This window comes from Diceros bicornis, chromosome 26 (genome assembly GCF_020826845.1).
Source record: "Diceros bicornis minor isolate mBicDic1 chromosome 26, mDicBic1.mat.cur, whole genome shotgun sequence".
Taxonomy (NCBI): Eukaryota; Metazoa; Chordata; class Mammalia; order Perissodactyla; family Rhinocerotidae; genus Diceros; species Diceros bicornis.
Window position 1 is genome coordinate 9762390 of NC_080765.1, and position 131031 is coordinate 9893420.

Sequence of the window (131031 nt, forward strand, 5' to 3'; positions counted from 1 at the left end):
ACACGTGGCCCCTGTGTGTGGCCGGAGCTTCTTTAGAGCATGGCGGCCTCTGCAGTGCACCTTCTCACCTGGTGGCTCAAGGGTCCCCACACGAGCGTCCTGGGACACAAGGATGACACTGCATCCCCTTTTCTGACCTCGCCTTGGAAGTCACACAGTGTCACTTCCAGGTGTCTGGTTATAAGACACAAGGTTCCACTTCCAACAGGAGGAATGTCAAGGTCACACTGTAGAAGGCAGACATTGTGTGGCCATCCTCAGAGGATACAATGTGTCACCGCAGTCACTTGGGAAGCCAGGCCCCATGCCCCACAGCGTGGCAATTTATCCTCTGGAATTGGAATCGTGACCTGGTGAGCAGGGTGCTGAGAGACAGAGAGGGAGGGCGGGGGTGGGAGGCGGAGTGGGGGGAGGGGTTGGAGAAGGCGCACAAGGTTTGAAGCCAGTGCAAGTCCTGTGGTGAAGTTTCGCCTCTTGGGCAAGGCTGCATGATAAATCTCGTCCATCAGTCATTCTCAGGTCTGATTAGACCTTGCCCTCTGAGAAGTTTGATGGGTAGAGTTCATCTGCAGTCTGCATTCTACCCAGCATTACTCCTTTTACTACTAACTCTCCTGATATCCCTTTGGGGAATTGCCTCTTTCTTGCTGCAAATGTGAGGTTGGCCATATCCCACCACATAGAGGAAATTGATGTTTGTAGGAGAGAATGGGACCAATGGAACAGGAAGTAAAATTGAGAGGGAGGGAGGGAGGGGACAGGGGGTGTACGTCCTTGATCCATCCATACTCGAAGGTGTTACACTTGTGGGCTTCCTAGTTTTGGGGACCTACTATTTCTTTTATTTAAGACAGTTGGGTACCAACCACTTACAATCTCTCTTTCCTCCTTTACACTGAGGCCCTGCATGGTCTGTCTGGCCCCTCCCATTGCTCCTGGGCCTTGTCTTTCTCCTTGGTAGTGCTCACCACACTTACAGTTGACCACTCACTGGGCTGTAAGCTCCATGAGGACAGGACAGGTCCATTCTATTTACCATTTTACCAGGGCCTAGCACAGAGCCTGACCCAGTAAGTATTTGTTAAACAAACACGAGTGGAAACAAGGAAATGAGTGTGTGGCCTCAGGACAACATTAACCATCAGGAGAGGAGGGACTGGATGGGGTGGTCTGAGCAGAATCTACATAAAGGCTGCAAACTGGGGACCAACCGGTGGCTTACTCGTGTGCTTTATTTTGGTCAGCATAGTGTGACAAATAGTGCCAAGGACAGAACACAAAAAAACGAAAAACCAAACAATCTGATTAAAAAATGGGCAAAGGACTTGAATAGACATTTCTCCAAAGAAGACATACAAATGGCCAATGAGCATATGAAAAGCTCAACATCACTAATCATTAACGCAATGCAAATCAAAACCACAATGAGATACCACCTCATACTCATTAGGATGGCTATTAAAAAAGACCCCACAAAATAACAAGTGTTGGTGAGGATGTAGAGAAACTAGAACCCTTGTGCACTGCTGGTGGGGATGTAAAATGGTGCAGCTGCTATGGAAAACAGAATGGAGGTTCCTCCAAAAATTAAACATCGAATGACCACATGATCCAGCAATTCCACTTCTGGGTATAAACCCAAAAGAATTGAAAGCAGGGACTCGAAGAGATATTTGTCCACAGCAGCATTATTCACAAGAGCCAGAAGGTAGAACCAACCCAAGTGTCCAATGATGGATGAATAGAGAAACAAAATGTGGTCCATCCATACAATGGAATATATTATTCAGCTTTAAAGAGGAAGGAAATCCTGACACATGCTCCAACATGGATGAACCTTGAAGACATTATGCTATATGAAATAAGCCAGTCACAAAAGGACAAATACTGTGTGATTCCAGTTACATGTGGTATTCAGAGGAGTCCAATTCATAGACAGAAAGGAGAAGGGTGGTTTCCAGGGGCTGAGGAGTTAGTGTTTAATGGGGACAGTTTCAGTTTGGGAAGATGAGAAAATTCTGGAGAGAGATGGTGGTGATGGTTGCACAACAATGTGAATGTACTTAACGCCACTGAACACTGCACTTAAAAATTGTTAAGATGTGGGGCCGGCCCTGTGGCTTAGCAGTTAAGTGAGTGCACTCCACTACTGGCGGCCCGGGGTTCGGATCCTGGGCGCGCACCGATGTACCGCTTCTCCGGCCATGCTGAGGCCGTGTCCCACATACAGCAACTAGAAGGATGTGCAACTGTGACATACAACTATCCACTGGGGCTTTGGGGAGAAAAAGGGAAAAAAAGGAGGAGGATTGGCAATAGATGTTAGCTCAGGGCTGGTCTTCCTCAGCAAAAAGGGGAGGATTGGCATGGATGTTAGCTCAGGGCTGATCTTCCTCAAAAAAAAAAAAAAAATAAAGGTTAAGATGACAAATTTTATGCTATGTATATTTTACCACAATTTAAAAAAAAGTGCCAAGGTTAACGGATTGGGAGATGTCACATTCCAGCTGTAGTGGACATCCCCTGTGCTCACCCATCTCTGGTTTTCCTCCCCTTCCTGGGCACAGGGGAGATTCTGCTTCCCAGCACCCCTTGGCTGGGTGTGTTCACATAGATTGTGAGCGTAAGTTGACGTGAGGCTTGTGGGCGCTGCAGTAAACCTCCCGTGGCCCTTCTCTGTGATGGTCTCACGTCGAGGTGGGCAACTCATGTAGTCTAAGTGGTTGGGGTGCCAAGCCACCCCAGGGAGGTCAGCTGTCCTGGAGGTCCCCCAGGCCCGGAGCAGCGTGTCAGGGAGGACACCTCTGTACGGGGCTGTGTTAGCCAGTGAGCTGTTGGGGATTTTTCTCCCTGCAACATCACCTAGCCCACTCTGACTGATACACTAGCTTCCCACGAGCAGCAGCAGAGCTGGCCCCTGGGGATGGCTGGCCTGGGCTTCGCTGTACTGTCCCCTCTTGATGCTCTCCCCTTCTGCTCACCTACGGTTCCCACCTGGCTCTTGTGCAAACTTAAATTTGGGATGCTGTCTTAGTTTGCTAAAGCCGCCATAACAAAGGACAACAAAGTCGGTGGCTTCAATGACAGAAACTTATTGTCTCTCAGTTCTGAAGGCCAGAAGCCCAAGATCAAGGCATTGGCAGGGTTGGTTCCTTCTGAGGGCCGTGAGGGAAGGGTCTGTCCCACGCCTCTCCCTCTGGCTCCAAGCTGGCCATCTCCTCTGTCTTTTCACACTGTCTTCTCTCTGCATCTGTGTCCCCTTTTTATAAGGACACCAGTCGTGCTGGATTAGGGGCCCACCCCCCCTACCAGTATGAGCTCATCTTAACTAATCATATCTGTAACAACCTTATTTCCAAATACGGTCACACTTTGAGGTATTAGGGGTCAGGACTTGAACAAATGAATTTCGGGGGGTATTCAGCCCATAACAGATGGCCTCCTAGAGAAGGGCCTGTGGGAGCTGGGCCAGGTGAGCAGGGCTGGACAGGGGAGGGCAGGGGAAAACCCAGATATTTCCAGCAGAAGGCACCGAGTGAGCAGGGCTTTCTGGCAGGGGCGGCTCTAGAAGGTTCTTAAGAGACTCCCTGTGGCCACAGAAGGTATGCGAGTGCATGTGTGCATGCATGCATGCGTTGGGGGGCTGCCTCCCACTCATCTCCAGGGTGGAGACAGACCAAGACATGCAGAGGAAGTGGAGGGACACAGGAGGGGGAGCCTGTCGGGTCTGATCTTTCTGGGTTTGTTTTCGACTTTATGCTGACTCTGGAAATGGATTGACATGGGGGTGGGGGCGAGAGAGAGGCAGAAAGGAGAGGGAAGCGTTCAAAGCTGCTGCCAGGGGAAATGTTTTTATTTTCTGCTTGAAAGAAAATGCCAAAGAAGGATAAAAAAATAAAGGGAGGGAGGTGAAGAGAGAGAGTGAGAGAGACAGTGTGAGTGTGTGCGTGTGCGTGTGTATGAGAGAGAGAGAGAGAGATGGAGAGAGCGAGAGACAGAGAGAAAGACATCCTGGGAGCCTGTGGGTGTGGGGGGCTCCTGGGACACCCGGGAAGGAGGGTCAGGCCCTGCTGTCCCTGCCTCGAGATGCCACCATGGGCCACGGAGCACCAGCAGGGAGCACAGAAGGTGGAGAGCTGCACAGAACCCTGTCTGGCTTGCTTGTTGCCACCCAGGCTGTGTGACCTTAGGGAGGTCAGCCCACTCCTCTGGGTCGCAGGGACCCTTTTCACGAGTGTCTCTATGATAGGGGCACAGATACACGGGACAGAATGTGTGTGCAAGTAGCAGAAAGAACACCAACACTCAGGGGTGGAGGTGGGGGTGTGTCGGAAACCAGAAGACCCGGAGGGAGATGGGCAATGGGATGTTCCAGGTGCGCCCGGAGCGGAATCCACATCAGCAATGGGAGCGTCTGCGCCAGCCCTCCAGAGCTCCTGACCACAGCCCCCTTCCAGAAGGGAATGCCGGCCACGCTCCCTGGGTCAGCCTGACCTCACCTCGCCCCTACCCGGCCCCAAGCCAAAAGGACTCTCACAGACCTCTGACCTCGGTGCCCTCCCCCCAGGCTGCAGCAGGAGTGAGGCCTCAGAGGAAGGGAGGATTGAGGGGGAAGGGCAGTAATGGAGGTGGCAGTGTTGGGGGTGGGCTCGTGTAGTCGGGCCCTTTACCTTCTCTAGGCCGGTCTTGGTCAGGCTGGGGGCTCCCAGGGGTTCTGGGGCTCCAAGTCTGTATCCCTAGCACCCCGCCTGGCCTAGTTGAGGGTGCTTGCTGCCACTTCTTAGCTCTGTGAGCTTGTCACTTCTTTCTGCCCCTCGAGTTTCTCATCTGTTGAATGGACGCAACAGTCCCCGAGTCAGTGGGTTGTCGAAGCTGGCACAAAGCAGAGGCCCGTGTGCATCAAAAGGAATTTTCAGACTGAAAAAGAGGAGACTGGGAAGTTTCTGCCGCCGAAGCAGGTGGGACAGCCCGGATCTGTAGGGGCCACGTGGGTTAGGGCGGTGGGTGGGAAGGGATGGTGGTGCCTCCGGGGGCCAGCCTGGCAGTGGAATTTGCTCCGGAGCTCTCAGCATGCACAGGCTTGCCAGCCTGGGTTCAGAGGTCCCAATGATGCTGGGACCCACAGCAGCAGGAGAAGGGAAACTCTGAGAGAGCAGGCAGCCCCTCCCTGGCACCAACTCCCACCCAGGTGCAGCACCCTCTCCTGCAGGCACAACCCTCCCCAAACACACGTGCTGCCAGGCACTCCATTAGTCACCCTGTACTGACACACATAAATCCCATTAGTCACACCCGCACAAACTCGCCTGCACAACACACCCAGGCACACCCAGACAAAGGAAGCCACCAAAGAGGCCTTGTTTGTCCCCGTGTCTCTTCCCCAGTGCCTAGGACAGTGCAGCACCCCAGGCCTCAATGAAAACGTGGTCAGCCTACCCCAAAGGAGCCAATCTCCTACAACCACCACCACACAACCGGGCACTACCGGCCGCCCAAATAACCACAGCCCTCCCCAATCTCCCTCTGGGCCCAAGGCTGCCCGATAACCGCCCACAAAGGCCCTTGGCCATCCCCTCTCCGACCTCTCTGGAGGGGGCATGGCTGGCATGGGGTCCCCCTCCCCATGCTGGTCTTCGGCGAGTCTAGCAAGAAAAACCATTCCCCAATGTCAGCAGAGCGCTTCAGGGGGCAGCCCGGGAGCTGATTTATAGGCGGTTTATCTGGAAAAACGCTATCACTCCTGGATTCCGGGGAGGGGGGGCGGGGGGACACGCTCACGGTGGACTTTAACCTTGGGCTGAAACCACAGCGCTTTGTTTTCAGAGGCGCTTCCTTGGGCGCAGCGGCCGGGCAGGGCCATGGCCCTCCACTCCTGGGCTGCGCTCCGGCCCCTGCCGGGGCGAGCGCTCAAGTTCCTCTGGGCCTGGCCAGAGGCCTCGGTCCCTCCTGATGTGCTCCTAGAAATCCTAGGAAGGAGCCGAAACTCCCAGGGTGAGAGCGTTTCAGAGCGAGGTTTCCAAACCCTTCACCTACAGTATCTGCCCCGGACCGTTGGCACGGCAAGGCTCTGGGGAGGCAGCCAGGAGGGGGTCAATGCCTCCCCCTTCCGAGGCTGTTCCCACCCGAAGTCCCGAGCAAAGACCCTTCGGAGGTGGTTGTCCCCGATCGCGCGCACGGCCTGCTCGGCTGATGCAGGGCACCCGCGCAGGCCTGTTCCCCGCCCCTCTGGCAGAGACAAACAGTGCTGGTGACATTAAGCATTATTATTGCTAATGCACCCTCTCTGGGGCTAGCCCCCCAGCGCCTCATGACTGTTCGGGTAAAAAGACCGCCGCCCCTACCATGCTGCCACACTGCTCGACCGATTTCTGCTTTCCCGACGGTTAGGCTATTTGCGCCAAAGGCGGCGGCCGACGAAGGCGTTGAGCCGGGGCCGGGCGGCGAAAAGCCCAGCGTATCCCCGGCATGGAGAGGAAGATGGGCTGGCGCGGGGTGGGGAACCAGAGGGAGCCCCTGCCTTCCGGGCGCGGCGCCCGCAGACACCCTGCTTGGTGCTCTCCGCGTAAAACAAGCCCCCCCTCCCCGCATCGTGCGCCCGCAGAGGGCTCCAAGGGCAGAACGATGGCGCGGGATTAAGACGGGGTCTTCGGAGACCCCGCGGGGCAGGGCGCTGAGTTCTGAGAAGCCGCTCTGACCCGGACCCTGGCGTCGCCCCTCGATGGTGCGAGTGGCCTTGGAGTTGGGCTCAGGCAGGTGGTCGCGCGCCCACCCTAGCCTCACCGAGCCTTCCCAGGAGTAAGTGCCCGGCTCAGCACCCCTACCCCAGGCGGCGATCCGGTGACGCCCAGGTTGCTTCGGGGTCCGGCGACTGCGGGGAAGGATGATGGTGGCACCGAGTCGATGGGGCCGTTCCCTCTCTTTGGCGAACGGGGGAAACTGCTGGCCTGGCTCCCTGCACAGTCTCAGGGCCCCCAGGCGGTGACCGGGAGAGCAGGGCGCCCGGTGCGGCCCGGGACGCGAGGCTGGCCCGGAGGACCCGCGCGTGAGCAGCAGGAAGGAGGGCGCTCGTGGAGATTTATGGCCGCTGCCGGCTCTCGGCGCACCGAGCTCGTCTCCGTCCTCTCCGAGCCAAACAGTGGAGTGGAAGACCCGACCCGGGCCAGAGGAAGAGGCCAAGGCCGGAGGCGGAGCCGAGAGGCGCAGGGATCCGCTGGGGCCGGGCCTGGCGCTTCACCCCTGGTCTGCCCGCCGTGATCCCTGATCCCCGTGGCGTGCGGCGCTCTCGCGCCGCGTCCCTGGTCTTTCTGGCGAGTCGGGGCCGCTCTCGGCTGGGCTGGCCGACCCTCGGCTCGGCGCCGAATCGCGGCTGAACCAGTCGCAGCAAGGGGACGGCGAGCATGGTTGTCCCGGGCGCGGCCTCTCCGGGTTTTAGCAGTGCCCGGGCCGGGAGCGCCATGGTTCCCGGACCTGGAAACTGGCGCCTAAAAGACGCGGCCAGGGCTTCCCGAGCGGGCAGCAGGGGCCGGCGATCGCCCGAGGTCCCCTTCACCGAGAAGCTGGCGGAGCGCGGGGACTTCGGTCCCCACCGGGAAAGGCTGTTCGGGTGACGGGTGGAGGTGGCTCGGGTGTCCTGACCTAGTAAAGGATGATGGTTTTTTTCGGGGGGAGGGGTATGGGGAAAACGTGTCCACGCAGCCAGCAACAGTGGGATTTCGGAAAGCGCCGGGTTCGGCCCTGAATAGAGCAGAACTGACCAAGGCTCGGGGGCAGAGCCCGCGTGGCGAAGGCGCAGCCGGGCGCAAAGTTGGCCTGAACTTTGGTTTTAAAACAAAGGGGAAGAATTTTGTCAGTCGGGCCGCGTCCACGGAGTCAGAGAACTAGGAACACACAAAAGGCCTCTGCTCCGGCGGCCCAGGCTGGCCGCGGCTGACGGCGCTGGCCTGGGCGGGTTCTTCGGCAACTGAGGTCTCAGGGTTGCCAGGTCCCCCATCCAGCCGATTTTCCGCCCAGTCAGTACGAAAACACACACATACACACAGTGCGTCAACACACTCTTTCTGGCCACTGATCCCGCCGGTAAACAAGCGTGTGGGGGGGAGGGGGACGGAAGATGGCGGCCGGACCGGGCGGACGGCGGGGCTGTTCCCCGCTCCGCGCAGGGCTCCCAGGCCCGGTTTTCACGTTTAAATGCGGCTCACCAGAGCGGGGACGGCGTTTCCCCAGACCCCAGAGCCCAGCGAGGAATGCCCCAGAGGCCCCCTACGAAAGGCAGGGGTCTCCGAAGGAGCACACCCGCCACTCGGCTTGGGATCCGTCCCCCGCCCCAAGATGGCTCCCGGCCGCTGTTTACCCGCGACTGCGGGGGCACCAGGGTGCTGGGCCAGGGAGGGCGCGAAGATCAGGGCGCGCACCCTCAGCACGCTTGCAGCCCGGGGAAAGGTGCGCTCTGCGCGCCCCGCCCCGCGGCCGGGAACGGAGAGCCACCGCCGCATCCCCAGGCCCTGCGCCCCGGCTGGGCTCTGGCGGCGTGGGGGCTCGAGCGGTTGCCGGGGTGTGTGTGTGTGTGTGTGTGTGTGTGCGCAGGGAGGGGGGCGCACGGGGGCTGGGGCCCACAAAGGCCGGGGACGGGGGGTGCTGAGGGAGGGGACCTTGCCTGCCCCGAACCTCGGCCCTAATGAAATGCAGGCTCAGTTGGCCACGCCGACAAGGAGCACACTTGGAAAATGCAAACGCCATTGGCAAATCCAGGGCAAACAGGCAGAATTTTTATTAGCAACTAAATGATTTATGGCACACATACCCCGCCGTCACAATTACGGCGTCTTGGAGCATCCAGGGGTGAAAACATTAAACATTTATAAAAATAGGCTTTTGTTTTTTTCCACCCCTCAAGCCCTTTGTATTCCCCACCCGAACTCGCTCAAGATACATTTTTTTTCCTTGAGCTATATTAAAGTAAAGAAAAACATTCCAGATCCAGGGCGGGGATAATGGAGTGAGGGATCCGAGTCTGGGCTCCGAATACTGGAGGGCAACCAGGGGGGTGGGGAAGCGATGGGGGCCGGCTGTGGGAGGGTTTACTAGGAACCCACAAAGGCCTCTGGATAAGACTCGAGGACGCTCGGCGCCCACCCGGGCTGCGCCCCCACGCACGGCCCCTTTCCCTGCCTTGGCTTCCAGCGGCCCCGCGCAGCTCAACTGCATTTATTATATTCCTGCAGTCACCCCGCCTCCCCCAAGGCACACAGACACAATACCTCCTTTCTCTAACCCCCTACTCCTCTCCGTCTTTGCTCCTGGCCGTCCCGGGGCTGCACCACCGCCCTGGCCGCTACTGAGACCCATGCGCCCTGCTTCAAGCGCGGACACCGCCGCTCGTTCCCCTCGGCTTCAGCTATTTTCGTTCCTTTCTTTCCTTCTCACTGTTCCCTCCTCCCCCCGCGGAGCTCCAGCTTCCAAAAGAGGGCAGCCTAGAAACCAGCGCAGGAGGCTCCAGGAAGGGCAACTTGAAACTGCCCTCAAGAGGCCGAACTTTTTTCCTCAAATTTATACTGGAATTAAATTAGACACCCCCAGTTCACTCTCGAAGCCTACCTCCCCCTTTTTTTTTCTAAAAGTGGAGAAAGGAAAATAGAACGAATGGGCGCTAACTAGCTCATTTTTTTCCCTTCCAGAAAAGTTGCCTTAAAAATGTCTTAAAAAAAAAATAGAACGAGCGATGCGAAAACGCTGAGTCCGCATCGCGAGGCGAAAGAGCGGGCTTCTCTTGTTTTTAATTAAAATCTAATCACCGCGGTTGCTCTCCGAGGCAGGATCGGCAAGGATTTCTGCCCCTCCAAGCTTCTTTTTGAGGGTACGTAATGCCTAGCCGGGCATGGGTTCCCGCGGGGCTGCAGAGAGAGGGTGCGGGGCCCCCAGGGCGGCCCCTCTGACCGCGTCTGCACTCCTCGCGCCCGCAGCCAAGAAGGTTGCCGTGGGCAGCTCCCGGCGACTCAACCCAGAAAGGATTTTGCTGAAAGCGCAAAATAAAAGTACAAAGTCTGGGGGATTGGGGCTCCCCTCCCCCTTCGGCCGCCGCGGCCAGCCAAGCACTTTTTGGGCTTGGCCGCTGCTTCCTCTGAGCTCAACAGATTTTTTTTTTCCCGGTCTCGCCCTCCCTGGAGGGAGCGCGGCGGATGGAAGGCGAGAGAGGCCCCCAGCCAAGAGGTTTTTAATATTACACTTTAATAGGTTTCAGAAGGCCCCGTGGAGAAATGCTAATAGGCTGAAATGTCAGAATCGAGAGGGAGTCAGTTCGCGCTCAGCCGATCTAAACCTTTTTTTCTGCTCTGATTTTTTTAGGGGGGAGAGAAGGGGAGGGGAGCGCCCACGCAAAGAGAGCTTTGGGGAGGGGCGCGCTGTGCGAAGCGCCGCAGCCCCGGCCCGGGCCAAGCAGGGGGCGCGCCCCGGCCCGCGTTTCTATAGGAACCCCTTTTAGAAGATTAGAGACTCACCCGCTGCCCGCCGCCGCGGCCTCTCCAAAATATTAATCAGTAACCATCTGACACCGCGTTTCAGGGAGGGACCCGCAGGCCGGGGCTAGGAAAACGGCCTTCTCGCCTGCCCATCCCACCCAACCGCGCTGCTCGGGAAGAGGGAATGAATCGCTGCTTTGTTTTAAAAGGGAGGGGGGGAAAAAGGGAAAAAGCAGCCCTTGTCTGTTTTGGCGTCTCCGCCGCGCGTTCTAGAAGGCGCGCCCTAGGGGAGGTGGGGGGCTGGGGCCCCGGAGTGGGGTACAGCGCGCCAGGCCCCAGGCCCTTCCCCGGCCCGCTCGGCTTGTCACCTCCTCCTGCGAGCAGGAAGCTGACAGGCGGCCCATTAAACCGCGCCTTGCAAAGCCCTGGATTGCGGCGACAACCATCTTCCTCTATTTTGATCGCTCAGCCCAGACGCTGGGGGAGGAGGGGAGAAAAAGGGAGGAGAAGGAGGAAGGGGGGGTCCGAGCTGGTGGAGGGGGAGGGCTGCCTAGAAACGGCCCGGAAAAATTCTCACCACCAGTTTTGATCATTCAGCCCCGCCGAGGGGAGCCTGGAAACTGCTGGAGCCCCTTGGTCCGTAATTGGTTTTATAGGAATGGCTGAGGGCCAAGGTGTTTACATGCGCGTGATTGGCGGCGCGCGCGGCCAATGAGTGGAAGCCGGGGGCCGGCCTGGGGGGGAGGCGGGCGCCGGGGAACAATGCGTGTTTCTTCGCCGCCCGAGAGTACTCCCCTCCCCCAGCCGCCCCTTCCCCCCCGCGCTGGCTTTTTTTTTTTTTTTTTTTTTTTAGATCCAGCGAGAGGAACTTGAAAGGGGGGTTGTGTAATGTACCTTTTCCAATCCCGGGCTGTATATGGAGATTTGGGATTCTTTAAACCGGCGCTACCTGGATTTTATTAAAAAGCGGGGAGCTCGGCGGGAGGAAAGCTGGCTTTTCCGGGGGCTGCGGGAGCCCGGCCGCGGGAGGGCGGAGGAGTTGGCGCGCCGAGCGCTCGGCCCGGGGAGCGGTTTTCTACCAAAAAAAGGAAAGGCGGGCAAAAAGTGTGAGGCGGCTGCGGGTGGCGAAGGGGAGCAGCGGCCGCGGGATGGCGGGCAGCACGGGCGCCTAGCCGCGCCGGGAGCCGGGGCCGCCACGGGAGTCGCCGTCGCCAGAGCCCGGACCCGGGAGCCCCGCCGCGCCAGGTACGCCGCCGGGACGCCCGCCCGCCGCTGGCCGGGCGTGATGGTCTCCAAACTTCTCCAGCTGGTCCTCCATCCTGCCTCCCCCTCAGGGTGCGCCGGGGATCCCCGCAGTTCTCCGACCGCCGAGAAGGGAATCGGGGACCAGGGCCGGCGAGGTGGGGGCGCCCTGGGAGGGGTTGGGGCAGGCCGTTGCGCCCCGGGCGCCCACCTGAACCCCCAGCCCCGCTCCAGCCCGCCCAGCCGGGCCGAGGGGCGTCGGTTCCCTTCTCGGTTCCCAGCAGGCGGCGGGGGAGCCAGGGACGCCGAGACGTTTTCGATTATAGGCTGTTTTTAATTAAAAGCCGGAATTCAGCCATTTTAACTGCATTTAAGAGGGGGAGAAAAGTAGGGAGAACGCAGCGGAGCCCGCAGATGGCCGAGCCAGCTTCTGCCGGAGCGAGGGTGTTTCGGGGGGCTTCACCCCGACTTCCCCGAAGTGGGGCGCCGGGGCATGCTCCGAAGCGCTGGGTTTTAAAAGAAAGCTACATAAAGAACATTTTTTAAAAAATCACGGAAAGCTCATCGCCTCCTTAGGACATGTATCCTCGGATGTGGCGATCTTAGATTTTTCCAAAGTAAACGCGGATCTGGTAACGAGAGCCTGATGGGAGGGAGAGAAGGAGGGGGTGTTTGTAACCAAAACCGGGTAAAAATAAGCACCCTTAGCAAAGTTGGAGAAGGAGGCTGGGGGGTTTTGGGCTGAGGGGGTCGGCAGCTCGGGGGGCTGGGCTCCGCTCGCGGGGTGCAGGGCGCAGGGCGGGCACCCGGGAGCCGGTGGCTTTGGCGTGATCCAACGCTCTAGGAGCGTCCGGGCCTCCCGGAATCAGGCATCCGAGCTGCTGCGGGCAGACGGAGAGCGAGGGCGGGATTGGCTCCGAGACCCCCCCCCCCCACGGGAATCGGCAAACGACAAATCTTTTAAACAAACAGCTTTAAACTGGAACTGCAGGGGGATTTACCCAACGCTGGGGAAGGCGCCCCTCGGTCGGCCTGCGCTGCGAAGCTCTCCTTTGTAGGTTATTTTTGGGGTTGGGGGGAAGCTGGGGTAGGAGCGAGACCCTTGAGCCCCTTCCTTCCCCTCTGACGCCCCCTAAATCCCCCGCACCAGGCCACGTCCTCGGGCCGCAGGATTCCCAGGCCAGGGCGTTGGAAAATGAAACCAAAGCTTGTTTTGAAGGATTCTTGCCAGTCCTCGGGCGAGAATGCCACGTCTCGGGGCCTTGGACCTAGACTCTGCGACTCCCAGTGGCCCAAAGGGGGCGGCAGGAAGGAGCGGCGAGTCTCCTTAAAAATAACAAGCTCGCTTTGCACCTCTCTTCCGAAAAAAACCCCACGAATTTGACGGCTCCAGGCGAGCTCGGGGAAACCAAACTCAGAAAAGGGAGGCGAAGGCCCGCAAAGGTTAAATATTAAACTTTCCGGATCAGGCAGTGACATAGTGTTTAGAGAGACATTTCAAACTGCTCATGGAAAGGTTTTACGGTTTGAAACCCCGGAGCATGTGACGCCGACAAATCAAACCTACTCGGAGGTTTGTATTTATTAAGTCCGGGCGCGGCCGAGGGGCCTTCCCCAGCTTCGGGAGGACGCGTAAGCCGCCGAGGCAGAGTCCGGGCAGGGGCGCAGCGCGCCACCGGGCACTTCTGAGTCGGATCCCCGGGAGCCTCAAGCTGCCGGAGGAAGGAACATGGATTTTTACTTTTTATGGAAAAGGGGCTACTCTCGATTTCATTTCTGGCCACCAGATTGGCAGCCCCCGATCCCGAACGTTAAGACGACTTTCTGAAACTTGTTTCTTTTTTTCCCCCCGTTTGTCCCCTTCTGTTTCTTCCGCGGCCCGTCTCCTCTCTCCGCCAAGACGCCGTGTGCGCTGCCTTGCGCAGCTCCGCCTGGCCGCCCGGAGGGGCCCCACCGCCAGCCGTCTGTGCGCCCCGGGCTGCGGGCCCGCCGCCGAGCGCAAGCCCCGCTGGCCGCCGCCGCCATGCACGCCGCGGAGCCCCCGCCGCCCGAGGACTCTGGGACTACGCCGAGGCCGAACTTTTAGGTCCCACTGAGCGAGGCCCTCGGGCCGGGTGGGGGGCTGGCCGCGGCACTCCCGCGGAGGATGGATGGCCGAGACTTCGGGCCCCCGCGGTCCGTGCACGGCCCCCCGCCGCCGCTGCTGTCCAGCCTGGCCATGGATAGCCACCGCGTGGGTGCGGCCACGGCCGGTCGCCTGCCCGCCTCGGGCTTGCCCGGCCCGCTGCCGCCGGGGAAGTACATGGCCGGCCTCAACCTCCACCCGCACCCGGGTAAGTGCCCTGCGCTATGCTCGTCCTTTCCTCTCCCTCCGGGATCTTGGGGAGGGAGACCTGGGAAAAACTACTCGGCCTGTCCCAGCCATTTGCGACGGGGACGCGGCGCCCCCCTCTCCTTTAGCCGGTCCAGGGGAGTGCAGGCAGGCTCAGCTCCCGGGGCAGGGAGACCCCTGGGCTCAGAGCAGAGGCCAGTACGGAGGCCCCGGCGGAGAGGGGCGCGCGGCTCGCTGCCTTCCCAGGCGAACCAGTCTCTCCCAAGGCGCACGTGTCTGGCGAAATCGGAGCCACTAGGGACTATTCCAACCCTCGAGCCCCTGCGGCTCGAGCTTGGGCTGGAGTTTTTAAAATCTGGGCAAGAAAAGAACAAACCAGCCCCACATCCTTTGAGACTTCTGCTGCCCGAACTCGAATCCTTTTCTTGGCAAACGCCCTTGCTGGCGCCGGTGGGCCGGAGTTCCGTTCCTGGCTCTTCCACTCGTGCGGTGCGGGGTCTCAGGCCAGCCCCAGCGGTTTTGGGGGTGCAGGGAGGACGATGACCCCAGTCCTGGGACCACGGCCTCTGGCAGGTGGGCAGAGGCGTTTGGAAGATCCCTTGTCCGCCGGGAAGAGAACGGCGGTCTCAGGACCCACACCCCGTAGGAGGGCAGCGACCCCGGCCCCAAGGAACCCTTGTTCTCCGGTGGGAAGGCGGGGGCACAGCGCGGCAGGGACGCAGAAACCGGGCCGCCGCCATCCCGAAGGCAGCGGCGCAGGAGTGTACCGAGCCGGGCAAGAGCGGCCGAGGAAAAACCTTAGGTCTGACATCGAACCGCTAAAGGAGATGGCCGAGAAGGCCCAGCGGCCTCCGCTGTTTCCGAGGGGCTAGCCAGGCTCGGTGGGGACGGCACCGGAGAGGGAGAAACTTGCCCCGGGCTGGCCTCGGAGCTCCAGCCGGGCGGGGTGGGAAGGGAGACACGCGGCCTCCAGACCTGCCCTCGGGCCGCCGCAGGAGACCCGGTCCCTCCTCCCCGCGCTGCCTTCAGCTTCTGTGCCTGGCGTCCCACGGTCGAACTTCTAAAAACTCCACCTTTCCCACTTCAAAGTGTAGTCTAGGACTCTTGCGATTTCTCAGGGATCCCCGACGCTCTCCTCGGCCTTGGGATCTTGGAGGGGACACCTCTGGCCGCAGCGCTGCCGTGGCCCTACCCCCCAACTCTGCCCGCTGGGCAGTGCTCGCGGGTTTTGCCTCTTGGGTTTTTTCCTGGAACTTTTCAGGAACCTGAGTCCCCGGGCTCGGCGGGACAAAGGGCCTTTGTGAGGCTGGGCGGGGGAGGGGCACGCGCGGGCCGGGAGCGCGGAGATCCCCGACGGCGGGAGCGCGAGGACCGCCGGGTCGTGGCCCCCAGGAACTAGAGGCTGCATTCTGCCAGGACGGCTCGACGAGCGCGAGGGTTTTCTCCCAAGTGGTGCGCTTCAGGCAAAGGACCTTAGAGAGATCCTAGGGGAAGGGTTGGGGGCGGCCCTGGGGTACAAAGGGTCACTTGAGCCGTCCCCTTTTGCGCGTCCCCAGAGGCCGCGGTAATTTTTGTTTGCGTGTCTTTTGAGCTCATCTAGTCACTCGGGCCGACCCGGGGTGGTGGCAGAATTCCGTGGCCTGGGAGTCAGATCCCGGGTCTTTCTGGCTGGCGGGGCCTTCGCTTGCCTTCCGAGAGTCAGGGAGAGGGCGCCGAAGACTCTCCTGCTCGGATCTGGCTCGGGCCTGGCAGAGACCAGGTGCCCTAATCGAAAGCCGAGACAACAGCCACTACTCCTGGGGCGCCTCTACGTGTGCGCACTGTGCCTGGCCGCGTCTAACCAAACGCAGCAGTGGGAGCGCCCTACGCCCATTAGGTAGATGAGGAGGCCGAGGCGGCAGAGGCCAAGGGACGTGACCGAGGCAGACAGGACCAGAAGTCCAGCAGGAGGTGGCTGCAGAGACCTGTCTCGGCGCCTCCGCCTCCTGCGTTAGGAGCTGCCTGACTTCTGCATGCTGGGCGGCTGAGGTCACGAAGGAAATAGCAGGTGGGGGCGGGAAGCGCTGCCCCTTGGCCTGTGCTCACTCGGGAGGGAAGGATGGGGGGCTGGCGCTGACCCTTGCTGCCCCCACCTTGAGTGGTGCACAGAGACCTCGGACCAACGGCCAGACCCCAGGCCAACGCCCAGAGCGGAGCCCAGTGCTAATCCCATTAGCCAGGAGGTGGGGAGCTGCTCTGCATTCACTGCTTGGGGTGGGGCCGGATTACAAATTCCTCAACCCAGCACCCCACTCCCGTTTCTTTGCGGGGTGCAGGTGCTAAATTTTCTCTTTCAACACCCTCTCCTTCTTGGCTGTCAGCTCCTTAGGTCTCGCCAGCGTTATCAGACCCATCTTTACTTGTTTATTTTTGTACTGGGAAGCCTGGAGAGGCTGAGCCATTTGCCCGGGGTCACACAGCGAGGGAGTGAGAGGCCGTGTTACCTCTGGACTCCAGCGTGGGCGGGAGCGCCTGGCGGATGAGTCCTAGGCAGAGGGAGTTGCCTTGGGACAGCTGGAGGGGACCCTGGCTGGGGTGTGGCTGGAACCCCATCAAGGAAGGTGTTGACAGGGGTTGCCGCTGCATCGTGGGTCCAGACCAAGGGGTTCGGCTCTTTTCTCTGCAGAAGAGGAGGTGAAATCAAGAATGATAGTGTTGGGGATGAAGGGTGGCTTTACTTGTCTAGTAACCTTGAGTATTGTAGTGTGAGCCCTTAAATGTTCACAGCAGTCAGTGAAATGGACACGTAAGTGACAAGCACCTGGTAGGCCTGCCTCTGCTCTGGGGTTTGAGGCCTGGACTCAGTCCTCACGTTGCAATTAAAGAACTATTAGCAGGATTTTGTACTTGGCTGTTTATTCTCCCTGTCCCCACTCCTGGGGCTGGCCCCTGGAGAGTATGTGAATGGGGGGTGGGACCAAGGACCAGGATGGGGAGGCCCTGCACTTTGGACTGGCCAGTGGACAATAGGGGGCCTCAGACTTTCTCCAGGATCGGATTAGCTGTATCTGTGGAATCCAGCCTGGCAGCCTACTAGGACTGGTTTAAAAAGATTAATCAGTGGGACTGGCTGGTGGAGTGAGGTGATCCCAAAGATAAGGGAGATTTGCTGGGTCCTTCCTGGTCTGGTCAGAGGCACAAGGGAGGCTGGGGGAGGTTCTGGAATGTGGAAGGGCCTCCCGGGCCCCCTGAGTCTCTGAGCCTCCTGGTTCTTCAGCTCTCTACTCCGGTGCTCCCCTTTCCATGCTTGTTCATTTACTCAGCGGATGACTTCCAAGGGCTTCCTGCGTGCCAGGCACCGCCCTGGCCCTGGGAATCCAGCAGTGACCAAACAGACGAAAATCTTTGCCCTCCTTGGAGCTCCCATCCTAGTGTGGGGCCAAGCAGTAAACACACAAATCAGCAGAGGAGATCATTTTAAATAGAGATTCAGGTCTTGAAGGAAAGAGAGTGGGGGTGTCTGCTTTGGCCTGAGTGGTGAGTTAGGGCCTGTGAGCCTGAGAGTGCCCAGAGCTGGGGGGAGGTGGGAAGGGGGCCTTGGGAGGAGGGTGGGACCCTGCAGCTCCCTGAAGGCCAGTAATGAAGTCTTGGAATTTCAAACGGAGGAATGAGAGGGCAGTGGAGGGTTTTAAACAGAGGGAGTGACTCAAATGGAGGGACATTTTACAGAACTGGTCTGGACTCAAAAAATGTCAATGGCATGCAAGACAAAGGAAGGCTGAGCACTGTTCCTGATTAAAAGAGACAAAAAATGTGATAGCAGAAGGCAATGTGTGGCCCTCGATTGGATCTCGGATCAGGGAAGAAATTACTCTAAAGGACATCATCGGGGCAATTGACGACATTGGAATATGGACCGTAGATTAGCTGATAGTATCAAATCAATATTATGTTTCATGAAGTTGATAATGGCGCTGTGGTTACGTAAGAGAATGTCCTTGCTCTTAGGAAGTGGGAACACTGAAATGTTTAGGGGCAAGGGGCGTGATGTCCATGATTTACTCTCAGGAATGGCTCAGGAAGAGAAAAGATAAAATCTACAATTTATGTATATGGGAGACGACTACGACCCAGTGACATCACACAACAGCGTGAGACACCCAGTGACATCACACAACAGCGTGAGACGGCAGTTCACAATTGCAGGACCCGGGCAAGGTCATGTGGCCATTCCTTGTACTGTTTCAAACTTTTCTCTGAGTTTGAAATTATTTCAAAATAAGCATTTAACAGAATCAGTCTGGGTTGCCGCCTGGAGACTGTCTGGTAGACGGGGAGAGAGGCCGGTGACCAGTCAGTGGCGAGGAGGCGGTGGGGGAGGCGGTAGTGACCAGGGAGTGAGGCTGGAGGTGGCAAGGGTCTGGTGCCTCGTGGAGGTGGGGCTGCTAAGGTAACTGTGGCTGGACGCGGGCCGAGGAGGAGGATGAGGGCTGGGCTTGCCGGAAGTGCTGCTTGGGGAGGAATGGGAGGGACGGGTTTGGGGAGAGGGCCGTGTTGGGCATTCTTGATTTGGATGTGGCTGGCGTGGGGTGCTCTTGGCTCCCGGCACGGACCGGTCTGCGGTCTGATCTGACTTAACTCTCACCCAGACTCCAGCCCCATCGCTGTGACCACCCCTGTCCTCCGCTTCCCAGGCCAGCTTGTGAGGGGACCGATGGGAGCTGCTGCCAGGACAGGTCTTGGGTCTCCCCAGGGCTAGGGTCCGTACTACATCGGCTGCCCACAGAGGCCTGGCATCTGACTTTGGAGGAAATCGAGGCCTTTAGGTGGGAACCGCCAAAGCTCCTTGCCACCTTTGCATGCCACGAATGCACCCACTGTCTGCATCCGAGGTTCCTTCATGAGCTCGTAAAGGGATGGACCCTCAGCCCAGAACAAAAAACCCACTTCACACACTCTCATTAGCAATTTTGCGCATTCTGGGCCTTCCTGAGCCAGCTGAGATTTCTGCCCTTTAATATCCAGATGAAGAATTGCTGTATCTGAGGCAGGATGGCCTAGGGGCTGAGGTTCAATCTGGCTTCTGCACTTACTAGGCGTGTGATGATCTCTAAGCCTTGATTTTCTCAGCTATAAAATGAGTCCAGGGGCCAGCCTGGTGGCATAGTGGTTAAGTTCATGTGCTCTGCTTCTGTGGCCCAGGGTTCGTGGGCCTGGATCCTGTGTGCGGACCTACACACTGCTCATCAAGACATGCTGTGGCGGTGTCCTACATACAAAGTAGAAGAAGATGGGCACGGATGTTAGCTCAGGGGGAATGTTCCTCAAGGAAAAAGAGGAATATTGGCAACAGATGCTAGCTCAAGGCTGTTCTTCCTCACCAAAAAAAAAAAAAAAAAAAAAAGCGTCCATTAGTGGTATTGAATTCATTCGGTTCTTGTGAAGTTTGAATGAGTAAGTGCCAGCTAAGTCCCTCACAGAGATACGGCCCTCTGCAAGTTACAGTAAGAGTGACTGCTGTAATTACAATTATCATTAACTTATGACTCACAAATCCTTTGCTCAAGTCTGGTCCTCTCTGAGGGCCTCTGGAATTCTGTATTAAGCCCCTTTGCATGGTCCACAACCTCCTTAGATTCCAGGGTCCCAACCTGAACTCATCATTTTTATTTTATTTTTCTCCTTTTTTTTATGTGTAACAGATACCCTGTAAAATGCTTCAATCTTGAGTGTTCAGTATATTGCATTCTTAGAAGATGAACACACCTGTGTAACCACCAGCTAGCTCAAGATCAGGACCTTTCCAGCATCTAGAGGGCTCCCTCTGCTGTCTGCTAATCGCTATCTACCCACCCCCAACATCATTCTTATTTCTTTTCTACAGTTTTGCCTGTTTTTGAACTTTCTATAAGTGGAATCATACAACTTGCCCTTTGTTATTTCTGGCTTCTTTCACTCAAAATTATCTTTGTGAGATTCATCCATATCACGTGTAGCGGTCATTTGTTATTTCTCATTGCTGTGTAGTATTCCATCACATAAATCTAGCACAGTTCATCCACTCGCCTGTGGATGGGCATTCAGGTTCTTTCCAGTGTTTGCTGTGAATAGTGCTGCTATGAACGTGGCCTTTTGGTGCCCATAGGTGCACGTTTCTTTGGAGATACGTATGGTCTCTGAAAGTGGAATTGCTCAGTCACAGGGTATATGTCGGGTCAGCTTTAGTAGCCATGAGTTTTCCAGTGGTTGCACCATTGCACATTCCCAGCAGCAACATTCCAGTAGCTCCAAGTCTCCGCCAACACTTGATATTGTCTATTTCTTTAAATTCTATTCATTCTGGTGAGTATGTAGTAATATCTAATTGTGTGTGTTTAAACTTTTTTCCTCATTTATTTTTTTAAGCTTGTTGAGGAATCCTTTGCATACTGTAAAATTCACCCGTTGAAAGTGTACAGTCCTGCTTTATGCTTAATATAAACTTTAGAGGAAAAGTTTCACTTCATCTGAAAAGTCAGTGTTAGAAGGATTATAAGGAAAACCAGGAATCCTCTGCCCCCTGTCTCCCCGTTCCCAATTCCCACTTTCACCTCTTTTGGCTATTTCTTTTGCCTTTTTCATCCATATTTGTAAGTAATAACCTCCTTCCACTGCTAGTTATTTTTTAGTTTTTGAGCTTCTCTGTCGACTTCCATGGAAGGTGAGGATTTTGAGTCCGCATCCTGTCTCTTGCATTAATTACTGTGAGACTGTGGACAAGTGTCTTCACCTCTTGCACCTTGGTTTTCTCATCTTTAAAATGGGGGTTAATAATAGGATCTACTTCATGAGATGGTTGTGAGGATTAAGTAGTGAATACATGGAAAACATTTAAAACAGTATCTGGAGTATAATAAGCACTTAGTAAATGTTTATTATTGTTGTTGTAACATCACACCCCCTGTCCATTTCTACTCCCTCTGTGCCCCCAGTATGTGTGAAATACTGTTTTATTTTTATGGCTCTGGCTTTGTAAATATTGTTTATATTTGAGCCAAGTGGTATAATAAAATTCATTTCCTTATTTCCTAGAGTTATTAATTGCTTCTTTTTTCTCATTTGCTGGGATCTCTGAGAATCTGTCTTCCGGTCTCTTGGCACACTTTTCATTTGGTCAGATCTGTTGAATGATCAATCTTTTCTGGGAGATTACCTTCCTGGAATTTTCCATCTTCCTGCTCTAATCTGGTTTGCCTGGTGCTTGGGCCTCTTGTGGAGCTGTCATCCTTCCAACTCCCCTTCCCTCTCTGCTGTGTTGGATCTCCTGTTTCCTGATTCCCATGCCTTCCTTTTTCCTGCTTGACTTCCCTGTTTTGGTGGAGCACATCCTGCAGTAGCTTTCTGTGAAAGAGTACGTGGAAGGCAAATTTTTTTGAGGCCTCGTATGCTTGAAAATCCCTTTATTCTACCTTCACACTTGACTGGCATTTTGGAAATAATTTCCCCCTAGCGTTTTGAAGGAATGGCAACATCACCTAAATTCCACTATTACTTTTGAGAAGTGTGATGCTATTTTGATTCTTGATCTTTGTATGTGAACTTTTTTTAGAACCACATAATCGTTCTGTGGTTCTGAAATTCATATACACACCCTGCTGCTTACTAGCCGTGTGGCCTTGGACACGTTACCGAACCTGCTATGCTTCAGTTTTCTCTTTTGCAAAATAAATAATAGTGCTTACTTTTACTTTCGTAAAAGGTTTGTATGAGGACTAAAGGAGTTTATGTGCATAAATGCCTGCAACATTGCTTGGCGCAAAGGAAGCCCCATAGATATTATTGTTATTATTCTTTCGTCACTGGTGTTCTGAAATTTCATGTTTTGTGCTCTGCTGTGGGTCCTTTTGCACCTGTTGTGATGGGTGCTCCGTAGGCCTTATCAATCTGGAAACTCAAGTCCATCAGTCTGAACTTTTTTTGAATTACTATTAATTTTATTTGTATTTTATAATTTCCTTCCCACCAATTTTGCTATTCTCTCTAGTGCTCCTATTAGATGTTGTGTGTCCTGGACTGATCATCTACTTTTCTTGAACTTTCTTCGCTATCTTCTATCTCTTTGTTTCTTCTGCTTTCTAGGAGATCTTCTCAGCCGTCTCTTCTAACCCTTCAATTTAGTTTTTTAATTAGGCTGTCATTTTTAATTTCTGGGAATTCTTTCTTATGATCTGGGTGCTCCTCTTATCCTTTTTTTTTTTTTTAATAGCATCCTGTTCTTGTTTCATGGATACATTAGTTCTCATCACTTTGGAGGATATTAATTGTATTTTTTTCTGGAATTTTCTTCTCTCAGGCATTGCCCCTGATCTTCTGGATCTGTTTTTTTTCTCATTTGTCCTTCAGAGTGGAGACTTCTGCGGGTGTCTAGTAACTGATTATCTGGTGTCTCTTCGTATTTAAGCAAGAGCCGCTAACAGGCTGGTGGGACTCAGATCCGAGGATGGGACTTGACCATTGCAGAACTCCCTGAGTGTGTCTGTAGGTCTCTCCTTTCCGCCAGTCTCCCAGGCAGGGTTGCCATTTCGTGCCTGCTTGCTCCTCCTTCAAGAGCTCAGTGTACCTTTTAAGGATGAAGATTTGCACTCAGATCCTGTTTTCATTTTGGTCCCCACTCCAGCCCTGAGCATCCAGCCCAAGACCCTCCATTGTTCCCTAGGAAACAGAGGGCTCCTGGGGGCCTCTCATTTCTTCCTCTGCTCCTCTCTGCATCCTGGCCTTTAGAGGTGCTGGAATGCAGGTTCTGCATCTCTCAGGAATCGCTTGTTTCTGGATAGTTTCCCCTTCCAAGCTTAGGTTTCAATTTTCCCCACTCCCCACTCTGCCAGGTCGCACACCTCTCGTCCCTCTGCTTTCTCGCTTTCAAAGTGTTGTGGAGGTGGTCTCCTTTCCATTCCTCTCGTTTTGTTGTCTCTCCTTTTTAAACTGCATCACTGTCATTTTCGTGAGGTTCTGGCATTTGGGAAAGGACTGGTCACGATAGAACTCTGCGCCCCCACTTCTGGGATCCAGCCCGATCTCCTTCCCCGGCCCTCGGGCCTGGGAGACCTGGTTGCTCTCTGTCTCTGCCTTCCCCACACAGATGCTTCCCAGCTTTTGCCCCAGCAGTTCCTAGAAGGCCCTCCCTGCATCCCTGTCTCTTCTTCCTCTAGGCTGAGACCTCCGTTGGGGGAAAAGAAATCAACGGGGAAATCCTCTGTAATTGCTTTAGAATTGAGAACGTCTGGAGCCCTGGGGCTTGGCTGGGGTGGCTGTATTTGCATATCACTGGCCGGGCGGCAGCCTTGACCGCTCTGGGCTGCCTTGGGATTCCCTTTATTTATATTCTGCACCTACTTTGTGGGCCGGGCGTCTGGTTGGAGCAAGGCAGAGTCACAGCCCACAAGGGGCCATATTCGGGGAGGGGAGGGGCTGGAATTAAACCCAGATTGCCCTTCTGCTGTGACCTCTGGTGGGGAGGAGCTGGGAGCTGTGGATGCTGAAAGATGCCTGTTGGGGTCTAAGCACCTGGAGGGGGTCAGGGCTGGCTCCTAGCAGGAGCGGAGGGAGGCTGGAGGTAGCATTTAGGCTGGGTGAGGGAGCTGGAGGCACAAAGCCCTGTAGCAAGGGGCAGGGTGGGGTGGGGAGGATGGGGCAAGACTTCCACCTCCCTCAAGCCAGCCCGCAGGGCCAGCTGGACCCCTCCCCTCCTGGCGGGGCAGGGTGGGGCGGGGCGGAGCCGGTTGATCTGGCCTGGTGGCTCCCGCAGCTCCTGGACCTTTGCTTGGTGTGGAACTCAGCAGCCCAGGACCCTTGGCCCCTGCCACACGGATGGGAGCTCGGAGAAGGTGGCAGTGGCCACAGGTCCCGTGCCCCAGCCACAGCACCAAGAATGTGCAGGGTAAGCCCCCCGCCTGCCACCCTAGCCTTGAGCTCTGTCCCTCAGCCTTGCTTTTCTGTCATGTGGCACCTTCCTCTGGGAGAGGGGAGTGCCACGAAGCAGAGGACGCAAGTGAAGCCCCAATCACAGCTTCTTCATTTTACTTGAGAGGAAAGTAAGGAACCAGAGAGGTTGCGATACCTCCCCAAGGTCACACAGCCGGGAAGTGAGGGATCTAGGAGCAATGCCTGAGCTATCTTCAGGAGAGCCAAGGGCTGGGGAGAGGTGGGGTGTTGATAGGGTTTTTTCTTTCTTGGCTCATTTTTGTTTGTATATGTTTCGATTTTTGTAAATTTTGTCAATGTGAGAGTTCCATGAAAATTACATGTAATCCTTACTGGGCTTGGGTTCACACTGGCCTCCCTCTGCCCCACTGAGCTTTTTCTAAAGATATTTTTTATTGGGTTTTAAGATACACACAGAAATGAGAGCACAGGGCATATATGTACAGTTCGATTATTTTTTTTTCACCAACTGAACCCGCCTGTGTAACCGCCAGCCAGGTTCAAAAAGAAACCCAGCTGCCCTGTCCGGTCACTTCCCCGTCCCTGTCCCACGGTGACCCCTATCTTGTCCTAACCCTCCACACACTGGAATTGCGTCTTTGCTCACCTCGTGTTCGGGAAGCACACGATGTCTTCTCTTTTGTGTGGGGTCGTGAGATTTATCCGGTCGTGGTCGTGTGGTTGTGGTTTCTTCTTGCTGGAGGTGTTCCATTCTGTGATAAGTCACAATTTGTTTATCCAGCCATGGATGGACGTTTGGGGTGTTTTCCACTTTTGGCTACTACTGGGGGGAAGATTCTTGAATGCCGACTTGCAATGCTCGTTTCTGTACATACCTGCCGTGGTGTGGCTGGGTCAGAGAGCTCAGTAGATTCTGCCAGACTATTTGAGAGTGGTTGTACTCATTTACACTCCCTTGGCCGTGTGTTAATGTTTTCTTTTTGACGTTAACCCTTCCGCCGGGTGGGTAGTAGTTTTAATTCCCCTTTTCTCCAGGGTTTAAGAGGGTGAGGACCTTGGCCTGGGTTTACTGGCCATTTGACGTCCTTATCTGTGACCCTCCTGTCTCATCTTTTTCCTATGTTTACATGGAGTTGTCTGTCTGGTTCTTATTGATTTGTAGGAGTTCTTTATATATTCTAGATACAAACCCTTCATTGCTGGCAGGCTGCACAGATCATTTTCCGTATGGTGGCTTGCCTTTTCTTTCTCCTAATGGTGTCATGTGATGAATAGAAGTTCCTAATTTTAATGTAATCTAGTATTTCAGTCTTATCTTTATGGTTAATGCTTTTTATACAGTGTGTAAGAAACCTTTGCCTGGGGGCCAGCCCCATGGCGTAGTGGTTAAGTGCTCACGCTCTGCTGCTGGCTGCCCGGGTACCGATGCACCGCTTGTCAGGCCATGCTGTGGCGGCATCCCATATAAAGTGGAGGAAGATGGGCACAGATGTTAGCTTAGGGCCAGTCTTCCTCAGCAGGAAGAAAAAAAAAAAAAGGAGGATTGGTATGGATGTTAGCTCAGAGCTGATCTTCCTCACAAAACAAAAAAAGAAACCTTTGCCTGCCCTCGGGTCATGAAGGAATTTTCCAGTGTTTTCTTCTAGAAGCTTTCTTGTTTTGCCTTTCACATGTACATCTACAATCCACCTGGAGTTGATTTTTATGTGTGGTGTGAAGTAGGCGGTCAGGACTCGTGGCTTTTCCTGCATGGATATCCGAGCTGACCAGCCGATGCCGCGCCAGCTTCATGATTACGGGGGTACACGTCCTGGTATTTGATAGTGTAAGTCTTCCCACGGCGTTCTTCATCTTCAAGGTCGCCTGGGCTATGCTTGTTGACCCTTTGTGTTTCTGTATAACTTTATTTTTAGCTGGTAAAATACACATTCCACAAATTTACCATTTTAGCCATTTTTAGATGTACAGTTCTATGGCATTAAGTACATTCACATTGTTATGTAACCATCACCACCATCCATCTCCAGAACGTTTCCATCTTCCCAAACTGAAACTCTGTGCCCATTAAACACTCACTCCCACCCCCTTCCCCTAGCCCCGGCAACCGCCCTTCTGCTTTCTGTCTCTTTGAACTTGACTATTTCAGGAACCTCATATAAGTGGAATCATACAGTATTTGTCCTTCTGTGTCTGGCTTATTTTGTTTAACATAATGTCCTCAAGGTTCATCCGTGTTGGAGCAGGTATCAGAACCTCCTTTGTAAGGCTGAATCATATTCCATGGTATGGATGGGCCACATTTTGTTCATGATTCATCTGCTGAGGGAGACTTGGGTTGCTGCCACCTTTTGCCTATTGTGAATAGTTCTGCTAGGAACATGGGTGTGCAAATATCTCTGAGACCCTGCTTTACTTTCTATGTAACTTTTGGAGACAGCTGTTTTATTTCTGCACGCGCACACACACAGCTGCCCGGGTTTGGATTGGGACTGCGTTGAATCGTGAGATCACTTGGGCTACAGCGAGCATCCTGGTCCGTCCACCGTTGCCCGTGAGTCTGGTGACTTCCTTGGGAGGGACCTGGAGTTGAGTCTGTGCTTCTTCATGGTCCCTGATCAGCCCTGCTGGGTTGCTTCCAAAAGCTGGGCATGAGTTGGCTGCCTCTGTGCTGCTTCCCACCCCCGCCCTCCCCACAACCAAACCAAAAATGTGCTGATTTGATAGATGAAAATGACATCATCCTGTTTTAATATTTCTTTGTCATACTAATGACATTGAACTTTTTACTGAATTTGGACTTTTTACTGAATTTGGCCATTTACTGTTCTTCGTTTGTGAATTGCTTGGGCTTCTTACTGAACGATAGGACGCTTTCTTTATAGGGCGAGGGCAGTAACCTATTCTCTGGCTTAGATATTACAGAAATCCTCAAATCTCAGGATCAATGGGAGTCTGGAGGTCGATTTATCCAGAGGGTCCTCGCCTATTTTCAGCTGCTGTCATAGAAACGCCTGTCACATGTTGGCACTCGGGGCTAGAATGAGCTCTTTTCTGGGCGATAACCCTGATCTGATCATGCTGATGAGATGCTCTAATAGCTGTTGGTGACATCTTAAGGGATGCTGTTCCTTTTCGAGGCCAGAACACTTTAATAGATGTTTGATAATAGAAAAGAAAAATGTGTTTGTTTGCGTTTGGTTAGGGAGGGGTCTTTGGGAGTGAAAATATGAAAATAAGGTTTAGTGTCTGGGTGGTGTGGCTGAGCGGAAGAGCGTAGATTTTGGAGTCAAAGCCTCAGTTTCCTCATCTGTAAAAGGAATAAGAATCCCCCTCCTAGAGCTGAGGGGGATAGGGAGACAGAATGAAGCGAAGCCTTTGGAAGCCTCTAGCAAGCCCTACGTTGGCTGTGAAGTAGCGCCCCAGGAAGGACCACCCCCTTCCTGCTTTCTCAGGTCTAGCTGATCATGACCTTGCCCATCCTTCCCATCCATAAATATTAATTGAGCACCTACTGTGTGCAGTGTGTGGGGCACTGGGGGTGGAGTAAACCCACGTCGGCATGCAGAGGTCTGCACAGGATGGCCAAATCTGGCCCGCCTCCCGTTTCCAAATAAAGTTTTATTGGAACAAAGCCCAATAGTTTAAGTGTTACCTGTGGCTACTTCCCCTCCAGCAGGCAGAGTAGGCCTGCAAGTATTTATTATCTTATTTATTTGTTTATTATCTGAAGTATTTATTATCTGGCTCTTTTAAGAAAAAGCTTGCCAACTCCTGTTCCAGTGGGTGGAGATGGACAATAAACAAGGAACCACAATCAAGAAGGAACCAGTGTGTATACGGAATGATAAATGGTGATAAGCACAATGGAGAAAAATAATTCAGGAAAGGGTGGGGGTGGGCTGGGTTGCCATTTTAAACAGGATGGTTAGGGAAGGCTGCATTCATCAAGTGTCACGTGGGCTGTTAGAGAAGAGAGTGAGGTGTATACAGAAGGGAGGATACAGATAATATGCTGTATCTGGAGGGAGGAATGGATTCCAGGCTGAGGTGCAAAGGCCCTGGGGTGCAGCTTGTGGAGTGTGCTGTTCCATATTCCAGCCCAGCCCATTTGTAATGATAAAGGCCTCTGAGTCCTTTGCTGCTGTTTACCAAACCTTTGTACCTACCATGATCTCATCAGGTCCTCCTCCTTGCTCCCACCAGAGAGGACTTCAGATGCCCTTAGATAGTCAGCTTCTAGAAGGGCCCCCGCAACTCCATCCATTACAGAGGCCAGATTCCAGTGGCTCTCTGAGGTGGCCTTGCCATTACCTTCTCTGTGGGGACCTGCCAGCAGATGGGCAGAGCACAGCCCCTTACCTGGACGGGTTTCTTTCCCCAGCCCCCAGCAGCCCTGCATAAGCGTTGAAGGAAGCAAGGAAGGAAGGAAGCGTGCACCTTGTCTGGGTTCGACTTCTACCTTCTGGTGGCTTTGGTCAGTCTCGGAGCTGACAAAGCCTGGGAGCCCTTGTGTTCTGGGTGTTTGGTGAGGGGGCTGGCGAGGGCTGAGAGCAGGCCGGTCCACACCAAAACACATGGCTCTCTGCTGTGTTCCCAAGGTGCTTGCCCATGGCTGGCAGTGTGGGGGTAGGAGGGCCTGGGATGTTGGTGGGTCCCAGCTGGGGGAGGACCTGTTAGCTCAGTGCAGGAGAGGGCACAGACTGGGGAGCTAAGGCCGGGCGGGGTGGGGTGTCCATGCTCAGCTCCTAGAGGGACCCTGGACTCCTGCCCCAGGCGTAGGCGGGAGGTGCATGGCCCCATAGCTGGGCCTCGGTGCCTCCTTTCTTGCCGCGGGGGCATCCTTCCCCTCTCCCTGGGCCCCGGGGACCAGAGAGGGAGAAGGCTACTTTCCAAGCACCTCCGAGGGCCAGGCCCTGTAAGGGGGGCTTCCCTCACTCAGGGTCCGAGGGACGGGGGCTGGACTGGAGCTAAGGGACAGTACGGTGCGATTCCCGGGCTGAGGGCTTGGTGTGGCAGTGTGCTTGTAGTGCCGGCTGTGCCATGTGGTCCAGGCTCAGTGACCCCGTGCAACCTCTCTGAGCCTCAGTTTCTTTCTTTCTTTCTTTTTTTTTTTTGAAAAAGATCGGCCCTGGGCTAACATCCATGCCCGTCTTCCTCTACTTTATATGTGGGACGCCGCCACAGCATGGCTTGACAAGCCGTGCATAGGTCTGCGCCCAGCATCTGAACCTGTGAAGCCCAGGCCACTGAAGCAGAGCTTGCAAACCTAACCACTACGCCACCAGGGTGGCCCCATGAGCCTCAATTTCTTAATCTGTAAAACGGTGGTAACAAGATCCCTTTGCCCCCAGGGCTGTGGGAGGGTGAGCCTGGATGGGGAGGTGGCAGCCTGAGGGCCATGGGGCCCGTGGGGCCTGCTTTGCTTTGGGTCCTGGGGTGCCCTGGGCACTGAGGCTGGTCCGGGGCCTGGCCTGGCCCGGGGTTGGGGGGTGTCGCAGCCCTGGATTCGGAGGCAGAGCTTAACTATTGTTTTTTTAAAAAATGGAGGTGAAATTCACATAACATGCAATTAACCATTTGCAAGTGTGCAGTGATATTTAGTGTGTTCATAATGGGCAACCACCAGCTCTCTCTTGTTTCAAAATTGAATTTTTGTTTTAAGGAAGGACAGATGGAATTGAGCAGTCACTCAGCTTCCCCGAGCCCCAGTCTTTGTGACTATAAATAACGAGAATAACAGTAATCATGGTAGCTGATAGGAATGGCACTTCAGGAAGGCGTTTTACAAATATGAACTCATTTAATCTGCACCTCAACCCGGAGGGGTTGATGTTCCTACATTGTCCACTTCAGGCAGCCTGGGGACATCAAGAAATTCGCTCAAAGTCACAGAGCAAGTGGACGTTGGAGCTGGTTTTACTCTTTGTCGTCCCCCGGGGACCCCTCTGTCGCATCCTGCCCCATGGTGGGGGACTGGCCTGTCAGAGGCCCTGTCCCTGCCCCGGCTCCACTTCCCGGCAAGGAGGAGCCTTCAGCCCAGACTGTGGCTAAATTAAGTCTAAATTAATTAAAATTTAATAAAATAAAAGATGCGGTTCGTCAGTTTCACCAGCCACATTTCAAGTGCTCAGTAGCCACAGGCGGCCAGCGGCTACTGTGTCCAGCGCAGATCTAGAACACGTGTCTACACTGGTGTCATTTATGTACCCTGCTCCAGTCTGTCTCGGGGGGCAGGCAGGGCGGCGGGAACACGATCCCACGCGGATCCTGGGGGCCCCCGCGGGACTCCCCGTAGGAGGGGTGTAGGGCTCTGGGGTCAGCCCCAGCTCCCAGCCCAGCTGCGTCCCCGCCCAGTGCCGTGTGACTCGGGATCATCGGTTGTCCTCTCTGCCCCGTGAAAGGCTCGTGAGAAGATTCCGTGAGTTACTGCTTGTGGGTTAGCACGCATGGTGCCTGGGCCTGTACGGATTCAGTTAGTGGTCGCTGTTATTATTATGAACGATACTAATTTATTGTGGTTACACGTGTGTGTTTTAGGTTTCAACAGGCATCAGTGTTAGTTTCCAAGGCGTCGAGTGAGATACGTGGGTGAGCAGGTGGCATGGAGGCCCCTAGTCACCGCCGGGGGCGGCCTGGGACCAGGGTGGGCAGCCAGGCCTCGAGCTCAGCCCAGGGTGGGAGGGAGATTTCTAGCAAAGTCTAGGGAGAGGCCAGTGGCTTAGGGCTTGACTGTCACTGCCCCCTGGACCCCTGAGGCCTATAGCCTTCTTGGTGAGACCAGGAGGCCACCACTGGGTCCTCAGGGGAGGGCGTGAGGAGTTGGGGGTGCACACTTAGAGCCTGAGAAGAGCACCAGGCACACTGGGCGGGGGGGTGTGGGGGGCTCAGGAAGCAGTTTGGAGACACTGGTGACATGGGTGGGGGTGAGCTGCTCATGCTCCCCTCCCCGGGAGACCAGATAGGACGGCCTGGGGTGGCATGTGGCGTCCTGGGGGTCGGGGGCTGCGCTTACCTTCTCCCCCGATCCCGACGTGTATCTGCTTTTGCCCTGAGAGGTTGGGAACGATGCTCATGGAGTGAGTTAGTCTGAAAGTTGGCGCCTGCTGTGTGCTGGGCCCTGGGCACCGCGGATGTGGCGGGAAGGGAGGCTGACAGTCCCTTCCCGAGAGACGTACATTTCCAAGGTGTCCTGGGTGGAGACAGTGATTGGGGGCTTGGATTGTATGGCCCAGAAGGTGTCTCTGGGGTGCAGGGAAGGCCCCGAGGTGGGAATGAGGGGTCTGCAAGGAGGCCAGGGGCAAGTGGAAAGGGAGGCAGGCACCAGGGGTCCAGCCGGCGGAAGCTGATCTCATTTGTATCTGGGATCCATCACCGGCCGCTCCAGGAGGAGGATTTGGGGAGGGGGCGGGGGCAGTGACTACGTGCAGATCAATGTCGCTGTCGTGCTTGCTGTCCTCGTGGCTGACGGGGAGGCAGGAATGGGGCCCATTTTACAGAGTTGCAAACCGCTGCTCTCAGAGGGCCACAGGCTTGCCTGTCTGTGGTCCCACCAGGGCAGCAGCTTCCCCAGCTGGGCCCGGGGGAGGGCGTTTGGGCACCGTTGGGCCCCTGTGGCAGGCAGGAGCCGTTGGTGGCATCCGGGCCCCAACGCCCCGCTGGGCCTGGCGCGCCGCTGGGCGGGTTTCACAAGCCCAGGCAGGGGCAGGCCCGGGCCACCGGGCTTCCGCGCGGCCGGGGCAGGAAGAGCTGGCAGCTGATGTAAGCCCTTGCGCAAACCTCTGGCTGCCGGCTTCCGGAGCCTTCCACCCGCCTGCCCGCCAAGGAGGAAGCCTGGGGCCCAGCGGGGCTCAGAGGCCCTGCTGCCTGGGCTTGGGCCGTATGGGTGGACTGACCGGCCACCATGGCCCTGGGTCCCGAGGGCTTGGCCCTGGAGTCTGGTGAGGGGGCTGGGCGGGGCTGGGCTGGACTAGGGGCTGGACGTGGGGTGGTGGCGATGGCGCATGTGGCCAGAAGGTGTCCTCCCATCGCTCTGGCTGCTGCCGTCTCCGCGCGGGGGACCAAGGTGGACGCCCTGCCCCTTGCAGCCTCAGTTTCCCTACGAGTACCCCAGAGGGTCTGGGTGGGCGTTTTGGGATGCTGTGCCCCCGGGAGGTGGTGAGTGAGCGCCTGTTGTATCCAGGCCTTGTGTGCAGGCCTGCTGGGGGCCCAGAGGTTGAGCGGGGGTCTGTGAGCCCCTGTGGGCCAGGCTGGGGCCACCTGGGCCCCCGAGTGACGCAGATCATCTGCATCCTCCCTGCGGTCACTTTGCTTCTCTGGGCGGCCGAGGACAGTGCCGCCTCGCAGGGACTTGGGGAGAGTCACCTGAGGGGGCACCGCGAAGCCCTTAGCTCGGCGGCCAGAGCTGGCCCTTGCTGGGTGCTGGTGACCCACACTTGGCTCTGCTCAGGCCTCCGCCCCTCCTCCTGGGGGTGCTGTGGGAGGACTCAGATCGCCCGCAGGCTGCTGGGTGCTCAGGAGCTGTAGTGCGTGGGCGCTGTTGCGATTCATTCTTCTTCTTCTTGCCAAAGGGATCCTCCCTTCTTCACTGTGGTTCTCAGGGGAGGCATTGTTAACCCCATTTTGCTGATGAGCAAACTAAGACCAGGGAAGGGAAGCACAGGTCTCACCAGCTTCCCTCTGGCCGGGACCTGAAGGCCTGCGGGGTTTCCCTCTAGAGGGCGGGGTGCGTTGATCTTGTGGGGCAGGGCCCTGGGTGGGGGAGCGAGGAGGCGTCCCTTCAGGTATGGGCCTGGCTGCGTGGGGCGTGGCCAGGGCAGGCGCACTTCCTCCTCAGGCCCCAGCGGCTGGTCCTTCCAGCAGCGGTCATCCGCCACAGCCCCCATTTGAGGGCCTGGGATGGGTTCTGCTTTCTGGAGGGACAGCCCCTTGAGACGGCCTCCCTGTACCAGAACCAGCTCCCATGCTCACTGCCCTTATTCGTTCACTGATTCATCTGCTGATGCACTATAGTTCTGGGACAGGCTGCTGGGTGTGCATTCAGAGTCACCACTCACACTGGCTTTGGGACCAGGCACTTCCCAGCCCTGAGCCTCAGTTTCCTCATCTGTAAAATGGGTACATGGTGCCTCCCGTGGACTCGGTGGATCTGGGCCTGTCCTGGGCTGCAGTGAAGTCCCCCGGGAGGTAGTTCTCCAACTTGTGGTGTCCTTCCCAGTCCAGGAGCTCTAAACATGAGCAGAGTTGCGACCGTGAGCCCCTCTCCACCTCGTCCCTCTGTGGCCTCAGGAGGTCCCTGCCCCCTCCCCCCCCCGAGCCTCAGCTCTCACCTGCAGATGGGGAGAGCCGTGCCCCCTGGGGTCTGGGTTGGCCGTGTGTGGGGATGGTGACACCCTCCTGCCGAGATGCTGGGTGCCCCGGAGGCAGGCCTGCTATGGGGGCCTTCCTTCTCGTCCCCGTGTCTCACTGGCAGTTTTCTCAAGGCCTGGGTCCGGTGGAGTTGAGCCAGGCCCGTCTGGAGGCCAAGGGGCTGGGGTTTGGTCTCACTGCCTGTGTCAGCTCCGCGCCGTGGGGGAGAGACGGGGACCTCGGGGCGGTGGGCCAGGTGGCAGTGGCCTGGTGGCCGCCTGACAGCACCCCCTTCTCTCTGCAGGCGAGGCCTTCTTGGGCAGCTTTGTGGCCAGCGGGATGGGGCCCTCGGCCTCGTCCCATGGGAGCCCGGTGCCCCTGCCCTCTGACCTCTCCTTCCGCTCCCCCACCCCCAGCAACCTGCCCATGGTGCAGCTGTGGGCCGCCCATGCCCACGAAGGTAAGGAGCATGCCAGGTGGGAGGGGCTGAGGCCTGCTGGGCCACTGTCCCCAGCACTTCTTAAATCTGCCCACTCCCCTCCACCCCCACAGTCACCCCCCTTGCTGTGGCCGGCGGGGCTCCAGCCCTGTCATCTGGCCTCCCTGCTGTTCTTCAGATGCTCATTGCTTCCTCTAGTCACTGTCACAGGGCCTTTGCACGAGCTGTTCCTTCTGCTTGCAGCCCCTCACCCCACCCCACTGGCTGTCTCCTGTTCATCCTTCAGGGCTCACCTCCAACACTCCCCCCTCCCCTGTTCCACCTCTCACTTGTGATGATGGATTTATCTGTGTATTTTTTGTGAAATATCCATTTTCCCACCAGGGTGAGCCCTGAGGGCAGGGCCTAGTTCGTTCTGCTCGCCCCTGTCTCCCTGGGGCGCAGTAGGCTTGTTAATAATGTGGGGACAAGGGGACCAGGGACCGTTGGGCTTTCTTGTTGCAGTTCTGCAGTGATGCCCCTGAATGGCGGGGTGGGGGGGTGCTGTGGCCCAGCTTCCTGCTGGCCCTGAGCAAAGCCTGGAGCCTCAGTTTCCCCTCTCCCAGTCAGGGGGTGGGCCTGGGGGACCCTGTGCTCCTCCCCCACCTGCGGCTCTGGCAGATTTGGGATGCTGGGGGCCAGCTCCCTCCTCCTGCCTCCTAGGTGTCCTGTGGTGCTCCCGGTCCCGGCAGATTGGGGTCCTGGGAGCACCCGGTGCAGGCCGAGGGTTCTCCTGGGCCTTCCGCAGCCCAGTCCATCTCCCCGCCCCTCCTCCGGGCCAGAGTCTCACCGAGAGCTTCCGCCATCCTCCCAAGTTGATTCGTGTGTGCCCTGCACAGAGGGGCGGTCATGTCTCTAGGCCTGGGATGGCGGGCAGTCCTTCAGGGCTGGGGTCCCGTCCGAGCCTCCAGGGGGGGCTGGAGGGGCCTGAAGGGCAGAGGCCGCGTCTGTGCCCGTGTCCCATCAGCCTGCTCCTCTGCCTTCCCTGGCTCCCTTTGCTCCTTGACCAACAAGGACTGGTAGTAACAGTAAGGACAGCAAACCCCTCGGGTGCTTATGTCCCAGGTGCTGCGTACTCAAACTCCTTTATCCTCAGAACAAGCTGTGCCATGGGGACCCTTACGCCCATTTCACAGATGACAAAGCAGAGGGACCAGTACCTATCTAGGAGCGTTGTTTCAGTGATTGAGAGGATGTGTATCAGGTGTTCTTTATTGTTTTGTGATTGTTGTTCATGTCATCATCAGGTGATGCTGTGAGTGGAGACACAGTCTAGTGTGGCTAGGGACAGGGCCTGCACCCCTGGGCTCAGAGGGAGTGACTGGGGGCCTGGGGGACCCATGTTCCTCAGGGATCTCCAATGGGCCCGTGGTCCTCTAGGACCCACAGCCCAGGCAGAGCATCAGCACCCTCCTCTGTGCCCAGCGCCTGCCTGCCTGGCCTTCTGGGCCCTGCTGAGCGGCTCTTGGGCCTCCGTTCTCCCTGTGCCCTCTTAGGCGTCTTGTTTTTCTCTCTGTGGCTACCCTTTCCTGTCTTCTCTGTTCCACAAGACCCTGATTCTGGGCGTCACTGGTGGGGGCCTTGTAGGAGGCCTGGCGGATCCTCAGCAGGAGGAATTACTTCCTGGCTGCACCTGCCTGGTGATGCTGGGTGGGGTGACTTGCTCCGGGTCACACAGCAGAGCAGGGTCCCGTTAAACTCGTAAACCACTCATCCGGGTCCGTGTTGGGCTGAGGTTAAGAGTCCCGGTGTCCTCAGTTCAAAGCCAGGCTCCTCTGCTGTGTGACCTTGGGCAAGTGGTCCTCTCTGAGCCTCAGTTTTCTCATCTGTAAAATGGGGTTATTAAAAGTATCTGCCTATCGGGATTTTTTCTTTTTGAGGTTTAAATGAAAATAACAGAAGCCAAGCAGTGGACAATGCTTGGCTGGTGATTAGAGCCGCCATCATCTTCATCCTCCATCATCACCCTCCTAGTTGGATCCATTCTGATGCTTTTCCTGGGAAATTTGACACCCAAGCCCCTGGGGGCTGCCTGGGACTGGAAGGAAGCTTGCAGAGCCAGGCTTGGGAAGGGGGCATGCCTGGCCCTGGAGGCTGGTGGTAAACCCCAGGGAGCCGGGCAGACAGCCATGACACTTTATTCCCAAGAAAAAGAGAGGGCCAGAAGGCAGCTCCTTGGAGGAGGCATGAGGTGGTCCAGCCCACTTCTCTCTTCTCTCTTCCAGGCTTCTCCCACCTGCCCAGTGGGCTGTACCCGTCCTACCTCCACCTGAACCACCTGGAGCCCCCCAGCAGCGGGAGCCCCCTCCTCAGCCAGCTGGGCCAGCCCAGCATTTTCGATACCCAGAAAGGTCAGGAGGCAGGAGTGGGGAGACTGGGGGTGGGGGGACCTTCTGAGGGGCTTCTCTGGGGCCCCCACCACCAGCCAGTATTGCAGGCAGCACTCAGCTCGGTATTCCAAGACCCCTGCTCCTGAGGGCCCCCACAGGCTCGCTGGGCCCATCCATAGCCTTCTGGTGCCTTCTGGTTGTGTTCTGCTCCTCTAACCCTCTTTGGTCCTCTGGGCAGCTCTTGAAACAACCTTGGCCTCACTCCCTTTCACAGATGAGGAAACTGAGGCTCAGAGAGAACCTGAGTCTGGCCAAGGCAGAGTTAAACTCGGTTCTGTCCATTTACAGAGCCTACCCTCCCAAGGGCTGTGCAGTGCATGGTTCTTCCTACCCCTGGGGTCGCAGGACACCCTCTGGCACCTTTCAGGGTCCCCCTTCTGTCCTGGGCCAGGCAGAGGGACACTCGCTCACAGCTGCCTTTTTCTTCTCCGCAGACGGCTTCTACCTGCCCGCCCCAGGGGCTCCGGGCGCCCTGCACTCCCACGCACCCTCCTCCAGGACCCCAGGTGGCCACTCCTCCGGCGCCCCGGCCAAAGGCTCGTCGCGGGAAGGTCCAGCCAAGGAGCGGGCGGGCCGTGGGGGGGAGCCGCCCCCTCTGTTCGGCAAGAAGGACCCGCGGGCCCGCGAGGAGGCAGTGGGCCCGCGCGGCGTGGTGGACCTGACCCAGGACGCGCGCGCGGAGGGCCGCCAGGACCGCGGGCCCCCGCGCATCGCGGAGCGCCTGTCGCCCTTCTTGGCCGAGCCGGCGCCACCGCGGGCGCCGGGCACGGCCAACGCCGAGTCCAAGGGCAAGAACCCGCCGCCGCCGCCGGCGCTGAGTCTCTGCAACGGGGCGGGGGACGCGGGGCTCCCGGCGCTGGTGGCCGAGGCGGCCCGCGGGGCCAAGGAGGCCGCGCGCCAGGACGAGAGCGTGCGGTTGCGGCGCGCGGATGCCCTGCTGCCCGGACCGTGCCCCTGCCCCTCGCCGCTGCCGCCCCCCCCGCCCGGCAAGGGCCCTCCTGCGCCCCCCGCTGCCCCTGCCGGGGCCTTCGCCGCGCCGCAGCCTGCGCCCGCCGGTGTCTACACCATCTTCCCCACGGCGGCGGCGCGCGAGCCGGGCCGCGAGCACCGCGTGGTGGCGCCCACCTTCGTGCCTTCCGTGGAGGCCTTCGACGAGCGCCCGGGGCCCATCCAGATCGCGTCGCAGGCGCGCGACAACAGGGCCCGCGAGCGCGAGGCGGGCAGGCCCGGCGTCCTGCAGGCGCCGCCCGGGTCCCCGCGGCCGCCCCCGGAGCGACCCGAGGGGCTCCGCGAGAAGAGCTCCGTGATCCGCTTGCTCAAGCGGCCGCCGCCCGCCGAGGCCCCGCCGGCGCGGGCCACGCGCGCCTCCCCGGACCCCCGGGCCTACCTCCCCAACAAGGAGCTGCTCAAGCCCGAGGCCGAGCCGCGGCCCTGCGAGCGCGCCCCGCGCGGACCTGCCGCCGCCTCCCAGCAGGCCGCCAAGCTCTTCGGCCTGGAGGCCGGGCGGCCGCACCCGCCTGCCGGCCCTGAGCCCAAGTGGAAACCTTTCGAGCTGGGCAACTTTGCCACCACGCAGATGGCCGTGCTGGCCGCGCAGCACCACCACGCCAGCCGCGCCGAGGAGGAGGCTGCCACCGCCGCCAAGAAGGCCTACCTGGACCCTGGGGGCGCGCTGCCCCGCACCGCGGCCACCTGCGCCAGGCCGGGCGCTGACCTGCACGCCGCGCATGGGCCGGGAGAGGCCTCGGCCATGCAGAGCCTCATCAAGTACAGTGGCAGCTTTGCGCGCGAGGCTGTGGCTGTGCGCCCCGGTGGCTGCGGCAAGAAGAGCCCCTTTGGGGGCCTGGGCACCATGAAACCCGAACCTGTCCCCACTGCCACGGGCACCCCGCGCGCCCAGGCCCGCCTGCCTCACCCCGGGGTCCCTGCGGCGGCCGGGGGTCGGCAGCTAAAGCGGGACCCGGAGAGGCCCGAGAGCGCCAAGGCTTTTGGGCGCGAGAGCTCTGGTGCCCAGGGTGAGGCAGAGGTGCGACACCCGCCTGTGGGCATCGCGGTGGCTGTGGCCCGGCAGAAGGACAGTGGCGGCAGTGGCCGGCTGGGGCCTGGGCTGGCCGACCAGGAGCGCTCCCTGTCGCTAAGCAACGTCAAAGGTGGGTCCTGGGTCCCCTCCAGTCTTTGTTTTTCGCTTCTTGGGGTCTCCTGGCCTCCTTGCACCCCGGCTCTCCCTCCTGCTGCACCACGTGTCTTTACCCACTCGTGGGCCAGCGCTGCGATTTAAAGTTTATTGCTTTTTCCATTATGGACATAGAAAAATGTGTAAAATGCAAAAAAGGAGAAAGAAAAAGGACCATTAGATTTTCCCAGCACCCTGAACACTCTCAGATCTTTCCCCGGATGCATTTCCTGTGTGATTCCCGTCTACCTGCACAGCTCCTTGCACCCTTAGGATCTTGGGCCCCTGCATTTTTCATGAGTGACAGTTGGGTTGACCCTTCTTGTGATTGTAGACTTTATGTGTAATTTTTAATGGCTTTTCCTGTTCTGTTCAGTGCACATGCCATAGTTCAGTTAGCCGTTCCCCTCGCAGGCATCTGAGTGTGTGCTTCTCCAAGGGTTTTGTGTTTACAATGTTACATTGAATATTTCTGTGCATTGCACCTTCCTGATGATATTTTGAGTCATTATCTAAGAATAGGTTTCTAGGAATAGAGCAGCTTTACGCCTTCAATTCAAAGTCTTCGAGGGAGCTAACGGCACCTTACCTAGTTCAGTGTCTCCTGTACCTGGGGTGGGGCATGGCGCGTAGTAGGTGTTTGATGGATGAGTGACTGAGTGTAACAGATAGAAACGAGGGTCCTGATGTTCTTATGGGTTCTCATGGGACATTCAGTACCTTAGTGACTTCTTAGGTTGTTAGAGATTTTATATGCCTGTTAGGAGTGTATGAGTCTGTTTCATTTTAGACTCCTCAGAATTGTGTTTTAACGTTAGAAGAAAAAAAAAAACGTTGCTAACTTCGGTAGGGACGAATGGTGCATTTCTTTTAATTACTAGGGAGGCTGAACATTTTTCTGACACTTGGTTGATTGGTTGCGTTTTCTTTGCTTCTTGGGTATTTCACTGTTGGAATCCCTCCTGGGGTTTTGGGGAGTGGTATTTGTGGCATTTTTGTTGGAACTCTGGACTTGGCCCGCAGGGCAGAGAGCCTGCTGTTGAGCCAGGGCCCCTCCTGCAGGTGGGCTTGGAGGCCGCCCCCTGTCCCTGCGCTGTGCTCTGTGTGCCGTGGTGTGGCTTTGGCAGGCTGGCGTAAGGGCCCTGGAAGGCTGTGCCCCGCTGCTCCTTGCTTGTGTCGTTTCTCAACAGTCAGCCTGGGTTTCTTGTCTGCACCTCTGTCCCCAGCCCCCGGCTCGCTCCCTGTACTCACCGGCTGTGAGCTCAGGCTTGGCCCCTGCTTGTAGCCCCCACCTGGCCCCCCTCTTCCCTGCATCTCCCAGACTTGACTCCCGTAGGCTGCACGGGCGTCTTGGGTGCACGTCTCCTGGGTCTGCATCCCTCCCTTGGCCCCCTGTGCCCACCGCAGCCGACTCCTGGGCTTCATTCTCTGTGCATGGTGAGTGGCCGCTGCTGTGTTCTGTTGCAGCTGCCTCCTAGACCTGCTGTCTCAGCCTTGCTCTCCCTGGCGAGGCCAGTAAGGCATAGGGCTGCCCTGGGCCTCACACTGGGCCTGCCCGTCTGCGTGCACACTGCGGCTGCCAAGGGTCTTCATCTAGCCTGGGTGGCTCAGAGGGAGTGATTATTAGGGATGTTTGTTGAATGACTAGCTGAGCCCATTGTTCTGTGTGGAGTGCCCCAGAGCCAAGGAAGCCCTGTTCTCTGACCCTGGGGGGCTCGCATGAGGCCCTGCCTTGTCTAGGATTGAAGGAGTGGGCAACAGCCCTTGGCTTGGAGGGGGCCAGCTCAGTGGTGGACAGACCCTCTGGCAGGACAGAGGTTTGGGGCCATGGAACCCTCTGGGAGGCAAAAGATCTGTCCAGGTCTTTTCTCTGGAAGAATGCTCATGTGACAGGGTGTGGCACCCCTGTGGGGGGCTCATGGTCCCCAGAGCTCATCCTGGAGCCCAGTGTACCTGCCAGTGTCCATGGGGTCGTGTGTGTGTGCGCGCGTGTGAGCGAGAGAATGAGTGTGTATGAGAGAATACGTGAGGATGTGTGTGAGAGAGAGCCCATGTGTGCGTGACAGCATGGGGGCAGAGGGAGGGTGGCGGTGGCAGGTTTGGGGCGAGACCTTCAGGGATTGGTCTGAAGCGACGTTGTCTGGTGCTGTTGAAAAGTCAGCGGCTGGATTCTTCTCCTTAGAACGATTCCCGTGAGAAGTGGTGGTTTGTCCCCCGTCTGGGCACCCTGGGCGGGGGGAGGAGGTTGGGGTACTGGCAGCCGAGTGGGTAGGCGTCAACCCCAGGTCTCTTGGTCTCTTCCCGTTCTCCCTGTCTCTGGTTTTTGGGGTAAGCCTTCTCCCCGTCAGAGGGCTCAAATCCAGGCTCTGCCCTTGCTGCTGTGTGACCTGGAGCGAGAGGCCTGAGCCCCCCGGCCCGTGTCCACGTTTCCTGTGTGGTGGCAGCATGGGCCGCCTTGTTCCATGGTGACAGGTGGGCTGATGGGCACATGGTAGGCGCTTCCTCAGCAGACCTGCCTTTTCTCTGCTCACGTTCAGGGCGTTAGGGTCTCAGAGCTTCTGACAAGGCCTATGGCTCTAGATTCTTCTGGAAAAACCCACACAGGGTCTGGTTTGGCTTTAGGGGGTCTTGGACCCTGAGACAGGCTAAGGACAGACGTTATCTAGGCCTGTGAGCCCTGAACCACCGGCGCCCCGTGCCCGAGAAGCCACAGAGCTGTGCGGTCACTGCCACCCAGCAGGCAGCCCCCTGAGGACGCTCGGTCGTTACAGGGCCCGGCCACCGACTCCCCCAGCAGCCCTGCAAGGGGGGAACGTTATTTGCGGACGGGAGTGCGGGGCCCAGGGTCTCCTGAGCCTGAACCCTCTGCCTAGGCCTGCACCTCCCACCTCTCTCCCTTGCCTGTCATCACCTCTGTGGTGGAGCAAGTTGGGGTTCAGATCTGGGCGGAGGGGCTGTGAGGGTGTCCCCCACCACCCAGGGCAGAGCTGGGGCTGCGTGGATGTAAGCGGTGGTGTCGGCCCCAGCCTCCAGGGGGCTCCGAGTCGGCCGAGCCCGTGGCAGCCATGTCTGCCCAAATGCTCAGATGGAGTCGGCAGGGGGTTGCTGTGGGAACCAAGCCCGCCTCAGCCATTGTGGTTGGGATTTGAGTGTGTCACCCCTGGAGGGGTGGGCATAGGCTGTGGGCCCCGGGGCAGGCCTGCGGGTGGGTGATGACAGTAATGTGGCCGTTTCCCCAGTGCCCACCCTGTGCCCTGTCTCTGCGGGAGGGGCGTGCACCCCCAGGGTGAGGAAGATCCAGTAGGATCCCGATTTGAGCCGTGCCACCGCCCTGTGGGTCAGGGGCGTGAGTGGGCGGGCTACCTGTGCTTCAGTCCCCTTAGCTGGAGGGGGAGGAGGACTGGGACTGCCTTCTGGGTGATGACCGTGAACGTGAGAACGCACCGAGACGACCGAGGGCCCTGCTTTCACGTGCGTGCCCCTTGTCTCCAAGCTCTTGCCTTGGGGGCTAGGTGGTGTCCTGTGTCTCTGGGACCTTGGAGCTGGTGACCCTCTGCCCCCCATGCCTGCCTCCCCGGGGGAGCCGGTCCCTTGCCAGCCTGGAGCTCAGCACAGAGAGGTGGTGGGCCCTCTGGTTTGCTTGTCCACAGGCAGTCGGAGGATGAGAAGTTTTCAAAGCATCCTCAGATTTTGTCACGTCTCTGCTCGGAACTTCCTGTGGCTTCCCCTCTTACCTTGAACAAAATCCAAACCATATTCCCTTCCACGGCCTGCAAGCCCCTACGTACGGCCTGTACCCCCCACGCCCCTTCTGTGGACTCATCTTCTACACCCTCTCTTGCTTATTCTCTCCAGCTACCGTGGCCTCCTTCCTCAGGGCTTTTGCACTTGCTGTTTCCTCTGTATAGCTCACTCTTTCTCTAGATATCCTCATGAGTCTGTTCATTCATTCATTCATTCATTCATTCATTCCCCAGGTGTTTATTGAGCAGCTCCTTCTGTGCCAGGCATTGTGTAGGGGAGAGGTAGACAGCCAGAAGTGTGACTGCTCAAACCAGAGCAACACTCAGTCTGATGGAGAAGGTTGATGGGGAATAAGTAGAATAGGTGGGTGTTGTGGTCAGTGCCGTGAAGGAGACAAATAAGGGAGGGTAATGGAGGAGAGATGGTCAGGGAGGGCTTCCTGGAGGAGGTGGCATTTGAGTTGTGATCTGATGGGGGAGGCTGAGTAGTCCAGGGGAAGGGCACTCTGGGTGGAGGGAGTAGCATGTGTGGCCCTAATGTGGGGAAGGAACACGTGATGAGTGCAGAGAGCCAGGGCAGAGAGGCTGGGGGTACCATCCAGGCCCAGGGGCAGGCAGGGGCTTGGTTCCAGGGGGCTGGTACTCCACAGGAGGGACTGGTGTGAGCAGAGGTTGGAGGGGATGGGGAGATGCGGAAGGATGAGAGTGGGGCCGGAGCCCAGCCGACCCTGGAGGTGAGGTGTAGTGGAGGGTGTGTCACGTTCCTCTGGCAACCACCCAGACTTGGAGGGAGCAGTGTGGAGCTGTGCCCTGAGTGACCCTGCGGGTGGCGGGTGCTCCATGATGAGGCTGGCCTGCAGACAGTTTTCTTGTGGCCAGTGGGGCCTGGGATGGGAAGCCCCTGAGACCTGGGGTGGTGGAGAGGGATTAGGGCAGAGGACGGAGGGCTCGGGGCCAGGCTACACTCCAGGTGCTGGTCTCTTCTGGGGACACTGGGAGCTCCGTGCCCAGAGCCTGTCCCCGACTCCAGGGTGGCCTGGTGGGCAAGAGGGCCCTTGGGGTTTCCGTGGGTCTGGGAGGCCTTCTACCCTGCAAGAAGGAAGCCCGTGCGCTTGCTCTGATTTCCCGGCCCAGCTGCAGGACTTGGGGTGGCCCTCCATGCCCCAGGCCTGCCTGAAACCCACTGCTACCCTTTCCCCTCGGGGTGCATGAGTGGGGCCCCGACCAGTCCTGTGAGAAGGGGGCGGGTGGGCTTAGGGTCCCCTTGGATATGGGAACTACATGGATGCTGGAGGCCGGGGGCACCCTAGCTGGGTGTCACCCCAAACGGGGCGGCATTGCTCTCCGGCTGTCAGTCTCTCCCCTTCAGCTTCCTTCTTCTGCCTGCCGCGTGCCAGGAACGGTGGCAGTGACTTCGTGCAGGCATAGGTGGAGTGTCCGCTCAGCACCTTTGCTGACCGCGGCCCGTGTGAAATGACTTAGCAGGTGCTCAGGGATGCGCCTCTGCGTCCCGTGGGGGCCGAGTCTGGAGGACAGACCACAGATGGGTTTTCTTGCCTGCCGTCACTCCTGCCTGCCCGTCGGATGCCCCACCTCTCTGGCTTTTCTCTGCTTAAAGGTGCACGGCGCTTCCCCATCGTCCTGGGTCGCCTCCAGAACTTCCGGAACATTTAGGCCGGCCTCCCAGGCCTGCCCAGGTTGCCCCACCAGCCCGTTTCCAGCTGCCACTAGCTGTGCCTTCCCTCCGGGCTCCTCTCCCTTGTCCTGGGGCGGGCGGGCCCCCACCTCCTGTAGGGAAAGGGAGAAGCCGGCCTCCCTGAGCCTCTCATGGGGGCTCTGTTCTTTGGGAGCCCTTATTTTGGGGGTGCAGGAAGGGAGAAGCGACAGGGAGGTGCCTGACGGCAGCACTCCAAGTAGGCTCCTTGCCCACAGGGTCATGAGTGAGGGGGCTGCAGATGGACCCCGGCAAGGGCCCGGGACGCTTGTCTCCAGCAGAGCAATCACGTCATTGTGCTGGGGGCTGGGGGCGGCCTCTTCCCTGAGCGCATCGCCTGAGTTGACTGGGCCTTGGGGGCTGAGGCTGCGCTGGGGCTTCCTAGGGTCCTCAGGGCAGGCAAGTGTGCCCCGCTGGTGGGGTCCTGGGCATAGCGTCCCTGGATGGGTGGCAGGGAGGACACCAGCCCGGCCCACCCTCTTCCTGGCAGCTCCAGGGAGGCCGACCCTGAGAAGTAGGTAGTCCAAGCTCAGCAGGTGTCTCCTTTAAGACACGTGGCCGCCATTCACAGTGTGGCCTCTGCTGCTGGTGACTGCTGTGTCCCGTGTCCTGTGTCCTGGCCTGCCTGGGGCTGCCACACGCGCACCGGTTTCTGGCTCGTGGTGTAGAAGACACCTGGGAAGAGGGGCCGCGGCAGGGCTGGTGGAAGATGGCCGGGCCAGGAGGGACCCTCCCCTTTAGTAACACGCTGTGTGCCAGGCTGGACTTGGGGACCTGCCTTCTCTGTGCTGGGGGGTTGGGGAGGTCAGGGAAGGTGCAGCTGGATCAGCCATGGGCGGGGTGCCCGCCGGGCAGCAGGGCAGGCACGGGCAAGCTGGTGGCAGCTCCCACCTCCTGCACTCACCCCCACGTGGATGGTGTTCTCTGGTTTTGCTTCTCTATCTTGATTTTAAGAAGATTAGCCACGTGTCTGCAACAGACAGAAGCATGAGGGACCTCAGCATGGCGGCCGGGTCCTGTGACCTGGGTCTGGCTGTGCTTCTGAGCGGTGGCCGCTATCTTGGGTTGTGGTTTCCTCTCCATGCGCCCCGGCACCTGCCTTCCCGGCGTTCCATATAGAGTAGTGGGAGCCCGCTCGGCCTGGCGCTGTAGTAGGAGGGCGCCGTCCATTTACTGCGACACCCATGCCTGTGAGTCCAGTTGTGGCTGCGGCTACTGCGTGTCATGGAACAGGTTTTTGGGGGGTGATGGAGGGACGTCTCCAGGCTCAGAGGACCCCTGGCCAGGCTTCGGAGGCCGCAGGTGCATCACGAGGGAAGGTGTTCCAGTGTGAAGGACCTGCTCAGAGATGGAGGGCTTGTTGGGGGCTCTGAGTGGGGGCCCCCAGCTCTGGACGGGGGCTCACTCCCTGCCTGCTCCCCTCAGGGCACGGCCGAGCTGAAGAGGACTGTGGGGATGAGCGGGCCAGGCACCGGGAGGAACGGCTGCTGGGGGCGCGGCTGGACCGGGACCAGGAGAAGCTGCTCAGGTGCGGGGTCGGGGCAGCCTGGGGGGTCTAGGGGCCCCTTGACCACTGGGGCTGTGATCCTGAGAGCGGGAGCTGATCCTGGGCCAGGTGGCCCCCACAGCCCCCTCCAGTGAGCGTGGGCCCTCTCCCGGGGCCGGCCCCGGGGGCCCTTTTTTTCTGAGCCTGAGCTTGCTCGTCTGGAAGCCGGGTGCAGTGCTGTCCTGACAGCAGGCCTGGCTGTCCCTCGTTTACATCGGGTGACACCTCTGCTTTCCTACCCGTCCCCGGGGCTGTGTGGGCTATTGCTGAAGCCTCTGTTCCCCTTCCAGAGAAAGCAAGGAGCTGGCTGACCTGGCCCGCCTGCACCCCACCAGCTGTGCTGCTAACGGCCTGAACCCCAACCTCATGGTGACTGGGGGCTCGGCACTGGCGGGCTCAGGTCGCTGGTCTGCCGACCCTGCGGCCCACCTGGCCACTCACCCCTGGCTGCCTCGCTCGGGCAGCACATCCATGTGGCTCGCCGGACACCCCTATGGTGAGTGTGGGGCAACTGCTCCCCTATCTGGTGGGAGGGCTGGGGCGGTGGGTGGGCTAGAGCACGCCCAACCTGAGTCTTGCTGGAGCACAGTGCTGGCGGCTGGGGCAGGGGCAGGACCCTTCCTCTCCTCCTTGTCCAAGGAGGGTACTTATTATGGGATCAGCCTCGTAGGGTTCCTTGGCCAAGCCCATTTGGGGAGGGTGCCCAGAGGTGGGTGGCGGCTGTGGGCATGCTAGTTGTCAGCCGGCCCTCACCCCTCGGCTTCCTGCGTGGAGGCCCCAGGAGGTAGAAGACGGGGGAGTGGGCAGGGCAGGGGTGGGGGTAGGCCTGGGCCCCCAGCACTGACTTGGGCCTGCGTCTCTCCTAGGCCTGGGCCCCCCTTCTCTGCACCAGGGCATGGCACCCGCCTTCCCACCCAGCCTGGGGGGTTCCCTGCCGTCGGCCTACCAGTTCGTCAGGGACCCCCAGTCGGGCCAGCTGGTAGTCATTCCCAGTGATCACCTGCCTCACTTTGGTGAGTGGCAGCCCTGTGGCCCGGGGCAGTGGCTGCAGTGGCCTTGCCCAACAAGACCGTCTCTTAATGCCAAGGGCTTCCTACTGGGGAGGGGAGTGTCTGCCCAGCCTTTGAACAGGGTGGGAGGCAGACTGGGGCTCAGAGAGGACATTCTGACCTCCGTGGTTTCCACGTGTCACATGGCCCCAGTGGTCCTTGTTTCGATGAGCTCCTGCCCAGAAAGCCCATGTGGAGAAGCAGAGCAGGGCTCCCCTGGCTGGGCCCCTGCCTTGGTGGCCCCATCCCTCAGGAATCCACCTTGCAGACCACTGGGTGTAGTGGGAGGAGGAATTGGAGTCCCCACGTTGGCATGCTCCAGCTGTGAGGCCTTGGGGACATCCCACATGGGGTGTGGACAGGGCCCGTGTTCCCTGGGCCTGGGGTGTGGGTGCCAAGGGAGGCCAGGCTTCGCCCAGGAAGCACCCGGGGAGGTGCCCAGCCGAGCCCACCTCCCCTGCCGTGTGAAACGTCTACTCGCTGGAAGATGGGGTGACGGGGCGTCAGGCGGCGGGTGCAGCCTCACCGTCCGTCTCGTCCGTCCCCAGCGGAGCTGATGGAGCGGGCCACCGTGCCGCCGCTCTGGCCGGCCCTGTACCCGCCGGGCCGCAGCCCCCTCCACCACGCCCAGCAGCTGCAGCTCTTCTCCCAGCAGCACTTCCTGCGGCAGCAGGAGCTCCTGTACCTGCAGCAGCAGGCAGCCCAGGCCTTGGAGCTGCAGAGGAGTGCCCAGCTGGTGGTGAGTTGGGGTGGGGTGGTCACGGGGGTCCATGGGGGCAGTGGAGGCCCCTTTTGGGGCCCCCCATTGATGGTGAGGCAGACAGGTAACCAGCGGAAACTTCAAACAGTTACAGACTGTGAGGGAGGAAGGACGAGAGGGGCTGGTGGTCAGGGGGAGCCTCCTGGAGGAGGTGACACGGGCCTGGAGGCCTGAAGGAGTCAACCATGGCCAAGCCCTCCAGGCAGAGGGAACAGTGTGAGCAAGGCCCAGAGGTGGATGAGGGCTGGCAGGGGCGGGGTGCAGGGAGCAGTGGGGAAACCAAGGCAGGAGAGGCGGCTTGTGGCCTGGGGACGTTTTCATTGGATGTTTCCTGAGCCCAGCCTGACCCCTCTCTCCGGGCCACCTGACTGGGCTGCCCGCGTGATGGCCCTGGGCTCCCCTCTTGGGCGGGGGCTGGCCTCTGACAGCCGTGTGGCCTGACCCCGTAAGGTGAGAGACGTGAGGAGCCCCCCGTGTGGGTGGACTCCCTGAAGCCCATAGCTCTGCCTCCTTGAAGGGTCAGGATGTGTATCTTCTGCTCGGCCTCGTCCCTCCTCCCTGTGCAAGCAGCTGCTCCAGAGGAGTCAGCAGAGGTGGCACAGGCACAGACAGGGCCCTGGGTTTGAACCTTAGCTCTGCCACGCCTGGCTGTGTGCCCTTGGGCAAGTGACTTTACCTCTCTGGGCTTCGAGTTTCCTCCCCTGGAAAACAGAGATGCTAGTAATTGCTACGTCTCTGGGTTGTTCAGTGAGATTTAATAATCGTGAGAGTGGCTGGTGCCTGGAGCATTTCTTACCGGTGTGTTTTGTGTGCTGACTGCCTGGCCCCCCCCCCCCCCCCCACCAGCTGGGCTCTTCCCTGCCCTGGCTGTGAGCATGGCTGTCCTTGAGCCAGCTCCCTCCCGTTTCCTCAAAAGTCATCAAAGGCAAGAAAAGGCTCCCCCTACCCTCTCGAGGTGTTCGAGACCCAAATGTGATAAGACGGGAGAACGTTCAGTAGGTAGGGAGTTCTCCGTGAAGGTAGTTATCCTAATGCAGTGAAGGTGCTGGGGAGCGGCACGGGTTCTTCAACTGCAGGAGGCTCACGCCTCCGCCCCGGCCCCCCCACCCTGACTGCGGGTCCCAGCAGGGCCAGGGTCTGCACTGGAGGTCCCCCACCAGCCCCAGCGGACGGCCTTCAGGCCCACCGAGGCCCCCTGCCCTGTCTGCTGGGGTTCTAGAAGGATCGCCGTGCTTGTTACACGTGTGCTGTGGCGGAATGTCTATCTCAGGCTGGGAGGGTGGGCGGCCCGCACCCTAGACCCTGCCTGAGGTTCTCCGCGGGCTGAGGGGACGCTGGGGACAGGGCAGGTGCTGGGCGATGGCTCCTGCTGCGCTGACCTTGCCTGCTGGCCGCCTCCCCAGCAGGAGCGGCTGAAGGCCCAGGAGCATCGGGCGGAGATGGAGGAGAAGGTGAGCAAGCGGAGCCTGGAGGCCGCGGGCAAGGCTGGCCTGGCCGCCTCGGGCCCCGGGCTGCTGCCTCGGAAGCCCGCCGGCCTGGCTGCCGGCTCCGCGGGCACCTATGGCAAGACCATGAGCCCACCGCCATCTCCCCGCGCTTCCCCTGTGGCTGCCCTGAAGGCCAAGGTCATCCAGAAGCTGGAGGACGTGTCCAAGCCGCCCACCTACGCCTACCCCGCCACACCCAGCTCCCACCCCAGCAGCCCGCCGCCTGCCTCCCCGCCGCCCACCCCTGGCATCACCCGCAAGGAGGAGGCGCCTGAGAATGTGGTCGAGAAGAAGGACTTGGAGCTGGAGAAGGAAGCCTCCAGCCCCTTCCAGGCCTTGTTCTCAGGTAGGAGCACGGCTGAGACCCCGGGCCTCACCTCAGTTCTGCCCAAGCTTCAGGCGGCTCTGGCTCTGGCCGCCAGTGAAGCGGGTCCCCTCTCTGTTCATTTACTCATTCATTCATTCATCCTTTTATTCTTTCTGTCTCTGTTGAGCACCTACTGTGTACGGGCCCACTGCCACTCGTGGAACAAATGCATGAGTGAGATGTCATCTGTCTCCGACTCTGAGAAAATGGGTGTACTCTTAGAACTTTAGAGGGACTTGTCCTGACATTAAGCAAAATCAGACTTGTAGGGTATTTAGCACCCCCTGGCACACAGTAGCTGCTAAGTTGTCACATTGGTAATAGTGCAGGGATGCCCACTCTGGGCAGTACCCCGACCCCATGTGCTGTGTGCACTCATGCACTCTGCCCCTGTCCTGAGTCAGTGGGGACGGGCAGCAGGTGCCTTGGTGGGCCCGAGGCTCGCCTTCCTCCGCCCTGGGGCTGTTACAAGTGTGAGCTCACTTGGGAGGACCCGAGTTCCAATTCCAATTCTGCCACCAGGATGCTGTGTGATCTTGGGCAAGTGGCTCCCCTCTCTGGGGAGATTTGGTGCTGGGCTAACGTCATGTGCTAAGCACATGACGGCCCTGGGGGGTGCTCCGTGCATCTGTCTCCCCAGGTCAGGCTCCTGCTGAGTGTCTGCACTTGCCCAGCACTGCAGAAGTTCAGCTGCACGCCCTCCTGCTCTCGGGGATTACACTCGAGGGCAGGAGTTCAGAATAAAAAAGGGGAGGCAGCACTGTGTTACTGTTATTTTTTGAACAACTTGGATGCCCTAACTCTGCTTTAATGGGGTGGGGTGGGCAGGTGCTTCTGGGATGGAGGGCAGAGATGGCACAGGCTGGGTGGGGTGGTTTTGGGGTCTTACTGAGCGTTGGCTTCTGGTCCCGCTTTGCTCTTGGTGCTGAGGGAGAAGGGACTAGAGAAGGAGCCAACTGTGGTTTCTGCCTTTGAGCCCGGAGACCCTGGGGGACACAGGATGGTGGCTGATTTTTCTCTCTGTGGCCCAGACGTGCAGAAAGGGCCTGGGGTTCCTCCGATGGCGCCTGGGAGGCATCCCAGGCCTGCAGGCCGGCCAAGCAGAGAGGGTGGCTGTGGGTCTCTGTCCTGGCTGCTGGGTGCGTGGGTGTGGACGGGGACAGAGGGCTTATCAGACATGGCAGAAGGGCCCCCGCTGACCCTTGGTGTCCTTGCAGATATCCCGCCCAGGTACCCGTTCCCAGCCCTGCCGCCGCATTACGGGAGGCCCTACCCGTTCCTGCTGCAGCCCACGGCAGCTGCTGACGCCGACGGCCTGGCCCCCGACGTGCCGCTCCCAGCTGACGGGCCCGAGCGCCTGGCACTCTCGCCCGAAGACAAGCCCCTCCGCCTGTCGCCCTCCAAGATCCCAGAGCCACTGCGGGAGGGCCCGGACGAAGCGCCGCTAGTGGAGCGGGAGGTGAAGGCAGAGGTGGAGGACATGGACGAGGGCCCCGCAGAGCTGCCCTCCTTGGAGTCCCCGCTGACACTGCCCCCCGAGGAAGCAATGGCACCCCCAAGCCCCTTGGGGGGCTGTGGAGGCAGCCTGCTGGAGGCCCAGGCGCTGAGTGCCAGTGGGCAGGAGGGCACGGAGCCCCCGGGGTGCCCAGACTTCACCGAGGGGGCCGAAGCGCGGGTGGATTCTCCAGGCCGGACAGAATCTTGCACGGCTGTCCTGGACTTGGGGGCGCGGCTGACACCTAAGACACTGGTCGAGGCTAAGGAGGAGCCGGTGGAGGTGCCCGTTGATGTGCCCACGGCTGTGCCCATGGCGGAGGCAGTGCCGGAGGAAGGCCTGGCCCAGGCGGCACAGAGTGAGCCCCGGCCCAGCCTGGAACTGGCAGACTGCGATGTGCCCGCCAGGGACAGGGAGTGCCCAAGTCTGGAGGCCCGGGAGGCCGCCCCGGTGCCCGGTGGCACCTGCTTCCTGGAGGAGGCGGGCTCCGACCAGTTCCTGCCTGGCCTGGAGGACCCGCTGGCCGGCATGAATGCCCTGGCGGCGGCTGCAGAGCTGCCCCAGGCCAGGCCCCTGCCCTCCCCGGGCACCGGAGCCCAGGCCCTGGAGAAGCTGGAGGCAGTGCAGAGCCTTGTCCTGGAGCAGAACTTCCTGCACGGCATCACCCTGCTGAGCGAGATTGCTGAGCGGGAGCTGGAGAAGAGGAGCCAGGAGGTGGGAGGTGAGCCATGCTGGGCCATTGGTGTCTATAGGTTAATTTTTTTGTTTTAATGAGAATATAATTTTGAAAAATCCCAGGATATGGTTTATTCATATTTTCTTTTCAAAAATCGTGGTAAAATGCACATAACGTAAAATTTACCATCTTAACCATTTTTAAGTGTACAGTTCAGTAGTGTTATGTACATTCACGTTGTGCAGTCAATCTCTGGGGTTCTTAGTGGTAAAATTTCTCCTTGTTCTGTCAGTGGTGAATTTTGTATTGGCAGGGTTCTTTGGGTTGCAAGGGACAGAAACTCTCATTTTAACTGGCTTAGAAAAAGGCAGGGGAAATTAATGGGCTCACAGAACCAAAGTACAGCAGTAATTAGGCAATTAGTTTCAGGTATGGCTGGATCCAGGTGCTCAAACCAAGTAATCAGGAGTTTCTTTTCCTACCCTCCCCCATCTGTCTCTCCTCGCTCTACTTTTCTCTCTCTTGGCCTTTTTCGAGGCAGGCCCACTGTCCTCATGGGGGTCAACAATACTTCCTCCCAGGCCCATGGGTCTGCTCAGCTCAGCAGACTCCCAAAAGAGGCCACCTTTTTCCTGGTAGCTCTGGCAAAGATACTGTGATTCATTCTCATTGGCTCACTGAGGTTCATGCTTTTTGTAGAAGCAAACCCTGCAGCCCAGGAGATGGGATGGACCAGGCTGATCATGCCCTGCCCTTGATGGAGGTGTCACCTCTGGAGTGTAGGGAGGGGTGGTCATCAAATGGAAACGGGGGCCTTCAGCAGAAGGGGCAGTGCATTCTGGGCTGGCACAAACTGCTGATGTTCGACATAGAAAACTGGGGTGCTCCAAGAAATGTGTGAGGGAGGGGCTGTGGGCAGGCACAGCCTCGGCACCCCACACTGGGCTGGGACCAGCATGGAGAACGGGCCGACGACAGCTGTTGGGAGATAATAATAGCATTGCCCGTGTTTTGGTGTCTTTCCTCTAGAACTTTTTTTATACACGCACATGCTGCTAAAATTAAGATCATTTTGTAAACAGTTCTGTAACCTGCCCTTTTTACTTAGTATATTCTTTATTAAACATTTTTCAAAGTCATGTGTTTTAAAAAAAATTTTTTTAGGGATAGCTGGTTTACTGCCCAGGGCAGGCCCCAGCCTTCGATGACCCAATCCTAGATGGCCGGGCATTTTAGTTTGCCTTTTTTTTTTCTTTCTTTTTGCTGTTGTTAATAACATGATGATTACTCTTGAAGAAAGATCTTTGTCCATGCCTCTCATTTCCTGGGGATGCATTCCCAGGGGTAGAATTGCTGGCTCAGAACAAGGTCACGTTTTCAAGGCTTGTTCATCGTTGTGGTCAAATGGCCCCTCGGAAGCTTGGACCAGTGCCACCCCCCCCCCCCCGCCACCGCCCCATGAGTCTGTTTTTTTGTTGTGTTTCTAAGGTTCATTGCCTATTTGCTCTCATTTAAATAGTTTGGTACAAAAAAATCTTTTTTTCAGAAGAAAATGAAAACCCCCTTGATATCCCACCCATTGGCGGTGGGTTTTTGGTGGGGGCGGCAGAGGGCCAGGGTCATCTGGGAGGGAGGGCTGAGGGTGGATCACCCACTTTGGTGGCCCCTGCCCCCCCTTTTGCATTCCTGCTTCACTTTCTATTTGGGGGCCCCATATACCCTCACCCATCAAATACTCGTTAGGCGCCTACTGTATGCCCGGCACTGTGTTTGGCGCTGGGGCCCAGCAGTGAGCAAGGTCATCCACGTGCAGCCCTCGGCACCATCGGGTGGTGACAGGCAGGTGGTGGAAACTTGGGAAGGGGACAGGGCAGAGGTGGGAGGGTGGGCTCTTATAGAGGACAGCCAGGGAAGCTCCTCTTGATCAGGTGACCCGAGGCAGGCGACGGAACAAGATTCTTCTGGGGAAAACCATTCCAGGCTGAAGGAGCAGCAGATGCAAAGGTCCTAAGGTGACAGTGTGCGTGGCATGTTGGAACAAGGGCAAGGAGGCCAGGGGCTGGAGCAGAGCGGGAAGGGGAGAGCGGTGGTGAGGAGGTGGTGGTGGGGTAACGGGGGTGGGGTCAGATCCCTGGGAGCCTTTTACTTCGAGTCAAATGGAGAGCCGACGGAAGATGGTTTTGAGTTGGCGTGATAGGACCAGACTTAAATAGGGTCGTTTGGGGGCTACGTGGGGACCTGACCCAGGGGCCAGGGCGGATCCCCCACGTGGCAGGGGTGCGGAGGTGAGAGCAGGTGGGGTCTGGGTGGGAGTTAAGGTGGAGCCAGCAGGCTTTGCTGATGGGCTGGATGTGGTGTGCGGTGATTCCAGGGTTTGGGCCTGAGCTGCTGAAAAGTAGGTGTGCCAGTTTCAGAGCTGGGGAAGCGGCGGGAGGGGCAGGTTTTGGGGGAGGATCAGCAGTTGGTTTGGACCCGGAAGCTTGAGCTGCCCTTTAGTGCTGCACAGTGGCTCCAGTGCTGGGTCTGCGCCTCTGGGGGCTGGAAAGTGCCCTTGGAGGCACTGTGTGCAGGGGTGTGACCCACAGGGGTAAGGCAGGTCCTGGTGGCCTCTTCTCTTCCCAGCAGTCACTGATGGAATACTAAGCATTAGTCCCCTGTGGTTTCCGTCCAGAGCTGGGCAGTGGATGGTCCCGGTCACACAGCAGGTCCAGGGCTCATAGGCCAGGGAGAGCTTTGCCCATGGCCCACGCCATGTCCTGGAGTCGCCAGCCATCCCACTTTCCCCCCGCCCCCATGCAACTACCTACAATTGTGAGTGAATTGGGCAGCCATCCTTCCCTCCCTCCTGCCCCTCCGGCCCTCAGCCCGTCACTGACGCCTGGTCTCGTGGGGTTCCGGTACATGTCTTGCTCCTGCACTGGCAAAGCCACAAGGCTGGTGTCTTAGCCAGCTAGGGCTGCCGTAACAAATACTGCAGCCTGGGGAGCCTAAATAACAGACTTGTACTGTCTCACGGTTCTGGAGGCTGGAAGTTCTAGAATAAGGTCTTGGCAGAGTTGGTTCTTTCTCAGGCCTCTCCCCTTGGCGTGTAGATGGCCAACTTCTCCCTGTGTCCTCACATGGTCTTCCCTCTGTGCATGTCTGTGTCCAGACTTCCCCTTTTTATAAGGACACGGTCATATTGGATTAGAGCCCACCCTAAAGACTTCACTTTAACTTGATGACATCTGTAAAGACTGTCTCCAAATAAGGTCACATTCTGAGGTACCAGCATTAGGACTTCAACATACGGATTTGGGGGGGACACAATTCAACCCATAGCAGCTGGCCTGGAGGTCACTAAGGCTGTCCTGGGCTGTCAGTCGTGAGTGCCCCAGCAAGACAGGTTTGTTGGTGGGAGAAGGAGGTGACAGAGTGGCCCCTTGGTCCCCTCCTCCCTAAGGGAGCAGCTTTCCCCTGCCTTACCCAGCAAGAATCATATGGCTTGGAGGACCTTGGAGGGGGTGAGGTGGTACACAGGCATTATCTCGGGGGGGCCAGACAGCTCAGTCTAATACCCATCCTTGGGAGCTGATAGGCTTCACCGCTTTGTGGTCTCAGTTTTCAGAAGGATATAGACGAGCAAAACCAGCAAACCTCAACAGGCAGTGACACTTGGTTGTCACAGCTTGGGGGGAATACTAATGACATCTAGTGGGTAAAGGCAAGGATGCTGCTGAGCATCCTACCCTGAGCCCAGGACAGCCACCCCCGCAGCAGAGAATTAGCCGACCAGAAAGAAACGGGAACAGCACCACGGCTGAGAAGCCCTGGTCTATGCGATGTAATATTAATGTCGATTTTATGGACCTTTACACGCTGATAGTAAAGAATATACTTTCTTCCCCAGGCACACGTGGAACATTCACAAAAATTGATGATAAATTAGATCACAAAAAAAACATCAATTAGGGCCAGCCCCATGGCCTAGTGGTTAAGTTCAGTGTGCTCCGCTTCAGGGGCCCAGGTTCGGTTCCCGGGCGCGGACCTACACCATTTGTTGGTGGCCATCCTGTGGCAGTGACCCACATACACAGTAGAGGAAGACTGGCACAGATGTTAGTTCAGGCTGAATCTTCCTCAAGCAAAAAGAGGAACATTGGCAACAGATGTTAGCTCAGGGTGAATCTTCCTGAGCAGAAAAAAAAAGAAAACATCAATTAAAAAATTAAAATATTAAATGTTAATTTGGTGGAGAGATTGTGGGGGACACAGGCTCTCATGTACCAGTGCTGAAATTCTGAGTTCCTGCAGCCTTTCTGAAGGGCAGTTGGAATACTTATCAAAGAGACAAACCCATGTTCCTCGATCACATTGGTCGCATGGGTAGGGATTCTCCTAACTTACGTGTCTCAGCTGTGTGCCTGTCCATTCACTGCAAAAATAATCAGAAATGACTAAATGCCATCAGTGGGGGATTATTACATAAATTAAAACTAATCAGTGCAAGAGAATTGTATGCTGTTGTTATTAGGTTTGGCTGTATAAAATTGCTGATGTTCTAGTGTTTTGACCTACGGAAATGGCAATTTTTTTAAGATTCAAGCTAATAATATGAATGCAGTAGATCTTTGTTACGTGCTAACGTGAAAAGATGTCAAGTAGAAAAAAGCAAAATGTGGTTTGGTATGTATTGATTGATGCCATTTTTATACTTATAAGGATGCCCATGTATGTTATGTATGTTTGAATATGCATGTTTCTGGAACCATCTACCAGAAACTGTCAGCTATGGCATCGTCCAACGAGGGGGACGGCTTTCGTTTCTTCACACTTTTCCGCTTGGTTTGTGTTTTTTATCATATGTGCATATTACTTTTTTTTACTGTTTACAAAACTTCATTTTGGGCTCTTTTTTCTGACTATGAAAACCATGCATATTTCTCATGGAAAACGTTAAGGACAGATAAGCAAAAAGAGAGCCACACTCCTCGAGGGAACCTCTGCTGGCCTTTGGTGACTCTCCGCAGGTTTTTCTGTGCACCAGCAAAAGCTGTGAGGAACAGGACCACGTTGTATGTCTGGTGCTGTCCCCTGTTCTTCTTACTTAGCGCTATTTTCCTGCATCTTGAAAGGGCTGAGGTCCATTCAGCATCCTGGGAGGCCGTGTGGCCTGGGGCAAGTCCTGAGCTCGCTTGGGGCCTCAGTTTCCTCCCTGTGTGAGGTCTGAGAGGGGGTGGCTGCAATGCATGTGAGTCCTGCCCACCCAGGGAACATGGGCTCACCCGCTTCCTGTCTGCAGGTGCGGAGCGAGGCGTGGCGGTGCGGCCCTCGCTGGAGAGCCTGCTGGCGGCCAGCAGCCACATGCTGAAGGAGGTGCTAGACAGCCCCTTCGTGGACCCGCTCAAGAACCTGCGGCTTCCGCGGGAGCTGAACCCCAACAAGAAGTACAGCTGGATGCAGAAGAAGGAGGAGCGGGTGAGGTGTTCTGGGCCCATCTTCTCCTGCCTGTGGGGTGGGGGCGGGGGCAGGGTCCCCCTCTAGAGACCCCATCTTGCCTGCGGCACAGCTGGCTTTGGGGTCAGAAGGGCCTGATCTGCATGCAGATTCCTCTCCCACCTTGCTGTGTGGTCCCGGGCCGGTCGTTTCCCCTCCATGGCCTCAGTTTATGCAACTGATGAGGTGTGGAGCAGGTCCCACAGGCGGCAGCTTGGCGGATCGGGAAGAGCAGATCTGGCTGTGCCCCTTGCTGCCTGTGGGCCTTGGGCAAGCAGCCTCACCTCTCTGAGGCCCCGGGTATAAGCGATAGATAATGTGATAGCTGATGCTGCTTAAGCAGTTGTCACGGGCTAACTTGGCCTGGACACAGCCCTGCAAGGCGGGTTTTACAGTCCTGGGGGTGCCGATGAGGAGTCCCCAGTTTGCCCAAGGCCACAGCTAGTGAGAGGCAGAAGTGGAATTGGGCTGGGCCCCCGGTCTTCACCAGGAAGTTGCGCCACCCCCACCCGAGGGAGTGGGCACCTGGCAGTCGGGGATAGTGGCCGTCGGCCTCCTCATCCCTCCTCTTGCCTCCAGATGTATGCCATGAAGTCCTCCCTGGAAAACATGGACGCCATGGAGCTGGATTTCCGGATGCGGCTGGCAGAGGTCCAGCGGCAGTACAAGGAGAAGCAGCGAGAGCTGGTGAAGCTGCAGAGACGGCGTGATTCCGAGTGAGTCTGCACCCTGGTCCCCACTGTGGGCCCCGGCCGGCGACAAGGCCATGGCAGGCGGCGCCCTGGCCGGGCTCTCTTAGGCACTGGCGCTCAGTAGGTCGGCTGTGCTAGGCCATCAGAGGTGTGTGTGGATGCGAGTGACGTGTGCGCATCGTGTGTCCTCTCTCCGTGCCCCCTGCACCCCCCAGGTTCACAGCCAAGCGTGTGATTCTTTTTAAGGGACAGGCGCGAGGAACCCCATAGAAGCTTGGCACGCAGAGGCCCTGGCAGGCCGCGGAAACGGACCCACGCCCTGAGCGCCCTGTCGCCCCCCCGCAAGAGAGGGAAGAGCCGCAACAGTAGCGGAAAGTAAGGCTGGCCCCTCGGCGGGTCGGGAACTGGCACAGAGCTCGGAGGGGAGGAGCGCGGCCCACGCAGGGCCTCTGTCTGGGTGCCGGGGACCTTGAGTCCCTCAGGCTCTGACCTGTCTGGATTGGTAGCTCTCAGGGAGCACGGTGCACACTGCCCGGGCCAGGAGGGTGAGCCAGGCGTGGAACAGACAGGCAGACTTGTCCCAGCACTGAGCAGGCTGATGACCCCGACGAGGAAGGTTGCCGTGCTGTCACCCAAGCGCCTCACCCATCTTCCTGCCACGTCTGCTTCCCTCACGGCTAGAGCCTAATTCCCGCTCTTCCCCATGCACCTCCTCCCCGCGGAGGGAGCCAATGAGCTGCCAGCCTCACTGGGACGGCTCACACTCGTGCTGCTGCTTGGTTTCCTGTGTGCCAGACAATGTCATTCCTGACTTGGCTCGTCGTGCCAGAGCCTGCCTTTTCCAACCAGGGCCACCTCCTTCGTGCACTCTGGGGACAGGCTCCTTGGGTGGCAGCAGAAGCTACGTGTGGTTTTCTCAAATGCTGGCTGGGACGAGAGCATTTCCTCCAGGCCGGGCGTGGATAGGGAAGATGCTGTGGTCTTCCCTGGGTGTCAGGGAGTAGCATGAGCTGAAGGAGGCCCATCAAAGGAAGGGGGTTAGAGTGGGCCTCAGCCTGGGACATCAGGGTGGGGTGGACGCTAGGGGCCCAGTGCTTGGCTTGAGGAAGCAGAGGGGGCCACAGGGTGCCTTCAAAAGGCACAGGAGAGGCAGTGAGTCAGCCACAGGTCTTCTCAGGAGGGGATGGCCCCCATGTCTTGCATTTAATCTCCTTGGATGCTCCTGACTGAGGAGAGGATGGGGAAAGGAAGAAATACCCCATCACCAGCCATAGGAGGGTAGGGGAGCAGCTCCTGGAGAAGCCACCAGTAAGCAGGCCGACTGGTTAGGGGTGCGGACCCTAGAGGTGGTTGTGCTTCCTGCTTTCGAGTCCTAGGCCTTCCCTCGTTGTGACCTCAGGCCAGGTGTTAGCTTTTCTGAGCCTGTTTCCTCATCTATAAAAAGCAGTGTATAGAACAGAGTGTTGTTTTGTGGCTAAAATATAAAGCACTAACATGGCGCAAGACACATAGTGAGCACCAAGTAAAAGTGGGCTGTTCTTATTTGTGAGGGTTTAGTTTAAAGCAGCAAGAGAAGCCTTTTAACTGGGCCCACATCTTGGCTGCCTGTGCTCTCAAGGGTATAGGAGACTGGCCAGTGGCTCCTTTTTCATAGAAGCTCTTGATCTTCATCCTCTCTCATCCTGGTGGATTTCCTTGGCATTTCTGATCCTTGTTCTTGACATCTTTTGGTAAAGAGGTATCTGACCAAAGATGTGTGTGCGAGTGTATGTGTGAAGGAGCACGAGAGAGAAAGGGGCCAGCGGAGGAGACTGACTTGGAGAAGTTTTTCTTCTACCTTAAACTTGCATCCTGCCTCGTTCACAAATATCCCACAATTGCAGCACCATAGTTTTGCAGGATCCGTCTCCCCAGACTCGTCACTCTGTCATCACTGTCTGTGCTTGGACATCCAGAGCCCACCCTTCAGGGCCACGAGGGCGACCCCCAGCCCTCGAGTGCTGTTTGGCCAGGGTGCTGAGCAGTGGTGCCTCTGGGTTTCAGGCTGAGCAGCAAGCCCCTGCTGACATCGGATGACTACGAGCTGGGAGCAGGAACAAGGAAGAGGCACAAGGGGCCTGAGGAGGAACACAATGCCCTTGTTGGAACGGGGAAGGCTAGGGGCAGGAACCAGCCTTGGGACGAGCACGAAGCCTCGTCTGACTTCATGAGTCAGGTCAGTAACCCTGTCTTCCAGCTGTGCTGCCATCTTGGGGTGGAAGGTCTGGAGCGTATGCCAGAGTTCATGTGCCCTGTGCAGGTCTGTGGGCCCTACTGCTGCACAGAAACTGTAGAAATGGTTGCCTCAGTGCCAGAGGGACTTTTCTTCAATCTTCCTTATTGTACAAAGGGGGAAGTGAAGGTCCAGAGGAGGTCCAAGACTTACCAAAGTAACACAGCCTCAGGTGGAGCTGAGACTAAAGCCACATCCCCTGTGTGCTCCATGACCCTCTGCTGAAGCTCAGCAGAGAGACTTCAAGTTCTTAACCAAATAATGCAATCACTCTCTTGTTTAACGGTGTAATTGTTTAATGAGCAGCTTCATCATTCTGTAGTTGTAAGAAACAATGGCTTGATGCCATTGTAATTTTCTCTGTGAACTCTCCGGGGGTCATGGGGTAAGAGCCAAGTCCTTGATTTGCCTTATTTCTGCAGAGCATTGAAATCATCCACTTAAGGCCCTTGTCTCTAAATACCAATGTCCCTTGTCATCCCTCCCTGTAAAGCCCTGTGCGAGGCAGCTGTTTTGGTTGACCTGTCCATCAGAGGGAAATACTCACGCAGGGAGACTGGATCCAGGTGGTGGGAAGAGAGCCAGTTTGTACATCAGGATCCTTTATACTCAGATGGTGAAGGATACTTTTGTTGTTCTTCAAATGTTCTCCTTATGAAATGTTACCTGATTAAAGAAAACAGAGATAAAATGTTCAAACGAGGGGCATTAATGGTTTTGAAACTGCACATTTCACTTTAACAACAAACGACTACCGCTGACGAGAGACATGCAAGCAGGAATTTAATCTGTGAAATCTCTAATCGTTCTTTCTGCGTCAGGCACGCCAGGCACACTTGAGGCATTTTCTTGGCAGCTTCAGCCCATTTGGTTGGATGGGCCGACTTAGGCTGTGGTGCAGTCTTCGTGGGATGCTTTAGATGGTTGAGATAAGCGGATCAGCGGTGTTGTGATCTGGGTTTTCCATCTTGCTTCCCTCCCTCCTCCCTTAATCCAGCTGCCTTCTCCTGCTCATCGGCCTCGCTGCTTGTTTCAAGTGCTTCCCTAGGAGGCACCAGGCAGTGCTGGACAGCCAGAGTGGAGATGCCAGTGCCAGCGGTAATCATAACCACAGTAACGGCTATTTAAGTGCTTTGTGTGCCTTTTCTTGGTTCATCTTTGGAATAACCCCGCGATGCTCATACATAACCATACCCATTTTACAGAGTAGAAGCATTTAGGCTAAGAGGAATTAAGCAACTTGCCAGAAGCCCCAGAGGCGAGGAGGGGGACTGGAGCCCCTGCTCCTCAGAGCTCGTGCGTTGAAACCCGCCGCCCTCTTTTGCCCAATGTCTTAACCCGTGACTTCCCCACTTCCCCTCCAGCTCAAGATTAAGAAGAAGAAGATGGCCAGCGACCAGGAGCAGCTGGCCAGCAAGCTGGACAAGGCCCTCTCCCTCACAAAGCAAGACAAGCTGAAGTCGCCCTTCAAGTTCTCGGACAGTTCTGGGGGGAAATCAAAGACGAGCGGGGGCTGTGGCAGGTACCTGACGCCCTATGACGGGCTGCTGGGCAAGGACAGGAAGGCGCTGGCCAAAGGCCTCGGCCTGTCTCTCAAAGCCTCCAGAGAAGGTAAACACAAAAGGGCCGCCAAAGCCCGGAAGACGGAGGTGGGGTTCAAGGCCAGAGGCCAGCCCAAGTCGGCCCACTCCCCGTTCGCCTCGGAAGTGAGCAGCTACTCCTACAGTAAGTAGCGGACGCCGCGCCGCTTCGTCTCTCCTTCCTCCCTCCTCTTTCTGTCACGGCGCTCGAAGGTATCTTTTCCTTCCCTGCCAGGGCTCCAGGCCGGAAGTGGGGCGGAAGGGGTGGGTGTGTGTCTGCCTGAAGCGGAAGTGCCTGTGATTGGCGGGCGCTGTGCCGGGCGGGCGCTTGTGATTTGTGGGCGCCGGTGATCGGCAGGTGGGAACGGAAGTCCGCTTGCCCTCTCGTGCCCTCCTTCCGCTTGTCGGCCGGAAAGGCGTCGTGCGGAGTCCTTGCGCCGCCGAGTTTTTGGCCGGTAGCTTTAGAGCGGCCGCTGGTGAGGACCATAGAGATGACACGGCCTTCCCTGCCCGCAGGCGGCTCTCCATCGTTGGGCCGAATGTTACTGAAAATGGCGTCTGTGGAGCGTACGCCGTGCTGGGCACTGAAGGGCGGGCTGTGTCTGTGTGACAGCCCCCCCACTGGTTAGCGGTGTTGTTCCCGAGGATGGATCCTGAGGCGAGGCGAGGTCGACTGCGCGCTGGTGGGGTTCGCGCCGCGGTCAGGCCCAGCCTGTGGGTTTCCACTCTCAGGAGCTCCTGCCACAGTGGACGCGGTCTCCGCGCTGCCCAGACGGTGGCTGCACGTGGCTGTGGAGCCCCTGAGACGTCCCAGCTGGGGGCCTGAGGGACACTGGAGCTCCTCCACGAGGACTCGGGGCGTGTGGTTTTCCTGCGCCGGCAGCCTGAGTCCCCCCGCCGGCTCTCCTGGACTCGGGGGGCCGGGAGCCCGCCGACTGGCCTGTAACAGGTGCTCTGTAAGTATTTGTGGGCGGAACACCTGATGCCCAGGACCGAAGGTCAGGCTCCTGGCATCTGTCGGCGGGGCTTGTTCTGGGGGTCCCTAGGCCCTGGCTGGGGTGGAGGGCTTTTTCGTTGGTGAGTGCCTGGATCTGTGTGTCTGGGGCTTTTGATTTGGCTCTGCCTGGTTTATCGGGGGGAGTTTGAATGTCTAGAGCAAAAAATAGATGAGTTTAATGTTGTAACAAAGTGTTTTCTTAAGGGAGGAGGATAAAAGCTTTATTGCTTTCGATTTGGGATGTCATCACCTGCCTCACAGGGCTGTTGAGCCTGACTTGAGCTCAGGTTGGTAAAGATCTGGAGGGGGCACCTGGCAGCAGATTAAGCTGTTGTTATTATTTTTTTTAAATGTTCATGTTTCTGGTTGTCCTAGACCAGTGACTCTCCAGGGTTGATGCTCTGGAGGACGTGGGGCAAGTGGCTCCTTTGTGCCTTATGTGCTGAGGACGGGTGCCATTGCTGTAGCTTCTGTGGCCTTTGATTCGGATGGTGTGATCCGCACAGCGCTGCCGAGGTTCCTGGCTGCTGTGGGCCCGTTTCAGAGACTTGTAGCTCTGAAGGAGGAGGCAAAGGCTTTCCATCGCTCTTTCCGTCTCTGCTTGTTTTGGAATAATGAAGAGGGAGCGAGGAGGATCGCTGCTCTTTGGTCTATCAAGGGAGAGTGTTCGATGAGTGTGGCCTGGTTGGTTGCTGGAAGAATCCTCCATTCCCCTGCTTACAAGTGGATGTGGATGGAATACAGCTTGTGGCTAGAGGCAGGCTCCGTCCCTGCAGCCTTTGGGATGCTCTCAGCCAGTGAGTCCATGGCGGCAGATGTGCACGCTCGAGAAGCAGGGTTCAAATTGCTGAGACCTGTCCAGGTGAGAGAAGTGAGTTAATGTTGCAACAAGGAGGTCGGAAGGCCCATCTGCGACTAGATGCGAGATTTGATATGCAGCTGGCTGTTGAGAGAGCTGTTCTCTCTACTTTTTACATTGCCTTTTGTGCCATTCTAGGCAAATGGGTGCACGGTCACAAAGAGGTCAGAGTGTTTCTGAGCAGAGAGATGCTGTGCCAGCAGGAGGGGGGAGAGAGGACGCTGCCTCTTGCTTTTTCCCTTTGGATTGTAGGGGTGGGATGGCCTGCCTGGTGGGTTCTGGTGGGAAGCCAAGTTGGTCATTGTCACCCATGGGTGTCTCCAGCATGGGATGTGGCCTTGGGAGGGACTGGATGGAGCACACGGGAGGGAGAGCTGTGGCTAGGGGATGGGCAGGGGCTCGTGCTTATCCTTGTCCTACCCGGGACAAGTGGCCGGGCCATCCTGCAGCTGGGGTCTGGGTTGGAGTGGAAAGTGCAGATGTTGGAGGAGGCAGCCAGTGCCCCTCCGCCCCACATATGCATGTGTAGTTTCTCTTGGACTTGGAGATGGTAGGGCTGCTGGAGCTGGAGCTGCGTCTGCTCATGTTCCTCATGTTCAGAGTGGATCCCAGGTCAAGGGATTGTAGACTTTGGCTTCAGAGCCCTTTCTTCCCATGGAATCTTGCTTGACAACCCCATGGGTAAAACAGATGGAAATGGTATATATTTGGGTTGGGGTTGGAAGGGGCCAGAACTGTGCCCACTTGACAGCTCCCTTCTTCAAAGTTGGGTGATCATCTCCCACGAAAGCTTGGGACCCCTTGGCCTCGCCAGTGTAGTAAAGCCAGAGAGTCATGAGAAGCCGTGTGCTAGTAACTGGCTCTGTAAGCCCCGAGTTGTAACATTTGCCAGTTTCCTTGGTGTGACCGCTTTCATCGTGGCCTCTTTCAAGCCGCCATTGTGAAGTGGCTGAGCGGGAAGTTGGGAAGAGGTCTGCACGTGCCAGCCCGGCACACCACTGGTGTTTGGGAGGAGAAGAGCTTTACCTGAGCCCGTCCCCTCCTGGGCCTTGTCCCTCCCCAGTGGGAGCCCCTGGGCTGGGTGCTGTCCTGTGGGATAGACGAGACCTGGCGGTGACCTCTGTGACCAGGGGAGAGACCTTCCTGAGAGCGGGGCTCATCTTTCCCCAGGGCCTGGAAAGGCTGTCCGCTGAGGTGGTGTGTGGTGGGTGACGTTGGCAGCAGCCAGCCTAGAAAGGGCCTGGGTCGAAGGCCATGAAAGACGGGCTGTGTATGCCTGTGGCTCGAAGGCCTCCCAGATGAGAGGTCCAGGCCGGCAGAGCTGGAGGTGGTGTCCCAGCTTGTTCTGTGGCCAGCAGGCCTTTGGACTTCTCTGTTGTGGCACGGACCAGGCTGTTCTCAAAACCTCTAAGAATAATGAAAGACAGACCCGAGCCCCTCCCTCCCCCGCCTGTGTGACTTATCCTTATTACCAACTACTTTGACTGCAGATACTGACTCAGAGGAAGACGAAGAATTCCTGAAGGATGAGTGGTCTGCCCAAGGCCCCTCCAGCTCCAAGCTGACATCTTCTATCCTGTGTGGCATGGTGGCCAAGAGCAGCAAGCCGGCGGGGGGCCCCAAGCTGAGCAAGAGGGGCCTGGTGGCCACCCGGACTCTGAAACCCAAGCCGGCCGCTGGCAGGAAGCAGCCGTTTTGTTTGCTGCTTCCCGAGGTCGAGGCCCGTTCCTCCTTCAGCGATTCTTCGGAGGACTCGTTTGACCAAGGTTACTAGCTCCAAACACAATACCTTCTGTGTTTATAGCGAGAGAGTGAGTGCGAGCGAGAGAGCGAGCGAGAGAGCGAGAGCACAGAGAGATGGCCATGCTGCGGCGGCCCCTTGGGGGGCCACGGCCCGGCGCCATCTTGGTTCTTGGCAGCGTAGCCTGCTATCAGCCGGAGGCTTTTTACCCTTGTTTTTATCTGTACCTGTATCATTGTGGTAATATCACTGGCTGGCTCTGTTGGAGCTTTTATGTGGACTGTTTTTAGTCTCCACCTTCCTCCAATCTCCCCTCTCCGCCCGCCTGTCCTCGCCCCCTGCCCTAGAGCGAAGGCCTGGGCTGGGTGCCCTTGGCAGGGCGGTGGAGGCCTCCTGAGGGACGCTTTGTAAATGGGATCCTGTTGTGTGGGCGTGTGACTTGATGTTTGTACCGCGATTTTGGTAATGCCAAGCTTTATTAAACATACCGAGTTCATTTTTAACTAAACCCGTGTGCCTTGTCTCTCTTGCTGTGTCCTTACTAGACGTTAGGTGCCGCTTCCCCGTTGTTCCTCCCCCTCCCCTGCTCACCCCCACCCCGAAGGGGCAGAAATGGAATAATGCAGTCTGCGCTTTCCTCTATTATTCAAATATCCCTGGGAGCTGTTGGCATGTGTTTCTTTTTTCAGGTTTAAAGTCAGCTGCTTTCACATCCAGCTTCATCTTTTTTTTTAGCTGCTTGTTTGTCTTTTTTTTTTTTTCTTAAAGCTCTATTTTGCTATGCAACAGTGGTTAAGAAATATTTACAAACACTTGTTTTCTAACACCTATTTCTGTTTTGAAGGGCATGTAGGCAGTGCAGGGTCAAGACCGTTTGCTGTCCCCGAGTTTTCTTGTGAAATTTGAAAGTGTGGGCTTATTGCCGTGTAGAGGGGCAAGCACAGCACTTTGGAGAGAGCCCTGGCCTGCATCCACAGGCCTGATCTGCTCTCAGCGCGGCCCCGGGCCTCATTCTCCTCACTTGTAAAGAGGGTCGGCTCCATGACCCCTGCGAGCATCCTGGCTCTGATGCTTTGACATCACAGTTGGACTTCGGGGGTTAGAAGTGTTGGAGCTCACCAGGCCCTCCAGTCAGAAATGTCCCGGGTGGGGATCGGGGGGAAGTCAGTGGATCCTTAAATGTTTCTCGCCCTGGTTTAGGGTTTGCTTCAGAGTGGACCCCCTTCAGGGATCCCAGAGCCTGGAGAGCAGCCTCTGAGTCAGAGCCCAGACCCCGATGCTCCCCCAGTGAGGCCTGGGCATGTCAGGGCCAGCCTGGACAGGAAGTGGCTCGGCCCCAGGGACTGGAACACTGCCCCGATTCTAGCTGAACTCTTGAGTCCCAGTCTGCCTCTTCCTCGAACACCTCCCTTCCTGATTGGCCGAGATCCATTTTGGGTGACCCAGGAGATGGTGCAGCAGGGGGCCAGGTGCCCTTGGCACTGACGTTCGCCTGAGCGAATGCGATCTGGGCCGAGGAGGAAGGCCACTAGCTCGCCACCCAGCCTCATTTTCCCAGGCCTCCGCAGCCCGGGCCTCCATGGATGAGTCTGGCTGGTTCATCATCTCCCCTCCCCTCCTCCCCAGGCTGGACCCCCATGCCTCCTACCCCTTAAAGCCAGAGTTCCAGCTTCCAAGTTTTTGAGCTCTCTTGCCCCAGCTCAGACCCTGTTGAGAAGCAGACAGCAACCCAGATCTCTTAGCAAGGAGCCGTTTGTGCAGAGTGGGCAGAGGAAGCTGGGGGCCCTCAGACCAGAGTCAGACGCAGCAGTGGCCCGAGCTCAGATGGGGGAGGGGAGGGGCCCCGCTGCCCACAGACAGTCGGTCAGGTCTTGAAAGGGATATTTGGGTAATAGGGCCTTACTGACCTCTGATACTAAAACCCCTAATTGGCTTGGCTTTTCTAGTGTGTCTGCTTTCTCCTCCCAGCAGCTTGACCATACCTTCACCCTTGACCCCTACCCATGATGCTTTGAATGTCTGTTTTGGTCTCTTGCATTTGCTCTCACGCTGCACTCTGGACGCAAAGCGAAGGCTGGGAGTAGGGCAGACGGCGCAGCGGGTCACTGAGCTTGGGTCCGAGCCTGGCTCGTTGCTCCGTAGGTAGGCAAAACCCTTTTCTTTGTGTCCCCTCTGCACCTCCCGTCCTCGGGGTTTGCCCCCATCGGCTATGGCAGCAGCGGATTGCTTGGGCATTTATGGATCAGGTTTTGGAAAACCAAACCACGTTCCAACAGCCAACCCCACATACTGAGCCAAGAGTTTTTTTATAAAAACGTTTTTCCACATTTCCTTGGGTTTCTTTGTTGGGACTTTTTCTCCCGCTGCCCTTAGCGGGCTTTGTTGCCTCAGGTGTGGACAGCTCCAGAAAGGCTTTCTTGGTCCTGAGACCCTTCTGCTCCCCCTGACCCACAGACCCCGGCCTTAGCCTACTGGCCACCAGGGGAGGCAGCCAGGGCGGGCTTATCAGGCTCGCAGGAGTGGGAGGGGGGTGGGGGGAGAGTCCCGGGAGACCAAGATCATCTGCGTCTCTTGTGTGTGAAGCACACCCTGTTTTGGCTTTTGCCTTCCGAACACTCTTCCATCTAAAGGTGCTGGGCTTGGGCTGCTACTGGTTTTCTGGGATCTGAAGTCGACATTCCGGGCGTCCAGAAACCCAGAGCCAGCCCTCCTCCGCTGGACCCTGTGGTGGAGAATCTTTCCGGATGGGAGAGAGTTCTGGAGTCTCCACACCTGAGCAGCCCAGGAAGGATATTTCTAGAAGGGAAAGCTGGCCACACGTCCCTCCAGTGCCCCCACCCCAGCCAGCCCCTGCCCGCCACCCTGCTCAAATTGTCCAACCCCGGAGGGGCCTGCCATGGGGGACCCAGGTGCTGTGAAAGTCTGCCTACACTTAGCCTGCTTTGCCGCTGTGGCCCACTGGGGCGGAGACAGAACCATGTGACGCCCGCACTGTGAATGGATCGCAAGTGTGCACTGCCTGCTGCCTGCCTGCCCCGCTGGCCTCCATCCCGCTTCATCTGTCACTGCTCTGGGAGCCGGGCTCGGTCTCTCCCCATCTTAACACCTCCTCTCTCTCTGCATCCTTCCTCTCTCAACTCCCTGCAGGGATTCCTTAAGCTCATCACCGCCTCCCTTGCTGAGGGGTCGCTCAGATACGTGGGTGGACAGAGAGAACCTTGGCCCTCATTGGCACCCCAGGGCCACTGCTTTTGGCCGCTGGTTGCACTCCAGCCAGCAGGTGGAGTGGGATGTTGGCAGGAGAAGGTGGACTGGGCTGTCCGTCTGCCCCCGCCCCCCGAGTCCCCAGACAGAGTGCGGAGGGGCGATGGCTCATCTTCTCTCCCTCCTGCCTCTTCTTGCTAGAGAGAGGTGCCTCCAGCCTCTTCTGGCCCTGCCCGTGCCCAGTGGCTCCCAGAGCCACCTTCACACTCCCGGGGCTCTGGGTAGACAGGTACCCTTGGGCAGGTGTCCCTCAGTGGCTCCTTGGCCGTGGCGTCTCGAGTAGAGTCAGCCCCTGACGTTCTCCCGCCTGCCTGCCCTTGTGGGGTCAGCTGAGGCATCTCCCTGGGAAGGTCAGAAGCAAGCTTGTGCTTCCAGGCGGTCTCTGTTTTTGGTGGAGGGCATCGTCCTGCCTGCTTTCTCTGCCGCCCGCTTACTTTTGTCCCAATGGTCTGAGCTGGGCTCAGGCTGTTGGTCCTCAGGCGGCAGGGCCACTTCCTCCGGAGAGGCACGTCTCTATTCACCAACCAGAGAGAGGCTGGGGCTTCTTTCGAGACTCCTTCTACTAGACCAGGGGCGACAAGACAGCCAGCCAACCTCAGGTTCGGGTGCTGCTGTGCTGCCCCAGTGCTTGACCAGGCCGGTGCTCAGTCTCCTGGTGCGGAGTAGGCTAGCCGGCCCACCCGCTCCCCTCGCCACTCCCTGGGGGTTAAGAAGCGTACGCAGCTTGTGGCTCCTTCGGCTGCAGGGACAGTACAAGGGGCAGTACTTTCTGCAGGACAGGGTGGTCCTGTTTCTGTTTGATCCTCTTTGTGACTGCAAAGTGCTTTCTCCTACATAACATGTCATCCTGTTTGGACCCTACCATTAGCTGGGTGGGTGGCCGCGAGGGCTACCCTGTGCCGCAGATGAGAAAATAGGGGCTCAGAGAGGGCCAGGGACTTGCCCCAGGCTTCCCAGTGGCGGGGGGTGGTATTGGAGTCAACTTTGGACCCCAGAGCCTGCTCAGGGCTTCATCTGTGGGGGTCTCCTTACCCGCCCACGAAGAGACCAAACTCCACCTTCTCCTGCTGCCAGCCCCCAGGCTTCCGGCTGGTGAAACTGCCCCCAGGCTCCTGTGCCTGGACCCCCAGTCTGAGCCCCCTTTCCTCTTCTCCCTCGCCTCTTTCCTTCTCTTCTCTCCTGCCTCCCTCCTCAGCCTTCATGTTGTACGTTGGGGCGTGTGTGTGTGTGTGCGTGAGACCGTGGAGAGAGCTGTCTCCAGTCCTTGTCCGCGTGTCTGTCGCACCCCACAGCACAGGTGCATGTTGGTGTTCCCCTTGCAGAAGCCCACTCTGATTCCCAAAGCCGCTGTCCCCCCTGGGCTGTTCAGGCTGCCCACGGCTTGGGCTTGCTTTGATGGGGGCATTGGGCCATGGGGGGGCCTCGTGGGCTGGTTCTGGATCTACCCCAACTGGTGAGGAGTGAGGAGCTAGGCTGGAGCTGTGGCGCCCGCTCTGGTGCTCCGGCTGAGTGGGGGGTGGTGGGGGGCTGCGCATGCCCAGGCCAAGGCTCTGACTTGCCCCCTGTTTTCTGCACGCCAGATGAGAGTTCCGAGGAGGAGGAAGAGGAGGATGAGCTGGAGGAGGAAGACGAGGCCGGCAGCGGCTATAGGCTGGGGGCCCGGGAGCGGGCCCTGTCGCCAGGCCTGGAGGAGAGTGGGCTGGGTCTGCTGGCCCGCTTTGCAGCCAGCGCTCTCCCCAGCCCCACGGTGGGGCCGGCCCTTTCGGTGGTGCAGCTGGAGGCCAAGCAGAAGGCCCGGAAGAAGGAGGAGCGGCAGAGCCTGCTGGGTAAGTACCAGCAGGTGGGTTGCAGGGAGGGGGATATCACTGCCCCCTCCTGCAGATGAGAAAACTGAGGCTCAGAGAATGGTAGGAGCGGGGCTGGGGGCTGGGGGAGCCCGGCCTTGTGGGCCAGCCCCGTCCTGAGCATTCAGGGGTACTGGTAACGTGGGCCTGGCCTGCTGTTCCCCAGGAGGGGGAACATGGCCTGACCCCCCCACTTCAGGTGCCCAACATTGGGCAGTTGTGGGAGGCAGAGAGGCCTCAGATCGGTACCGTGGGGGCTAGGGGAGCCCAAGGGAGGTTGGTGACACCCAGGCTGAAGCATGAGAGTGAAGTAGGAGCTGGCCAAGCATCCGGAGGAGAAGCAGAGGTGCAGGCAGAAGGAACAGGCTTTGCAACGGTTTAGGGAAGGGGAAGCTTCTTTACATTTGGGGCATCAGAGGGGGTTCATTTGGTGAGATGGGTGGGCCCAGATGGGGCAGGCCTCATGTGGCCTGGGGTTGGGGCCTGGAGGAGTCAGGGTTGCCAGGGGCTCTGTGATCTGATCAGCAAATGGAGGCAGCAGGTGCTAACACTCCGGCAAGAGGCTCGGCCTTGTCCTGGCCCGGCTTCCTTCCTCTCTGCGTCTCCAGTCATATCCCTGCCTGCTGGGGCCCATCCCCCTTCTCACCAGGCCAAGTGTCCCCACCTGCACCCAGCCCACCCGCACCTGGGGTTGATGTTCGAGACTGAGATAGTCCTGCATGTGTTCAGGCTGTGAGCTCATCTGGCCTCAGTGGAGGCTGGGTCGTCAGCGCAGCTGCTCTGGCCTCCCAGCTGATCCCCTCATGCCCTCTTCTGAGCCTCAGGGGTACACATGAGGCCCTCCTGGCAGCGGCTGGGACAGGGAAAACGGGCTGTGGTGCTGCCCGGCTGCCTGCCCAGGCCTCCTCCAGCTGCTCCTGGCCTCATGCACTCTGCAGGCTCCCGGACCAAAGCCCTATTCCCAGTGGCCTCTACTACCTCCTGGGACCCCGGTCTCTGGGGCAGCCTCACTTAACTCCCCGACACCCACACCAGCCTCCAGGCCCTGGCCCTGCCTCCTTCCTCTCCCTTCTCCCTCCTTCTCACCCCTGTGTCTTCCCATTGTTCCCTGGGGGCTTTGGGCCTGGCTTCCTTGGACAGTGGCGCTGGCCTACCCCAAGGCTCACCCCCTCAGGTATTCTTTACACAGCTGGAGTGCTTTTCCTCAAAGCTCAAAGTTGACCAGTCCACTTCTCTGCTTAGAACCCCTGACTGGCTCTCCATTGCTGTCTGGTCAGATTCCACCTATCTGACCCTCCACCCTCAGACTGTGGCTGCTCAGACGTCATCAACCTGTCCACAGCCCCCAGCCCACCCCCTAATGCACCAGCTGTCCTAGAACCTTTAGGCTTCTGCACTTGCCCAGACATCCATTTCATCCAAATGGTCAAATGTATTGGCAGAGAGTTCAAGTTATCCTCTTGTTATATATATATGTTTCATGTTTTTTTTTTGGTGAGGAAGATTCGCCCTGAGCTAACATTCGTTGGCAATATGCCTCTTTTTTTTCTTTTTGGTTGAGGAAGATTAGCCCTGAGCTAACATCTGCACCCATCTTCCTCTACTTTGTATGTGGGATGCCTCCACAGCATGGCTGATGAGTGGAGTGGGTCTGCGCTTGGGACCTGAACCTGCGAATCCAAGCCGCCGAAGCGGAGTGCACAGAACTTTAACCACTTGGCCATGGGCCCAGTCCCCTCTTTTTATGTTTTTAATGTCTGAAGGATCTGTAGTGGTGCTTCATTTTTCATTGCTGATATAGATAATTTGTGTCTCCTATTTCTCAGTTAGTCTGGCTAGAAGTTATTGATTTCATTCGTTTCTGCTCTTTATTAGTTCCTTCCTTCTGTTCACTTTGGATATAATTTCCAGCACCTCCTATTTCTTAAGGTGCAAGCTTAGGTCATGGACTTGGGACCTTCTTTTCTTCTAGAGACATTCAAAGCTATCAACCTTCTCTAAACATTGCTTTAGTTGCATGTCACACATTTTGTTATGTTGTCATATTTTCATTATTATTCAGTTCAAAGTATTTTCCAATTTCTCTTGTAATTTCTACTTTGATCCAATGATATTTATTTATTTCACATTTTATTGTACTTTATTAAATTCCACCATTAGGTAGCTTTAAGTACATGCTGGTCATATGACCAGAGTTTTCAAATGTAAAGGTAACTGGATGTATAGCTTTGAGAATGTGTTATGTTAGACATAGAATTCATTAAACCATTAGAAAATCTAGGGGTGGTAAAACTCCTTGTCTGTTTACAATCACACATTTTAATGGCACAAGTAAATGGTATAAGGACAAGAAGACGTTATGTAAACTTTGGGTTGTAATTGGAGGAAAAACCTGTTCAGGACTGACCTGACGTCCTTGGTTGCTGGCAGTCTCCCCTGGATTGAACAAAATCCCTATTAGTCAGGAGAAACAGTAGCAACAGGATCGACTAAGAAATTGGCTCATGTCAATTCAGGTGGCGGGCACTCACCCACCTGAAGAGAACAGGGCTGGCTGGAGGCTGGAAATCCAGTTGGATGTTGCAGCCCAAGTCTGGGCTCTGTAGATTAAAAAGATTGGAAACAGTGTAGAGGCAGAATGTTAGTGCATCTCAAAAATCCTTGTTTTCCAACAAGCTCCTAGGATGCTTTCCTCAAATGGGGCCAATGATTATTTAGAAGAGTGTTATTTGTTTTCCAGCTGTTGGTGGGCGTTGCCTTGTTATCTTATTGTTACTGATTTCTAACTTAATTTCATCTTGGTCAGAGAACACACTCTGTATAAGTTCAATCTTTTAAAATTTTTAAACTCTGAGGATATATGGTCTTTCCCAGTAAATGTACTGTGTGCACCTAAAGAATATGTATTCTGACGTCACGAGGTAGAGCATTCTATAAATCAGTCAATCCTATCCGTCAAGTCAGTGTGATTGAAAGTGTTAAGATCTTGTATATCTTTGTTAGTTTTTTGTCTAGTTCTATCAGTTGCTTAGAGATGAGTGTTAAAATCTCCTATTATGATTGCAGAATTCTTTCTCCTTTTAATTTAATTCTGTCAATGTTTGCTTCACATATTTGAAACTCTATTATTGAGTGCATACATATTTATGATTGTTATGTTTTCCTCTTGAATTGACCCTTTTGTTATGAAGTAGTCTTTTCTCTCTTGTAATACATTTTGTTTTGAAATTATTTTATCTGGTATTAAATAATCACTCCAGCTTTCTTGCTTACTCTTTGCATAGTGTATCTTTTCCCATCCATTTACTCTCATTTTACCTTTGTCATCATATTTAAAGTCAGTCTTTTGTAGACAGCTTATAGTTGGGTCCTTTTTTTTTAATCCTTTTTGAAATCTCTGTCTTTTCATTTGACTGTTTAATCTATTAATATTTAATGTAACCATTGCTATGGTTGAGTTTGAATCTATCCTTTTTATAAAACAACAGCTTTGTTGAGATATAATTCACATAGCATAAGATTCACCCTTTTAAAGTATATAATTCACTGGTTTTTATTGTATTCACAGAGTTGTCCAGCAATCATCACTGTCTAATTTCAGAACATTTTCATCACCTCAGAAAGAAACCCAATACCCATTCCCGTAAACCTCCAGCCCTAGGCAACCACTACTTTCTGTCTCTAGGGATTTCTCTATTCTGGACATTTCATGTGAATGAAATTCATACAATATGTGGCCTTTTGTGTCTGGCTTCTTTGACTTAGTGTAATTGTTCGAAGTTTCATCCATGTTGTAACATGTATCCGTACTCCATTCCTTTTATTTTTTTACATAGACCTATTTTTTAGAGCAGTTTTAGGTTCACAGCAAAATTGAGAGAAAGATATAGAGATTTCCCATATACTCACTGCCCCCACACATACATAGCCCCTCTGTTATCAACATTCCCCCACCAGAGTGGTGCGTTGGTTATAATTGATGAACCTTCATCGACACTTCATCATCACCCAGAATCCATTGTTTACGTTAGGGTTCACTCTTGGTGTTGTACATTCTCTGGGTTTGGACAAATGTATAATGGCGTGTATCTACCATTATAGTATCATACAGAGTAGTTTCACTGCCCTAGAAGTCCTCTGTACTCTGCCTATTCATCTCCCCTCCCCACACACCTCTGGCAACTGCTGATATTTTTATTGTCCCCATAGTTTTGCCTTTTCCAGAATGTCATATACTTGGAATCATACAGTATGTCGCCTTTTCAGATTGACTTTTCACTTAGTGATGTGCATTTAAGGTTCCTCCACGTCTTTTCATGGCTTGATAGCTCATTTCTTAAATTTTAGCACTGAATAATATTCCATTGTCTGGATGGACCACACTTCATTTATCCATTCATCTACTTAAGGATATCTAGGACATGTGGGTGGCATCCAAGTTTTGGCAATTTTGACTAAAGCTGCTATAAACATCTGTCTGCAGGTTTTTGTGTAGGCCTAGGTTTTGAGCTCCTCTGGGTAAATACCAGGGTGTGTGATTGCTGGATCACATGGTAAGAGTATATTTAGTTTTGTAAGAAACTGCCAAACTGCCTTCCAGAGTGGCTGTACCATTTTGCGTTCCCACCAGCAGTGAGTGAGAGTTCCTATTGCTCCACATCCCCGCCAACGTTGGGTGTTAGTGTTTGGATTTTAGCCATTTTCCTAAGTGTGTAGTAGTATTTCATTATGGTAATTTGCATTTCCCTAATGACATATGATGTGGAGCATCCTTTCATGTGCTTATTTGCCATCTGTATATCTTCTTTGATGAAGTGTCTGTTAAGGGTTTAGGCCCACATTTCAGTTTGTTTTCTTAATGTTGAGTTTTAAGAGTTCTTTATATATTTTGGGTAACGGTCCTTTATCAGGTCTGTCTTTTGCAAATATTTTCTCCCAGTCTATGGCTTGTCTTTCATAAGCAGAATTTTTTATTTTAATTAAGTCCAGCTTATCAGTTCTTGTTTCGCGGATCATGCTTTTGGTGTTGTATCTAAAAATTCACTGCCAAACCCAACCATGGTCATCTAGATTTTCTTCTATGTTATATGCCAGGAGTTTTATAGTTTTGCATTTTACATTTAGGCCTGTGGTCCATTTTGAGTTAATTTTTGTGAAGAGTGTAAGATCTGTGTCTGGATTCTTTTTTTTTTTTTTTTGCTTGTGGATGTGCAACTGTTTCAGCACTATTTGTTGAAAAGACTATCTTTTCTCTGTTGTATTGGCTTTCCTCTCTTGTCAAAGGTCAATTGACTATGTTTATGGGAGTCTGTTTCTGGGCTTTCTGTTTGGTTCCATTGGTCTACTTGGCTGTTCTGTTGCCAATACTGCACCATCTTGATTACTGTAGCTTTGTAGTAAGTCTTGAAGTCAGGAACTGTCTGTCTTCTGACTTTGTTCTCCTTCAACATTGAGTTGGCTATTCTGGGTCTTTGGCCTGTCCATATAAACTTTAGAATTAGTTTGTTAATATCTACAAAGTAACTTGCTGGGATTTTGATTGGGATTGCATTGAATCTGTAGATTAAGTTGGGAAGAATTGACATCTTGATAATATCAAGTCTTCCTGTCCATGAACATGGAATGTCTTCTTTGATTTCTTTCAACAGTTTTGTAGTTTTCCTCATATGGATCTTGTACATATTTTTTTTAGATTTAACCTAAGTATTTCATTTTTTGGAGTGCTAATGTAAATGGTATTTTGTTTCTAATTTCAAACTCCAACTTGTTCATTGCTAATATATAGGAAAGCGATTGGCTTTTGCATATTGATCTTGTATCATGCAACCTTGCTATAATCACTTCTTAGTTCCAGGAGATTGTTTTTGTTTTTTTGCTTTTTGTTTTTTGTCGACTTCTTTTGGATTTTCTAGATAATCGTGTCATCTGTGAGCAAAGACAGTTTTACTTCTTCCTTCCTCAATCAGTATACCTTTTATTTCCTTTTTTTGTCTTATTGCATTAGCTATGACTTCAGTATGATGTTGAAAAGCAGGGGTGAGAGGGAACATCCTTGCCTTGTTCCTGATCTAAGTTTCTCACCATTAAGTATGATGTTGGCTGCAGGTTTTTTGTGGATATTCTTTATCAAGTTGAGGAGGTTCCCCTCTGATCTTGGTTTACTGAGAGTTTTTATCATGAATAGGTGTTGGATTTTATCGAATGGTTTTTCTGCATCTATTGATATGATCATGTGATTGTTCTTCTTTAGCCTGTTGATTACATTAATTGATTTTTGAATGTTGATCCAGCCTTGCATACCTGGGATAGATCCCACTTAGTCGTGATTGTATAATTCTTTTCATACATTGTTGGGTTTGATTTGCTAAATTTTGTTGAGGATTTTTGTATCTGTGTTCATGAGAAATATTGTTCTCTAGTTTTCTTTTCTTGGAGTATCTTTGTCTGGTTTTGGTATTAGGGTAATACTGGCCTCATAGAATGACTTAGGAAGTATTACCTCTTCTTCTATCTTCTGACACAGATTGTAGAGGATTAGTATAGTTTCTTCCTTAAAATGTTTGGTCGAATTCACCAGTGAACTCATCTGGGCCTGGCGCTTTCTGTTTTAGAAGGTTATTAATTATTGATTTCGGTATAGGCCCATTCAGATTGTCTATTTCTTCTTGTGTGACGTCATTCCTTTTTATGGCTAAATAATATTCCATTTTATGGTTTCACCGCATTTTATCTACTTTTTTGTTTTTGTTTTCACTTTTGGGCTATCATGAATAATGCTGCTATGACCATTCATGTACACATTTTTGTGTGGACTTGTTTTCAGTTCTCCTGGGTACAAATCTAGGAGTAAAATTTCTGGGTCATTTGTAAACTTTATGTTTAACCTTTTAAAGAACTGCCAGACTTTTCCAAAGTGGCTGCAGCATTTTATTTTCCCATCAGCAGTGTATGAGAATTCTAGTTTCTCCTCATCCTTGCCAATACTTGTTATTATCTGTCTTTTTGATGATAGCCATACTAGTGGGGTGCAGTGGTACCTCATTATGGTTTTGATTTGCATTTCTTTAATAACTAATGATGTCGAGCATCCTTTCACATGCTTAGTATCCATTTGTATGCCATTTTAGGAGAACTGTCTATTTAAATCCTTTATTCATTTTTTTTTTTTTTTTTTTTTTTGTGAGGAGATCAGCCCTGAGCTAACATCCGCCAATCTTCCTCTTTTTTTTTTTTTTTTTTTTTTTTCCGCTGAGGAAGACGGCCCTGGGCTAACATCGGTGCCCATCTTCCTCCATTTTTTTTATATGGGACGCCACCACAGCATGGCTTACCAAGCAGTGCGTCGGTGTGCGCCCGGGATCCGAACCAGCGAACCCCGGGCCGCCGCAGCGGAGCGCGCGCACTTAACCGCTTGCGCCACCGGGCCGGCCCCCCTTTATTCATTTTTTAATTGGGTTATTTGTCTTTTTGTTGTTGAGTAAGAGTTCTTTATATATTTTGGCTATAACTTTCTTATCAGATACATGGTTTGCAGGTATTTTCTCCCATTCTGGAGTTATCTATTCACTTTCTTGATAGTGTTGTTTGAAAGAAAAGTTAAATTTTGATTAGATCTAATTTATCTATTTCTTCTGATGTCACTTGTACTTGTGGCATTGTATGTAAGAAAATATTGCCTAATCCAAGGTCACAAAGATTTAGTCCTGTTTTCTCCTAAGAGTTTTATAGTTTGGGCCTTGCATTTAGGTCTGTGCTCCATTTTGAGTTAGTTTTTGTGTATGGAGTGATGTGGGAGCATTGGCACCTGGAGATCCAGTTGTCCCAGTATCACGTGGTGAAAGTCTATTCTTTCCCCATTGAATGCTCTTGGTGCCCTTGTCAAAAATCAATTGAACATAAATATGAAGGATTATTTCTGGACCCTCAGTTCTATTCCATTGATCTATATGTCTGTTCCTGTGCCAGTACCATGTTGTCTTGATTACTGTAGGAATTATTGTAGGAAGCTTTGAAAATGGGAAATGTGAGTCCTCCATCTGTGTTCTTCTTTTTCAAGATTGTCTTGGTGCTTCAGAGTCTCTTGCATTTCCATATGGATTTTAGGATCAGCTTGTCAATTTCTGTAAAAAAGCCAACTGGGATTCTGACAGGAATTGTGTTGAACTGGTAGATCATGTTGCGGAGTATTGGCATCTTAACAATTTAAGTTTTTCAATCCATGAACATGAGATGTCTTTCCATTTATTTGGGTCTTTAATTTCTTTCAGCAATGTTTTGTAGCTTTCACTGTACAAGTCTTGTACTTCTTTTGTTAAATTTATTCCTAAGTATTTTTTTTTATGCTATTATAAATGGAATTCTCTTCTTTTCAATTTTGGAGTGTTCATTGCCAGTGTATAGAAATACAGTTGATTTTTGTATATTGGTCTTGTATCCTGCAACCTTGCTGAACTCATTTATTAGTTCTAATAGTTTTTTAGTAGATTCTTAGGACTTTCTATAATACAAGGTCATGTCATCTGAGAATAGAGATAGTTTTACTTCTTCCTTTCCAATGTGTACACATTTTATTTCTTTTTCTTGCCTAATTGCCCTGACTAGAATCTCCTGTACAATGTTGAATAGAAGTGGTGAGAACAGATATCTTTGTCTTCTGATCTTAGGGAGAAAATATTCATTCTTTCACCATTAAGTATGATGTTAGTGGTCATCATACTGATCAGGAATGTCCTTTGTCAGGTTGAGGAAGTTCCTTCTATTTCTAGTTTGTTGACTGATTTTATCATGAAAGGGTGTTAGATTTTGTCAGTTATTTTTTCTGTACCTCTTGAGGTGTTCCTGTGGTTTTTGTCCTTTATTCTATTAATATGGTGTGTTAACACTGATTTTTTTTTGTGTTGAACCAACTTTGCATTCCTGGAATAAATCCCACTTGGTCATAGTGTATAATCTTTTAAATGTGTTTTTGGAATGTATTTGTGTATGTTTATAATTGTTATGTCTTCCTGATGGATTGACCATTTTCTCAATTTAAAATGTCCTTCTTTGTCTCCAGTAACAATTCTTGTCTTAGAGTCTGTTTTGTCTGATATTAGGGTAGCCCCCCAGCTCTCTTTTGGTTGCTATTTACAGGTATATCTTTCTCATCCTTTGACTTGCATCTCTTTGTGTCTCACCCTTTTGTTTCTTATTTTGAGTCTTTTTTGTTCCTCTGTTCCTCCTTGACTGCCTTACTTCTTTGGGAGGAGGCAGGAGCACAGCACACTAGGTGGGGGTCAAGGGTGAGGGTTCTCCTCCCTGTTCTGGCACTGTCTGGCAGTGAGGCCTCGGCATATCCTTCCCTGTCTCTGGGCTTCCTGCTTGTCCCCACCGCAGCACACTCACAGAGACTGCTTCCTCTGTCCCAGGTACTGTTCATGCTATCCCATTGGTCTCATGAATATTTATTCTCCAACCCTGTCTTAGCCACACAGCTTCAGTCTCCCCACTTCCAAGCGTGCATCCACTCTCTGTCACTGCTCTGTCCACTCTCCGGTACCCCTGCCCTGTGTAGTGCACCTGCAGTGTTTTATGTGCATCTAGGTTTTCTGCAGGCGGGCTGTCATCGGGGGGGTCTCATTCCGCCATACCCAGCAGCAGAACTCTCCAGCCTGTGTCTTATGACCTGCACCCTAATCAGCTGTGAAAGCCCCCCAGCTGCCTCCCTGTGCAGCAGGAAGTCTGTTAACAAAGGATTAATTAATAGGATCATTAAGCTTTGCAAGTGGCTCCTTCCCATGGAGTGTGTCCCCTTCCCCCACCCTGGTTCCTGTTGCTGTGGCTGCATCTGTTGGGGCAATGGGGCCCGGCCTCCCACAGGAGCCCTCATGGGCAGGCTGCCGGCTGCCCAGGGGTCAAGAGGCCTGGAATTCATCCTGGCTTCTTGGCTCATGTGCTGTGGGACCCAGGGCAAGTCTTCCTCTGTGGTGGTCAACCCAGGGGGAAACATGGACGGGAACCCTACAGTGTGAGATGTGCCTGTGGTGATGGGGGTGCACAGAGGTCTCCCCAGGGTGCTGAGTGGGTCTTCTCAGAGAGAAGGCCACAGTTTTCCAGGTAGGAGTCAGGGGAGAGATGGTGCTCTGGGCAGAGGGACCAACAGAAGCAAAGGCCTGGAGGTTTGAAGGGACAGAGTTCAGCCGGGTGTTGGTGAGAGGTTGTGTGTTCAAGGATCCCAGGACCTGGGCCCTGAGACCCAGGGCTGCCCTATGCCCGAGGAAGCTGGCCCCTTGGCAGTGGGAAGGGGCGGCCTCTGGGGTGAGAGGAGGGGCTGGGCCCCTGGGCTGTGTGGGTTCTGGTGGGGCCTGCCTCTGTAAAGTGCCAGGGACTGCCCAGCTCTGAGAAGCGGCACCAGGAAGGGAGCAGAGGCCCCGCCGGGCTCGGGGATTTTGCATGGGCTTTCCCCACCCGCTTCCCTCAGCGGTTCCTGCCCCTGCAGGTGTGGGGCCCTCCCCGGCTCGCCTGCCCTGGCTTCTGGGGTTCCCGTGGGGCACACAAGAGGCAGTAGGGAAGCTCATGTGGGCCCAGGCAGGACTCCTCACCTTCCCAGATGATGCCTTTGGGGTGAGGGATGGGAAGCAGAGTCTGGGCAGCCAGGGCGGTTTGAGACAGGAGTGGGGCCAGCAGGACCTGCCCCTCACAGGCATGTGGCCAGGTGGGTCCTCCTCCTCTGGGCCTCAGGTTCCTCCCCTGGGACGGGTCTCTGGCCTTTCTGCTGGTGGCCAGGGCAGCTGGCTGGGTGGGAAGTGGAGTCCAGGAGCCCCTGTCCACAGCCCCCTCCCTCGCCCCACGTCCAGGCACGGAGTTCGAGTACACCGACTCGGAGAGTGAAGTCAAGGTGCGGAAGCGGTCACCTGCCGGCCTGCTGCGGCCCAAGAAGGGACCGGGGGAGCCAGGCCCCTCCCTGGCCGCGCCCGCGCCAGGCGCCCGGGGTCCTGGCCCCACCAGCCCCGACAAGGCCAAGCTGGCAACGGAGAAGGGGCGCAAGGCCCGCAAGCTGCGGGGTCCCAAGGAGCCCGGCTTCGAGGCGGGGCCCGAGGCCAGCGACGACGACCTGTGGACGCGGCGGCGCAGCGAGCGCATCTTCCTGCACGACGCCTCGGCCGCGGCCCCAGCACCCAGCAGTGTGGTGCCGGTTGTCACCAAGCCCAGCCGCTGCGGCAAAGGTGGCCCGCTGAGCCCGCGCAAGGACGCCGGCCGTGCCAAGGACAGGAAGGACCCCAGGAAGGTAGGGGCTCAGTGCAGAGGTGGGGGCAGCGGGAAGGGGCCACGGATGCCAGGCCCCACCCCGCCCAGCCTCAGGAGGTGGCTTCAGTGTCTGCCATGGACCCTTTGCCTCCCGTCTCAGAATAACCTTCTAAAATGTGAGAGAAAAGTTCGGGACCCTAGAGGAAAACAGGGCTCCTGTAAACCTCCGTCTGTGATACGGCCCTCTCTGTGCTCCTCCGTGAACGTCTTTGGTACCTGGCAGCAGGTCTAGTAATGTCGTTATCTTGAAGCGATGAGCTTAAACAATATTTCAAGGTCTCTGTGGTAACTGTCATGAGTTGTGTGGGAGTGATTTCTGTTGGTGACAAAGTCTTAGACACCGTTGGTCCTACTGTGGTTTGTGGCCTCCACCCACACCTGAAGGAAAACCTCATTTCTTCAGATGTTAGTGAAAATAAAGATGGGGTTTCTTTATTCCCATCCAAGTTCACATATTCCCTCAATTCTCTCTGTGGACACCCCAGGTTGAGAACACCAGCTTTTCAAGAACTCTATGATGATTAGACTTGTTACCCTTTTTGCACTGGCTGCTAGGAAGTTAATGGCCAGCTGTTCCCTGTTTAGGTGGTTGCCTTCAGACCCAACAGCCAGCTCTCGACAGTCGTCTCTGACTTAGGCCTCTCTACCCCGTGTCCCTGATAGCGGATGACCCTCAAATAACAGTAACATTCTAGAGAAAGTCACAAAAAGGGATGAGACTTGGGATTGGTTTTCTGATAACAGGATATGGTGAGGAAGGGGCCACATTTGAGTGTCATCCACGAGCACCTTCATCCGTGCTTGCCTCTTGTTTGCTCGCGGCTGAAGCCGTCTCAGGGTTTTCCAGGCCTGGGAGAAGGCTTGCTAGAATAATACGTAATGATGATGATGGTGATCATGCCAGGAGACCCACGGTGGGGCCCAGGTGTGTTTTGACCACTTGACCGCCGTTACTTCATTTATTGATAAAGGAAAACTTGTTTACTCACAGCCTTTCTGACACTCACTACCCAGAGTTGGCACAGACCCCACAGGTTAAGTCCCTAGCCCCAGTTTCAGATGCCAGTTGCAAGTCCCAGGTTGTCACCTGTGCTTCTGGCCGACCGGCTGTAAATTGGGGATTTTCCTGACCCCTGCCTTAGGTTGGATAGGTCACTGGAATGACTCGCAGAACTCGGGAAGATACTTGACTGACTGCTACTGTTTGTTCTAAAGGATCCGACTCAGGAGCAGCCGGTGGAGGAGACGTGCAGGGCGAGGCGTGGGGGAAGGAGCGCAGAGCCTCTGTGACCTCTCTGGGTGTGTCACCTGCCCAGCACCCCACTGTGTTCAGACCCCGTCGTGTAGGGGTTTGATGGAGGTTTCCTCCTTTTGGCATGGTCGATTATGAACTCAATCTCCAGCCCCTCGTCCCTCCCCGGGGGATGGGAGGTGCAGCTGAAAATTTACATTTCTAGTGGTGGCTTGGCTTTCTGTTGACCAGGCCCCATCCTGAAGCTGTCTAAGCTTACCAGGAGTCGCCTCGTTAGAACAAAAGGTGCTCCTGTGACCCAGGACATTCCGAGGGGTTTAGGAGCTCTGTGTCAGGCCCCGGGGCCAGAGACCACATAGAGATTTCTTATTACTCACAAAACCGCATGAAGTGGGTTATCGCATCAGCTGCGCCTCACAGGGGCCCTGTAACCCACACCAGGTCGCAGCACTAAGGATCATCGGGGCGGAGCTTTGAACACGGGGCGTCTAGCACCAGAGCCTGGGCGCTGACTGCGAGGCCACACTGCCTCATTGGGCCTCTCCCAAGATGGCGCCTCCTGCTGGAGAGAGGACCGGGGCTCGCCCAGTCCCAGCCCCCTGGTGATACAGGAAGCGACTGAAACAGAGCAGGTTAACTGTCAACGAAAGGGGCAGTCAGATACCCGGCAGATCACCCCAGGAGCAGCCACGGGTCATGGTTTTTTGAGATACACTTTCGTATCCTGCTTTTTAGACTTGGGTTTATATCTTGTGCATTCTCATTTACCGTGAGCTTTTACTTTACTTTTTTTTTTAATCAATATTTGTAAATGGCTGGATAACACCCCCCTGGCTGTCCCTGGTTTCTGTTGTCTCCCGCCATCAGCCGTGCTGGCCCTCGGTGATTTGGTCGACAATGGTATTTTGCCATTGAAATTACCACGGCGATGACCATCTCCATTCTCTGTACAGACTTGTCACCTTTGGGGTGTTTTTCTTATTTGAAAAAAATAATAAGGTTCCCAGAAATGGGAAAGAAACAGTTACCAGTTTTATCTGATTATAACAGTAACTTGGAAGATGGAGAGATATCCACTCAGAGATACTGTTTCTGCTGCCGTTCTTTCCCCCGTGTGTCCAGCTACAGAGATGTGTGCCATAGGATGAGCTGTCCCTTTAATAACAGACATTAGGGGGAGAGGAAACATACCCATGTTAACAATGTTCCTTCACCCCCCAAGATGCCTCTGACTTCAGAGATGCAAACAGAATTGAAACATGCCTCAGAAACAGGACAATGTAATGGGGGTGTGTGTGTGTGTGTATGTGTATGTGTATGTTTTTTCCCAAAATGGGGATTAAACCGGATACCTTTTATCCCTATAACATTTCCTATCTTGTCGCTTTTCATGCTGTTGGCTTAGAGTTTCATGCGTCTGATGGAGAAGCTGTGGCTTCTGTAGTCTTGGCAACATTTGCCTGGTACTATCTTTTCCTGTTTCTTAATTCTCCCCCTCCCCTGGTCCCTTGACTTGGTTATGTTTTAGGAATGTCTCTTTTAAAAAGCCTGATGTTCCCCCTGCCTTGCCCTGCCACCCGTCACCCCTGGGTCAGGCTGACTGGTGTGAGCCTGCCAGTGGCACACAGTGTCATCCTCCCGCTCTCCTCAGACCAGGCCTCTCAGCTCTGTGATGAAAGCTTGTAACTGTCTCTCTTGGGGCTCCAGCCTTTCTCTGACAGGTGGCTGGACCTCTAGGCTGGTTCTGAGTCTTTGCTCTGCTGAGTGAGGCCGTGCACAGCCCCGAGCGCTGGGCCCAGTTTTCGCCCCACCAGGGAGGGGGAGTGCCCCATTCCACCACGCGGAGGGGCTTTGGGCTGGGATGGAGGTGGCCCCCCACTGCTGGGGCAAGTGGAAAGTAACAGGCGTTCGGGAAGCGACTCAGGCAGCAGCCCAACGGTTTTAAGCACTACTCCCAGGAATATGTCTGTGGAACTAATCGGTACTGTTGTTTTTCATGGCATCATGTGAAAGAGCAAAAAAATGGAAGCAGCCTACGTGTCCATCGTTAGAGGAGTGGTGAAATGAATTGCGGCTCCCGCATGCTGCAGCACATTGGCAGCTGTTAAAAATAAAAAATGTGGCTACCTCTGTGTGTATCAGACCTACTTGGGGGGGAAAGTTGCGAAGCCGGACTTTTGGTAAATTCCCATCTAGTTAAAAAAAATACTGTGTGTGCACAAACGTGTCTGCATAGCCTTCATGTTTACACGGTTATAAGTGCTTGTAGAAAGTTCTGGAAGGATACCCCACACTGTTACTGGTGACTCTAGTTACTTCTGTTCAGTTGATAGGATCGTTGGAGAGGAACTTGCACGTAAACACACTTGGGTGTTTTTTTTTTTTTTTTTTAACAAGTAATATATAGTAGTAATAAAACAACTAAGACTGAAACCAAAAATACTGGCGGGGGGAGGGAGGGTGTTTCGTTCCTCTCTCAGGAGGCGAGTGGTGGGGAGGCTGGGCCTTCCCTGCCCTCTGATGGCTCCGCTCTGTTGCTTCCTCCCCCAGAAGAAGAAGGGGAAGGAGGCGGGATCGGGAGCTGTGCTGCCCCCGCCCCGCGCTCCCGCCCTGCCCCCGGAGGCCCGGGCCCCTCACACCAGCTCCCCGGCCACCGCCAAGAGGAGCAAGGCCAAGGCCAAAGGGAAGGAGGTGAAGAAAGAGGTGAGGCTCGCCGCGCAAGTAAGTCAGGTCCCATGGGCTCCCCCAGGCCTGGATGGGCTTCTTTGCTCAATTGATTTGGGCGTCTGCCCTCCACGCCAGCTAGACCCCGGCCAGCCCCCGGCCAAGCTTGTTTGCCCAGATTCATTGTGTGTGGCTGGACGTGCTGCCTCAGCACATGCAGGCCCCGGCCGGGTGGGTTATGGGTCCATTTCATCCTCCCTCTGGCCTGTGGGGTGAGCCCAGCTGGGAACCCCTCACTGCACATGTGGCAGATGCCACTGCAGCCTGTGACCCAGAGTTTCCAAGGAGGGTCCCAGCTGGGCAGGACTCTCATGCCATGTCCTAAGCTGTTGGTGGCCATACTCTGTCCCCAGAACCGGGGGAAGGGGGGAGCTGTGAGCAAGCTGATGGAGAGCATGGCTGCCGAGGAGGACTTTGAACCCAACCAGGACTCGAGCTTCTCTGAGGATGAGCACCTGCCACGTGGTGGGACTGTGGAGCGGCCGCTAACTCCAGGTGAGTGCCTGCAATGCTGTGTTGGCTCAGGCCTGGAATATGGGGGTGCAGGAGGTTGCCCTGGGGAAGTTTACCAGGGCCTGAGATGGGTAGGGAATAGGGTGACAGAGGGAACGGCATGTGCAAAGGCCCTGAGATAGTGCCTGCGGTAAACTGCAAGAAGGCCAGTTTGGCTCTGATTTAGTAAGTTGCGGGTGAGAGAGTGGCCTTGGGCTGAGGAGGAGGCAGAGGCAGATCACCCAAAATCTCCCAGGCCTTGGTAGGAGTTTGGTCTTCACTGTGATGAAAACAAGAAGCAGTCAGAGGCTGTAGGTGGGAGATCAGTGTGGTCAGGTTGGTTTTGCAGTGAGCTCTCGGACTGCAGTGTAGAGAATGAATTGGAGGGGCCCGCGGCGGGGCAGTGAGTCCAGTTAGGAGGCTGTTGCGAGGATACAGGTGAGCAATGGTGGGGCTGCCGTGGGGGCAGCAGGGAAGGACACAGGGTGGGTTTGAGCGCCTTAGGAGGGGGAGTAGACGGGCTGTGGGGTGGGTTGTGTGAGCAGATGAGAAGGGAAGGGGTGCAGACTGGTGTTGGTGGGCTGAGTGGAACAGCTGTTGCCGAGATGGGTCATGGAGGGGCGCGGGGGAAGCTCATGTGCCGGCCTTTGCTGGCTGGAGTTTGGGGTGCCTGGAGCACATCCCAGGGAAGTGCCATCCAGTAGCACTTGGACCTGGGGGTCTGGAGCTCGGAGGACAGACTGAGGGGTGAGTTGGGTGGGGACGGGTGTGGAGCACAAGGAGGAGCAGGGCCGGCCCTGGGTAACTTTGTCACCTCATTGGGAGTGTATGAGTCAGCTGTTGCTGCATGACAAGCAGTCACTCAATCTCAGTGGTAGATAGCAGTAAGTATTTGTGTCTCAGTTGTCTTCAGGGTGGCTGGGCTGACCTCAGCTGGGCTTGCTCCCATGATAATGGGAGGCAGGGACCACTCTGCTCCATGGCCATTCATCCCTCTGGACTGGTGGGCTAGCTAGGACATGTTCTCATGGCCAAGCTGCCAGAGGCTCAAGAGAGAGAGGGGAAACCGATGAGGCCTCTTAAGGCCCGGGTTCTGAGTTGGCCCTCGGTCACTCCTACCCTTGTGCTGTTGGCCAGAGCGGGTCACATGGTCATGCCCAATGTCGAGGGGTGGTAGTCCACTCCCGCCACGGGGAGGCTGTGGCAAGGGTGTGGGTGCAGGCAGGGAAGGAGAGGTGGGTTGGTGGTTCCATCCACCCCCACGAGCTGTCTGGGTCTCTCGGTAATGACAGGGAGGGGCTGGGTTCGAGGTCCCACAAGAGGAAGAGCAGGCCCAGGAGGCCTCAGCAGCTTGGTGGAGCCTGGAGGAGGAGAACTGAGGAGGGTCTGGTGGGGGGTTTCCCAGGAAGGGGAGGCCTAAGCCAAGGGGAGTGGCACCTTGGGCTGAGGACAGCGAGAGATGAGTTGCTGGGAGCAGTGAGTGCTGACAGCGGGGTCGGGATGTTTGGCTGTGGAGGATTGATTTCCAGAACAAATGGCATTCCAGGTGGAGAAGAAGCCGATGGAAACTCCCAGAGCTTTGGCCAAAGGGGCAGCAGTGGGGGGCTGATGACCTAGAGCCTCATGCCTGGCTCGGGGTTGTGGTCTTTGGGAGCGGGGCGGGCAGTGTGTGCAGGCTGTCAGCCCCGGTTCACACCTGCCTGGGGTCTTTCAGACACCTAGGGCTGGGAGGGGAGGGGCTGCACACAGACCCCATGTGCACACTGTGTGTGCATGCACATCTCCACACGAGGCTGTCTGTGCAGGCGCGTAGGTGTGTACACACACGGGTGCACATGACTTGCAGGTTTCCCCAGGCACCCCAGGCCTTCCGCTCTGAGAGGGGTGCCTCGGGGTTGACCAGGCAGGCCTGAGGGGATGGAGGGAGGGTCTCCTGGCGGCCCCCTGGCTCTAGCCCCGCCTCACTGCCCGCCCTCCTACAGCTCCACGCTCCTGCATCATCGACAAGGACGAGCTGAAAGATGGCTTGCGTGTGCTCATCCCCATGGATGACAAGCTGCTGTACGCCGGGCACGTGCAGACGGTGCACTCACCAGACATGTGAGTGGGGGACTGGGGGACCGGGCAGGGGCAGCACCCGGCTCAGAGCCTGAAGAACCTTGCCCAGTCCTGCATCTGGGGTGCTTGCTGGGCCTCTGTGGGCAGGTTGCTTCCCCTCTCTGAGCTGCAGCTTATCCTCCATAGAACCGGGCGAATCGTGCTTACCTCGAAGGGGCGTGGGTGGGCTCAGAGGACATTGGGAGGACAGTACACTCAGGGTGTGCCGGGGTGGGCGTGGCCAGCCCCCAGGTGGCAAGGGCCTCAGCAGGAAGGGGCATGAGAGAGTGTGCTGACCTCTCTTGGATCTGCAACTCCTAGTTGTACAGATGAGGAAACTGAGGCCCAGAAGGGGAGAGACTTGCCCCAAGTTTGCACAGCGAGTCAGCAAACCCTCAGGCTCTGATGTCACAGCTCAGCGGTCTAGGAGGTAGAGCTGGTGCTGGTGGCGCCAGGAGTCTTGTGTGCAGGGGCCCCTGTCGGGCCGTCCCCGGTCTCTGCCACCTCACACCACACTTGCCCTGGCCTTGCAGATACCGTGTGGTGGTAGAGGGTGAACGTGGGAACCGGCCCCACATCTACTGTCTGGAGCAGCTGCTGCAGGAGGCGGTGAGCGGGAGGGGAGGCAGGGCCGCTGGGAGGATGGGGGGCCGGGGCTGTTCCTGGTCTCCACCTGGCACTCAATCCTTCGCCTTCCCAGATCATCGATGTGAGGCCAGCCTCCACTCGCTTCTTGCCGCAAGGGACCAGGATCGCGGCCTATTGGAGCCAGCAGTACCGCTGCCTCTACCCGGGCACTGTGGTCCGAGGTGAGGTGCTCTGCTCCCCTGAGACCCCCTCTGGCACCCCCATTTCCTAATGTGTCAGTATGGATTTGTTTGGTTGAAACCCGTCTCCAACTGGCTTAAGCATAAAGAATTTCATCAGCTCCTGTAACTGAAAACGTATGGGGCCTTTGGGCATGGTTGGACCCCCATACTGTGGACATGGTGTCCTCAGGACTCAGGCTGTCAGCAGTGCTCTATCTGTGCTGGCTTCACACTCAGCTCCTCAGGGCCTCTGTGTCACCATCTTAACAAATCCTGTCGTCAGAGAACTTCTCACTTTTCCCATATAAGTCCTAGGATGGAATCCTGAACTGGCTTGGGTCACGTGGATTTCATGGGCCCCACTGCTGTGAGTCTGATCAGCTGGGCCTGGGTTGTTTGCTCATCACTGAAGCTGATGAGTGGGGGTGCTTCCTAATTTTACATGTGGCCTGAGAGAGATGGGAAGGCAGCTTCCCCAGGAAAGCTGGGATGTTGTTAGCAGACAGAAATAACAGATGCCTCAGAAGACGTAGGTATGGATGTCAGACATACGAAAGCAGCAGCTACTCAAACAGTGCACCCCTTAGCTATTGCAAAACCAGCATATCCAGGAGATGGGGATGTGGATGTGGATGTTCATGGCATCAAAAAAAAAAAAAAACCCCAGATGCCAAATACAGTCCACCCCTTGCCCACCTAATATCTGTACATACCCAGAAGATGGGAGCAGGGGTGCTGGGCAGGAAGTCCTCTTAGTATGGTGAAAGTTTGTCTTGATTCTGATCTCCCGGAGCTTTCTGTCCCCCGAACCATGATGGGCTAGCTGCTTTCTAGGCCTGCCACTTGGGTGTCGTCGCTCTTGGGACTTCCCCTTGCCATCATTCTGAGAATTCCATCTCTCTCCTGGGTTGCACCTGTGCCTTTCTCTTCCTGTCTCATTCCCTTGTTGTAGTTGAGAATCTTTCTATAGCTTTCTGAGAAAGGGTTGAGGGAGGTAAATTCCTCAAGCATGTGTGTGCCTGAAATCTCTATTTTATCCTATTCTTTTTTATTTTCGGTGAGGAACATTAGTCCTAAGCTAACATCTGTTGCCAATGCTCTTTTTGCTTGAGGAAGATTGTCACTGAGCTAACATCTGTGCTAGTCTTCCTCTGTTTTGTATGTGGGACGCTACCACAGCATGGATTGATGAACAGCATGTAGGTCTGCGCCAGGAATCCGAATCCACGAACCCCGGGCTGCCGAAGTGGAGTGTGCGAACTTAACCACTATGCCACTGGGCTGGCCCCTATTTTATCCTGTTCTTTAGAGATAGTTGAGCTGGGCATAAATTCTAGGTTGGAAATAATTTTCCCTTGTCATTTCAAAGTCACTGTTCCATTTTTATCTAGCTTCCAATGTTGTCTGAGAAGTTCAATGTCATGATTATTCCCAAATCTTTGTAGAAGGCCTGCTTTTTCTCTCTGGAAGCTTTTAGGATCTTCTAGATGTAGAATTTCATGTGGTTTTCTGTGTGTGTGTGTGCGTGTGTGCGTGTACGCGCATGCGTGCTGGGTAGTTGAGGGAGAGGGGCTTTGATTTTGAAGCAAATTTCCCTTCATCCTTCCTGGACATATCTTGTATTCCTTCTTTGAGAGTTTCTTTCCTTCATTTACTCTCTTTTCCCTGGAACTCACACTCTTCTGGTGGCCCTCAATGCCGGTATCTTTTTTCCTATTATTGCCTATTTCTTTATCTTTTTGTTCAACTTTCTAGGAGATTTACCCAACCTTACCTTCTGGCCTTTCTATTCTGTTGCATTTTTGAAATTTCTGCTATCATTTAAAAAATTCCTAAGTTTGTTCTTATTCTCTGACTATTTCTTTTTTTTTTATCATTTTTTTTGTTTCATGGATACATTCTCTCTTTTTTAATTTTCTTTGAGGACCTGTTGTTTTCATTTTAGGTTTCTTATCTCCCTTCCTTCCAGGTCTCCCTCCCCATCTCTGGGTTCTGTGTTCCTTCTCGAGCTCCCCTCCACTCTCTGTTTAGTGTCTGCCTTTCGTTACAGGCTGTCCTTGTGTCTCTGGGGATCCTCAACAAGTGGATTGGAAGCCCCATGCATGGGCAGGGTCTCCTGACAGTGGCACGCAGGAATGTGTTGTTGGGGGCCCCAAGTGCCTGCCCCTGCGGCTCTGCCCCAGGCCTCTATCCTTGGGGATCTGGGCTCAGTGCCTGGCACTTGGGAATGGGGCTAGGGGTTACTATTCAGTGTGCAGACTTCCCTGTCACCTTGGTTGGTGGGGCGCCCACCACGCACCTCCCTGTGCCCAGTGTCCGTCAGAGTCTCTCCCCAGACGTCCCGACCTCCCGGCTTCTGCTGCCTTGTGACCCTCAGCCTGTCCAGGGTTGGGGTCCCCTGCAGCCCTGCCTCCAGAAGTGCTTGGCGCCTCCAGGGCCCGAGACTTTGTGGGGTTTCCTTGTGAAAACCAGCTTCCTTCTCGTTGGCATCGTCTCCTTTCAGGCCCCCGGCAGAGCAGAGACCGCCGAGACCAAAGTCAGTCCCTCTCGTCCATGCAGACGTCGTCTTCCGAAACGCTGGCACTCCCACCTGCTGCGTCCCCTCGCCCACTCCCTCTGTCCTTGACTGTTCCTTCACCTGCCTTTGTGTTGTTTTGGGGAGGGCCCAGGGAGTGAGTGGCCTCAGGCATGTGTCTCCGAAGTCAGGACACACACTCAGCTGGAATGGGAGACCCAGTGCTCCCGTCGGGACCGTGTGGCTCTGAAGCCCACACTCTGCACCACTGCATACCCGCGCTTACACATCCTAGCCCAGGGCTGCTTACTGGCCTGTTTGGCCCCCACTTTGCTCTCGTGCCCGCCAGGAGCCAGAGGTCCGCGGGCCTCCACTGACCCTGCCCCTCCTCCAACAGGCTTGCTGGGCCTCGAGGACGACGGGGACCTGATCACCGTGGAGTTTGACGACGGAGACACGGGAAGGATTCCCCTCTCACACATCCGCCTCCTGCCTCCCGACTATAAGATCCAGTGTGAGTGGTGGTCCTGCTGCCTGGGCCCTCACCTGGCTTCCCTCGGACTCTGGACTCTGTCGCCATTTCGACCATTTGCACCCCCAGGGGAAGGAAATGGCAGAAACCATGGGTGGGGGTTCCCAGAACGGGCTCTGGAGAGGGGATCCCACGGCTCCCTGGGTCTGCATCCCGAGGCCTGTAAGGCCAGGTGGCCCAGGCCGTGGAAAGGATCAGTAATTGTTATGGACAGCTCTGTGCTATGTAAGTCCACCATAGCCTTGAATCCTTGTCTCAGTCCTGTATGACAGAAATGCCGTCCCCTTTGACTGACCAATACGAAACTCAGGTTCAAAGAGGTGAAATGACTACCCACACACCCATGACTAGTTAGAGGCAGAGCCAGGACTCAGACCCAGAACTGCCTGACCTTCAGGGGTCCAGAACCTCAGAGGTTTTGAGCACCACTCAAGGGAATCATAAAAAACACCAAAGTCAGCATCTTTGCTCAGCCTCTCCCAGTCCGCTCATTCGAGGAGCCTCCATTGAGCTTCTCCTGTGCAGACACCTGGGCTGTGTTCCTGCAGATGGGGCCTTCCTCCCCAATTGCACAGCTTGCCAGGCAGGCCAAGTGGGGTCAACCATACACACAGTGTCCTCCAGTTCCTCCCCACCCCTGCTCCCCGTGACAGAGGATGCTCCAGAGGTTGGGAGAGTGGAGACCAGGCCTGAGCCGCTGTTTGTCCTGCCCTGCAGGTGCTGAGCCGTCCCCGGCCCTCCTGGTGCCGAGCGCCAAGCGCCGCAGCCGGAAGACCAGCAAAGACACCGGGGACAGCAAAGATGGGGGCGCGCCAGGGTCCGAGGAGCCCGGCGCCAAGGCGCGAGGGCGCGGGCGGAAGCCTAGCACCAAAGCCAAGGGTGGTACGTGGCCCACACCCTGCCCCCCCGAGACGCAAGGGCCGGTATGAGGGTGCGGGGTCTCGGCACAGAGACCACTCCTGCCTCTGTGGGAGCTGCTCTCTGACCGTTGGTGAGCAGTCAGGAAGCTGGGGCTCAGAGGCAGAGCTGAGATCAGCCAGGGTGTGTTTGCTCCAGAATCCAGAGAAAAGTGCTCAGACTAAGATCCAAGGCCACCGGGACCACTCGGGTCACAATATGTGGATGACTGTGATCCTGGAGAGGGCGCCGTTCCTGGGCCCCACGTAGGAGCTGCGGAGCCAGCACTGGGGCAGGCGCTCGGGCTTGGGAAGCCCCTGCCCCGGCCTCACATCTGCTCTTCCCTTCTCTCTTCTAGACAGAGCTGCCGTCCTGGAGGAGGGGGGCTCAACGGATGAGGTCCCCTCCACCCCGTTGACCCTGGAGCCCGTCAGCACCCCAAGTTCCAAGAAGAGCCCACCAGAGCCCGCAGACAAGCGGGCCAAAGCCCCCAAGGCTCGCCCAGCACCCCCTCAGCCCAGCACGGCGCCATCCACCTTTGCCAGCTGCCCGGCTCCTGAGCCCTTTGGGGAGCTGCCGGCCCCCACCACAGCCCTGGCCCCGGCCCCCCTTGTCACCATGCCCATCACCATGCCCGCCACCCGCCCCAAGCCCAAGAAGGCTCGGGCTGCCGAGGAGTCGGCTGCCAAGGGCGTTCGGAGGCCCGGGGAGGAGGCAGAGCTGCTCGTGAAGCTGGACCACGAGGGTGTAACGTCACCCAAAAGCAAGAAGGCCAAAGAGGCTCTGCTTCTGCGGGAGGACCCCGGGGCTGGGAGCTGGCAGGAGCCCAAGAACCTCCTGGGCCTGGGCAGCTACCCCCCGGCAGCGGGCAGCAACGAGCCCAAGGCGGCCCGGCCCAAGGCCGGCGATGGCGACCTGGCCCAGGAGCCCGGGGCCGGGCTCACGTTTGAGGACTCGGGGAACCCCAAGAGCCCCGACAAGGGCCAGGCGGAGCAGGACGGGGCCGAGGAGTCGGAGAGCAGCAGCAGCAGCAGCAGCAGCAGCGACAGTGGCAGCAGCAGCAGCAGCAGCAGCAGCAGCAGCTCAGAGACAGAGGGAGAGGAGGAAGGCCGGGGCGGCGGGGGCCGGACCTGCGGTGCCTCCAGCTCTAGGGCCTCCTCCTCCTCTTCCTCCTCCTCCTCTTCCTCGTCTTCCTCCTCCTCCTCTTCCTCGTCTTCCTCCTCCTCGTCCTCCTCCTCCTCGTCCTCCTCCTCCTCGTCCTCCTCCTCCTCGTCCTCCTCCTCCTCTTCCTCCTCCTCCTCCTCCTCCTCCTCCTCCTCCACCACAGACGATTCTTCCTGCAGCTCGGACGATGAGGCAGCCCCTGCCCCCGTGGCCGGTCCCTCTGCCCCCCCAGCCCTCCCCAGCAAGGCCCCCAAGCAGACTGGCAAGGCCCGCTCCTCAGCCCACTCCCCGGGCAAGAAGGCGTCGGCCCCCGTACCCCAGGCTCCCCCACCACAGCCCCCGCAGCCTCTGCAGCCCAAGGCGCAGGCCGGGGCCGGGGCCAAGAGCCGACCCAAGAAGAGAGAGGGGGTCCACCTCCCCACCACCAAGGAGCTGGCCAAGCGGCAGCGCCTGCCGTCCGTGGAGAACCGGCCCAAGATTGCCGCCTTCCTGCCTGCCCGGCAGCTCTGGAAGTGGTTCGGCAAGCCCACCCAGGTAGCGCGGCGGGGTCTGGAGTCTTTATCTTCCTCTGGCGGCTGACTGCTGCTGCCCACCTTCCTCCCTTCCTGTCCCCCTGGCATGGAGGGCTGGGGGAGCGGCTGGCTCTCCCGTTTGTAGGACGGCATGCTGAGTCTCTGCCTGACTCCCAAGCCCGTGTCCTTACAGAGCAGCACTGCCCTCCAGTTCCCGGGACCCAGGCCCACCCCTCCGCAGAAGCCAGTCAGGACAGCGTGCCGGGACCAGCACAGACCCCATTGGCGGGTGTTGAGTCCCGTGCAGCAGGGCTCTCAGCCGGGCAGCCTGGTTTGCTTTGCGTTAGCTTCGTTTCTGCTCTCGGCCTTCATGTGGCAGAGCGGCTCAAGGCTTCCCGCCGACCCGTTCACAATCGCAGCAGAGGGCCCTTTCCCTTTATTTGCCAGCAGAAGTCCAGGCTGGAGTCCCGGGGCCTGGCTGCATCACATGCCCAGTCCTGAGCCGATCAGTGTGGCCCGAAAAGCAGAACATTCTGGTTGGCCAGGTCTGGGTCACGAGGCCACCCCTACAGTATAAAGGATGGTTGGTTCTCCAGGAGGAGCCCTTCCCACCCACTCTGTGCCTGCCTACCAGCTGCACATGTGGACACTCAGCACACACAGGCATACATATGCTTATACACGCACGTACATGTATGCACACACATGTATTCCCGTATATGCATGCACACGTATACTCGTACACAGTGCAGTACACACACATGCACACACACCTGCATACATGCATGCAGAAACATGCATGCACACACGTGCATGCACACACGTGCATGCACATGTACACAGTACATGCAGGCACACATGTATACATGTACACAAATGCACTGCCTATGCATACACACATGCACACTCTTGCATACACATGCGCACACGCGTGCTTCCATGTGCAGAATAGGAGCCTCCTCTGTGGCCACCGGTCTGTCCCATCCCCCTGGACAGGAAGAGCCTGGGGGCTTTTGTCCACTAGATGTGTGAGCTTGTCCATGGGTGCAGCCGGCCAGGTTCACCCATGGCATCCGTCTCACTAGTCCTGGGTCCTTGGAGGCCACACCTGAGACAGGCAGGGAGGAGACGCCCTGCTAGGTCTATACCTCTCCAGAGCCACTTCCTGCCAGGGCAGGTTTAGGGTTTGGGGGTTGACAGCAGTGAGCTTGTGGGGTCTCTGGCAATGCACCTCTTAAGAGCTTGGGAAGCTTCTGGCGTATTTGCATCGGGTCAGCTCCCTGGAGTGTGTCAACAAGGCCAGAGAAGTTGAGGGATGTTCTGAATCAAGATTCCAGCGTGGGGGTTTCCGTCTTTCAGCAGCCTTTTAGGGCTCCTCCCCGTGCCCCCCAGGGGCAGTTAGAAACCCCCGGAGTGGGAGAGGGCGGCTCCATCTGCCGGAGGCTGCACCCCCGGAGATCTCTTTAGGACGGGGGATTCCCCCTTTGTCAGGCAAGGGATGCACAGCAGAACGTCGGGGAGGGCTCCTCCACCCCTTCAGCTCCTGCTGTCCTCTGGGCTGCCCTGCTTTTGAGGCACTGACTTGAATCTGGGGCAGATGATCTGCTTCTCTGACCCTGCAGGGCGGAGGTTACCTGACGTTAAACCTCGGATTGTTGGATCCAGGCCGAAAGAGCCTCTCTGGGCAAGGTCACCACTAAGGCAGCAAACCTGAGCATGTAGGTTCTCTAGAATCTTTCCTGATAAGCCTCACCCAGACATTCCGGACCAGGCCCCCTGGAGCTCTGATCCTGCAGGGGCTTTATTGAGGGGGCATATCAAGGAGTGACAGCTTCTCAGCTGAGGACAGGCACATCCTGCTGTCCTGCACCCATGGTGACACCCATTCCTTATTTTAGCATTTGCCATTGCAAGTTCTAATGTCAGTATCACTGAGGGCTCTTACTGCTGTAGAGGACAGAGCGCAGGGCCTAACTTACTGGCTGGCCTCTTGAACAAAAAAGTCCAGGGGTGTCTGGCTTCAGGTACAGCTGGATCCAGGGGCTCGAAGGCTGTCTTCAGACCCACTCTTGGGACCACTCTGTGCTCCAGGCTTCAGTTTCTCCTTCCTTCCTTTGTATCGGTCTCCTTCTCAGGCAGCCCCAGTAGCTTTCAGCTCATGGTCTGCCAGCTCAGAAGTGACAGTAGGAAGGAAGTATCTTTGTCCCAGGGTTTCAAGCTGAAGTTGTTGGAATATCTTTGGTTTGGGTCCTGAACCCACCCCTGAGCCAATCACAATGGTCAGGAGGAGAACGGGATGTTTGGATTGGCCAGACTGAGTCCTGTGTCCACCCCGAGGGTGGGATCAGCCCCACTGGGGAACCATGTGGACCAGGGCGGGGTCTGTGGGAAGGCGAGTAGCCGCTGGATGCCAACAACCTACCTGCTGTCAAAGATGAGTCAGTTTAGAAGTCTGAGCTGTTCCTCTCACCTCAAATTGATTTACTCCATGCCTTGAGCATTTTACAGAACATATACGAAATGAGTAATACAGACATCCAAAAGCTTGTCGCCACCAGGAATCTGATGAAGTAAAGGTAGAAGAGGGACTGCTGGTTCGGGAGGAAATGGGCATGTAGGTTTCTACTATTTTGGCAGAAAATTGGTGTTGAGCTGCCTGGCAGGCAATGTGAGAAGGGAAAAGTGACTTTTAGAACTTAGTTTGAGGAGAAGACCTGCCCTTTCCGTGGGAGGGCAGAGCTTTGCTTGGGCCTGGGTTCTCGGGGCGGGGCGGGGGGTCCCCTAGGGACAGTGACAGGTCCTGGAGCCGCCTGGTGCTTGCTGGGTCCCTTCTCGGAGGCTGCACATCTGTCTCAGTGCCAGCCCAGGCTCGGGCACTGAGGAGGGTGCAGGAAGTGTTTGTTGAGTGAATAAACAGACCCCCAGCCTGTCATGGGGCCTGGCAGCCTGCAGATGTGGGCCCAGTGCTGGATCCTGCAGGCCGGGGCTCTGCCCTTCGTCAGCAGCTGCCCTCTGTGGGGGCAGACGGCCGTGCCGGGGGGTGGACGGCCCTCAGCCCGCGCCCCCTGCTCCCTCGCCCCTGGTCATGCCGTGGTGGGGTTGACTCGTGCTGAGCCCCCGTGCCCTTTGTTCTGGTGTAGATTGAGGCTGCGCAGTGAGTGCCGAGCTCTGTGACCCCCCTGGGGGTGTGTTGAATGAATCTGTGTGCTGTGGCGGCCCCCACATGTGAGGCAGTCTTGGGGGGTGGAGCCATGTGGGGGCTGCGGGCCCTCGTGGGCGTCATTTGCCAACACTGCTCTGGAACGGGGCGTTGCGAGTCCCTGCTAGCTGCAGAGTGCTTGGTTTAAATAGAGCCCCTCTCGGAGACCCAGCATGCCAAAGAGATGAAAGAGGGCTCCCCAGTTAGACAAGGGGCTTCCTCCCCCTTGCCCCAAACCCTGCAGAACCCCCGGAGTTTGGGGAAGGGGCTGCGGCGCCGGGCGGGGCCGGGTGCGCCCTGACTGCCCATCTCCCGCAGCGCCGCGGCATGAAGGGCAAAGCCCGCAAGCTCTTCTACAAGGCCATCGTGCGCGGCAAGGAGATGATCCGTATCGGGGACTGCGCCGTGTTCTTGTCGGCCGGCCGCCCCAACCTGCCCTACATCGGCCGCATCCAGAGCATGTGGGAGTCGTGGGGCAGCAACATGGTGGTCCGTGTCAAGTGGTTCTACCACCCCGAGGAGACCAGCCCCGGCAAGCGCCTCCACGAAGGCCAGGTGAGCCGCGTGGGCCAGGCGGGCGCGGCTCGGGGAGGTGGAGGCCAGGGCAGCCGCACTCTGGGGTCTGGGGTTGGGCAAGGCTGGGCCCTGGCTCACCACTGCCCCTCGTCTGTCGCACACAGCACTGGGACCAGAAGTCTGGCCGCAGCCTGCCCGCAGCCCTGCGGGCCTCCAGCCAGAGGAAGGACTTCATGGAGGTAGGAGGGCCCCACACAGCCGGGGGCCCTGGGCTCTCAGCCTCCCGTCCCTTGTCCCTCTGACTCTACGCCGCTGTTTCCTGGCCTCTGTCTCTCTGTCGCTTGTGGTCTTTGTGTCTCTCTTGGTCTCTGTCTCCCAGTCTCTGTCTCTTTCGGTCTGTGTCTCTCTGTTTCTTTCTCTCTCTCGATCTCTGTCTCTTCATCTCTCTGGGTCTTGGTCTCTCTGTCTCTCAGTCTCTGTCTCAGTCTTTGGCTTAATTATTCTTTATCCATCTTTGTCCCCAGTCCCTCTCTGTGTCTCTCTGTCTCTGTGTCTCTCTCTCTCTGTATCTCTCTGTCTGTGGGTCTCTCTCTGTCTCTGTGTCTCTTGGTCTGTCTGGGGATCTGTTTCTTTGTGTCTCTCGGTCTCTGGATCTCTCTGAGGGTCTCTCTGTGTCTTTCTGTGTCTTTGTCTCTCGGTCTCTAGGTCTCTGTGTCTCTTGGTCTCTGGGTCTTTCTGTCTCTCAGTCTCTAGGTCTCTCTGGGTCTCTGAGGGTCTCTCTATGTCTGTTTCTCAGTCTCTGGGTCTCTCTCACTCTGTCTGTCTCAGTCTCTGGGTTTCTCTGAGGTCTCTCTTGGTCTCCTGATCTCTCTAGGGGGTCTGTTCTGCCTCTGGGTCTCTGGGGATCTGTCTGTCTCTGGGGGTCTCTCTGGGTCTGTCTGTCTCTGAGTCTCTCTGGAGGGGTCTCTCTCGGTCTCTGGGTCTCTCTGGGGAGTCTCTCTCGGTCTCTGGGGCTCTGCCCTCGAGGCTTTCTCTGGTGCTTTGTGCTGGGAGGGGTCTTCCTCGTCCTGACACCGCCTGCCGTGCCCACAGCGCGCCCTGTACCAGTCCTCACATGTGGATGAGAACGATGTGCAGACGGTGTCGCACAAGTGCCTGGTGGTGGGCCTGGAGCAGTACGAGCAGATGCTCAAGACCAAGAAGTACCAGGACAGCGAGGGCCTGTACTACCTCGCGGGCACCTACGAGCCCACCACGGGCATGATCTTCTCCACTGACGGCGTCCCCGTGCTCTGCTGAACCCGCGCCCCGCCCACCGCCTTGGGCCCCAAGGACCGATGGGCCCTCACCATCACTGCCACAGCTCGGGGGCCACGCGTATCGGTTGTGTGCATGCGAGTGCGCCCGTGAGTGTGTACATGTGTGTGCCCGTATGCATGCACGTGTGTGCCACATGTGCACACGTCTCCAGCCCCCCTTTGTGAACTCCTCGGTGCCCCCAGTCAGGGGCCCCTCTCCGCTATCATGGTATGGCTCTGCCCGGCCCCTTGGGGCTCCCCTCCAGCACCTTGTAAGCACTCGGCCAGGCCAGGCCCCTGGACTCTGGCGTCCCCGGGCCCATGCGGACTGGGGATTCGGGGGGGAGGTGTTTCCGAGGACCCGAACTGACGCTCTGGGGTTCCCGCCGCCCATGGGTCCTCCTGGAGCGCCCCGTGCCTGGCCTCCGTCAGCACGGAGCCCACCCCGAGCCTCCTGCCGTGGGCCGGTCTCCGCCCTCTCAGGATGGCCTGGATTTGGAGTACAGACCCAGGGCAGGGTGGGGCCCGGGAGCATTGGCCGGCGCCACCGGGAGGGGGCTGCGCGCCCCAAGGCCCCAGCGAGGCCCCCCACCCAGTCCAGACCCTCACACTACAGACAACCCCAATGGTGCTGAAGGCCCCGGCCCGGCCCGCCAGCCCGAGGGAGGCGGCCGTTCTTAACTGTACAGTTTTATTGTACCCAGACTCTCCCCTGTATCATACGCCTTCAGATGGAGTCCACTTTTTAATTATATATATAAAGATAAATATATATAAATATATATAAATATAAACTTTTTAAAACTGTGAAAAAATAGCTATGAAATTATAAAAAAAGCAAACACATTCTGACGTGCAGAATATTATTTTTTATTTCCTGTTAGATCGTGAGTGTCTAGCACCCCGCTTCACAGGCCCCCCATCCCAGGCACACCCCGCCCGCCACCCCCGGCCCAGGTGTACTGTACTCGCCCCCACAATGGAGAAGAGTTAGGGAGAGCAGAGGCTGAGGGGAGCCAGCGCTCCTCCACGGCACTTACAGCCCCCACCTTCGGGGGCAGAGGCCTCGTCCAGACAATCTTAAGGGAAGGAAAAGCCAGACTTTGGTTTTGTTTTTTGGGGGAATTATTGTTTTCCTTTTTTTAAAAAAGTTTCTTTTGGAATTTTGTTTGTTGACGAATTCTGTGTGATCTTTTTCATAAAAAAAAAGAAAAGCAAAGAAAAAGCTATAATTGGAAAAGGACCGTTGTCTGGAGTGGCTCATTTCAGGGGCGGGGTGGGCTGGGTGTCGGGAAGGGGCACAGCCCCTGGGCGTGCGCAGGGGGCAGAGGCAGGCCTACAGCAGCCAGGGGCCGCTTGTGGCTGTGGAAATTCAGCTCATTTATATGAACAGAAATGAGAAGTGTCTCGGTTGCACCAGCCATGTTTCCACACGTGGCTAGTGGCTACTGTATTGGGCAGCCGAGGTAGAGAACGTGTCCATCAGTGCAGAGAGTTCTCCTGGCTAGTGTGGGGCCGGAGGGCTTACCGTTCTTTTTCCTTCCTTTAAAAATGCCAGTCGAGCGCTCCCAGCCAGGTCCACAAAATGCTGATATCAGGTCTGAGTGGCCCTGAGCGCATGCAGAGGGGGGCGGCTGCAGCGGCAGGGGAGGCTGCCGCCCCCTCCCTCCCTGAGGTCAGCTCCCAGCCTGACCCCATGGTACTGCCCAGTGACCTGGTGTTCTTGTGGATGGGATGTGGGTGACATTCCAGGCTTTGCTGTTGCAGGGCTGTGTGAAGAGGTTACAGCGTGGCACTTGAGAGCGTTAACACAGAAGGCAGCTAGCCCAGCTTCTGGCGGGGGGGGCTCTGACCATCCTCCCATTTCAGAGAAACTGAGTCCCGCGGCAGTGGGTGGCCCCTCCCACACCCGGAGTCTGGGGAGGAACAGCACACTGGCGCCACCTGGCGGCCCCTGTGGCATTGCCCCTCGTGGTCTTGGCCCACGTGGCTGCCCCGGGCTCCCAAGGGTGGTGCCTGCTGGGTGGGTGGGTCCCTGGGTTGAAAGGGACCTACATCAAAGAGTGGACCAACCCCACTCCCTGGGGAAACTAAGGCACAGAATAGAGCAGGAGTTTGTCCAGATCACACAGATCAGCAACAGAGTTGCGGCTGGAGCCCAGAACCTCAGCCTGGACCTGCTGAGTCCCCGGGGGGTGGGGGTGAGGGAGTGGGGTGGCAGGGTGCCTCCCCTCCTTGTTTTTCTCCCCCTTCAAATGGGCGGGATGCAGCCATGCTCCCTCAGCTGGTGACCCAAGGGGCACCAAGGCGCTCTTCAGCCCCGCCCCATCCCCACAAACCTGTCCCGGGCCCACCAGGTGAGTGGAGACCCTCCCCCACCCGCCCGCTGGAAACTTCAGGCCTGGGTGCAGGCCGGGCCCCTCTCCAGACGGGAAGACGGGAAGACTGGGGTCCCAGCTGCGCAGGTGGCCTTGTCCCACCAGCACCCCTCTCCCTGGTGGCCGAAATGGCAGCGGCAACCCCACCCTCACAGACGTTACTCAGGAGGCGGCGGTGGAGGAGTCTCTGCCTTCGTTTTTTAATGGCTGGTGCGGTACAGTTGGTGGACAGACAGGTGGACGGGACACAGCAGGGTGGGGTGGTCACGGCTGTGCTGTGGGTGTGGAAGGGCAGGCCGTCCCCCCCGGAAAAGCCCATCTTTGGCAGGATGCTCTGCAGGGTCCAAGCTGGAGTGGGACCCCCGCCCTCCCTCTTTGCCAGGGACTCGGGGCATGTTATGTCCCTCCTTGGGCCTCGCTGGACAGGGATCAAGGCCTGGGTCAAGTTGGCTTCAGCCAGGGTGTGGGGCCCTGCTTTGTGGCCCCCAAACTGCACCCCTCCTGTATCACGGACAGATGGAGGAGCCAAGAATTTGATGGGGGTCCCTGGTCAGGCACAGACCCCCGGGCCTGTGGTATCGGGTGGGTGCCTGGGTGCACGGGGAGGTCCCGGTGTGGGGTCGGTGCCTAGCTGTGGGTGCCCCAAAGCTGTGGTCGCGGAGAGGCCAGCGCAGACCGTGGTCTGAGACATTCAGACCCAGGGCTACAATTCCCTTATGGCAAATGCGTTTTGTTTGGGAGAACCGGTGTTTAAGGATGAGTGAGGCAGAGGTTGTGGGTGACAAGGCTGGGGATGGGCCCTCTCCTCTGAGGGCCTCACGTTCATGACGAAGGTCCCGGATGAAGGAAGGGCTGGCTCAGGCGGCACCTGACAGGTACCGCGGATGGTGTGATCTGGGCCGGGGGCCTCAAAGCAGACCCGGGGGTGGGGGTCACCAGGCGGGGACCCTGGCTGGTGCTCTGCTCGCCTGTGAGTGACCCCACAGAGCACTGGCCTGGCTAGAGCTGGGGCCACTGGACGCAGATGGAGGATGAAGGGTGGGCATGAGACGGGACCAGAGCACAGTGCTGAGCGGAGCCCTGGGTGGCAGCAATTCGTCCCAGGCCTCCAAGAACTTGGCAGAACCCTGGGGCCGCAGGGACAGGTGGCTGGGCCCAGAGAGGGTGGCGCTGTTGGCACGAGGAGGAGGCCGGGGCCCCGCAGGCACTGCAGGCAGGGGCAGGGAGGGGGCCTCAGGCCTCGGGTCCCTGGATCGGACCCCAGCGGCCCTCCCGGGGCACGGCTGCGGCCCAGGCCTGGCTCAGAGGCCGGCCGGGAAGGAGGCGTTGGCGGGGGAGGCGGGGAAGCAGCTGCCGTGGGCGTCCCGGGTGAGGCTGTAGGTGCAGTAGGCCACGGCGGAGCCCAGCGTCAGCCCCGTCATGTAGGACACCGTCATGGTGTTCCCTGTGGACGAGACCGGCCCGAGCTGGCAGAGGACGGGGCGGCGAGCGGCCCTCGGGGACCACAGCGGCCGAATCCCCACAGACGAACCCGGCGGCCACTTGACAAAGGGCCGGAGCCAAAGCCTTGTCTTCTAGGCTTGAAGCGGGTGACCACTGCCTGCTCCGGGGAGGTGGCCGTCCGAGGACCGGCCCCCGTTTGAACACGCAGGGCGCCCCGGGCCTTGCCCGCTTCCCTTTATCTCCAGTCTCCCATCTCCAACTGCCTCCTTGTCCCGGGCAATTTGGGATGTCTAACGGGCTTCTCAGACCTACCGTGTCTGGTGCCTGACTCCGGCGCCCTCCCACGCCACACGCCGCCCCACCGCAGCGGACGCCAACCCAACCTTTTCCCCTGAGCAGCAGGCCCCCATCTGGGGAGTCCTTCTTGACCCCACATCCCTTTCTCACACCATTTCCTAATCTGTCAGCAGACCTACGGGCTCTACCGTCAAAACAGATCCAGGATCCAGCACCTTCCAGCTCCCGGCACCCCTGCCCTGGTCCAAGCCCCGTTCTCTAGGGCCAGGACTGTTGCAGTAGCTCCTCACTTATGCCCCGTCCCTGCCTGATCTCTCTTTGCTGTCGGAGCAGCACCACAGGGGTCCTTAACAAACACAGTGAGATCCCGTTCCTCCTCTGCTCCCACCCTCACGGCGGCCCCCTCCCACCTCCTCACTCCCCTGCCACTGGCACACACTGCTGCTTCTGCCTCAGGGCCTTTGCACATGCTATTCTCAATGCCTGGAATGCTCTTCCCTTGCATTATCATGTGGCTGGCTCCCTCACTACTTCCTCCAGGTCTTTGCTCAAAAGTCACCCCCTCAACGAAGCCTTCTGACACTGCTCAGCCCCAGAAGCGCAGGGATCACTGTTTTGTTGCCACTGTGTGCCTAGCACCTAGAACAATGCCTGGCACACAGCAGGGGCCCACCAAGTAGTTGTGGAATGAACGAAGGAAGGAGTGACTAAAGAATGTCCCCACACCTACGAGCTCCCTGAGTGTGACGTGAATCCTGGAACCCAAATGCTCCTTCTTGCCGTGTGGCTTTGGCTTCTATGGGCCTTGGTTTCCCCTCCTGGCAGTGGAGCACCAACAGGCCTGCGGGCGTCGGCTGCCAGGTGGGTGAGCCGGCGCTGGCCGAGCGGGGCCTTACCTGCCAGCTCCCGCTGCTTGGGGCTCACTTTGCCCGCCGCCAGGATCATGGGCACGCTGCCGAAGTAGCCGTTGCTGATGCCCATGAGCAGGGAGAAGACGCAAGGCCACGCCGGGTGGCGGAGGGCGGGTGTGCCGCTGGGGTAGACGCACAGGATGAAGAGTGGGATGAAGACCATGCGCAGGCAGGAGCAGGCCAGCAGGTGGGGGCCCCGCCAGTCCATGGGCAGGGCCGCCAGGATCTGTGGGGGGCCGGGCGTGTGGGCCCCTGCGCCTCCACCGCAGACACACCCCGTCCCGGACACGCCCGGCTCAGGCCAGCTCAGGCTGTGTCCCCGTCCTTTCCCAGCTCTGTCCGCTAGAACCCACCAAATCCCTCGTTAGAGCAAAACAGCCCGTGCCGTGTGCTCAGCCCCCGTCAGAATGCTGCCCACGCCCCCACTCAGTCCTCACAGCAGCACCCTCGCAGGGTGGGGGCTCTTGAGAAGTGAGGACACCGAGGCCCAGAGGGGCAGGCCCACTTGCATCAACTCGCATAGCAGGAAGCAATAGGATTAGGAGCTGCACCCGCTAACTGAGCCTTGCTCCCTCTCGAAGCACACACTTGTTTCTCGGCCCTCTCAGCCGTGTGACCGCAGGCAAATGGCTTGCCCTCTCTGAGCCTCTTGTTCCTTCATCTAGAGAAGGGCTGCCCCAGAAACGGCAGCTTTGTTCTGACTCCAGCCCTGACTCCCGACCCCGCCCTGCACTCGGAGCACAGGACCGTCTGCTCAAATCCTTCTGGCCCCTTGGAGCCATTTCTGGGGCCCTGCCCCCTCGGGTTCTTCCTGTGCTGTCAGAGACCCGCTCACTAGTGAGCGTGGGGCGGGAGGACGAGAGCCGGTGCCAGCCTCGGGGACACAGCCAACACTCCAGCGCCACCCTGTGGGGTCAGTCGGGGGCCACCCTCTGGGACGTGGTCTGGAACAGCGCCTTTGCTTGGCTTCCACCCTCCCCGCCCGGGAGCCACACGCATCCTCAGCTCAGGGCCTGCCCCTCCCTGGGGACCCTCCCTCAGTGGCCCTGGTGGTCTGACACCCCCACCGGTGGCACGACCCTGTCCAGGGGCAGGGGCGGGCGGCCCACCTTGCCCACGAAGTCAGAGAGGTTGAACACGGCCATGATGAGGATGGGCAGCCACTCGCCCAGGATGCAGTGGCGGATCTCAGACTCGAGGCCCGGGAAGAGGCACAGCGTGATGAAGTAGGTCACGGCGATGGAGAGCATGTCGGCCCAGATGACGCGGGCCACCACGTAGCGGTGCAGCAGCAGCGCTGTGGGTGGCGGGCTGGGGTCAGGGGGCAGCGCCCTGCGGGCCCCGACCCGCCTCGGCCAGCCTGAGCGCCACCCACGGGTACAGACTGACGACTGGGCCCACGGCGGGGAGGGGTGCCTGCGGTGCTGCTGCGAGCTCGGGACCCGGCCCACCCCCACCTCGGAAGGAAGGCCAGCTCCTCTTGACTCTCGGCCGAGGCACGTCGAAGCGCGTGTAGGCACCCCCGTGGCCACTGGTCACCTCGTGGGCTGGGCTGTCCTTCGGGGACCCGCAGTTGGCCAGGGCTGGGCTTTGGTGCTCCTGGAGGGAGACCAAAGCAAGACGGGGTTTGGGTGGGGGGCCCCTTGAGGTCTCCTGCCCGCCCTCACTTCCTCACCATCCTTCAAACACACAAACTGCTCCCAGCCTCTGAGCCTCTGCACGTGCTTTTCCCTCTGCTCCCAACACCCTTCCTGTGTATCGTCACATCTCCCCCCGCACACGGGTCAGGTCTTGGCCCAAAAGCCACTCCTGGGGAACCTCCTTGACCATTAAGGAGGCCCCTAGTTTCCATCCTTTGGCCCGTCTCCGGGTCTCTGGCTTCCACGGAGGACGGTGTCTCTGGCTCACTGCAGTGTCCCCAGCCGAGGGCCCGAGTGAGTTGCTGGATCAACGTCTGCGATAACCCTGGCTCCCCCGCCCTGCCCTCTGCGCAGCCGTCTCCTGCGCCTCATCCTGCAGGTGCCTCCACCCCTGCAGCCCTGGGCCCTCGGGGGCCGTGCGGCCTGCCGCCACCAGAGGGCGCCCGGGTCCCCAGCCGCAGATGCGCGGCGCCACCAACAACCGCCACCTTGGCCCACGGGACCGGGAGGCCCCTTGGGGAGGCCACAGCGGGAGGCGCTGGGCCGGGCCTCGGGCCCCCCTGGCTGCAGGGAGGCGGCGGCGGCGGACTCACGAAGTGGACGTCCCCCGCGGCCACGTCGTGGTGCACGCAGTAGCGGGGCCGGGCGGCCGGGCGGCTGTGGCGGGGCCGCGCCGTGTGGCGGAGCACGAAGCGGCTGCGGCGCACCAGCAGGTGCAGCAGGCAGCAGAGCAGCTCCAGGCCGGCGGAGACCAGGAAGAAGATGAGCGTGCTGGCCCGCTCGTCCGGCAGCAGCAGCTTGGTGAGGATGCGGCTCAGGGACACCGTCACGCCCGCAGTGCCTGCGGTGATGGGGGGCTGTGACCGGCCTGGGCCCTGTCCTCCCCAGACCCCGCCCCGCCCCGCCTGAGGCTGGCTCTGGCCCAGTCCTGCCCCCCTTGCCCCAGCTCCAGGCCCTCCCAGCCCCCACCCCAGTCTGCCCAGCCTTGCCCGGCCTCAGACACATGATGGTCCACAGAATGTGCCCACTCAGACGCCCCTCCCCAGCACTGCTGCCTGCTCACACGCACACCCCGGGAGCATTTATTGAGTGCCTGCTGTGTGCCCAGCACCGTACTGCCCTGAGGACACAGCGGGGATGGCACACAGGCACAAACAAGTCACAGGAAAACATCAACAACTGTGCGTGATGGGGGTGCAGGCAGAGACTGGGGGGACGAGCCCCTGGCGGGGAGCTGGCGTGAGCTCTGCACGGTCCTGTTTGAGGAGCTAAAGGCAGTGGGAGGGCTTGGAACCGTGTGGATGGGGTCCTGAGGTCACAGGGGAGGGCGGCGGGATCATGGCAGGCGGGGGGTCTTGGGCAGGATGGGGGTTCGTCTAAGGGTGACCACATGCCACTGGGCAGTGTTTGGCAGGGGCAGGTCGTGGCCACTGTGGGCCACCCCTAGTGTGGGCAGGACCCCAAGTAAATCTTTTTCGTGGGGCCCGTGGCTACATAAGTCACCCCAAATCAGCGTGTCAGCACCATTCTGGCAGCCGCATCTCCTCCTCTCCGTGACAAACATGTCTGGGCTGGCAGAAGTCATCCACCTGCCTGCTCCCTTCCTGGAACCAAGCTCCACAGACGTGAGGCCTGGAGCCCTGGGGGCCTCTGGTCGACCTCACCGTAGGTAGCGGGTGCAGACTGCCCCAGAGGGGAGAAACGGGGACCAGAGCCCATGCGGGTCCTGGCCTGGGCCCAGCTTCCTGCCTGGACAGCACTGCTGACCCTGGCCCCTCCAGGCACGGAAGGAAGATGGAGGGCATCTGGAGAAAGGTGCTTCAAAGTGTGGGGCCGACCTAAGGGTGGTGCTGCCCCTGTGCAGAGAGAGGGCAGCAGGGCAAGAAGGGGGCTGGCCTCCTGGACCCGGGGCTGGAATGAAGGAGTGAGCCTGGAGGGCAAGTCCACAAGACCTGGGGAAGGGCTGGGTGTTGGCAAGTTTCGGGTCTGAGCTCGGGGGCGCCATTCACTGAGCAGGGGCAGGTGGGAGATGACGAGGTGAGCCTGGGAAAGTGAGTTTGAGAAGCCGGGGGCGGGTGCCGAGCAGGGGTGGGCCTGGGGCTCTACGGAGAGCTTGGCGCTGAGGTTCGGCACCGGACATCTGGGATGTAAAGTGGCTTACCCCGTGCACACATCACAGCCATGCCCCTCCCGTCTGGGAGTCCCCCACCAGCCAGGCGAGGGGAGATGGTGGTCCCCGTCTCCAGCCCGGCAGCCCCAGCGCTGTGAGCCCTGCCTCGGTGGGGGGCACATAGTTGGGGGTTCCCCAGGAAGAGGCTCCCAGAGCTGGGCAGCCCAGCGCCCCCTGCCGGGGGCTGCGGATACTCACTCTCCCCGGTCATCACCCCTTGCGTGTACCTCTTGGGCAGCATCCCCGTGTACCCGTAGAAGCTGGATTGCTGCACTTGAGCGAGAGAGAAAGGGGTAACCATGAGACACCACTTATCACCTGTCGGCTTGGAACGGAATTCAAGTTTGAGAACGCCACATTGGTGCGTGTGTGGGGAAATGGACGCTAACGCCACCGGCGGCAGAGGGCTTTGGTCCCACCACCCTGCAGGGCATGGGGGAAACAGCACTGCCCACCACAGAGTGCGCGTACTGCCTTCCACATGCCCCCGGGGGTGGCCAGACTCCTGGACTAGCTCTGGCCAATGAGAAACGAGCAGAAATGATACACGTCGCCTCTGGACGAGGCTGTGAAAAGCCCACGAGGACTTCCAGCCTTTCTTCCCCCTGGCGGCTGGTGACTGAAGGCAGGCCACGTGTTACAGGCGCGGCTGTCAGCCTGAGTCCCCGAGTGACTGTGTGGAGCAGAGCCCCATCGACACGCTGGACACGCAGCAAGAGCCGGAAATAAGTCTTGTTCTCAAAGCCACTGAGATGTCTGGGCTCATTTGTTACTACAGTGTAACCTCTCTCATCCTAACCAACACAGACAGAAATTGTGGGGAAAATAAAAACGCACTGGCTCATCCCCTGCGGTCGGGCAAGTCCACGCCTAGATGCAGACCCCAGAGCAGGGCTGGCAAACCAGGATCTCCCGGTCCCCACCAGCATTTTTTTTTTAAACAAAATAGAACAGAACCGAACAGACCTGAGCACACTGCCTAGATGGAGGATATTATTTCAGGATAACAGCCTGGATTTCATTTACACACACACACACACACACACACACACACGTTCACTGGGTCACATGTAAAATGTATTTCTCCCTGGAAATCATGGTCAGAAACAGTTTGAAAGTCTACAAAACAACTGGCCCGGACCTTTCCAAAACGTCACTGCCACGGAAGACAGAAGAAGGCTGAGGACTGTTTCGGATTAAAGGAGACTGAAGATGTGACATTAAACACAGTGTATGACCCCGGATTGGATCCTGGGTCAGAAAAATAAAATGCCATGAAGGACGTTCTCGGGACAATTGGTGAGATTTGAGCATGGACTGCAGATTAGATCCCAGTATGGTATCCACGTTAAATTTCCTGAATTTGGAATCATAATGTAGTTACAGAAGAAATATCTTGGCTCTTAGAAAACACAGTGAAGTGTTGGTGTTTAGGCAAGATGTGTAATGATGTCACGTCACTCTCAAACAGTTTAGGGGGAAACATGGATTATTTTATATTTATATATATTTGGGGGAAATTTTATATCTTATATATATACACACACACTTTATTGGGAGGGGATGGAAAGAGAAAGCGTATGTGGCAGAATGTTAACAAGTGGAGACTCTGGGTGCAGGGTATATGGGGTTCATTATATTATTCTTGCAACCTTTCTATAGGTTTGAAATATTTTCTTTTTTTTTTTTGTGAGGAAGATCAGCCCTGAGCTAACATCCATGCCAATCCTCCTCTTTTTGCTGAGGAAGACTGGCCCTGGGCTAACAACCGTGCCCATCTTCCTCCACTTTATGTGGGAGGCCACAGCATGGCCTGACAAGCGGTAAGTTGGTGCGCACCCGGGGTCTGAACCCGGGCCACCAGCAGTGGAGCGCACACACATAACTGCTACGCCACAGGGCCGGCCCCTGAAATATTTCCAAAATAAAAAGTTTAAAAAAAATTAGTTTGGAAGCCATGCTCAAGAGAAACACAGTGACACGGTGACATGGGCAGGATGGGCCTTGAAGGCCAGTTTATATCAGAGAAAAGCAGGGAACTGTCCCAATGTCCATGTGGCATAGCGGGGTATGGACGCGCGCATGGTGTGTGCGCTCTGGCCCTGTGTGTGAGCCCGTGTGCGGGGCAGGCACTCTGTGTGTGTGTTGTGTGTGAGCCCGTGTGCGGGGCAGGCACTCTGTGTGTGTGTTGTGTGTGAGCCCGTGTGCGGGGCAGGCACTCTGTGTGTGTGTTGTGTGTGAGCCCGTGTGCGGGGCAGGCACTCTGTGTGTGTGTTGTGTGTGAGCCCGTGTGCGGGGCAGGCACTCTGTGTGTGTGTTGTGTGTGAGCCCGTGTGCGGGGCAGGCACTCTGTGTGTGTGTTGTGTGTGAGCCCGTGTGCGGGGCAGGCACTCTGTGTGTGTGTTGTGTGTGAGCACGTGTGCGGGGCAGGCACTGTGTGTGTGTTGTGTGTGAGCACGTGTGCGGGGCAGGCACTCTGTGTGTTGTGTGTGAGTCCGTGTGCGGGGCAGGCACTGTGTGTGTGTTGTGTGTGAGCCCATGTGCGGGGCAGGCACTGTGTGTGTGTTGTGTGTGAGCCCGTGTGCGGGGCAGGCACTGTGTGTGTGTTGTGTGTGAGCCCGTGTGCGGGGCAGGCACTCTGTGTGTGTTGTGTGTGAGCCCGTGTGCGGGGCAGGCACTGTGTGTGTGTTGTGTGTGAGCCCGTGTGCGGGGCAGGCACTGTGTGTGTGTTGTGTGTGAGCCCGTGTGCGGGGCAGGCACTGTGTGTGTGTTGTGTGTGAGCCCGTGTGCGGGGCAGGCACTGTGTGTGTGTTGTGTGTGAGCCCGTGTGCGGGGCAGGCACTCTGTGTGTGTTGTGTGTGAGCCCGTGTGCGGGGCAGGCACTGTGTGTGTGTTGTGTGTGAGCCCGTGTGCGGGGCAGGCACTGTGTGTGTGTTGTGTGTGAGCCCGTGTGCGGGGCAGGCACTGTGTGTGTGTTGTGTGTGAGCCCGTGTGCGGGGCAGGCACTCTGTGTGTTGTGTGTGAGCCCGTGTGTGGGGCAGGCACTGTGTGTGTGTTGTGTGTGAGCCCGTGTGCGGGGCAGGCACTCTGTGTGTGTGTTGTGTGTGAGCCCGTGTGCGGGGCAGGCACTGTGTGTGTGTTGTGTGTGAGCCCGTGTGCGGGGCAGGCGCTGTGTGTGTGTGTTGTGTGTGAGCCCGTGTGCGGGGCAGGCACTCTGTGTGTGTGTTGTGTGTGAGCACGTGTGCGGGGCAGGCACTGTGTGTGTGTTGTGTGTGAGCCCGTGTGTGGGGCAGGCACTCTGTGTGTGTGTTGTGTGTGAGCACGTGTGCGGGGCAGGCACTGTGTGTGTGTTGTGTGTGAGCCCGTGTGTGGGGTGTGCGTGTGGATACGGACCGGCACCGCGCTGGGCTCATGTCGTGTGCTATGCCCCAGCACACGAGTGGGGCTGGGGGTCGGCCTGCGGCAGGCACTCGGGGGCTCAGCCCCGCCCCCGCCCCCGTCCCTACCTGTGCAGCCGAAGGCCACGGTGCCCACCGCAGCCAGGTTGATGGCGTAAGCCTGGTCACGAGAGAAGAGCTGCAGCCACACGTCACAGACGCTGATAAAGAGGAGGGGGCCCAAGGCCAGGAGGTAGCCTGTGGGGGGAGAAGCCAGAAAGGAGGGCAGTGAGCTGCTGGGCTTGGGGCTCCCCCTCATCCCACCCCTCCTGTAGAGCCAGGTCTGAGGTGACCTCTCTCTCTGCCCTTCCCCTTAATACTGGGAGGGCCAGGGACATCTTAGAGTCTAAGAGGGGCACCTGGAGGGCTTCCTGGAGGAGGTGCTCTTGGCGCTGGGCCTTGAAACTGGAAGTCGCCATGAAGAGGATGAGAAAGGAAGGGCAGACCAGGCCAAGGGAAGAGCGTGGGCTGGGATACACTGTGTGGTGCACGAGAGCCTCCCCAGGGGCCAGGGAGCAGCTAGCCTGTGCACCACTGTGGGCCTGACCCTATTTTCATACACTGAACCCCGTAACAGTCCCAGGAGGCGTGCCCATTCTACAGGCAAGGAGACTGAGGCCGGGAAACCAGGGCGCTGAATGACAGGCCAGGCGAGTGGGAGCTGGGAGCCCCGGGGGGCGTGTGGGTGGCATACCGGCGGTGATCCTGGTGTGCAGGCTCAGTCTCTCCACCAGTGCATTGTTCAGGAGCACGGCCACCAGAGCCACCAAGATGTAGGTGAGGCTCATGTCGAACACAATGGAGGTCCCTGTGAGGGTCAGCCAGCCACAGGCGCTCAGGGGGAGCCCACCCTCTGCACCCACCCCTGCCAGGCGCTGCCCCCTCGCTCTGCCCAGAGAGGGTGAGTGGCTGCCCTGAGGTCACTCAGCAATTCACAGCTCAGCCAGGATTTGAATAAAACGGGTTCCTCAGCAGGGTCCTGCCCACGGGGTTTCCGGAGGGCGGCGGCCAGAGCTGAGCTTGCCGGGCAGCCGGTGAGGGAGGGCGCGGCCGGGGGACCCACCTGGGTACTTGTGATGCAGGTAGTCCACGTCGGTGATGAAGCTGTTGTAGGGCAGCAGGAAGCCCACGCCGGCCAGCAGCATCGCAAAGTAGATGGCGTGGTAGCGGTCGTCGGGCGCTGGCTCCTCTGCCGCTAGACCCAGAGACACCAGGTGAGAAGTGGACGAGCCCCCGCACGGCCATGGCCACCACACCAAGGCTGCGGTCCATCGCCATGGCCGCCACACCAGGGCTGCGGTCCATCGCCACGGCTGCCATCACCGTGGCCACCGAGTCCACCTTAGCCCCCACCATCATGACCACCTCAGCCACAGCCACTACAGCCATTATCCTAATCACAGACATGGCAGCCCACCATCCCGTGCCACCATTCATCTGCCACAGCCACCAGAGCCACTGCCACCTTGGCTCCCACCACAGCCTGCATCACTACGGCCACTGCCACCATATCCAAACTACCAAAGCCATCATGACCGTGGCCACTGTCCATTACTATGGCAACCACTGCCCATGTCCATGCCAGTGCCATCATGGCTATCATCACAAGTCACCAAACACCATGGCCACCGTCATCACAGCACCCACCATCATGACCACCATCACCATATCCACGGTCCATCATGACCATGGCCACCGTATCCACCAGTGTCATGGCGGCCATCACCCTGCCTTCTGTCCATCCCCACAGCCATGGTTGCCAATGCCACTGCATCACCGCCATTCTCATCACTGTCACAGCCACTGCGGTCATCTTCACAGTCACTATAACCATGGTGTTATAGTGGTCACTATAGCCACCACCAGTGTCAGGGCCACCATCACCATGGCCACCATCCACCTTCATGGCCACAGCTGCCCCAGTCATCAGAATCATGGCTGAGAGATGTACAACCACTGACGGTGGCCAGTGCAACCATCACCACGGCCACTGTCCACCACCAAGAGACCACTGCCACCACGACTATCGCCATCAGTGGCCACGGAAGCAGCTGGCTGGACAGCACGGTGGAATGGTTTTTGAAGACTCAGCTATGGGGCCAGCTTGTGGGGCAGAGGCGGCGTCCCCCAGGAGGCTGTCCATGCTCTAAATCAGTGTCCAGTATACCGGGCTGACTCTCTCGGGTCAGCAGTCACGTGTCCAGGAACCACGGGGTGGAAGGGGACTGGGACCACTCACTATGACCTTTAGAGATCCACTAGCAAAATATCCTAGTTCCAAAGGCAGGAATGTTCTACCCCGAGACACGATCGTCCCGCTGACCTGGAAGCAGACTGCCACCCAGCCCCTTCGGGGCCCCCCGGCCCTGAATCAGCAGGCAGGGAAGAGGGGTGAGTGACCCTGACTGTCAGGGTGCTACTACACGCGGCAAAAGGACGAGCGTGTGCGGAGCACAGACACATGGCATCTCGTAGGACTTCCAGGCCCCGAGTAAGGTCAATGGCAAACGACACCCCAATTCCAGCAGGACTGCTAGCCCCCCAGAACCTTCAGGAATGGAGGTTCGGGTCACCCCTCCAGGCAGGAACCAGGACCAGCTGAAGCGCCCAGTGGGGCCGAGGAGGGTGGAGACAGGGAGGAGGAGGAGGTGGCTGTGAATCCCAGCCGTGAGCACGTGACCAGGCACAGACACGAGGACCGCAACCGCTCTGAGCACTCCTTCCTTGTGACATGAAACGTGTGTGTACACGTGTTAACCAAATATTCTCGTGTTGTTCCCTCTCTTATTCCCTTATCATCTACCATAAGACGTGTCCGTAACAGTTAACTTCACATCTCAGTGTTTAAGTTACGGGGTATCCAAGGGGAGGTGTGAACACCACACGAGGCCTTGGCATCTTCCGGGGAAAGCGTTAGCCTGGTTTTGGTGGTACGGGGGTTAGTTAGGTCGTGCTAGGTCGTGGTATGACTGCTGGTGCCTTTACTTGGAGATAAAGTATGCTTTAAGGGGCTGTGTATGGGAACCGAGCTGGCAAGGGGCAGACTGTGACGGTCAGTTCTAAGGGTCCAAGTGGCAGGCTGAATACATTCCCCAGCTGCTCATTCAAGCGCTGATCGAGACGCTGCTGTGAAGGGAGTTTTCCAATTAAAGTCGTCCCTTAACAGACTTTAAGTTAATCAAGAGGGAAATTACCCTGGGTGGGCCTGACTTAATCAGGCAAGACCTTTAGGTCTTCCCAGAGCTCAGAGACCCCAAACAGCTCATGCCTGTGCGATTTCAGCCTGTTTGTGATCTTCCTTCCTGACCACATGCCTTACAGACTCAGACTTAGCCAGCCTCCCCTTCAGTGAGCCCATTGCTGTAGGAAATCCGTATGTCTATGTACATATCTGTATCTGCATCACATCAGCAGCCCTCTGTCTATCTGCTCTCTGTCTCTGTAGCTCCTACTGGCTCTGTTTCTCTGGTGGAAACCAGACTGATCCAGCCACCATCACCAAGACCACTAAAGTTAAAACCACCACTGCCACGGCCACCATGGCCACCACACACTTCTATGGCCATGGCTGCCAGGGCCACTGCCACACCTGGCCAGGAGGAGTCTGGCACCTGGGGGGATGGGCACCGAGCTGGCTCCGTCTACGTACTTGGGGGCAGGGAGGTTACCCCAACCCATCCCAGGGTTGGTCCAGCAGAACCTCCACTCCCCATCTGCAGAAAGAAGGGAGGGAACCAGAGAATGAGCCCTTACTTCCCAGCCTGAGGTGGTACAATGTAGTGTAATCCAGAACCACCCAACACAGCTATCACTTACGGGGGCCACCAGAGTGTTGGGGACAGTCCTAAGCCATGTCTTAGGGATTCTGTTGCAAGCACACTGAGGGTGGCACCAGGATCATTCCCCTTCACAGATGAAGAAACCAGGCCCAGAGAACAGTGACTTGCCTAAGTCCCCGAGAGGCAGGGGGGTGGGAGCTGGGGATGAACGCAAACCTGTCTGCCTCCAGACTCACAGGCCGCCCACTTTGCAAGTCTGATCTCACAAGCACCTGGCCTATTTCCTCGATGTGGGATACTGAGGCTCAGAGAGGTTTGGGCCCTTGCCCCAGGTCACACAGCAAGATGGGAAATCAGGTCTTTGAACCTCACATCAATCCTCCTCCCTTCCGGCACTTTCCCGTCTCCACTGAAGCGAGGTGTAGCTTGCTTTGGCCAACAAAATGTGACCAAAGTGACCCGTGTCTCTTCTAGATGGAAGCTTTATGTACGGTATGGATCAGTCCGTGATTCACCATGTGCCCTTTCACCCGCCCAGTGGCCACGGGAGCCCCCGGCAAGACGGAGCCTCCACAGCCCTGCTCGGTGACCTGCACTGGACATGCGGCCTTAGGGTGGGGACATTGAGCCGGTGGGCTTGTTTGTTGTGCAAACAACAATCCGCCCTGACAGACGCTGCCTCCTGCGCCCAGTGACCGCCCAAGGCGCCCCTCCCCCAGGCTCCCAAGGGCTCACAGGGCCAGACCCTGTTTGGGGCCAGATGTATACCTTGCCCGCACCCTCACTCACCAGAATCTGGGAAAATCGGGCCACCCCCGGCGCCCCCGCCCTGGCCCTGAGCGGCCCCCGCCACTGCCTCCTCATCCAGCTGGCAGCTGTCAAAGCTGAAGCTCGTCACCAGGCTCCCGTCCGGCGTGCCCGCCACACTGGGCTCCTCGAGGCGCTGGCTTCCCACGGAGCCCATGGCAGCCCGTGCTGCAGAGGGAAGAGAGGAGGCGGCTGAGAGGGCGAGGAGGAGGGACCCCCATGTCCCGCTGCCAAGTGGCCAAGCCTGCACCGCCCCCCGCCTGGGGCCATCTGCACAATTCATTCCACTGATTTTGAAACAGTGGGCACAAACCTAAGCAGACGAGTGATGCCGTGTGACCTGCGTCAAGAAGCTCACCCTTGCTGCAGCGGGGAGCAACCACGGAGGCCTGCATGGGGGTGGCAGCAGCGGGCATGGAGAGAAATAGATGCAGCGGAGAAATATTTTGGAGGTGGAATGCCAGGACTTGGTGAGCAGTCAGAAAACAGACGACACTGTGGAACACTTGGCGTGCCAGCACTGTGCTCAGTGTCCCACGCACCAGTTCCCTCCAGGAGGGGTGCTGATAGTCACTCATTTTACAGCCGAGGAAAACGAGGGTGAGGGAGTGAATCCTCCTCGCCCCGTGACCTGGCTCTCACAGGCAGTCAGGGGTGGAGCCCAGACCCAAACCCAGGCCTGTGGGACACCCTGGGCCACCACGGCCCTCCGTTCTAGGGCCAGCCACCTTCAGCGGCAGGAAGTCCTTCCTTTGATCTTGCCTCAGTTTCTCTTGCTTCAGCTCAAATCTGCTAGCCCTTATCTTTGGAGGAAAGAAAGGAGCTAATTGATCCGCAATGGAGAGACACCCCCACTGTATAGGTAACCCTGTGTGTGGGGGTCGGGCTCCGGTTCTTTCCCTAAAACATCTACCAATTCATTTTTCTAATGGTCTTTATTCATTCTACTGATTGCAAAAAGGATACGTGCCCGTCGTAGAGCATCTGGGGCAGAGATGGGACACCACGGCATCGGGCACGGAGGGTGGCACCTCTGCTTCCCCAGTCCGTGAGCACGGGTTGGGGGACCCATGGGAGAAGCTGGGAGAAGGATCCCAGGAGCCCGAGTTACTCCGATTTTCTCTGCGGTTGGCACACAGCCATGCCGACCCCCATTTCATCTCATTGCTTCCAGTTCTCCTGCCTCAGTTTATCCAACCCCCAGCCTCCACATGGTGGTGCTGACCAGTCACAGAGCGCCCCCTCCTGGCCTCCTTCCTCCTTTCCTAACTCTCCAAGAAGACCTTTTATCGGGGCCTGGGGGCTGGAGCCATCACTACTTCCAGTCGGTCCTGGGGACTGGGGACATTCTGGCCCTGCCGGGGGGGCTGACCCAAGCTGATGGGCCCCCAGAAGCAGTGGGGAAGGGGGGGCTGGGAAGCAGGTGTCATTCCCCCTCCAGGCTCAGTCCTCTTCCTGAGCCCCCAGCCCTGGGCCCCCAGCCACATCTGGAGCTGGGGGACCGAGCGGGACTTAGGACAGAGCTCGGCCTTGGCCAGGATCCTGCAGCGGAGGCTTGGAGATGCCTGGCCTCCCTCCGCTGATAAGAAGGGCCAGGACGGCGGCCAGCAGCAGCCGGTCTACAACGACAGAACCCTCCTCCCTCCAGCCCCCTGAGGACACCGGAGCCCTGACCCCTGGCCTGTGCTCAGCAGAGGTTCCCGAGCCGCAGCGCCCAGACACGCCCGCCTCCACGCTGAGGCTCTGCTCGGCCTCTCCCGGCCGGCCGCAGACATGCTCTGCATCGAGCCGGGAGGTGGCCTCACTGCTCCTCAGTCGGGGAGGCGGGTAGCTGCCACCCACACTGTCCGCCCCAGCCACTGTCCCCATGTGCCTCTCCAGGCCCCTGGGAGGGCTCTGGCTCCCCCTACCATGGCTCATGGCCCCTAAACATGACCTCACTGGCCTGGGCAGAGGCTGGGCCTCATATGGTGGCGGAGCAGGGGTGCAACGGGGAGGACCCCCACTCCGGGGCTGCATGCCTCCAGCCTGCCCCTCCCCAGACCCCTCCTTTCATTAATACTTAAGGGCCTGCACAGGGCTCTTCTCTGCTCCCCCACCCTGTCAGGAGCCCTCGACACCCGCCCGGGGCGCAGCTGAGAAGACACAGGGCATCTCTTTGGCCCTCAGGTCACCGGTCACTGCCTCAACGGGCCCCCTGGGCCTCAGTTTCCCCACCTCCCTCTTGTGGAGGAGTAGGTGAGAAAGCACTTCACAAACGGGGCGGGGCGGGGGTTAGCAGGGAAGGCTTGGCTGAACGCAGCACGTGCTCAGCAGTCACACAGGCCACCACCTCCGGACACTGCTTGGGGCCAGAGAGGGCTCCCGACCCCAGTAGTCCCGAAAGCCCGGCTCATGCCCCCACTTTGTGGAAAGGGAGACTGAGGCACAGAGAGCCGAATCCAGCGCTCCTGCAGCTCATATTGGGGCCCTGGCCTCGGCGACCTCCTTTTTCCCCCCATTTTAGCTGCGACTGAATGGACACTGGATCTGAATGTGCCCCAGGCACTGTGGAGGCCAGGCATCTGGACCCCAAGGCCACGCCGACCCTCTCAGGGCCGCGCCGCGCCGCACCTCCAGCCGAGGGGAACGAGGGACCTGAACTCGGTTTGGAAAGCCAGCAGTGCTGGCCCTCCTCGGGCCTCACACTCCCCGGGGGCCAGGAGCCCTGGTAGTGGACGCCCCTGGTTGGCCCTGGGCCCCTGTGCCTGGGCCGGCTTGTGACTCCTCTGCTGCCCTTTCCCCAGCCAAGCGTTCTAGACTGCCCCACCTCCTCCCTGTTGGTCCTGACCATGGGAAAGTGAGTTTCAACACCCTCCGGCCACTCCCTTCCTGCAGCTCTTGGAGGACAGGTGAACGCACTGGCCACAGGCGCTGGCTGGCAGCCGAGCCGCCAGGACCCACGCCTCCCGCAGCCCTGGTTTCTGCAGTTGTAGACGCTGGCAGCACCCCACCCCAGGCTCCTGCCTGCCTGGCCCCATCAGCAACAAAGTTGGTGCCGAGGCCTGCGCCCCTAGGCAAAGGACAGAGTCCCCTGGCCACTGCGAGGTGACCCCTGGGCACAGGCCGGCCTCTTGCAGACGACTTTCTCAAGAACTAGGAGGGGGCCGGCTGGGGAAGGGGTGAGCAGGGACGGAAGGGGTCAGGGAGGAACTTCAGGTGGAAGGACCCTTAGGTCGTGCCCCGGAAGGAGGTCGCGCCAAGGCCGGCATGGCCTCAGGCGGGCCACGGGCCACTCTCTCCCTTCCCGGGTCTGGGTCCTGCGCTGGCAGTTGGGCTGGTGGGGGGCTGGCCCGGTCTGGATGCTGGACAGGGGGTAGGGGTGGGAGCCCTCTCCTCCCGGGGCAGGGGCTGGGGTCAGGTGGGGGACTTAGAGTCCCCGGGGTCACGCGCCCCCGCCCCTGGCACCGGCCGGCACGGAGGAGGAGGGGGCGCGGAGCGGGGCCACGCGCCGCAGACAAAGGCTCCGACAGGTCCCCGCGCCCCGCCGGTCCCCGCCCGTCCGTCCCTCCGCGTGGACCGCTTACCTCGGCCGGCCCGGGGGTCCTCGGCGCGCCCGGCCCCGCCCGCGCCCGCCGCCCCGCGCCGGGACCCCTGGGCGCCCGCGCCCCGGCCGCTGCGCCCCGCACCCCGCCTCGGGCCGGGCGCGGCCGGCGTCCTCCGTGGGTCCCGCTCCGCCGCCCCTGGTCGCCGAGCGCGTCCGGGGGGCGCAGCGTAGCGGCGAGCACAGCCGGGGGCCCCCGCGCTCCGCCCCGGCCCGCCCCCCGAGCGGAGTCCCGCCCTCCCCTCCCTCCTCCTCCTCCTCCTCCTCCCTCCCCCTCCCCCTCCCGCGGCGCCCGCAGAGGCGGGGCGGGGCCGAAGCTGACACCCCAGGGGGGCATGGTGGCCCCGCTGACCTCGGGGTGACCTGCGGCTGATCTAGCCCCCCACCCCATGCCCACCTCCCAGCCTTGGTGCCCAGGACTACTCCCCTCTCCCCGCCCCCTGGGTCCCCTCGTGAGGCAGGGAGGTCTGCGGTGCAGGGTGGGGGTGTGTGACAGGTCACCCTAATGACCAGACTCTAAGTTTTGAAGGACGGAGTCCGCGGGCTGAGACCCTGCGGAGTGCGGATTCCAGCCAGGTCTAGGGGCTGCGGCCTCTCCCTGTGCCCAGCGCCCTTGCCTGGTCCCCACCCCCTGCCCAGTCTCCTCTCCCCCCAGCTTGGGATCAGACCCTGACTAGGTCGCTTCCCATCATGGAACCTCAGTTTTCTCCCAGGTAGAATTATAACCCTCCCCTGAGGGCTGTCTGCCCGGCACACTAGCCTCTGAGCCTTGGTTTACTCATCTGTAAAGTGGCCCTAAGAGAGACTGTTGAACTCAGGAGTTCTTGCCCGGGAGGAGACCCCCAGGGCCCTGGCACTGCAAGTGAGCCAGCGATGGGGGGGACGGAGGGGGGGGTGTTCCTTGCCAGGAAGGGGTCGGCGCAAGGTGAGAACAGGGACCAGGTGGGAGCTAGACTGCCCTGGGTCCCTCCAGGGCTGGGGCCTGTCCATGGGGATCAGGGGAGTCCCCTCCCCACCCAGGATGGAGTTACCTGGGTGCGATCAACACAGGGGCCTTCTAGGGCACCGGCCAGAACCCCCCTGGATGCCCTCCCCTCACTCTTCACCAGACTAGAGACCCTCCTGCCCTGAGACCTACCTGCCATCAACCAGGAGGCCCCAGAGGTGGTTTCACCCATAGCTGTGGGCGGCACCTTCCCTGGAGGCCTTGCCTTTCTCTTCTAAGAGACCAGCCCCAGGAGTAAGGGACTGCCTTGTTTCCCTCTGGATCCTCTGCGCTTGGTGGAGTGCCTGGCACACAGCAGGAAGCAAATGCTTGTTTGAAGGGTGGGCTGAGCTGGGTGCTAAGCGGGGCTGTGTTGAGTGCAGTGGAGTGTAAGTGAGCTGAGAGGATGCTGCTGTGCACCCAGGGGTGGGATGCAGCCCCCTGCCTTTCCTCTGCTGGCCAGTGGTTCCAATGGTTAATCTTAGTCAATGAGCCTGAGGCTTCCCTTGGGTCTGGAGCTCTGAAAGGGGATCCTTGGCCTGTGCAGGAAGCCAGGCCGAGCTGTCCTGGACGTGAATAAAAATTATTGTGTGTGTGTGAGACACTGTTCTAGATGTGGGGACCCATCAGGGGTCCCTGCCTATGGAGTTTCAGAAGGAACCCATGGGGCTCCTTGCTTTAGGTGAAGGAGGGAGCACGACGTGACCTAGGTTTTATGCCTAGGTTGCTGGTGGGAGTGCGAATGAGAACAACTGTTCTGGAAAGTAAATTGGCCTAAAAAACGTGCTTACCTTTTGATCCAGAAAATCTAGCCCAAGGAAATAATTCTAAATATAGAAAGAGCTTTTTATATACAAAGATGTTTGTCATAATAGCCAAACATTGCAAATAGTCCAATTACCCAAGAAGAGTGGAAAAGGAATATTCATCACAATGGGGGACAGACGACATGATTGGTATCTTTGAAAAACCCGAGAAAACCAGTGGAATAATGTGAAACCACACAGAGAAATCGGAAGTCACCCCTAGGATGTATGGTTCTGAAGTATTCATAGTAATGTGGAAAACTGGCGGCGTGAAAGTGTTAAGTGATACAGAAGCAGGAAACGAGAAGAAATACAGAAGATACTTGGCACTTTGTGCCAATAAGTTGGAAAAACTGGGTAAAAAGATTTTCTGGGAAAGTACAAATGAGCCGACAAGCTGCCATCAGACGAGAAAAAAATCTGAACAGAACAATTACTAGAGAGGAAGGAGAGAATTCTGTTAAAGAGCTACGACTCCTCTGCTCCCACACCCCAGGCTTAGGCTGTTTCACACATTTCCAGAATTCTACCAAACTGTTAAAGAAGACCACCACAAGGTAACTGAAGCATTCCACGGCACGGGAGAGAAGAACGAAGAGCTTCCTCAACCTGACGGAGATTTCTCTAAGGAAACAACAGACCCGTCTCGCCTGTGAATATCAGTATAAAATCCTACATAAAATATTAGCAAACAGAATCCAGGAGCACCCTAAAATAAGAATACGACATTCCAGATACAAGATCATCTCAGGTAAATGTTGCTATTAACATAATTCATCATGTTAATAGGTCAAAGGAAAAATCATATGATCATCTGTGTAGATACTAAAAAGGCATTTGGGAAAATACAACATCCATTCTTAATTTTTAAAAAACCTTCGTAAGATAAGAATCAGTGGATTTTTACATGCACTGAAGTCAAAAGGCACATCTCTCTAAACATGAAGTCAAAAGGCCCATCTCTCTAAACGTGAGAGCTAGGCTTGGATGTGTGCCCTCACCCATTATTTTACCTTCTGCCTCTCCCCGCTTCGGAGTCCTAGTTGACATTGTAACCCAAGAGAAAGAAGTAAGATACATGAAAATTGGAAAAGAGGAGTGACATTATTATTTGCAAGTGACAGGATTATACAGCTGGAAGATACAAGCGACACAAATGAAGCCTTTTAAGAGATTTCACAGCCTTCCTACCCAGGCACAGCAGACAGAGAGATGCAATGGAAGACAAGAGTCATTTACAATGGCCACAAAATAGATAAAATTCCCTGGACTGATCTTAATTAGAAATGTTCAATGTTTATATGAAAAAAATGTTAAAGGGACATTATAAAAAAACCTTTGTGAGAGACCCAGAGGAAGACTGAGATGACAGCATGTTACATCCTGTTGTTCGACAGGAAGACTAAAAGTGTGACCAAGATGTCATTTCTCACTAAATCAATCCATTTATCTAACATCATCCCAGTAGAAGCACCAGCAAGATGTCCTTCTTTTGGAACCTGATAAACTGATTCTGAAATTCATATGGGAAAACGAATTTGCACGAAGGAGGCAGGAAGACTGTAAGGGGAAAGTAATCAGGAGGGCCTTCCTTGCCAGACACAGGATATAAACTAAAGCTGCCATCATTACAGTGCACGGGCTAGACTCTGACATGGTGAACCCATCGAGGGTTCTAGAAGTCAACCCTTGTGCATGTATTAGTGATGGTAGCTTTTGAAAAACAATAATGGTAGCTTTTTGTATTAGGGGGAGAGACATGAGTTATTCTGTAAATGGTATTTGCACTACTGGGTGACAATCTAAAAATAAAATAAAATAAAATTGGATCCCTACCTCATTCCTTATACCAAAACCAAAATCAAAACCAACAATAATAAAAATAACAACAAAAAACTCCAGATTTTTGTTTTTAATAATCTCGTAGAAAGATAGTTCTTGCTAAGCAAGACACAAAACTCAGAAGCTGTAAATGAAAAGACCACTACATTTGACTATTTCATTAAAAATATAAAATTTGTGCTTGGAAAACTCCATCACAAACAAAAAGAAAAAGATAAATGCCAGAGTGGGGAAAATATTTGCAACACATATGACAGGTAGTGGGCTTAATTCCTTAATATATAAAAGCATCTATAAATCAAAAAGAAAAAGACCAACAACCAATAGAAAAGATGAGAAAAGTACATGAGCTGACAATTTACACACAAAAAAAGGAAACACAATTGCTTCAACATATGAAAAACTGCCCAACTTTACACCTAATATGAGAAATATAAATGAAAACTACACTGAGAGGTCATTTTTCTCTTAGCATATTGACATAACCCAAAAAATTTGAAGAAGTCGGTCTTGGCAAGGTGAGGGCAGAAGGCCCTCGCATACATTGTGGTGCAGTGTAAATTTATACAACTTCTATGGAAGAAAAGTTGGCACATCAACCAAAAATTTTAAATGCACAAATTATTTGTTCCATTAATTCTATTTATTTATTTATTTTTAAAGATTTTATTTATTTATTTTTCCCCCCAAAGCCCCAGTAGATAGTTGTATGTCATAGCTGCACGTCCTTCTAGTTGCTGTATGTGGGACGCGGCCTCAGCATGGCCGGAGAAGCGGTGCATCGGTGCGCGCCCAGGATCTGAACCCGGGCTGCCAGCAGCGGAGCGCGCGCACTTAACTGCTAAGCCACGGGGCCGACCCCATTAATTCTATTTTTAAGAATTTATGCAACATTATATTTGCGTATCTGTTCATAGCTGTACACCCAAGGGATATTTGCTGCATTTCTATAACAGCAAAAGATTAGAAACAACCCCAACATACAACAGGATACTATGCAACTGTTAAAAACATTGAGACAGCTCTACTTGTACTGATTTGGAACGATTTGCAAGATGTATTGTTTAGTAAAAAAAAAAAAAAAAAACAAGGTCCAGAATAGTGTGTGTAGTAATGGCTAATTTTATGTGTCAACTTGACTGGGCCTGGTGACCCGATATTGGTCAAACATTACTCTGGATGTCTCTGTGGTGGTGTTTTTGGATGAGATTGACATTTAAATTGGTGGAGTGAATAAAGCAAATTGCCCTCCATAATGTGAGTGGGCCTCATCCAATCAGTCGAAGGCTTGAATAGAACAAAAGGCTGATCTGCCCGCAGCAAGAGGGAATCTGCCAGCAGAGGCCTTCAGGCTTCAACTGCAACATCAGCTCTTCCCTGGGTCTCCAGCCTGCTGACACACCCTGCAGATTTTGGACTTGCCAGCCTACATAATTGTGTGAGCCAATTCCTTAAACTAAATTCTTTTCTATGTATACACACACACACACCTCCTATTGGTTCTGTTTCCCTGGAGACCCCGACTAAGGCAGTGTGTATAGGATGAGACCATTTGTGTTACAGAGTGGGAGCATATATGGGTGTGCTTGCCTACACCCAGATGGCTTCCAGAAGGAAGCACCATAAGCTGGTAACAGTGATGGCCTCTGAGGAAGGAGATTGGGGGGCTGGGGTCAGAGAAGGGACACTTACTTTTGCTGTAGACTTTTTATAATTTTATTTATTTATTTTTCCCCCAAAGCCCCAGTAGATAGTTGTATGTCATAGCTGCACATCCTTCTAGTTGCTGTATGTGGGATGCGGCCTCAGCATGGCCGGAGAAGCGGTGCGTCGGGCCGGCAGCAACGGAGCGCGCACACTTAACCGCTAAGCCACGGGGCCGGCCCTGCTGTAGCCTTTTGCACACTTTGAATTTTTTAACATTAAGTGGGGCAAGCAGGATACACAATTATGCATATTGTATATTCACTCTGCATAGAGAAAAGACTAGAAGGAAATGTAGCAAAATTAGACTGTGGTCGTCACTGAACGTGGGGACTGGAGAGGCATCGTTTTCCTCTCCATTTTTCTGCCTCGTCTGCAGTAAGCCCATGTCAGTGTGTTTGTAATGCGTTTCACCATGCACATGATTGTCATGAAGCACTGAATATATACTCCTGTGGAGAGAGATGTCTTGTCTACCTCACCTTCACGGTCCCCACACTCTCCACATACGCTGGCTCCTGACTGCAGCAAGTTATGTGGGGCCTGGGGGTGAAGGACCTTCGAGTCCGGAAAACGGCTGCTCAGACGGGGAGAAACTTCGGGGTTTGCTCAGGGCCAGGGCTGGTTTTCTGTTCTGGGAGCGTGAGTGAGGTTGCCCAGTGGGCAAAGGCCCTGAGCAGGGGCTGTGGTGTGGTGGGGGTTCAGGGCTGTGTTCTGGGGGCTCCCGGGTGCCGGTGGCAGGAGAAATGGGTGCCTTTGAGGAAGGCTCAGAGCTGAGAGGGGCAGGCCACCCCCACGGCTGGCTGTGTCGGAAGCCTTCCTCGGGCACAGTCCAGCCTTGGACTCGGCAGGGCAGGAAGTCATCCTCAGGTCGGGGAGGAGGTGGGCCTGGAGCGCCAGCCTGTGGGGCGGCCAGAGCACACCCGGCAGAGGCTCCCTGGGTGATGCGGTGGAACGCTGCCCGAACAGAACGGCTGCCCGCCTGAAGCCCAATGGTGGGAGATGCACGGTGTGAATAGCCCCGTCTCCAGTGCAGATGGGGCTTGGAGCTCCTCCCTCCAAGAGGCAGAGTAACTTCCCCAGCGTGTTAGTCTGCATTTGTACAGGAGACTCGCGCTGGCTAGTGGGATGTTAGCAGCCGTGATAAACCAGAGATCTGAAAAGGCCCAGGTTAGTCTCCTGAGAGATGGGTGACGTGGAACACAGCCACGTAGCTGAGGCCGGCCTAGACCAGCCGACCACCAGCCAACCCAGGACCGTGAGCAAGCCAGTCAAGATCCGCAGAGCCACCTAGCCAACCACCCAAGGTGCGCAGAGGCCTCTGCTGGGGTGAGTGCAGATCCAGGGAAGGGTTCTTGTGGGGGTGCCAGGGCAGGAGAGGCTCAGGGCCAGGCCTGCCGTCACTGCCAATGACACCCGGGCCTTGCTGACAGCAGCAAGGACTCTGCTAATCGGTGTCTGTCCCCCTGCCCCTGTTAGCAACCCTCCCTTGGAGAAGAGCCATCTGCCAGCGTGAAAAATGCAGTCAATTAAGGTGCCATGATACGGGCTGTGGCCGGCACTGAGGAGGGGCCTGCAGCCATGCCTGTTTCGTCATTTGGGCTCATGAAAGCAGCCGGGTTGGTGCAGGGAGACACTGTAGTGGGGTCTGCATCACGGACAAGTGAGCAGGGGGGCTGCCACCACCAGGGACCAAGGCACCTGCTTTGTCCTCACTTGGCAAGTGCTGGGCAATGTTCTAAATGGCCTCAGATGCTCCCCAAATCATCTTTCAGTAGGATGGCTCCCAGGGCCTCCTCCTTGGTCTCTTGGCTTCCTCCACTCAGCCCTCCAACCCATCTTCCCTAGGCAGACAGAGTGTGCTTTCTAAAGGTGTCCTTCTCCCACTAACCCTCTCCCATGATTCCTCAGTGACTGCACGGATAAAACCCAAAGCCCAAAGTGTTCTGACCCCGGCTAACCTCTCCCCCCGTTTCCTTCCACACACTCACTTTCGAGGAATGGTGGTAAGGGCAGGTGGGCTAACAGTCAACATATTCCTATGCCTCAGGTCCCACCAGCAGGGATTCGGCTCAGCTGCTCAGTCCTAGCCGGTATAATTCCTTTAAAAACGTTGTGGGCTTCCTGTGTATCAGATTACAATACACTCCATAAGGTAAGAGCCGCCCCTACACTTCTCTTTGAGACATCCTCTCTCTGTTCTGGGCTGTGGGACAAGGCCCTTAAGAGTTTTAGACACTCTCTAGTCTAGCAGAGAGAGTCTAAGATGCACACTTTTAAGATTCTTAGAAGCCTTTTCGTCTAGTTGAGAGAGTTTTAAGGCGCCACCTTAAACGTTTCTTAGCCATGTCTTTTACTCCTGACAGTGGCACCTTCAGATTTTGCTTGACCTGAGACCATGGTTTGGCAATACTCTACATTTGGTCTTTGCCATAGGGTGAATCCTTTCCAGGAGCTCTTAGGTTTGTTACTGCTAGTGGCATATCCCACCAACCCTCCAGGTAGGTGCCTTTGTGTATGAATGTCAGGGGAAGCACTTTGGTCCAAGCTGGACTTTCTAGAATAGCTTCCACCTCTTCAATGACAATGGCCACCAGCCTGCCAACGCATTGTCCATCTGTTCCCGAGGAGCAGGAGCCACCCCAGATGACCATGGCCCACCAAGGTGACTCATTTTGGGGAGATGTGTGCACCCAAAGACCAGTGGGTGGATTAAGGTATTTTCCTATCCTTCCAGCTATAGAGTGGGCTTGTCTTGTTTGAAGGGAGGGAGAGATTCAAGATAGCCTGAAAAAGAAACTAAATGTCAGGGCGGGCCCGGTGATGTAGTGGTTGGGTTTGCACGCTCCACTTTGGCAGCCCAGGGTTCGTAGGTTCAGATCCCAGGTGTGGACCTACTCAGTGCTTATCAAACCACGCTGTGGCAGGCGTGCCACATATAAAGTAGAGGAAGATGGGCACAGGGCCAATCTTCCTCAGCAAAAAGAGGAGGATTGGCAATGATGTTAGCTCAGGGCTAATCTTACAAAAAAAAATAAATAAACTAAATGTCCACAAAAAGACATATAAGTTTTATTCACAGCAGTAAAAACCTGGAAACAACCCAGGGGCCTATCAGAAGGAGATGGTTAAACAGTCTGAGATCCATCTGTACCATGGACTACTACGCAGCCATAAAAAGGAACAGGCTACTGATACTCCAGCCCCTGGGATGACTCTCAAGTGCATTATGCTGAGTGAAGGAGGCAGATACCAGAGAACACAGATTGTCTGGTTCCATTCACGTGACGTCCTAGACGAGGCAAATGAATCTGAGGTAACTCAGATGGTGATTATCTGTGGGAAGGGTGGGTGGCACAAGGGAACTAGCCGGGGTGATGGTAATGCTCATATTTTGGTAGAGATTTGGCTTACACGGTGTGCCCATCTGTCAAAACGCAGCAAATGTTCACTTTAGATGTGTACATTTCACTGCTTGTAAATTTTGCCTAAAAAACAACAAAACCCAAACCAGACAGCGACCTCTAGCTAATGATATGCAGGTTTAGGGGTGATGTGTACTGATTTCTGCACCTGACTTTGAACTGCACCAGAAAAAGAAAGATGGATGGGTGGAGGGACAGGGGATGGAGACATGGGCCTCAGGAAGCAAACAGCACAATGCAGGCGCTGGGCGCACAGGTGTTCACTGGATAATTCTCTCAACTCTTCTTTATGTTGAAAATTTTCATAATAAAATGTTGAGGGAGGGGGAGAATAAAGGGAACCCAGCGGCTCACACTCCACCACCACCCGCGCCCGCCGCCGCTCCAACGGGGCTGTTCCAGGCCACGCGGCTGTGCCATCTGCTTTCCGTGGAGCTCAAACCTAATTTATTCCCAACTTATTAACTTAAAGCCCATTAGAATCTTCCCGTCAACCTGCACATGCAGCCAAGAGCCAGACAGAGACGGGAGTGAGGGGACTGCTCAGGACACAGCGGGAGGGAGGTGGAGCGGCCGGCTGGGCTTGGAGGCCTCCGCGGGGCAGAAGGAAAGATGCGGCAGTGGGGCGCTGTCCAGGGCCAGCAGACCGTGGAGGGACGAGGGTCGCCCACTCCTCAGTCTCCCCCTGGTGCAGGGAGTAGACTTCACCTGTGTCACCTCCTCTGATTCCTGCCCAAGTCACACAGTGAGGCCAGGCCGGTGCTGGGCCCTTCTTGGCTACCCTGTCTGTCTTGCGGGCTATGCTGCCCCCCAGGACCCCCAGGACCTGGGGGGTCTGGAGATCAGAGGGAGTTGCACCCGGGGCCAGGCTTCCGGGAGTGGAGCCCCCAAGCCCATGTGGCCTCCTGGGCCTCCGCCCCCCAGGACACCCCAGGCCAGCCAGCAAGGTGGGATAAACGCTCCCAGGGGCCCAGCTGGAGGCCCGCCCAGTCAGCAGGAGCTGCTGGCCTGGCTCCAGAGCTGTTCGCTGGAAGAGCTCTTCATTACTGCCGCTGTGCAGGAGGCTGAGGGAGGGAACCCTCGGGGGACCGGGGGCCTGTGCTGCTCCTGGAGCCTGACCTCCTCACTCCCTGCCAGCTCCAACTCCGCCATACTCCCGCCCACCCTGGCCCCTGGCCACCTCGGGGCGCCTCCCCGCCCACCCAGCCCAGCCCCTCTCTGATGCATCAGCCACACCCAATTTCCTGGGGCTTCCCTCCCCCCACTCTCCCAAGTTTTACCCACTAGTTCCTCCACCTGGAGGGCCTGCTCATCACCACACACTCCACTCCACTCCACCAACTCCTATTCATCCATAACTTCTTAGCCACAGTCCCCTCCTCCAGGGAGCCTCCCATTACCCTGAGTGCTTACTCATCGAATCCTCACCGCTGCCTTTGAGGGAGCCTCCACGACGCCCCACTTTAGAGAAGGGATGAGGCCCAGAGAGGTAAAGGCACTTGCCCAAGATCACTCAGCTAAGATGCCTTGGAGTTCACTCCTCTCTGGGTCTCAGGGCAGGGCCGGGCCTGGAGGAGGGCTCCATAACTGAAGGGGGCTGGGTGGATGGACTACCGTCGGGGTAGGGGGCAGAGCGACGCCAGCCTCCACTGTGCTGACCCCAGATGAAGGCAGGCAGGGTGTCCCGACTCTTACAGATACCTCCGATTCCCAGGGCACCAACACAAGAGGTCATGCCCTACTCCTTTGGAATGAGCACGCCCATTTCACAGATGAGAAAACGGATGCCAGAGCCTAAGAGCCTGGCCCGAGATCTCCCAGCCAGGATCCGAGGGAGTGGCAGAGCCAGGACTGGACCCAGGCCTGTCTGGGCCCGTAGCCAGCGCCCCTCCCGGAGCAGGTCGGCCGGCCGAGGCTCCTGGCCATGCCTGGGCCCTGCCTGGGGCTTACCTGGGGCTCCTGCTCTCCCTCCGAGGCCTCTCCGGTGGAGTCAGAATTCGCTCATCAGACACGCTGCGCGAAGGAGCCTTTGTACTCTCTATTTACAAGAGGAGGCTTGTGAGCGAATTAGCAGGGTAACCAGGGGAAATGTTTGGCTTCCGTGGGTGGGAGTTGGAGCCATCTGTTCCCAAGTGCTGAGAAAACACTGGAGCAGTCGCTGGAGCCACAGCGCCCGGCAGAGCTGCTGAGAACGCTACCCGGCGCCCGCAGTCTGTGTCCCAGGGCAGGGTGCTCACCCTCTCTGGCCCTCAGCATCTGCATCTGTAAAGCCGAAGAGGCCTGTTTAGCTGTTGTGACTCCAGAAGGCTCCCTGCCTGCCTCCCTTCTCCTCCTGCTCTTCTCTCCTGGCTCCTCGCCTCCTCACTGCTCCTCGCCCCCCTACTGTGTAGACCGAGACCCCCCCACACCAGGCAGAGGGAGCCTGCCAACCACAAGGAGGGCAGCGCCGGCCTTCCCAGCACCAGCATTTGAGGTTTTATTTACCACTGGACTCGTTTGCTCCCAAGCTGAAAATAGCTTTATTGTTTCCTCCGAATATAAAATGATAATTCACCAATCCTGAAACTTATGACATAGTGACCTTATGGAAAGGTAACCGAGCGAGGTACGCCTCTCCTTGAACAGAGAACGTCTGGCGAGGAGAATATCTGTCGAG

General features: G+C 56.6%; 2 protein-coding genes across 7 annotated transcripts; one reads left to right on the forward strand and one right to left on the reverse strand.

Moving 5' to 3' along the window:
* Window positions 1–11306: 11306 nt before the first annotated feature.
* TNRC18 (trinucleotide repeat containing 18) lies at window positions 11307–100429 on the forward strand. Of its 6 annotated transcripts, none has more exons than XM_058569368.1 (30): window positions 11307–11699; window positions 13597–14029; window positions 33578–33733; window positions 35977–36102; window positions 36576–38291; window positions 45197–45299; window positions 45608–45813; window positions 46184–46330; window positions 46915–47105; window positions 48530–48959; window positions 50198–51196; window positions 56433–56608; window positions 57206–57342; window positions 57565–57693; window positions 59362–59533; window positions 60955–61315; window positions 64517–64792; window positions 69612–69857; window positions 80711–81141; window positions 84964–85116; window positions 85491–85632; window positions 87612–87729; window positions 88260–88335; window positions 88427–88535; window positions 91448–91564; window positions 92300–92464; window positions 92838–94177; window positions 97673–97909; window positions 98035–98109; window positions 98963–100429. In XM_058569368.1, exons 2-30 carry the CDS (start codon window positions 13843–13845, stop codon window positions 99167–99169), a joined length of 8928 nt encoding a protein of 2975 aa, XP_058425351.1. In that variant the 5' UTR covers window positions 11307–11699; window positions 13597–13842; the 3' UTR covers window positions 99170–100429. The 6 variants fall into 6 exon arrangements, with proteins under 6 accessions (XP_058425351.1, XP_058425352.1, XP_058425354.1 ...); XM_058569369.1 differs by having other exon boundaries at window positions 48533–48959; XM_058569371.1 differs by lacking the exon at window positions 57565–57693.
* Window positions 100430–101639: 1210 nt separating this feature from the next.
* On the reverse strand, window positions 101640–117528 carry SLC29A4 (solute carrier family 29 member 4). Its single transcript, XM_058569374.1, has 11 exons — window positions 116344–117528; window positions 116013–116198; window positions 112508–112639; window positions 112139–112252; window positions 111514–111642; window positions 108206–108280; window positions 106431–106678; window positions 105655–105796; window positions 105307–105494; window positions 104183–104423; window positions 101640–102990 (listed from the first exon to the last, which is right to left on the reverse strand). Exons 1-11 carry the CDS (start codon window positions 116606–116608, stop codon window positions 102848–102850), a joined length of 1863 nt encoding a protein of 620 aa, XP_058425357.1. The 5' UTR covers window positions 116609–117528; the 3' UTR covers window positions 101640–102847.
* Window positions 117529–131031: the final 13503 nt, after the last annotated feature.

Coding starts and splice junctions, on each gene's coding strand:
- TNRC18 (XM_058569368.1), top strand. CDS start 13,843: ATGGATGGCCGAGACTTCGGGCCCCCGCGGTCCGTGCACGGCCCCCCG. Junction 88,536..91,447: donor CCCGGGCACTGTGGTCCGAG/GTGAGGTGCTCT, acceptor CTCCTCCAACAG/GCTTGCTGGGCCTCGAGGAC. Junction 94,178..97,672: donor GGTTCGGCAAGCCCACCCAG/GTAGCGCGGCGG, acceptor CATCTCCCGCAG/CGCCGCGGCATGAAGGGCAA.
- SLC29A4 (XM_058569374.1), bottom strand. CDS start 116,608: ATGAGTGACTATCAGCACCCCTCCTGGAGGGAACTGGTGCGTGGGACA. Junction 108,281..111,513: donor CGTGGCCTTCGGCTGCACAG/GTAGGGACGGGG, acceptor CTCTCGCTCAAG/TGCAGCAATCCAGCTTCTAC. Junction 104,424..105,306: donor TCTCTGACTTCGTGGGCAAG/GTGGGCCGCCCG, acceptor GGCCCCCCACAG/ATCCTGGCGGCCCTGCCCAT.